General features: G+C 37.6%; 1 protein-coding gene across 1 annotated transcript; it reads right to left on the reverse strand.

Moving 5' to 3' along the window:
* Positions 1-53,526: 53,526 nt before the first annotated feature.
* STMN2 (stathmin 2) lies at positions 53,527-103,795 on the reverse strand. The gene is made up of 5 exons (XM_049782035.1): positions 103,586-103,795; positions 74,892-74,987; positions 73,717-73,889; positions 60,450-60,641; positions 53,527-54,873 (listed from the first exon to the last, which is right to left on the reverse strand). The coding sequence occupies exons 1-5, from the start codon at positions 103,602-103,604 to the stop codon at positions 54,814-54,816; spliced, it is 540 nt and encodes a 179-aa protein (XP_049637992.1). The 5' UTR covers positions 103,605-103,795; the 3' UTR covers positions 53,527-54,813.
* Positions 103,796-144,179: the final 40,384 nt, after the last annotated feature.

The raw sequence follows: 144,179 nt of genomic DNA on the forward strand, positions 1-144,179 counted from the left end.
ATGCAGTGTGCATAAGAATTCGTTTATAAGTTTTGTCTTTACTATAGTCAGACCCTCCAATGGTCTGAGGGACAGTGAACTGGCCCCCTGTTTAAAAAGTTTGAGGAAAAGGATCAAAAAAGGGAGAAAGTGGGTTAATTCCTCAGTCTACAACTATGAAGAAAGTTCTCACATACAGAATTCATTGACTAGAGAATATGGAAGCTTGACTTCTGTGGGAAAGATAGCACTCTGCTCCTTTTTCTTGTTGTTTCCAATAAGACATGTACTGTTGTGATTTAAAAGTTGTTTGTATTTCTTCTTCCTTGAGACAACTCATCCTGCTTTGAGCTGGCTGAGGGAATAAAGAGGAAGGAAAATAAAGAAAACAGGAAGGAAGTTCTTTCCTCATATTGAGTGACCTGTCTGTCCACTTCCCCTGGAAGATTCAAGGACTCATTTTAGCATCTTCTCTTGCCTGACTCCCCACCCTTGCCCCCTCTGGCATTTCCCCTGACAGGTTCCTCTAGTGAGACCACACACATTTCCCAGCTACAGTTTTGTTCCTGCCTGCCTCCCAGAGCAGTCTAGTCTGGAGACAAAAACAATCCAGTGAATTCAGCAATCTCACCTCACTTCATGTTAGGCAGAACTATTCAGATATCCTCACCATTGCACTAACGACTGAGCTAGCGTATTGCAAGAGAGATGTCTCCCTTACTGAAGAGAGGAGGTTCACCTTCTAACTTCATCTTGTCACATTTCTCTGCCTCCTCTTTCTTAGAACTGAACATCCAAAGTTGACTTTTCCAGCAACATGTACCAGTTTCTACATCTGTCATTCTGTTTTCATCCTTAGACGATTTTCGCTAAATAACCTCAAAGAATTCTGACTCTTGGTAATTTTGAAATTCGGCAAGCAGGGGGTGGCCTGCAAATTAATTTGCTAGGCATCTGTATTTCTACCATGCATTCCCAGTATTGACAATTTCAACGTAGAAAATTGGATTATCGTAAGTCCTATGTCAGATATTGCATATACCATATTTTCCAGAGTATAAGATGACTTTTTAACCCATGAAAAACTTCTTAAAAGTTGGGGGTCGTCTTGTACACCAGTATATGGCATGCTAAAACTTACTCCAGCTCAAACCCTATATTTTAACAGGAAAAGTAGGGGGCCATCTTATACCCAGAAAATAAGGTACTCCCTTTCTTAAGTCCTCTTCTAACCAAATTGCTGTTTCTAAAGCCCTTCTTTAATGGAAATTCAAAAAATGAAACTTGTCTCACAGTGTCCCTAATTTTGAGTACCTTCCCAATGTGAACATCTTTACCCAGCATAGACTCAGGGGATTCTGTTTATTGTCACTGTACTCTGCCCACTGTGGCGATTTCCCTGTTTACCAGACTTGATAACTTGCATGAATCCTCTTGGTCATAAACTCAGGGTCATTCCTGAGACTCTAGTTCTAAACCAGCTGGGTGGGACAAGAGTAAGGAGCCAGGGGATCCCCACTAGCTTCGCACCCTTCAAGCTAAAATCTTTAAATTTTCTCCAACATTTATTTGGTGAAGGCCACCTCACCAGCCCCTTAGAGCTTTTCTTGTCCAGAAGAAAATGACCCTTCAAATGAGTGTTCCTCCTTCTCCCTCAGGATATCTTTATAAGTTCCTCAATTGAGCTAGCAGGATACTCTTAGGAGATGGGGAGTCCTATTAGGAGTTTTTCCCTTCCTCCAGGATACTGAGTTTGACATTTCTGTACTTATGGGGTTGACTCTGAGAGAGGATTTTTTCTGTATAACTGAATGGTAGTAGAAAACAACATGGGGGGCCGGCGGGGTGGCTCTAGAGGTAAGATGTCTTGCAAGCGCTAGCCAAGGAAGGACCGCGGTTCGATCCCCCGGCGTCCCATATGGTCCCCCCAAGCCAGGGGCAATTTCTGAGTGCTTAGCCAAGAGTAACCTCTGAGCATTAAACGGGTGTGGCCCGAAAAACAAAACAAAACAAAACAAAAAGAAAACAACGTGGACTCAGAAGCCCTTTAGAAAATTAATGATGCTGCCCAAGTGTTTTACAGGAGGATATATTTTATGATAGCCATTCAGATTTTTAAAAGGGCAAAGATTTGATGGGCTTCAGTGGGCCCCCTGAGAATCACAGATCTTGATCAACTGTATTTGCAAACCTATTTCCATACAAGGTTAGGAGTGAGACAGATCTGCAGAGCCTTTCTTTGCTTCAGCACTTATCTCCAGAGGGGATGACAATGAGGAAGGGAGATCCTGTATTGGGGCATACTTTACTCTGACTTACTCTACCCACCTCCCTCCCTCCCTCCCTCCCTCCCTCCCTCCCTCCCTCCCTCCCTCCCTCCCTCCCTCCCTCCCTCCCTCCCTCCCTCCCTCCTTTCTTTCTTTCTTTCTTTCTTTCTTTCTTTCTTTCTTTCTTCTTTTCTTTCTTTCTTTTCTTTCTTTCTTTCTTTCTTTCTTTCTTTCTTTCTTTCCCTTTCTTTCTTTCTTTCTTTCTTTCTTCTTTCTTTCTTTCTTTCTTTCTTTCTTTCTTCTTCTTTCTTTCTCTTCTTCTTTCTTTCTTTCTTTCTTTCTTTCTTTCTTTCTTTCTTTCTTTCTTTCTTTCTTTTTCTTTCTTTTCTCTTTTTTTTCCTTTTGTCTTTTGCTTCTCCCTGCTCTTTCTTACAATCCTGTATTGTCCTAGCTATGCCAATATCTGTTTTAGGGTTCTTCATATCTGTTTTAAGGGTACTTCATTTTTGTTGGGTGAGGGAATCCCCAGGCTCTCTGTTAGTAGCAATAGTTAACTCATTTGTCCCTAACTGCTATCTCTTCTCTCCTCAGAACTTGGGTGCAGTGACTGTTTTCTTTGCCCTCCTGTGATCCATGGACTCCTCTCTAGATTAGGGTACTTAAACTTTACCTCCCAAGCCAAGTCAACACAGCTGAACATTGTCAAAAAGACCTCAGATTCATAACACAATAGATTTTGAATTACTTTTTGGCCTGCAAAACACCTTATACTGGTGTCAGTTTGGGGGCAGATACTACGTATGGATATAACTTCCACAGTTGAAGAAACCAGATTGTATGTTAACTGAATGCAGTGACCACTTTTTACACCATCACCCCTTTCATAGAAAGCACTTTTAAATGTTTTGGTGCTCCACTCTATTCTATATGCAATATTAAGTTGTCATTTAAACTCACTGCATGGGTCTAGAAAATGGCTCAAAAGGTTGGAAAATATATTATGCATGCATTGGAATGATATTGATGCATTCCCAGCACTACATGGTCTCCTGCTGGGATTCCTGCTGGGATGGCCTGGCTACTTCCCAGTACTAATGAGACCAAGCCTCACCGTATTACTGGGCCATATGATTGAGTCTTCAGGCCTGCACAGTTGGGTTGGGCCAGTTATCACAGAGATCACAGGAGCCTGGATTCCCTGAACACTACTTGGGAGGTAACCCACCCAGCCCCACACCCTTTATCAAGAAAAAAAAAATTAAACTCCACCATTTTCTTTTATTTATTTTATTTTATTTTATTTTATTTCATTTCATTTTATTTTTTTTGGGCCACACCCGGTGACGCTCAAGGATTACTCCTGGCTATGCACTCAGAAATCGCTCCTGGCTTGGGAGGCCAAATGGGACGCCGGGGATTGAACTGCAGTCCTTCCTAGGATAGCATGTGCAAGCAAATACCCTACTGCCTGTGACACCACTCTGGCCCAAAACCTCATCCATGTTTTATGAAATTGATAAATTAGCCTTATTTACAGAAAATTGACTGTAGTTCAAGTCTTAGGTTATAGGGGCTGGAGCAATAGCATAGCGATAGGGTGTTTGCCTTGCACACGGCTGACCCAGGACAGACCTGGATTTGATCCCTGGTGTCTCATATGGTCTCCCAAGCCAGGAGCAATTTCTGAGCCCAGACTCTGAGCATCACTGGATGTGGCCCCCCCAATCTTAGGTTATTCACCCTCATCATGCAGTTAGTAGGTGGGCAAGTCAAGCCAGATTAACAACCTACAATAAGAACCGAGGAAATGCTCCTCCAATCTACTTAACTCTCAAGCCTGATGTAGTTTTTGCTTGTCTTCTCTTGAGCAGAGCCTGGGAAACCCTGAAATCTTGAGGTTGACGTGATGTGTTTCACTGTCAAAAGGCAGCATAAAACCATTGTTCCCTAAAGTTTCTGGTCATAAAAGTCTTCCATTTACATAAGATGTCTTCTGAGGCCCAGAGACTTTATTTTTTACTATTCATTGTATAGTATCTTTTCCCAGAAATGCTCAGTTAACAAGTCAAGAAAATTGACTTGTTTTTACTTCTATGTTTCTGATCATACTTAAAGAAATTATGCTCTGGGAGCATTGGAAATCAGTTCTGGATAAAAATATATGATTTCTGAGAAATCTGGGCCCCTGTGGGAAACTGTGACTTTAGACTCTAGTCACGTCTGTTAGGGTCTCAGAGGGACGCTGATGTGGGAGGTAGTTGGGCTTTTGCTTTGCTGAAGATAAAACCAGGCACAAATGGGAATTGTCGTGACCTTATTATTTCCAGACCTCCAGGGATGGCGAAGCCTGCCTTTATTAGCGAGAAATATTAGGGCTGTGAGTTTTAAGAAAGAATGGCGTGTAAGGAGTCTGAGGATACTGGAGAGCTGGGTTAGAAGACCCTGATGGCACATTTATTTGAATATGTTAAAATATTCAAATGATTTTGCTTTGCACACTGACATGGCTCAGGCTGAAGTGTGGAAAAATCATCATGGGTCAGCAACTACGGGTTTCAAAGATGGAACGAGACTGAAAAGCTTGCTGACATGAATCGCAGAAGAGCTGGAGCTGAAAGATGGCCTTGCTAGTGCGTCCTGGATCAGGTTTCTCCTTTCCTGAAACCCTAATTTGTTTTTTTTTTTTTTGTTTTTGTTTTTGGGCCACACCCGGCGGTGCTCAGGGGTTACTCCTGGCTGCCTGCTCAGAAATAGCTCCTGGCAGGCACGAGGGGACCATATTGGACACCGGGATTGGAACCAATCACCTTTGGTCCTGGATCAGCTGCTTGCAAGGCAAACCCCGCTGTCCTATCTCTCCGGGCCTGAAACCCTAATTTGTAACTTATTTATAGCAAGCATACAGAGTGTCCTACCATGTATGAAAGGTGTTCAAGTCAATTCTGCCTTTTTATTTTATTTTTACTATCCATTCCCCCCTTTCCTAAGATGTATTTACTGTTTTAAATACATATAGCTTTATTTAATAAACTCAAATATTTGGGGGTCAATATTTTTAGTAGCAGATGGAAAGACCTATACATAATATATAAATATAAATGCATATATAAATACATAACTATTTAGATTCAATAGTTCTTAATGATTATCAATTGCAATAAAAATCTAAAAAACAATTCCTGGGGTCGGTGAGGTGGCGCTAGAGGTAAGGTGTTTGCCTTGCAAGTGCTAGCCAGGAAGGACCATGGTTCGATCCCCCGGTGTCCCATATGGTCCTCCCAAGCCAGGGGCAATTTCTGAGCACTTAGCCAGAAATTTTTTCTTTCTTTCTTTCTTTCTTTCTTTCTTTCTTTCTTTCTTTCTTTCTTTCTTGCTTTCTTTCTTTCTTTGTTTCTTTCTTTCTTTCTTTCTTTGTTTCTTGCTTTCTTCCTTCCTTCCTTCCTTCCTTCCTTCCTTCCTTCCTTCCTTCCTTCCTTCCTTCCTTCCTTCCTTCCTTCCTTCCTTCCTTCCTTCCTTCCCTCCTTCCTTCCTTCCTTCCTTCCTTCCTTCCTTCCTTCCTTCCTTCCTCCTTCCTCCCTTCCTCCCTTCCTTCGTACTTTCTTTCTTTCTTTCTTTCTTTCTTTCTTTCTTTCATTTTCTTTCTTTCTTTCTTTCTTTCTTTTTTTCTCTCTCTTTCTTTCTTTTTTTCTTTCTTCCTTCCTTCCTTCCTCCCTCTCCATCTTCCTTCCTTCCTTCCTTCCTTCCTTCCTTCCTTCCTTCCTTCCTTCCTTCCTTCCTTCCTTCCTTCCTCCCTCTCCATCTTCCTTCCTTCCCTCCTTCTTTCTTTCTTTCTTTCTTTCTTTCTTTCTTTCTTTCTTTCTTTCTTTCTTTTCTTTCTTTTTCTTTCTTTCTTTCTTTCTCTTTCTTTCTTTCTTTCTTTCTTTCTTTCTTTCTTTCTTTCTTTCTTTCTTTCTTTCTTTCTTCCTTCCTTCCTCCCTCTCCACCTTCCTTCCTTCCTTCCTTCCTTCCTTCCTTCCTTCCTTCCTTCCTTCCTTCCTTCCTTCCTTCCTTCCTTCCTTCCTTCCTTCCTTCCTTCCTTCCTTCCTTCCTTCCTTCCTTCCTTCCTTCCTTCCTTCCCTTTCTTTTTTCCAAGTAAAAGCCTAGAACCACCATCAAACTTCCAGCACCATGTAAATTCTGTTTCTTAATTGATCAACTCAAGTACTGTTGAAGAAATGCTCAAAATACTTTTTTTCCAGTCTGGATTCTGGGTCATTGAACTTCAGCAGACTTTGATTATAAGGATCCCATGCTTTTGTAATAGATTATTTGTGTAGGTACAAAGATAAATGGAACATGTAAAGCTAGTGAACAATATAATTTTATTTACCTTGTTGTTAAGAAAGAAAAAGTGGCAGCCTTGGCTGCTATTGGGCATTTTCCTTAACTAGATTTCTGAGCCTGGAAACAAATTGAAATCCTTTAAGCTAATGAAATAGACCCAACTTCTTCCTAAGTGACAAAACAGTTAATCTATCTATTCCTCCTTGTTTTTGGCAGATGGGTTTAGCTTAATGGTGTAACTCATCCCCCCCATCCTTGATCTTACCTGCAAGACCCATTCCTGGGAGGGGTCTTGCAATGTGTAACTTTACCAGTTAGACCTCCCATTTGTGGGAGGGGTCTTGGAAGGTTATCAAAGGTTTTGCCTAAGGGGCAAAAGGGATTAAGGATTTACCTGGATGGAGGTCAGAAGAGACATGTCTGAAAGAAGTTAAGACGCAGGGCAAGCTAAGGATAGTATGTGTAAATGGTTATGATAGACCACACATGTGGTGGACAGGGCAAATAACGATGTTATCTCTCTGGAAGCCTGCCTGTGAGTAAGTTCTATCCCCGCCGCTCTCCTGGACCCAGATACCTGCAGCTGAATGGGGTTGCAGAGCCATGTGGCCTGGGATGGCAGAGAAAGATCTTTTCATCCATCCACCACCAATCCAAGCCCATCTCGAGGGCTGTAACACTACAAATGGCTGGTTCTACAAAAGTGCTGCTTTCTCTTCTTTTTACCAGTAGGATCACAGAATGAGTGCAGTTAACACAATTGAAGGCTTTTTAAACCTTAAACTTTTAGTTTTTGATATATTTTAGAATGAATAATCAAGACATCAAATCTTCTATGTTATTATAGAGATATTCTCTTGTAAACTGAAGCTTAGGACATGATTTAATTTTGACATTAGCAAAATCATCATCCTGATGACAGTATGTGACTCCACTTCGGATTTACGAGTAACTACCTGCAAGACCCGCCCTTTTCTGGGAGGGTTCTTGGGAAGGTTAGATAAGGCCTTTGACCAAGGGGAAAAAGGACTTTGCCAGCCTGGAGGGGGAACAGGAGGAGACATGGCTGGAAAAGCTAAGACGCATAGGCTCTTGTACCCTTCCTTCTTCACCTTTTTGAAACTTTGCTTCTTGTGAACTTCATGTTCTGAACTATGACTATTTTGCTTATTGACTTCTTGGTGTTACCCCAGGACCCCTTCATGTTTCTTGCATGACAAATTCTCAACATGAGCACTGTCTTTGTGATTTGTTTGTGTCTCCTCTAAATGAATTTATAAATATACATTTATTTTCACTGTAATTTAAAATGGTTATGAAGAAATTAGTTAGTAGAAGTTTGGTAGATAATGGCACTTAAAAATTTAGGTCTAGGGGCCGGGCGGTGGCGCTGGAGGTAAGAGGTAAGGTGCCTGCCTTGCCTGTGCTAGCCTAGGACGGACCGTGGTTCGATCCCCCGGCGCCCCATATGGTCCCTCAAGAAGCCAGGAGCAACTTCTGAGCGCATAGCCAGGAGTAACCGCTGAGCGTCACAGGGTGGCCCAAAAACAAACAAACAACAAAAAAAATTTAGGTCTAGGGGCCAAAGAAATGGTTCAAGAGGCTGAACACATGTTTAGCATATGAAAGGCCTGAATTCAATTTAACCCATTCTTTCCCAGACCCCTCCCACTGCTGGAAGCAACCCCTAAGCACAAAGATGAGAGTAGTCTATAAGCACAACTGTATATGACTCAAATGTAACAGGGATAAATCAATTTTGAACATCATCACTCATTTTCATGAATCTAGTGGAGTACATACAGTCAAATGAAATCATGACCCAGTAAAAAAAATAATTGTATGAGCGAATTCTTTCTTCTAAAGCAATGATATTTTTATGCAACTGCTTTTCCTCATAGATATTCATGGCTCTGTGCCTTCTGATATACTTTGAATGAAGCCACATTAAAACTCCCCTTGAATATATGTGTTCCTGGGGCAGGCAGATTTAATTCACTTTTGAACAAAAGGTTCAAGATAAAACTTGAGACAAAGTTCTGTGTAAGAACACTAAATAAATGACTGGTTCTAAGACCTGGCTCATAAAGCTGTGGTCAGGTAGCATGGTAAAATTCATGGTATCTATGTGATGAAATCTGCTCAAAAAAGATTGAGGTAGAATTATAAGGGTCTACCATAGGAGTCAAAGATTTTAAATTGAAAATATCAATAAGCATTATTTAGAATAATCTATCAGGCTTAGATGGAAATAGAATCTGATATTTTTTGTAGTTTCTGGTATGTTTTGAGTATGTAAAATTATGATAAATATTTATGGTAGAGTAATTTATGTGTTGTTATACATTAGCTAGCCACAACGCTTGAGAGATTATAGTAGTGACTTATTTTGTGATTTGGCATAACTATGGATTCCCAAAATTTTTTTAATTTAATTTTTTTTGTAGGGACTGGAACTACACCTATGTTTAAGTATCACTTCTGGTGCTTGGGCTTGAAATAAGTTTGGCTGCATGCAAAGTAAGGCCCTTAACTCCTGCACTATCTCTTTAGCACTGTGATCCTTTCACTTTCTCCAGTTTTTGGGGGGCCACACCCTGTGACATTCAGGGGTTACTCTGGCTATGTGCTCAGAAATTGTTCCTGGCTTGTGGGACCATATGGGATGCTGTTATTGAACTGCGGTCCTTCCTAGGCTAACGCTGGCAAGGCAGATGCCTTACCGCTCCATGCCACTGCTCCAGCCCCAACTTTCTCCAAAATTTTAAATTTATAATATTTAAATTAAATTCATGTTAAAAAACAAGCTACTTTAGCTCTGAATAATGAAGAGAGCATAGTTTTAAAATTATGATAAATACTTTAAGCTATAAGTAAAGATGACACAACCATAGTGGCAGTTACAATTAAGGGAGTTTTCTCTCATGTGCTAAGCAGACTAGAGCCACAGCAGTTTTGGGTTTGATTTAGAAATGTAATGATGTCTGGGGCCAGGCGGTGGCGCTGGAGGTAAGGTGCCTGCCTTGCCTGCGCTAGCCTAGGACGGACCGCGGTTCGATCCCCCGGCATCCCATATGGTCCCCCAAGAAGCCAGGAGCAACTTCTGAGCGCATAGCCAGGAGTAACCCCTGAGCGTCACAGGGTGTGGCCCAAAAACCAAAAAAAAAAAAAAAAAAAAAAAAAGAAATGTAATGATGTCACCAAGAGAGGTTTCTCACCTTTTGCAATGTCATCTTCAGCATGTGTATGCCTCTTCTCATGGACATTAGATAATTGCAGCGTTTGCAGGTGTAATCTGAAGATGAGACAACATACAAAGTATTGTTTGTCCCAATAACTCTATTTTTATTTGCAGTTTCCATTGGCTCCTATTGAGTCCCATGCTCAGGTCAACATCAGCCATTGGAAAACCTGAAGAGAGAGGAGTCAATGAAGCACAAACGTACATGATTCTTGAGCAAAAGAGTCACAATAGTCATAATGAAGGGGAAATGCCTGTTGGATCAAAAACCGATGTAATTTGGTATTGATCTGTCTACTTTTCATCATGCTTTCCTTGAGTTTTCTTTTAGGAATTGGAGTTCTCTTTTCCCTCCCTCCCTCCCTCCCTCCCTCCCTCCCTCCCTCCCTCCCTCCTCCCTCCCTCCCTCCCTCCCTCCCTCCCTCCTCCTCCTCCTCCTTCCTTCCTTCCTTCCTTCCTTCCTTCCTTCCTTCCTTCCTTCCTTCCTTTTCCTCCCTCCATCCCTCTCTCCCTCCCCCTTCACTTGGTGTGATAGATACAAACTGTTTTGCAAAGCTATGGTATTTTGCATCAATGAAAATCTTGTCTGGTTGCCTAGCAACCCCTGCATCGCAATAACTGAAAACTATTTCACACTGGTTATGAGAAAAGTTTTGTGTAGAATGCATTTTACTTTTCAAGATTTCTCTATTTTCTGTTTATTCAGATTTGTAGTTTTAGTGTCATATGGGAAGCGGAAAGTCTGGCTTCATCCTTTTTGGTCCTTGTGTTTGATTTGGCTGGGAGCAGACACATTAGGGGGTTTTTGAATTTAATGTTGCCTTGACAATAAAACTAAGAAGAAGGACATGTTTGTCTTTATTTTTGTATGCTATTTTAAAAATTAATTTTTTATGGGGCCACACTGGTGACATCAGGGGTTACTCTTGGGTCTGTGCTCAGACATCACTCCTGGCAGGCTCAGGGAACCATATGGGATGCCAAGTATTAAACCCAGGTCAGCCACATGCAAGGCAAGCTCCCTACCTGCTCTGCTCTTGCTCAAAACCCTAAAAATTAATTTTAATTACATAGTAAGTTATAAATACATTTCTTTTTGTTAAAATAAAATGATTTGATGTTCTTTTTTTTTTTTTTTTTTGGTTTTTGGGCCACACCCGTTTGATGCTCAGGGGTTACTCCTGGCTATGTGCTCAGAAATCGCCCCTGGCTTGGGGGGACCATATGGGACGCCGGGGGATCGAACCGCAGTCCGTTCCTTGGTAGCGCTTACAAGGCAGACACCTTATCTCTAGCGCCACCTTCTTTGGCCAGTGTATTAAAATCCTTCAAAAACATTAAAAAAATTGTATTTACTATCTATAAAAACAGGTTGTGGGGCATTTCTATGCTTGTGTCTTTAATTTATGAAAAAGAAGATTACGGGCCCAGAGTGATAGCACAGCAGTAGGGCATTTGCCTTGCATGTGGCCAACCCAGGTCAACCAACCCAAGTTTGATCCTGGCATCCCATATGGTCCTCCGAGTCTGCCAGGAGGGATTTCTGAGCACAGAGCCAGGAGTAAACCCTGAGTACTGCTGGGTGTGGCCCAAAAACCAACACAAAAAAAATTATGTCCTTTGTTGGGTTACTTGTTTTATTCAGAGTAATATTTTCCAGAGAATACAGACATACACAAAAATAACATATACTTAAGTACATAAATTCATGTAAACATAGAAGTTTTATATGTGCATAAATGCACAAAATCCCATCTTTTAACTTCTGTGTATATTCCTGTACACACTATAGTTAATTTAGCCTTTCAGCTTTTGATTAAGAGATATTAAATTTTCTCTTTTCTACCTCCTCTTAGAGACTTCTTTCTAGCTCATGGGTTCCTGGGGACCATACATATTCCATCTGAAGAAAAATCACACTGAGTTGGTCATCTCTTACCAGGTAAAACTCCTTTCTATCCATTGAGAGGAAAATGCCACTTATACATTTTGAGGGGTATTCCTTCTTTATCAGAACTTGAGATGGCTCCCTGCCAAAACAGTAGTGATTTTCCATGGTCACTGAACTTAAAAACTTGTGATTACCTATTAAGAATACCATATTTTTGGGCATAGGTTCCAGAGAACCAACTACCAGAGTTCTGAGTGTGGTTTAAGGAATCCGCCTTTTAGCATATGCTTCAGTGATTCTGTTGGAGAGTCCCCAAATTTGGACAATATTGCCTGAATTACAGATTTTTTTTTTTGCGTTTTTTTTGTTTGTTTTTGGGCCACACCCAGTGATGCTCAGGGGTTACTCCTGGCTATGTGCTCAGAAATCGCTCCTGGCTTGAGGGGCCATATGGGACACTGAGGAATTGAACCGAGGTCTGTCCTAGGTTAGCTTGTGCAAGGAAAAGGCTCTACCGCTTGTGGCACTGCTCAGGCCCCTAAATTACAGATTTCTTACCACTTTACATTCTTGCTCTTCCCTTCTTTCTAATCTAGCAGCATGTTTATACTTCTGCATCATGATTATTTGTTCCATCCTGAGTCCTAGTTGGTCACCCCCTTTGACCATCAATTTCTCCTGAAAAATTTCTTTTTTTTTTTTTTTTTTTTGTTTTTGGGCCACACCCGGTGGTGCTCAGGTGTTACTCCTGGCTGTGTGCTCAGAAATAGCTCCTGGCAGGCACGGGGGGCCATATGGGACACCGGGACTCGAACCAACCACCTTTGGTCCTGGATCGGCTGCTTGCAAGGCAAACACCGCTGTGCTATCTCTCCGGGCCCCGAAAAATTTCTATTTATTGCACCAAGTGCAGTTTCAACGTAACTTTCCCTCATAAAGTATTTCTTCACTCCCTTCCAGCAATTTCCCTTATGCTATTACCAACAAAAAGTACACTGTGCGCATCTAGCTGTCAGTATGCATGTGTGTGAATTCACGGAAAATTCTCATGTCCTTTTATATCAGATGTGACCATCCACTTACTGCCCTTACTCCACCATTAGCCATTTTTTCCGTAGAGGAGAAAATAAACTCAGAATAGGAGCAGCTTTTCTGCTTACCTTTTGACTACAAAGGTTGAATGGATTAACCTTTAGATGAACTTAGTACTGGAACCTAGATGCTCTAATTTTTAAAAAATTTTTTTTTGGATTAGTTTTATAAGCAAGAAGACAGATGCTGAGAATTTCAATGACTTGCCTTGAAACTCAGCTTCCAAGGCTCAGCTTCGACTTAAACTCAGGGATTCTAAGTTCATATGATACATTCAATTCAGTTCAATTCATTTATTTACTGTCTTTTGGGGCACCCTCACAATGCTCAGGGGCTTGGTGGTACTCTAGGGACCATACACAGTTCCAGGGATCAAACCAGATTTGGCTGCATGTAAGGCAAGTATCTTAGCTCCTATACACTTTCTCTCCAATCTATAATGCAGTATATGAACTGTAGGAATCCCCAGTCTTCCCCTGAGTTATACTAAAAGAATTTCTCTAGAGGTGGTAATTCCATCAACATCCAACAACCAAAGTTATGTGATCCTTTATGAATTTCTGGTGATAAAAGAGAAATCTACTGCTGTTCACCTGGCAAGAATGTTTGCATCACTCAGTTGACTGTTTATCAGGAAAACTGGGAACTTCTGGTGAGTGAGGAGAATCTGAGTTGGATGTGGCCAAACTTTATGAGACCCAAAGAAGATAAGCAGCGCATTATCTGTGCTTGTGGACTCTGGCCCCAAGCCAATACACTTACCCTTGCTCTGAAGTCATCTTCAATTCATGGAAGGGATGAAACTGCTTATTTAGACTAGTGAAGCACCTAACACCCACTCAGCACTGACTTTCCTAGCTGCACATGAGTTAAATCATTCTTTTTAAAGGGGTGGAGGAGAAAAGATTTTAGAGGTTCAATGATAAACTCATACATTAAGGACAGAATTTTTTCTGTGGTGTATTCTTTGCCAGACAGGTTTCATGTGGCAGCTCAAACCAATGACCTTTTATATGTGCTGTTTGGTTAATATTAAAACAACAAACAAGTACAAACTCATTATTATGAGGGCAAATTCCTTATTATGTCAGGCTTCATTTGTTATTGTATGAAATTAAAACATGCTTTTCTGAGGCATTGCTAAGGCAAGTATGAAGCCTGCAAGTGTGACTGCAGTGTTGTTCCTATTGGATTGGTTGTGATTGCATTCTCTGCAGGATATATAGCCAGTAGAGAGAATGATTTAATGTTTCTCTATGAAATGAGATTTCTCTCTCTTTTAATTTTTTATTTAAATCAATGTAATTTACAAAGTCATTCACAATTGGGTTTTAGACATACAATTTTCAGGACCAATCTCACCACCAGTGTCAACCTTCTTCCACTTATATTTCCAGAGAACATCCCAGGCCACCATCATCATCCCAGCCTGCCATCATAATAGAACCGTTTTATAAGTTTGGTTGTTAAAGTTTGTGTCTCATGTTTTCATTGTTGTTGACTCTGGCTTGGATATTTACTTTTAACTCTGTAATGTACCTGAGGCCCGTTAGCTCTGTATTCCATCATTTCATGTTTTTTTCTCCTCCATCACTCAATTTATTTCCTTCTCCTTGCTATATTCTGGAACCTAGAGCATTCTTGACAATTCCCATTAAACTATTGCAGTTATTCTAAAAATATAGACGTATACAAGTGCATTATTCTATATTCATATTCTATACCACATATAAGCGATGTCATCTTGTATTTATCCTTCTTCTCAATTACTTCATTTAACATAATATCTTCTAGTTTCGTCCAAATTGCAATGAATTGCATGATGACATCATTCCTAATAGCTATGTAGTATTTCATTGTGTATATGTACCACTTCTTCACAACCCAGTTTTTTGTTGTTGGACATCTCAGTTGATTCAACACTTAGCCTTTATACTCAATGGTACAATAAATAGTGGTGTGCATACATCCTTTTGGATGATTTTTTTTGTTGTTGTTCTAGGTCATATGATAGTTCAATTCTGTGTTTAATGAGTATCCTCTATACTGTTTTCATAGACATTGGACCAGGCAGCATTCCCACCAGCAGTGGATGGGAGTTTCTATTTTACCACATCTCTGCAAGGACAGATTGTCCCCAAATTTATATGTGTCATCCTTAGTGTTATAAAATGATATCTTATTGTCATATTGATTTGAATTTCCATGATGATAAAATTTATTTCATGTCCCTGTTGGCTATATGTTGGTCTTCTTCAGAGAGGTTTCTATTCATTTTTTCTCCCCAGTTTTAGTGGGGTTTTAGATTTTGCTGGATTAACCTTTGTGAGTACTTTGTATATCCTAGATATCAACCCTTTATCTGATGTGTTGACTGAAAATATTTTCTCCCACTCGGTCAGTTGTCTTTTAGTTTAGTCCAGGTTTCTTTTTACATATAAAAACTTTTTAGCCTGAGTAGATTAATCTATACTCTATATTCTGTACTATACACCACACTCCTGTTGGTGTTCAGGAGACCATATGTGGGGCTTAGATGGAAATCGGGTTGGCAGTGTTAAAGGTGAATGCCTTCCCCTCTGTACTATATCTGGGTCTCCTAGTATTGCTAATTTTGTGAATGTACTCTGAGGAGTTCCTAATAAGAAGTTGAAACTGGGACCCACTGTTGAAGAAAATGACATGCTAAGGACAGTTTCCACATTAAACGAAGACACTAATCTTGACCTTCCCAGATCTAGACACTCAGAACACCTGGGTAAGACATACACCTCTGGCCTCAAATCTATTCATCTAGGATGCTGAGAACCATGATAATTTCCTTTGAAACAGGGTGAGAGCACCTGGTAGTCGAAAATCACATCTTCCATTTACAGGAGTCAGCATGAATGCTATCATACTACATCAGTGAAGGCCGGGTGCTATTTGGGTCAACCCTTAGGATGGCAGCTTCCAGCTGAGGATACCTGCTGTGGAGGTGCCTCATTTCTACTTTTCCTCTCAACTCCCTCTGCCTGCCTGTCTACTAGGCTGCCGACCTGTCATTCACTTTCCTGATTTATATTATTATTATTCAGAACATTTCCAGAAGAAGATCCTAAGAGAATTGTATTATGAATCTCTAATTAGTAGACAGCATGAGTAAGTTTACTTACCTGGCCTCTTTTCTTCTAATTATCTATTCACTTTCTAATGTCTCAGGATCTGCTCATCTGTTCAGTCATTTAAATCCCTTTTACACAGCTACCCTGTATATGAAACTTTTTCATCTTAGTTCCCTACTACCAAGGTTATTTTCTTAGCACACACAGTTTAACAGATGTAGAATTTCTTGGGTATTTTTTTAAAGCATCATAGTATTTGCATATGTCTTAAATAATCTATTGCTTTGCATACAAGCAGGTGGATGTCTCTATCTTATCTCCTGGTGTAGATATTATCATACCCTGTTAAATTCTTATTCTCCTTGTGACACATTGTATTTTTCAAAATAAGTCACAACAATTAGTCACATCTCAAATATTTTTTAGGAGTATTGCCACTCTAATAGAACCAGAGTTCTACTAGAACCATCAGATGTGGAATTTTAAGTTTCCTCACTGTAAGCCGAGGTAGACTTTTTGTGAATTTCTGTACAAATAGAACATGATAATGTGAAGCAATGGCAGAAAAGGCTACATAGAACTCATTATGGAACTCTTAATTTCAGTGTCTTGAAGGGCCATTAAAAATCCAGTTACTCTGAAGTGGCATATTATAGAGACCTGATCTCTCTCTCTCTCTCTCTCTCTCTCTCTCTCTCTCTCTCTCTCTCTCTCTCTCTCTCTCTCTCTTGCTCGCTCTCTCTCTCTCTCTCTCTCAGTGGCATATTATAGAGACCTGATCTCTCTCTCTCTCTCTCTCTCTCTCTCTCTCACACACACACACACACACACACACACACAAAATATTCTATGGAGCAGTAGTGAGTTGTCCTTGCTAAGTTTTACCTGAAAAGTAAACTTGTAAGTTAAATAAGATATCTGATCTTTGTTTTTGTTTTGTTTTTGGGCTACACCTGTTGATACTCAGGGGTTACTCATGACTATGCACTCAGAAATTGTTCTTGGCTTGGGGGCCATATGGGATGCCAGGGGATCAAACCACAGTCCATCCTAGGCTAGTGCTTGCAAGGCAGATGCCTTACCTCTAGCGCCACTACTCCGGCCCCAAGATAGCTGCTCTTAAGCCACCAAGTATTGGATATTTTGTTATGTTAATATGTGGTCAGATTATTGTTTGTCTTTTTTCTAATACGATTTCAAGTATGTTTTTCTCCCTAATATAATATCATCAGTTTGAAATAGACTGACCCCTCCCCTGGAAAAGGGTTGTGATAGGGAACTTCTGGCCTAAAGGTACGCCTGTCTACTTGCCAATGATTGTTTCAGAATTCAATTCAGGTTCTAGAACAAAAAGGAAAGGCACCTGAAAATTTCTTATTTTTCTCTTCTCTGGGAAAATATTTATAAACTATGTAGATTTACCTTCTCCCTTTAGATTTTTCTCAAATACAGATGTGAAATCCAAAACAACTATGCCTATACCATGACTGACTGAAGGAAATGTGATTCCCTCATGGAAGAGATTAGAGGCCAACAATACCACAGAGGAATGGAGCCAGAACCACCAGATCACACTATTTCTAAACTTGCCCTGATGCAGAACTTCCTGTTTTAATAAGCAAAACATTAGGGACAACTTTGTTTTGCTGTGAGTCATGCCTAAATAACAATGACTTAAACAGGGTGGATGTACATTTATGGTTCATTGTAATAGTAGGAACAGAAGTCAGAACTGGTGTGCATTAGGGCCCGGAGTTGAAGGACGAGACCACACAATTGACATAAAGAAAAACAAAGCTTTATTCTGTCAACCAACAAGCTACATACACACTGATCAATCAGGACAACCTCCTGAAGGAGGCGACCCCCACACAGGGGTCCCCAGTCAGGTTATATAGGGCTAGAAGCAGGAAATTTAGACCTTTAAGTTGATTGGCTGTTGTCTAGGGCTTTTCTAGAGTGTTTCATCATGGTCTTTTATGGCTAGTTATCTAGTATATTGTGGTTTATAGGGCCTTGGAGTCTGCATCATTATTTTTGTGATAGAAACTTAGTCCTTTCATGGAACTTAGCTTTGTGAGCCTTAAATGGAAACTCGACTTTAGGTTCATAAAATAGAGTCCTTCCTGCTCCCGATTTAACAATGTGGAGATCCCATTTTATGAATTCTGCAAGAATCCAGGATTCTTTCATCATTCCATTATCTCTAGGTTATAGCTCTTGTCTATAATGGCATCTGATTTCTGTGCAGCTAGGAGGAGAAAGATATAAAGACAAAGATGTAGTGTATGTATCATATGTTTTGGGAAAATCCCTAGAAGCTGCCAAATAAATTTCTACTTCTATTTTGTTGACTGAAACTAGTTTAGGAGGGTGGGAAAGTAGTTTTAATTTTAAATGTTTAAAAGTTCATGTAATCATGGGATTTCTATGACTATGAGGAGTAGAGAGCAATTTGGTTATTGTTACAGTGAGAAAATAAACTTTACCATTTAAAATATGCCTACTCTGGATGTTTTTGGATAACTTTAACCACAGACATCTTGAGTAATTTAGCCTTTTTCTAGTGTATAATGTAGAATTAACTTTTTTTTCTCTTTCTTGTTAAATACAAGACCTCAAAATTAACACAGAGAGTAATGTGTTTTTTAATCTTTCATCTTTTATCTTTTAGGGAATGTGGAATGGAATATACATAGTATAAATCAGTCTTTTTTGGGTATTTTGTTATGGTTATTATAAAAGTAATGAGAATATAAATTTTGCTATGCTGGAAATACCTTTGTATTAAATGCCGCCATTGTGGCACTAGTGCTGTAGGAGTGCAGGGACTATATTTGGATTGTTTACTGTTATAGGTGAGCATAATTTACAGTTCCTTGCAAAGGGTAATTCAGTGCTCACTTCACCAAAACATCTTCTGACAAAAGAGTAGGTGTTCAAAGAGTAGGTTATCTATTGATTGGATGAGATTTCATAGACTGATATAGACTGGTAATATAGATTGGTAATTGATAGCTGCTGGGAACTTGTGATGTGGGTAGTAGGTTATTTGCCATTGCTGATGATTAAAAACGTATCTTAAAGACATAATTTTTGTTTATTTTTGTTTTGGAGTCATCCTAGAGGTTCTCACAATTTTATTCTGACTCTATGCTCAGAGATTACTTCTAACAGTGCTTGTGCAAACTATATGTGATTTGGGGGATTATATCATGCTAACTACTTTGTCTCCTTTACTATGTTTCTGATGCCTAGATATTTTATTTGGATTTATTCATAGTGAAATAAAATGTGATTAAGGATTAAGTTTTAGGTATACCATGCTTCAACAGTTTCACTAGTGTCCACTTTCTTTCACCAGAGCCACCCACTAAGCTCAGATGATTCTTTATAGTAACAATCTGTTAATATAAATAAAAGAATTCATTTTATTATTTTATTTATCTTAAAATAATTTATTTTTCAATTAGCAGCAACTCTTCTTTTTAAGAGTTCTTAAATTTCTTGCATGTAAAAAACCTAGCATAATAACTTGTATATGGTAGAAATCAATCAATAATGATTAAGCATCAGTTCTATTTTCCAGAAGTAGTATTCATTTAGCAATCAATTATCCAGCATAGTAGGTCTATTATTAAATCTTTTACATAGAAATTTATGTATATTCACCACAATTCGCACCTTTTTAGTCCAAAAAATATAATCAGCATATTGCAGCTTGTGGGTTCTGAGGTACTTGAACCAATAAAAATCTGATGAGAAGGTGATTCTGATCTAATTTCAAGGGAAATAATTTTAAGTATATAGTAAAGCTCCATGAGCAAGGTCAAAACCCCCCCAGGAATGTCAAAGTAGTCATGGTGATAATGGGAAACTAATGCGCCTCATGTGCACAGTGTGACTTCCCAGTGGGAAGGAGCAGGCTTACTTTAGATGGAATGCTTCAGAGAAGTTGGAGGGAATGTGAAGAATAGTAACCTAAGATATAAGGGACCAGTGTAGCATTTTTCAATGTCAGTATCAACTTTGACTCTGATCTGCCCTAGCTTTAAAAGTGGCTTATGTGAAAGAAATGAGAAGTGAAATGAATAATCATTGAGAATAGCCAAGATTGATAGACATTTTTCTAGGCCTTGGGCAACCTTTCAAAAATTTCATTTTTATGCCTTATTAAAGTCATGACATATCTGTTAGTACTATAAGGAAGTAGGAATGTATTTATGATAAAATTATAAAGGGGTATGAAGTCGAGAAAAATCAAAGAAGAGTTAGGATTGCTGACACTAGTATACAATGTAGTTATTCGACATAACACCAAAGTTACTCATATTTGACTTAGAATATGGAGGAGAAAAAGAGACGACCTTCAGTAAAGAAATATGAGTTGCATTTTGATTACAGCTTTATAGCACGAGTGGAGCAATCCATATGATCTGCAGGGTGTGTTCTTTGCCATGATGGACTATTCTACCTGTAGATGGATTCAGAAGTATCTGGGGTGTTGAGTTTTCCTGCAGTATCAATTGCACATAAGATATGGACCCCTTGATAGAGGGGATGTAGGCAGAAGACAGATGCTCTTCAGGGAGATACTTCCTTATGATATTTCTAATACTAAATATCACCTTTAGGTGATTTAGGTCAGAGAATAGCTCCAACTCTATGGTTTACAGAATCCTCCTTTCTCTCTTCACCTTCTCTCTCTATTTTTTTCTTCCAAAGAATTAGAGCATAATGGGCCAGAACTATAGTATAGTGGTGAAGGCATTTGCCTTGTATGTGATCAACCTGGATTTAAGCCCTGAACCTCAGAGCACTACCAGGAGTGATTCCTAAATGCAGAACCTGAACACTGTTTGGTGTAGGTCCCGCACACCCCCCAAAAGAACTCAAAAAGGAATTAGACTCTAGTGATATAAAGAGGAAAAGGTGCTAGTTTGGTCAAATACCCTATCACTATATCTTTTGTATTTAATATTTTTGTTGCCTCTGAGTAACTGGGAAAAGACCAATTTAAAGTGGCTGCAACTTTATAATGGTGATAAAAAGGAAGAGCAAATAAAACTCATTAATACTTGTGTTTTCATCTCTACCTACACATTTTCCTCATCACCCTTTCTGCCTGGAAACTATGTGGGAGAACTACACATATTCTGGTAAACAATACTACACCCAACTTTATGATTGAGTCTTTTGCCCAACAGAATAGAAAATTTCCCAGAATTATTGCATGGATACATACAGACAGGTGTGAGAGACCTCTGGCAGGGGTAGTGTTTGAAGTCAGTGCCCTGCCTTAGAAAAGCTCTGTGTTTGAGAGACCTTTGAGAATATCCAACTCACTGCTATCCATGAGATATTGGGCTACGTTAAAGAGTCTCTTCTTCAGAATGAGGGAAAAAATAGGGGGGTGTATGTTAAAGAATAGAGAATTCTCTTCATGCCTAGGAAATTTAAATTGAGGAAAAGAATTAAATTATTGTTTACATATTTGGTCATCTTTGTAGTAGTATCCTAGCATCAACTAAGTTCATGTACAGAATAAGAACTGAACTTCCCTATCCTGATTAAAACCTATGCTATACTCAACCACAGTGCCTAAAAGAATTGTGGAGTGGTTCAAGAAAAAAATAAAAGAAAAACATGTCTGCCATAGAGACAAGCTGGGAAGAAAAGGAAGGTAACTGGGGATACTGGTGGAAGGAAGTGGACACTAGCTTGGCGTTTGAACATTGTATGTCTAAACTCATCATGAATATTACTATGTATTTCACAGTGATTCAATAAATTTAAAATAAATAATTGATAAAATGTGCTATTCTCTTGAAGAGAGAAAAATTCACATAAGATGGCACTTGTTTTGTACTTCCACAGGTATTTGAATTAATATTTCAGTTAATTAAGAGATTCATTGAACAAACATAATATTCCTAAATAATAAAAGGGCTATATCTGATGCACACAGGAATTAAGTAACAGATTTAAGTGGCAGAAGAGAGCTGTAACTGCTACGTAGCATGAAATGCAAAATAAGGAATTCAGTGAGAATACAAGTGGCTACCTAACTTATTTTGAAAAAAAAAAAACCCACAAACAAATCTTTCACAGTAATATTTGAGGTACATAGTGACAATTAATCAGGTCCATTCCCACCACTAGGGCTGTCTTCCCTTCACCCCCCCTTACCAGCATGCCTCCCATAACTCCCTTCTTTGCCCTACAAAGTGCTAGTGTAACTGTTCTCCTCTGTGTATAGCTTGTTGTATATGGGGTATCGATTCTGTTGTTATTGACTTTAAGTTTGGTTTTTAAGTCTGATCATTTTTTATTTCCACTCAATGTTCATCTGACTGTTTGGCCCTGCTACCGTTCGGTTTTTATTTTCCCCCTCAACTCAGGAGGCAGAACAAGATGATTCAAGTCGTGTGGTTCTGCTCAAAAAAGACAACAACAACAACAACAACAACAAAAGTAACATAAAAAAACCAACAAGCAACAGTAAAAAAAAATATGGTAACTACCAAAATAAATAAATAAAAAGCACCCAGCAGCAACAACAACAACAAAAAAACCAAATCATCAAATAATAACCACAGAGTGAAAAAGAAAGAAACTAAGAGTAAAAGAAGGAAAAAGAGAAAGAAAAAATAAATAAAAAATAAAAAACAGAGGAAGGAGTGTTGGTGTGACAAGGTTTTGTGCTTCCCCACCCCCTTCTTGTTTTTTTTTTTTTTTTTTTTTTTTTTTTTTTTTTTGTGCATAGGCACAGTACTTGACTCTGACCACTAGTATCACTGTCACTAGACACAAAGGTGTGACCTTAGGCTTTTTGTTCTGGCTTTGAAGTCTACTGTCATTTCCAGTGCCAACTGGCAAACTTGAATGCTCTGAGGGTGAGAATTCTATAAGGGATTCAGTTGGCAGTAATCCCTCTTCCACTCCCAGCTTGTTCACTTCCTCCTCAGCCTTCTCTAGTTGTCTTGTATGTTTTCAGTTCAACTCTTTTGTGGTTTGAACAGTTGGGAATAAAATTAGATCTTGAGGTGTGTGGTGTTTACCCTAGTGATTTCAGACCTATTCCCCTAGTCCTGCTTTCTCTTGCCTCTTCTTCACCTGGGGACTCATTGATATAGACATTTTAATTTAGGAAGACTGAACCTGTCTTCGTTGGAGATGGCGGGGTGCATGGTAAGTGTCAGGGCTCCCAGGGGCAGAGCAAAGAGCTGTTGGATCTCCTGTCTGCTGTTTGAACCTGGCCCTGCGACAGCTGTACTTTTAACAGAAGCTGTTTGAAGAGGTTGCTATGCGGACTTAACAGATTATTCTTTTGGTACAGCTGTGGTTCTTCAAAATTGAAATGCCAGGACACATTCTGCTGTTCCAATCTGGCATCAATACATTGGGGAAAGTTTTAATTCTCCCAGACTGTCTTATTTTTTTCAGTGGCACTACCAAAGTTTGTATTCCTTCTACCTCCCTGCCATCCCGAAATCTTGTTAGTTTATTCATTTATTCTATATAGTCAGTTTGTGTCCTTATATTTTATCAATCTCATAGCAGAAAATTAGTACTCTTTAATCAGTCTTTTCCTAGATTAGAATCTAGGTTCTTAGACTTACATTTAGTTGTGAAATGGACCTGTTTTAAACTACTTTAATGTCCCAAATAGCTTCTGAATTTAACCAGGTTTCTAAGATACTGATTCTGTGACATTCTTGACAAGGCGGACAAAGCTTTTCCTGGCAAAAATTCAGAGTCTTGGAGGAATAATAGTGACTTTGAGACCTGGACTGTGTCCTCTAATCTGAAGGAAATTTTGATTCTAGGACTAAATGATGGAAACTCCAAGGTAAACGAAGGGGGAATTTATACATTAATTACTGCTGGTATTTCATACTTTATTTTTATTGATTTATTTTTAATTTAAGTACCATGATTACAGAATTGTTTATTGTTGGGTTTCATTCATAGAATGTGCACCATCCTTCACCAGGGCACCCCTCTCACCACCAATGTATGCAATTTTCCCCCCACTGCCCCTCATCTCCCCACCCCTGCCTGTCTCTAGCGCAGGCAATTTGTTTCTCTCTTCCCTTCCTTTTTGTCCATGTGTTTTGCACTATTGTCACTGAAGTGATGCCTTGCATGTAACTTTCTCTTATTTCAGTGCTGAGTTCTTGTCCAGAGTGATCATCTCCAACTATGAGTAGACCCTTCTCTACTCTACCTGCACTCACTGCTTTTTGTGGCAAGTTCCTACCATGAAGTGATCCTCCTGGCCCTCATCTCTACTGTCTCTGGATATTATCACCATACTATCTTTTATTTTTTCTTATAGCCCACAAATGAGTGAGATTACTTTATGTCTGTTTCTCTCCCTCTAACTCATTTCACTCAGCATAATATTCTCTGTATTAATCCATGTATAAGCTAATTGCATGGCTTCATTTTTCCCAATAGCTGCATAGTATCCCATTGTGTAGATGTACTTATTTCTTTAGACACTCATCTGTTCTCAGACATCTGAGTTGTTTCCAGATTCTGGCTATTGTAAAGAGTACTGTCACACAAAAAAATGCAGATGGTTATTCTGCATGGTTTTCCTAGGGTATATCGCTAGGAGTGGTATTGTTGGATCAGATGGAAGCTCAATTTCTAGCTTTTTGAGGAATATCAATATTGTTTTTTAAAAAGGCTGGATTAGTCTGCATTCTCACCAGCAGTGAATGAGAGTTTTTTCTCCCCACTTCTACCTCAGCAGTGGTTGTTCTTTTTTTATATTACTTTTTTATATTTTTATTTAAACACTTTGATTACAAATATGATTGTAGTTGGGTTTCAGTCATGTAAAGAACACCCCCCTTTACCAGTGCAACATTAGTGATTGTTCTTGTTCTTTGTGATGTGTGCCAATCTCTGTGGCATGAGATGATAACTCCTTGTTGTTTTGATTTGTGTCTCCCCGATAATTAGTGATGTGAAGTATTTTTATGTGCCTTTTGGCTATCTGTACTTGTTCTTTGAAGAAATGTTTGTTCATTTCTTTATCCCATTTTTTAGATTTTTTCTTATAAAGTTAGATTTTTTCCTTATAAAGTTTTATCAGTACCTTGTATATATTAGATGCATATTTTATTTTTAATTTTAAAAGAATTGATCCAGTTTTTTAAAAACACCATAATGACTTCCTTATTTGCTTGTTTTCTTCCTTCCTCATCACTCCCTGTCTTCTTTCTTATTTTTTTCCTACTCTCTCTTTTTTTTTTTTTTTTTTTGAGGGGGATCACAATCGGCTGTGCTCAGGGGTTACTCCTGGCTCTGCACTCAGAAATTGTTCCTGGCCAGCTCCGGGGACATATGGAATGCCGGGTTTCGAACCAGGGTCCAGCCTATGTTGGCCACATGCAAGGCAAATGCCTTACCGCTGTGCTATATCTCTGGCCCTTTTTCCTACTCTAGAAAATTTCTTTATAGTATAAAAAATCAAAAACTTCTCAAAAACTTAAGAACATGCACAGTTATGCATCACATATTACTTACCCTGAGAGATCTATTTAAATATTGTTATCTTATAGCAAGTATCAAAGATTGTGGATACAGCATTACTAGGAAAATTCTCCTTTTACATTTATTTATCAACTATCTTTAATTCTCTGTTTCATAGGTAGTAAAAACAACTTGGGAAAATGTGGTATATAAGGCTTGTAAAATTTAATATAACGTCTCAAGGGGGTTATAAGTCTTGACTATGATGGCAGAGCCTTAGCTACTTTTACACCATCTACTATTCAGTAAAGATTCTCATATGGGAGTGATATCCCTCAGCCTTAACTTTGGGAATGAATGATATTGATCTGAACTGTTTTTCCCCCCTCATCTATTCTGACCTCATGGAAGTGAACTATGTTTTGAAATAATGAAAAATCAGCTGTGTTTTTCCTAACGTAACAGGTAATATTCAGGTTCCTACCTGCAAGACTTTATTTTATATATGCAGATACACTCCTGGATTTCATTGGTAAGTATGGGTACCTTTGGTCTTTGACAGATTTTTGTCACATTTTTTTTTTTTACACACACAGCAACTACTAAAGATATCAGGTTTTTCTAACAGCTCCTGCAGATCAACAGTCTTCAGCAGGTGTGGTTTCAAATTATATTTAGTCTCTTATACAATCTTAATGGACTGATTCCCACCATGAGGTGAGTGAGTCTAGGCTATAAATCATCTTACTGAGCATGTCCTTAAGGATCCACTTCTAAGGGAACAGAAGTACTTTCTAGTAAGAAGTTCAAAGCTATTTGAGCAATAGATCAATACAAGAGATCAACAATACATCAATCTCATTGATGTCAGCCCACATTTTCTTTGGAGAAAGGTGGGATATCCCATTTAAAGAAAGAGAAATTGAGATAGAGGTGAAACGCTTTTCTTGGGAAGGGAACTAGAGATAGAAATAGAACACCACAGCTCTTGGGGCTCTCAGGAGGCTGTCTTTTATGGACATTCCTTGTCATCAGCGTAGGGACAGTAAGGCTATCCAACAATGAAAATGAACCCTTATTATCCAATCTGCCTTTTATTGGCACCCAGAAGGAATTTTTGCTCTCTGGCACTTTGTTATGCAAAAGAGAGGAGGGGTTTGACTAAAGATACTTAATTACAAAAGAGGCATTTTTCTATAGATGTATAGATGCTGACTTTGGGAAAGTACCAATAATCTGTAAGAATCAGGTTCTTATGATTAAGATGAGAATGAAATATCTATGACAGAATATGGCTTCTGTGAGGTCCAAGCAAGAACTTTATTATTATTGTTGTGTCTTCTGATTTTTTTCTCCTTCTTCATTCTTCTGGAAGAATGTGGCTTTTAATACTTTCTAGATCTTTTATTATTTATGTTTAATAAATACCCCCTCAAGCCTATGCACATTAAAAGAAATAAAATTTTACCAGAAGTATATCAAGAAAAAGCTAATCAATTTTCCTGTCCTCCAGTGCCATTCCATTCCAGTAACCAAAGTTAACAACTTAATTTGTATACTTCCATTTCTTTCTCTGTGGTTATACAAATATATTCCTCTGTAAGCAATAAAATAGATCTGTCTCCTCTACTATTTGATTTTGCTTACTTGAGGGTTACACCCAGCTGTTTTTAGAGCTTATTCCTGAATATGTACGCGGGGATCACTCTTGACACTGCTCAGGGGATCGTAAACTGTGCCAGGGATTGAACCTGGGTCTGCCATGTACGAGGCTAATATTTTACTCACTGCATTTTCTCTCTAGTCCCTATCTCCTTTTAATAAGATAGGGATCATAAAATACCTTTTACAGGATGACAGTTATACTTTTTAAAGGATGGTGATTATACAATAAATTACATTGAAACATGCACTTCTACAAAGCATATTCTTTAAAAATAGATATGTACTATTTTGTGGTATAAATGTGACTTTATTCAGTTATTTTCTTATTATTTTGGATGCAAATTTTAAAGTATCCCTTGTCCTTTATAAAAAAATGTTTTTTGTTTTTTTTTTGGGCCACACCCAGGGATGCTCAGAGATTTCTCCTGGCTATGCACTCAGAAATCGCTTCTGGCTGGAGGAGGGACCATATGGGATGCTGGGAATCAAACCCATCCTGGGCAACCTTGTGCAAGGCAAATGCCCTACAGCTGTGCTATTGCTTAGGCTCCTTATAAAAATATTGAATTAAATAATCAAATATATGACTATTTAAAAATAGTAATGCTTTTATTTTTATGTGAAAAATTTATTATTATTATTTTTCTTTTGGTTTTTGGGCCATACCCGGCGGCGCTCAGGGGTTACTCTTGGCTATCTGCTCAGAAATAGCTCCTGGCAGGCACGGGGGACCATATGGGACACCAGGATTCGAACCAACCACCTTAGGTCCTGGATCGGCTGCTTGCAAGGCAAACACCACTGTGCTATCTCTCTGGGCCCTATGTGAAATATTTTTGAATGGGGTGCCATAGAGTTGAAGGGCATGTGAATTTTAAAATTTATTAGATGATGACAGATGGCTGTCAAAAGGCTAAAGTAATTAATATTTCTACATGCAATATGTGAAATAGCCTAAATCCCCACTTCCTGACACCCTGGATGCCATTAACGTTCTTGTAAGTTTTCACCTATACTTTCCTGATAGTACGTGAATATGAGTATTTTCATGTGCAAAAATTCTTTTCCACTCTATGTCTGTGAATTTATTCATTCTTTTCTTGTTTTCAATAGAAGACTTTTCATATTTATATAAACTCACCTGCAATATGTACTTCATGTATTTTCTAATACTTTATTGTCTGTGTTTTGTTTTTATTTATGGCAACTTTATGGCAAATGAGGATTTTTTAGAAAATTTTCTGTATTTCAGTGCTACCCTATTTGCTTTTTCTTTCTCTGAATAACTCTTTAATTTTTGTCTCTTTTTTCTTATTTATCATAATTTTCCCCTATAGTTATGAGTCTTGTTTACTTTTCTTACTTCCTATTCTCTTAAAATTCAAAAAAAACTTTAAAATTTGAAAATTTCTCACCTTTATGCAAATGGCACCATGGTTCTTATATTTTTTCTTAAAGGTATTTTTCTTTAATATTTTCTTTATTTAAGCATTGTAGTTACAAAAATTTTTTATATTTGGGATTTCAGTCAAAGAATGTACACCACCCTTCATTAGTGCAACTTTTCTGTCACCAATGTCCCCCATTTTCCTCTCCTCCACCCCTTTCCTGTCTTCGAAACAGGCATTCTGCTTTATCATTGTCATGGTAGATGTCAGTACAGTTAGTATTCTAACTGTGCTCTCCTCCCTCTCTGCTCCTCCCAGCCCTCATCTCTGTTGTCTCTGAATATTATTACCATACTGTCTTTTATTTTTCTTATACCCCACAGATGAGTAAGATTACTCTATGTCTATACCTCTCCCTCTGACTCATATCACTCAACATAATAATCTCCATGTCCATCCATTTTTAGGCAAATTTCATGAATTCATTTCCCTAATGGCTGCGTAGTATTCCATTGTGTAGATGGAGCACAATGTCTTTAGTCATTCGTCTTTTGTCAAGTACACGGTCCATATCTTAAGTACCAATCTTTATCCATAGATGTATGTTTTCCATCAAACATTGGTGCTGAGATATTTTTTTATGCTTTGTTTTTGGGTCACACCTGGTGAGATAAGAAAGGCATATACCCCTGCACTCAGAAATACTCCTGGCAGTGATTGGGAACCATATAGGATTCTGTACATAAGGAATTAGACTAGTGCTCTACCTGCCGTACTATCACTATGGGCCCAACAACAGTTTCTTTTTCATCCTCCAAGTCAATCCTTCCTACTCACTTCAGAATATAATTAGTTTTCTGTTGCCTGCACTTGTAACAACTTGGTTTCACCTTCAACTTTTATATTAAGTCTTTATCAAAGATTTGTGAATTTTAATCCTGTGTTCTGTGTCCAGTATCTTCTTTCTGGCTGGACAGCTATGGGGAAATACTCCTGTGTTCATAGGGATGTCATTCTTCCTGTTTGAGTACAATGTCTGGAGGAGAATATTGAAAATGCTCTTGTGTTTGAAAAATAAAAACACAGTTTAAGGTAAAGATTGTAGGCAATGGGTCCTGAACAGGCAAACTTACTGGTTAAATGAAGTCATGTGTGATGTCCTCTGCTCCGTCTGGGAGCAGATGGCTCATAGGTAAATTTGAAAGTGAGAAAGGAATTATACTAAAAATATATATATATATATATACTTTAATTTAGACATTCAGTTGGTTGCTCCATTATTATAACACCCCCCCCCCGCCTCTGTATGTTTGGAGGGGTGGTGGGTGGAGGAGAGAAAGGAGGTGCAAAGGTTTTACTCCTGGCTTTATGCTCGGATGTTTGGGGGACCATATGGTGCTGGAGTTTGAACCAAAGTTGGCTGTGTGCAAGGCAAGTGCCTTATACCCTGTTCTATTTATCCAGCCTTCCATAAGTTTTAAAGCTGATTTTAGTATGAGAAGCTTGACTGGCATGGGGATTCTCAGAAAAGGTAGGAACAGGAGGAGCAGGCAACATTAATCTTTATAATCTTGCAGTATTCAGACAAAATTATGAATTGCAAAGCAAGTATATAAAAGGGATACCATTTTGTGTTTCTCTACTCTGACTTGTTTTCTGAGAATTCTTCCTATATTTTCATTTTAGTTTCCTCATGATTTGCCAAATAACGAATAATTTTTGTTGTTGTTATTGGACCACACCAGGTGATGCTCAGGAGATACTCCTGGCTATGTGCTTAAAAATCGCTCCTGGCTTGGGGTACCAAAAATGATGTTTATAATATACAAAAGCACCGACACTTTTTTTCCTTTTTTTTTTTTTTTTTTTTTGGTTTTTGGGCCACCCGGCGGTGCTCAGGGGTTACTCCTGGCTGTCTGCTCAGAAATAGCTCCTGGCAGGCACGGGGGTCCATATGAGACATCGGGATTCAAACCAACCACCTTTGGTCCTGGGTCGGCTGCTTGCAAGGCAAACGCCACTGTGCTATCTCTCCGGTCCCTTTCCTTTTTCAAATTTTAAAGGCTTTCTATTACAAAATAGAAAGCTTCTTTTTTGTCACTTGATTTCTGATGATCAACATTTAAGCTGAGATTCAGCCAGAGGCCTGACTCTGTTCCTTCTATCCAGAAGACAATTCACTCAATAGTCTATTTAAGAAAATAACCATAGGGCCGGAGAAATAGCACAGCTGTAGGGTGTTTGCCTTGCAAGCAGCCGAACCAGGGTGGACGGTGGTTCAAATCCCGGCATTTCATATGGCCCCCTGAGCCTGCCAGGAGCGATTTCTGAGCACAGACCAGGAGTAACCCTTGAGCACTGCCGGGTGTGACCCACCCCCCGCCCCCGCCCAAAAAAAAAAAAAAAAAGAGAAAAAAAATATCCTCAAGGAGCCAGAGCCATAGAACAGTAGGGAGGGCATTTACTTGCATGTGAACAACCCTGGTTCAATCTTGGGCATCCCTAAATAAGGTCCCTCAAGCCTGCCAGGAGTAATTTCTGAGTGCAGAGCCAGAAATAACCCCTGAATGTGACACTCCTGCTGTGTGACCCATAAATCAAGCAAACAAAATATATAGCTATATCCTCAAGGCTAGCCATATCTTTTGGTGATGCTATTTCTCGCTTCCGAACTAGGCATTGGGATCACCTCAAACTTTGATGACAAGATCATGTAGCAGGACCTCTTTCACATTCTTTTTTTTTTTTTTTTTTTTCAGAAATAGCTTCTGGCAGGCACGGGGGACCATATGGGACACCGGGATTTGAACCAACCACCTTTGGTCCTGGATCGGCTGCTTGCAAGGCAAACACCGCTGTGCTATCTCTCCGGGCTCCTCTTTCCCATTCTTGCATCCCACTCCTATGAGGAACTTAGTAGCTTATTCTGGGATATTTTCGACAATTTCTTTTGAATACTGACACTGGAAAATAAAGTCTGCTTTATATTATTCACAGATGTTTTTATTCATATATGCTATCTGTGCATAATTTTATTTCAGTTCCTTTCGAATTAGGACAATATTTTATGTATTGCAATCCCTATAGTAACTCTGGAAACAATGCTTAATAATTTCTTTTAACCGGATAACCAGGTAGCTAAGCTTGAATTATTTTCATTCAAGTATATGATATTTTATTGCTTGGAATAATATTTAATTTCTCTCATTAATGGTTCCTTTGGAGATGTTGCTGAGGCTTTTGGGAACAAACTTCTTTGGACCCAGTAAAGGTATTAAGCTCTTCATACATGTCATGATGTGTTCTAACATGAATAACATCTCTAGGTATCTCAAACAACCTCTTGAAATAAGCACCTGCTTATTGACTTTTGCCAGGAAATGGCAACTCTCCAGAGCTTGTTTATTATGGTTGGCAGCGAATTGAGTGAATTTTGGGCAGCTTGTCAAACTTGGGTGCCTATTTTCAATTCTGCCCCAACCAGCAGAGAGCTCCTCTGGACTTCTTTATCTGCCAACCAAAAAAGATAATTGCCTCTCATCTATCTCAATGACTTATGATGAGGCTACACAGGAATATTCACTGGGAAGGAAGAAGCGATTGGAAGTGCTTGAACAGCATAAAAAAGCTTCATCGAAACCAGAATGCTGTTTCTCACCTGATATTAATACCTGCTGTGACCTATAGTTGAATGGTGAAAATTAAAAATGATTAAGAAGTGGATTTGTTTCATGAGATAATTAGAGAATTATGAGTATGAAATGTTTTTCTTCCTTTTCAATATATTGGAATGCAATTATAGTATTTGTCATAGTTAAGGATTATGTATTTTTATTAGTATTAATAAATTAATTGGTATAAAATAATATATTTATTAGCTTTATAAAATAAATGTGTAATAATGTTACTATATACTTTAGTATTTAGTCTGGACATACTATTTATGTCTAGATAATCTTTTTGTTGTTGTAATTTTGGGGTTGCACCTGTTGTTGTTCAAGGGTTACTCCTGGCTCTGCACTCAGGAATTATTCTTGGAAAGTTTGGAGAACATATGGGATATCCCGGTAAGTTGTATGCAAGGCAAACACTCTTTCCTTTGTACTATTGCTTGAATCCCAGATAATCTATTTCTTTTATTTTCCCAAAGATTTTTCATTGATTTATTTAAACACCATGGTTATATAATTGTTCATAGTTGGGTTTCAGTCATAGAATGTATACCACCCTTCTTCACCAGTGCAAGTTTTCCACCACCCATGTCCCATATTTCCCTCCCGCCCCTCACCCCTGCCTGTTTCTGGCGCAGGCATTTTGCTTCTGTCTCTGTTGATCTCTCCCCTCCTCTTTTTCCCCTCTGTTTTGTCTGTCTCTGTCTCTCTCTCCTCTCTCTTTCTGTCTTTCTCTTTCCTCTCACCCTGAGACTGTGGCATGTCACTTTCCCCCTTTTCAGACAATCTATTTCTTAACAGCTGTAGGGAGCTAGAAATCCTCACTGGTAGAAAATGAGTTACTTGACTTTCAAGAATTGTGGTCACATGCGATCAGATATTGCCCCCTGGTGGTCAATGTGATCTTATATATTTTTTCAACACAAATCCACTCTAGTCTAAAAGTACAGTAGTTCAATCTATTTCTGTGTGGCTAATTTGTTTCTCTGTCTTCCTTTTAAACACACACACACACACACACAACACATACACAAGCACTCCACATTCCCAATGTGCATGCACACGCATACACCCATTCCTTCTTTCTTTACTGTTTGTTCTCCATCCATCTTGTTCTTTTATGCCATTGTATCTGTGATGCCCTTCATCAGTAGTGTTAGTTACTCATCTCGTGTGACATTTAAGTAAATGTTTTTTGTAAGCTTAATATGCTCTAGAAATTTTTCACCACCTAAGATAGATCTTATATTAGATTTTACATTACCTAAGATAGATCTTAGAAAAGATTTTAGATCTTATCATGTAGATCTATCCTTTAATTCTAATTCTAAAATAGCATGAATTCATAATTTCTATCCTATTGGGTCACACCCGGCGGTGCTCAGGGGTTACTCCTGGCTGTCTGCTCAGAAATAGCTCCTGGCAGGCACGGGGGACCATATGGGACACTGGGATCCGAACCAACCACCTTTGGTCCTGGATCGGCTGCTTGCAAGGCAAACGCCGCTGTGCTATCTCTCCGGGCCCGTGTATTTAGCTTCTAACCAAATGTCCCTCAATGTTCGAGGAGTGAATGGTTAAACCATAATAAAGTCACATCACTAGCAATATAACTACTGTTAAAAGAAAATACAGTTGGTATCAAAAGAAGAGAAAATAGGTAAGAGGAAAGGAATATATGAGTATATATACATATATATTAACTTTTTTTTGTTGTTGTTGTTCTTGTGTCAAATTTGGCAGTATTTTGGGTCTACTTTCAGCACTGCTCAGTTTGGGATTAACTATTGCTGGGGTTGGAATCTAGACTTCCTGCATGCAAAACCTTTAAATCCATCTCTTTGACTCTTAAACTAGATTGCTAAAGGAGCTATTACTGATATTTGAGCTGCAGAAGGAGATAGGCAAGCAAGCAGAGGATAACATGAAAAAATGAGCCCAGGAAATAGACTTTGGAGCATATGTACTATGATTAATGTGAGTTGGGTGCCATGCAACTGTTCTGAGGGTAAATATTCTATTGGAAAAGCATGAGGTATCCACAATCTTTTTTCTTTTTATAAGGCAGAGTATCACCTGAATGGCCTTAAAGCTAAGGGATAGGTTATATTCAGTTCTGCAGAATCTGGTGCACAGAAAGTGCTTTGTAAATGTCAAATATAATAAGGACAAGTAAGAACCCAGAGTAAAATAAGGAAAATCCTGAGAATAAGTGATGCATGTAGAAGTTGAGTGAGTGAACAAATATTTGCATGTAAAAGAGAAATAAAAGAGAATGAATATTAATTATAAAATACATTAATACATTTAACTAATTAAATAATGGGGATCTTTTTTTTTGTTTGTTTTTGGGCCACATCCGGCGGTACTCAGGGGTTACTCTTGGCTATCTGCTCAGAAATTGCTCCTGGCAGGCATGGGGGACCATATGGGACGCTGGGATTTGAACCAACCACCTTTAGGTCCTGGATCAGCTGCTAGCAAGGCAAACACCACTGTGCTATCTCTTTGGCCCAAGGGGATCACTTTTTTATTGTATAAATACCATGACAGATTTTTTTTTCTTTTTCTTTTTTTTTTTTGGTTTTTGGGCCACACCCGGCAGTGCTTAGGGGTTTCTCCTGGCTGTCTTCTCAGAAATAGCTCCTGGTAGGCTCGGGGGACCATATGGGACACCGGGATTCCAACCAACCACCTTTGGTCCTGGATCGGCTGCTTGCAAGGCAAACACTGCTGTGCTATCTCTCCGGGCCCCTACCATGACAGATTTTTAACATATGTTTGTTAAATAGATCAATATACGTTGAACTCACTGCCAGAGAAGTAGTGAGTGAAAGTTGTTAAATTTTTTTTTGTAGATTCTGCTAAGTGTTTATCATGTTCTGGTACTGTGCCAGTTGCATTAATCAAGATCTATTTTTGTTCTCAACTCAGGGTAGATAGCTAAAATATAGTGCCTTAATTGCACGTGCCATTTCAAGAAGTATACTTCTGATTTGCTTATGAGGTAGGTAATCAGGTAGGGAGCCTATTGGTAGCAAATTTTAGAGGCACACAAAAATCAAGAAATGTTTCTAGATGTAAGATATATTCTAGAAAGTAGTTTCTCAATATCAAAGGCAGGTAAAGCATTGATTTTAGATTATGAAACAAAAAATGCCAAGGAAGTGAAGGAATGGTGGGAGGAGCAAAGAGAGGAGGTCTGGGACCAATGGTTAGGAGTGCGGTATAGAGAGGAAGTAGCTATATGTATATAAACCATTATATATAAACAATACTAAAAGCATAGGGTCCAAACTACAACAATTATACTTAAGAATATATCTGTCTATGGGTCAGATTGGGGTGGTTAAAATGGGTTTACTTCTGTCTCTGTGCTCAAGGATCACTCCTGGAATGGCTTTGGGGGAACCTTGGGAATCCATAGTGTGTGGGTATCAAACTCAGGTCTGCTAGATGCAAAATAAGTTGAGTACTTGCTGCATAGTCTCTCAGGCCAGTCCACTATTGATGATATGAAGAAATGGTGGTTCAAAATTTTAGTGTTTCTACTGTTTTGCATTTAGTTGGTTCTTTTTATTTGCAAGCTTTTATGCTAGGACATTTTCTTCTGTTATTTATTTCTTATGTAAACTCATGGCCCAAATAATCTAGAAGAGTTATTTCTGGCTATTCCTGGCTTTATGCTCAAGGATATCTACTAGAAGTGCTTGGAGAACCTTATGTGGGAGCTAGGATTTTAACAGAGATTGCCTCTGCTGCCCTAGAAGAATGCTTAGATTTCATAAATCAATGTTAGAGACCTTAAATAATTTTCTTCTTAATTTTCCTTCTCTTTGTCTTCTTAATACTCTTTTGGGAGTCTTTTGGCCTTATAATCCTTAATTGGTTTTTAGCTTTATCTATTATGCAGTTTCACTTACTGAAGTTTCTTATTCTTAATAATAATACTTAAAAATTAAAAGTATTATTTTTAATATTGTTATTTTCTTCATGATAATAGCCATAATCACAGATCTGAGGCAGCATATTAATATAACCTGGATTTGCAATTCCCTGAATCTTAGTGGTGTTGAGAATTTATAAAATGAAAAGCCTTGAATTTTGTCAAATGCTTTTTCTGTATCTAGTGAGCTGACCATGTGATTTTTCATTCTACTAATTCATTGATTTGCATATATTGAGTCATAGTTTCATCTCAAGTGTAGATATGCTCTACTTGGTTATGCTATATGATCTTTATATTCAAGCTCCTAGTTGTTTAAATTTTTTGCATTTCTGTTTTTGTTTTTTTAGTTTTTGGGCCACACCTGGCAGTGCTCAGGGGTTACTCCTGGCTGTCTGCTCAGAAATAGCTCCTGGCAGGCACGGGGGACCATATGGGACACCGGGATTCGAACCAACCACCTTTGGTCCTGGATCGGCTGCTTGCAAGGCAAACTCCACTGTGCTATCTCTCCGGGCTCTGTTCTTTTAAGTTATTTAATTTTTGTTTTCTTTCTGTAATATCTTTGCTGACTTTAAAATAAGGTGACTGTTGGCCTTGCTAAAATGAATTTGAGGACTAGAGCAATAACACGGTGGGTAGGGCATTTATCTTGCATGCGATTTGAACTCTGGCATCCCATTTGGTATCCTAAGCCTGCCTAAAGCAATTTCTGAGTGAAAAGCCAGGAGTAACTCTTGAGCAGCACCATGCTTGGTCCCAAACCAAAAATAAATAAATAAAATAAATTTGAGGAAACTATTTTTGGTAGGAATTAAAAAATGACATTAATTCTCTTTCACATGTTTGTTGTAACATACCAGTGAAGCCACTTAAACCTGTGTTTGTTGACATTCTGTTGGAAGAGTTTTGACTGAAAATTAAGTTTCATATCACATATAATCAAAATTCTTATCAGTGGTTTAAAATAAACAAATTGTAAATTGTTTTATGTCTTTGCAGACATACCCAATCTTTAGGATATCAAATTTTATTTATTTTTTAATATATTTTTAATTTTATTTAAAAACCCATCACCACTATCCATTATTAGATGCTTCCATCCCTGCTCTCATTCCCACCCTTTCTTTGCTACTCTCAGTTTTCAATGTCCTCTGGTGTATTTTTAATTTTTTCTCATTCATCTGCTTTATTTCTTGTTATTACATCTATAATTATCATTGATTAATTTTTTCCCCTCCTTTATTTGTTTTTGTTTGTTTTTTTGGGCGACACCCAGTGGTGCTCAGGGATTACATCTGACTCTGCACTAAGAAATTGCTCCTGGCAGGCTCAGGGGACCATATGGGATGCTGGGGATTGAACCCAGGTTTGTTCTGAGTCGGCCAGTACAAGGCAAATGCCCTACCATTGTGCTATAAATTTAATCCTGTCTTTCTCCTTTTGATTGTTTTGTACAGTCCCCAAAAGTACTTTTAATTTTGATGCAAATAGAAAAATGGTCTCTTTTTTGTTAGAAGGTATTCGATTGTGTTAATTACATATTCATTATGGAATAATTTAAGAATGTTCTACTAAGAGTTTTTAAAAAATATTGTGAAATTGTTTTTTTTTTTGCATCTATTGATATGATCATTTCATTTATTTCTCTTCTTTGTTGTTATAGACTCTGATGTTAATTGACTTGCATATGCTGAACCGTTCTTGACTCCAGTTTTAAAATAAATCTCTCTTGGTCATGCTGTGAATGATCCTTTTATTGTATTGTTATATCTTGAGGTTACTTTCGGTTCTGTTTTTGTTTTACATTTTTTGTACCCTACAGTTTTTAAAAATCTTAGGATATAAAAGGAGAGTAATTATACTAGTAAGAAAATAGAAATATTCCCTTTATTTTAGCCAATCATTTAATTCCATACTCCACAAGTAAATTATATATATATATATATATATATATATATATATATATACACATATATATTTTGTTTGTTTGTTTGTTTGTTTTTGCACCACACCCAGTGTCCCAGGGATTACTCCTGACTCTGCACTCAGAAATCATACCTGGTGGGCTTGGGGGTACTTTATGGGATGCTGGGAATCAAACCTGGATCAGCCATGTACAAGGTAAACACCCTATCCACTGTGCTAATCACTCCGGCCCCCACAAGTATATTTTTTAAGTTAAATTATAAATTTTAAGTTAAATTATATATTATAAATTTTCTTGTAACCTTTGCAAAAGCTGGCTCCCTGTGTGTGACACCAGGCGGGGAAAATCCGCGAAAGTACACCGGCCCAGTGGGGCTCAGCTGTGAAAGACTGTGAGTGTGACCTGTCTATGTCTGTCTACTGTCCTCTTGCGTGAAACTCTTGCGAGTGGGGCAAAAAGAGGCTCAGAGGAGCACGGCCGCTCTGCTTCGCTACGCGGCCGTGCACTCTTTCTAAGGAAAGAACTCCATTGCAACAAGAAGGAAAAATCACACTAAGAACGGCGCTATATCACAGAAGCAAACATTCCTCTCTGGACTGTCTTCTCTGTTGCATGCTCGGGCCTAAGATTTGACCCAGTGTGAGGCTTCATCCACGGAGGACTCCCCTCCCATAGAGGCAAGTCAGCCCATCCAGAAAGGGAGGAGCCAGAGGAGTGTGCTGCCTACATCATATAGACAATGAATACCACTACAACACGTAGAAAAACCCACAATACAAGTGTGACAATGGGGAAACAACGCAGGCCAGCATCAGACATAGAGAATGAAGATGACAATTCTGAGGACCAGATAATGACTGAACAACTAATCAACCTCTCAGATAAGGACTTTAGACTAGCAATATGGAAGGTGCTCAACAGACTCCAAGAAACCATGGATCGAGTTGAACAGAACACTAATAAGAACCAAGAAAATATGAAGGCAGAAATGACAAAACTCCAAACTGAAATAACATGTCAACTAACAGGACTGAAAAAGTCAGTAAACGAAGTGAATGACAAAATGGATAAGCTCTGGGACAGGGTATCAGAAGCTGAGAATAGACTTGGTGCTGTGGAAGATGAGATACATAACAATTCCATACAGCAGGAGAGATTGGACAAAAAACTTAAAGCAAATGAGCAGACAATGGAAAAATTAGTCAAAGAATGGGAACAGACGAAAATAGAAGTCTATGATAAGATCAACAGAAACAACTTAAGAATCATTGGAGTCCCAGAGACCCAGGAAGAAAATTTCCAGGAAGAATCAATGGTCAAGAACATCATTAAAGAGAAACTCCCAGAGCTAAAGAATATATGTGATCAAATCCTGCATGCCCGAAGAGTACCAACCAAAAGAGACCCCAGAAAAACCACCCCAAGACACATCCTAGTTACAATGACAAATCCCACAGATAGAGACAGAATTCTGAAAACAGCAAGATCAAAAGGGGAAATCATGTTCAAGCAAGCTTCCCTGAGATTTACAGCAGACCTGTCACCAGAAACGCTCAATGCCAGAAAGCAGTGGTGGGATATTGTGACAAGACTGAATGAAATGAATGCTTCACCCAGAATACTATACCCAGCAAAACTCACTTTCCGGTTTGATGGAAGAATACATGGTTTCACAGACAAAAAACAGCTCAGAAACTTCACAGACACAAAACCAGTCTTAAGAGAAAAACTGAAAGACCTAATCTAAGACAAGACTACCCAAAAGACACACCAAATTTTGAAATAAAGATGGCGTTAAATCCCAGGACAATTCTTTCTCTCAACGTCAATGGACTAAATGCACCAGTTAAGAGACACAGAGTGGCTAAATGGATCAAAAAACTCAATCCAACCTTCTGCTGCCTACAAGAAACGCACCTGAATAGTCAGAACAAACATAGACTCAAAATAAAAGGCTGGAGAAAAGTTATCCAAGCAAACAACACCCATAAAAAAGCTGGAGTGGCCATACTAATATCAGATAATGCAAACTTTATACTCAGGAAGGTTGTAAGGGACAAAGACGGACATTTTATATTAATCAAGGGGTATGTAGAGCAGGAAGAATTCACTCTCCTAAACATATATGCACCGAATGAGGGGCCAGCAAAATATTTAGTACAACTGTTGACAAATCTGAAAAATAATATCAACAACAACACAATAATTGTGGGGGACCTTAACACGGCTTTGTCAACACTGGACAGGTCAACCAGACTGAAACCCAACAAGAATATACTAGACCTGAGGAGAGAAATGGAAGAAAGAGGCCTGGTGGATATATATAGGACACTCCATCCCCAGAAACCTGGATACACATTCTTCTCCAATGTACATGGGACATTCTCCAGGATAGACTACATGCTGGCACATAAAACATACCTCCATAAGATCAAGAGGATAGAAATTTTGCAGACTACCTTCGCTGACCACAAGGCTCTGAAATTATTTGTGAACTCCAAAGGGACTCAGAAGAAACACTTTAACACCTGGAAGTTAAACAGCCTCATGCTCAATAACCAGTGGGTCCGAGATGAAATCAAGGAGGAAATCAAAAGGTTCCTGGAAACAAATGACAATAAAGACACAAACTCTCAGAACTTATGGGACACAGCAAAAGCAGTACTGAGAGGAAAATTTATAGCTTTGCAAGCACACATCAGGAAGGAAGAAGGAGCTTACCTGAGTAGCTTAATGACACAGCTAATAGAACTAGAAAATGCTCAACAAAAGGACCCAAGAATAGGAAGACAGAAGGAAATAACAAAGCTGAGAGCAGAAATCAACGAAGTGGAAACTGAAAAAACAATCCGAAAGATCAACGAAAGCAGAAGTTGGTTCTTTGAAAAAATAAACAAGATTGATAGACCACTGGCAAACCTAACAAAGAAAGAGAGAGAGAGAAACTTGATAACTTGTATCAGGAATGAAAAAGGAGAGATCACTACTGATATGACAGAGATTCAAAGGGTAATCAGAAACTACTTTGAAAAACTCTACGCCACTAAAAATGAGAACCTGGAAGAAATGGATAAATTCTTGGACTCTTATAATCTTCCACGGTTGAAGGAAGAGGATGTAGCATATCTAAACACCCCCATCACCATTGATGAAATTAAAACAGTAATCAAATGTCTGCCGAAAAACAAAAGCCCAGGTCCAGATGGATTCACTAATGAATTCTATCAAACTTTCCAAGAGGAACTACTGCCAATCTTGGCAAGACTCTTTCATGAAATTGAACAAACAGAAACACTTCCAAATAGCTTTTATGAAGCCAACATCACCTTGATACCTAAACCAGACAGAGACGCTACCAAAAAAGAAAATTACAGACCAATATCACTGATGAATGCAGATGCAAAGATCCTCAACAAAATCCTGGCAAATAGGATTCAATGCCTCGTTAAGAAGATCATCCACTACGATCAAGTAGGTTTCATCCCAGGAATGCAAGGCTGGTTTAACATCCGTAAATCTATCAACATAATACACAACATCAATAACAAGAAAAATAAAAACCACATGATCATATCAATAGATGCAGAGAAAGCATTTGATAAGGTCCAACACCCATTCTTGATCAAAACTCTCAGCAAGATGGGAATGGAGGGAACCTTCCTCAATATAGTGAAGGCCATCTACCACAAGCCAGTGGCAAATATTATCCTCAATGGAGAAAAACTGAAAGCCTTTCCTCTAAATTCTGGCACAAGACAAGGCTGTCCTCTCTCACCACTCCTATTCAACATAGCACTGGAAGTACTTGCTATAGTGATTAGGCAAGAAAAGGATATCAAGGGAATCCAGATAGGAAAGGAAGAAGTCAAGCTCTCACTGTTTGCAGATGACATGATACTCTACTTAGAAAACCCTAAAGACTCTATCAAAAAGCTTCTAGAAACAATAGACTCATATAGCAAGGTGGCAGGCTACAAAATTAACACACAAAAATCAATGGCCTTTCTATGTACCAATAGTAATAAGGATGAAATGGACATTAAGAAAACAACCCCATTCACAATAGTACCACACAAACTCAAATATCTTGGAATCAACTTGACTAAATATGTGAAGGACCTATACAAAGAAAACTATAAAACTCTGCTCCAAGAAATAAGAGAGGACACACGGAAATGGAAACACATACCCTGCTCATGGATTGGCAGGATTAACATCATCAAAATGTCAATACTCCCCAAGGCATTATACAGATTTAATGCCATCCCTCTAAAGATACCCATGACATTCTTCAAAGAAGTGGATCAGACACTTTTGAAATTCATTTGGAACAATAAACACCCTCGAATAGCTAAATCAATCATTGGGAAAAAGAATATGGGAGGAATTACTTTTCCCAACTTTAAACTGTACTACAAAGCAACAATTATCAAAACAGCATGGTATTGGAATAAGGATAGGTCCTCAGATCAGTGGAATAGGCTTGAATACTCAGAAAATGTTCCCCAGAGATACAACCATCTAATTTTTGATAAAGGAGCAGGAAATCCTAAATGGAGCAGGGAAAGCCTCTTCAACAAGTGGTGTTGGCACAATTGGATAGCCACTTGCAAAAAATTAAACTTAGACCCCCAGCTAACATCATGTACAAAGGTAAAATCCAAATGGATTAAAGACCTCGATATCAGCCCCAAAACCATAAGATATATAGAACAGCACATAGGCAAAACACTACAGGACATTACAGGCATCTTCAAGGAGGAAACTGCACTCTCCAAGCAAGTGAAAGCAGAGATTAACAGATGGGAATATATTAAGCTGAGAAGCTTCTGCACCTCAAAGGAAATAGTGCCCAGGATACAAGAGCCACCCACTGAGTGGGAGAAACTATTCACCCAATACCCATCAGATAAGGGGCTAATCTCCAAAATATACAAGGCACTGACAGAACTTTACAAGAAAAAAACATCTAACCCCATCAAAAAATGGGGAGAAGAAATGAACAGACACTTTGACAAAGAAGAAATACGCATGGCCAAAAGACACATGAAAAAATGTTCCACATCACTAATCATCAGGGAGATGCAAATCAAAACAACGATGAGATACCACCTCACACCCCAGAGAATGGCACACATCACAAAGAATGAGAATAAAGTGTTGGCGGGGATGTGGAGAGAAAGGAACTCTTATCCACTGCTGGTGGGAATGCTGTCTAGTTCAACCTTTATGGAAAGCGATATGGAGATTCCTCCAAAAACTGGAAATCGAGCTCCCATACGATCCAGCTATACCACTCCTAGGAATATATCCTAGGAACACAAAAATACAATACAAAAACCCCTTCCTTACACCTATATTCATTGCAGCTCTATTTACCATAGCAAGACTCTGGAAACAACCAAGATGCCCTTCAACAGACGAATGGCTAAAGAAACTGTGGTACATATACACAATGGAATATTATGCAGCTGTCAGGAGAGATGAAGTCATGAAATTTTCCTATACATGGATGTACATGGAATCTATTATGCTGAGTGAAATAAGTCAGAGAGAGAGAGAAAAACGCAGAATGGTCTCACTCATCTATGGGTTTTAAGAAAAATGAAAGACACCCTTGTAATAATAATTTTCAGACACAAAAGAGAAAAGAGCTGGAAGTTCCAGCTCACCTCAGGAAGCTCACCACAAAGAGTGATGAGTTTAGTTAGAGAAATAACTACATTTTGAACTGTCCTAATATTGAGAATGTATGAGGGAAATGTAGAGCCTGTTTAGGGTACAGGCGGGGGTTGGGGGGGGAGGAGGGAGATTTGGGACTTGGGTGATGGGAATGTTGCACTGGTGATGGGTGGTGTTCCTTTTATGACTGAAACCCAAACACAATCATGTATGTAATCAAGGTGTTTAAATAAAAAAAAATTAAAAAAAAAAAAGAAATAAAATTCTTTTGGAGATAATAAAAAAAAAATTATAAATTTTCTTTTTTATTGAGCCACACTAGATGTGTGAAACACAAGCTCCTTTAAGAGAGATTATCACTGATCCCTACACCAGGCACTTTTAAATGTTAAAATGAAATAATTACTTTATTTCACAGAATCTAAAGAAATGTTATGTAGACTGTAAGACTATAGGTGATAAAGATGAAAGTAGTTTAATCACATTTATGAATTATGATAAGGAATTTAAATTCAGTCTTTCTTTCTTTCTTTCTTTCTTTCTTTCTTTCTTTCTTTCTTTCTTTTCTTTCTTTCTTTCTTTTTTCTTTCTTTCTTTCTTTCTTTCTTTCTTTCTTTCTTTCTTTCTTTCCTTCCTTCCTTCCTTCCTTCCTTCCTTCCTTCCTTCCTTCCTTCCTTCCTTCCTTCCTTCCTTCCTTCCTTCCTTCCTTCCTTCCTTCCTTCCTTCCTTCCTTCCTTCCTTCCTTCCTTCCTTCCTTCCTTTCTCTACATCCAGGAATGACTCGACGTTGCTGGAGGACAATATATGGACTATTTGAACTGGAGTCATACTATACAAGGCCAGTGATTTAACCTTTCTTGCTAGCTTTACAGCTCAAGTTAAACTCTTTTTTGTTTGTTTTAGGGCCCCACCTGGTGATTCTCTGGGCCTCCACTCAAGAATTACTCTGGCTGTGCACAGGATACTATGTGAGATGCTGGGATTGAAGCTGGGTCAGTCAAATGCAGGTCAAATGCCCTACCTGCTGTTCTTATTACTCTGTCCCCTAATTTAGACTCTTATGGGCAATCAGAAGCCCCTAAAATATTTTTAATGCAGAAGTAACTAATGAATTAACAAAATTTAAAATCTTTATCTTGGTTGGAATAGTCATAACTGTCTGGAGGTATAAGATTTTTCTCTTCAAAAAGGTTGTCTTATTTATTATACTACTTTTCTGTTTTTTTCTTGGATTTGTTGATGTATTTACCAAATTTTACTTTGTGAATATTAACAATTTATCAGTGTTAATTTCTCAAGTATTAAATTTTGGGGAATCCTTATCCCTGCTGATACTTATTATTTCCTTAAAGTGTATGCTTTGGTCATCAACTCTTTCTCCATTAGGAAATAAAAAAATTATGTAAACAAAATGTCACAGTCAAGTGCGTGCTTATCTAAAATTAAGCACAGTAATTATATGCATAAAATTTTTGATAATTTCTTGAGATTATCATAAATTTTATTAACTAATATATTCACTCATCAGGGTAAGCATATATAGATAATATATTTGGGATTTGTGGCTACAGACACATTAAGTCAAAGTATATTTATTTTAACTTCCCTTTGCTCCAAAAATAATGCTAGATATATGTATGTATCTTCATTGCATTATGCATAGATGTTTAAAAATTAAATTATGTGCAATTAGGAGAATTAAAATGAGTTATACAGTGCTAGGTATAAAACCGAAAAAAATAATTGTTTATGATAGGAGTCTATAACATAAAGTTAAATGACTTAAAAAAACTTGCATTTCAGCTCTTTCTAAATAGCCCATCTTTTCTGGTATTAAAAAAAAAAACAAGAAACACTTAAAACCAGTGTGCTCTATTTTCTAAGGGTCATGCATTATTTTAGTGCTTAGTTACTAGCTCATTTAATTTTGCTTAATGTTTTGAGGTCAGTGCTATTATTACCCTCCAAATCATAACTAAGGAAAAACAGTATTATGCATGTTCATATATAATTGAAAATTAGATATTAAATATTTTAACAATCTCATACATGACTGAGAAGTAACAAAAATGGAATTTTAAATCATGCACTTTAACACGAAATTTATTTTTCAGCTCTGCATTCTGCTTCTACAGTGTTAGGAAGTTTTCTCATTTATCTAAGCAAGAAACTATGGTAGTTTCTATGAAGGTGATAAGGCACACACACACACACACACACACACACACACACACACACATATATATATATATAATACAGAGATAAGAAGACTTTGGGAATAGCATTAACATATTTTTTTTTACGTTTTTAGGGTGAGAAAGAGACAGAAATAAAATTGGCTACAAGGATTTAGCTGATTAGGAGAAAAATACTTGAGAATGGAGGTTAGGGTTGGGAGGGATCATTAGAAGTTTTATACCTTAGAATAATTTATCTCAGATTTGTTGAAATGTAAATTTAAAAGTACAAAATGACAATGCAAACAATATATAAGAATGGAGATACATAGTGGCCAGTGGCCATGTGAGATCTCTTCAAATATATGCTCAGCTGACATATTTGAAGATGAAAGTTTTGTGTGTCAATAAATAGATAAATAAAACTATGAGACTTGTATGACCACTGAAGAATGAAAAACAGAATAAGGAAGTCTAATGTTGGATCTTGGGTACCAATGTTCATATGTTTTGTTGAATAATGGGGTCCAATAAAGGAGATGGAAAAGCTATAGTACTGAAATAGTAGACATTCATCAGTTACATTAAGTAAAGAGTCAAAAAGTAGAGTATTGAGTCAGCAGACTCCACATGCCAGGACTTCATCGTTCCTCTTTCAACTGGTATGTGGGGGGCACTGAGTGGGACAGCTAGCCAAAAGGCCTCCTGTGCTGAACACTAGTGCAGAGAACTGAGACACCCCCCCCCCACACACACACATGCCAGACCAGCCTTCGGGCAAGGCCTGGAAATTGGGTCTCTGGGAGAGGTGAAGACAGAAATCATACCCTTCCATGGCGATAAACTGGGCTATGCGGTGGACTCCCTTACAGGGGTGTCTTTTCTTACTAGTCCTCATTTTCAAAAGCGCATGGGCGAATATGCTTTTTAGCCATTATCCAACAATGTTCTTAATGTTAGATTGTTCCTAGGAAAGAAAATGGAATGTCCAAGATTTGGAGGATAACACTCAAATAGATCTCTAAAGTCAGTCTATATTGTGGGTGTGATTTTCTGTACAGTGGTCTTCTCTCTGACTGCCAAGCCTAAACCATCTCTATAGTGTATACAGCCTCTCTTATATATTACTCCTCTCCCACTCCAGAATCCCTTCTACCCCCACCTTCCCCAATCCTGATCCGTTATCTTCCCTTATTTAACCCTCTTTACCCTCAGTTCTTAACTCGTTAGGCACCAAGACAGACCTCCTGCCCCAACAAACCACCACTCAGCTCCTCAATAAAAAGACACCCTCTCAGTCCCCATCTCATGCCTTGGCAAGAAACTGTAACCAATACGTCTGCTGACTCATGCTATGTGGCGCCTCTCACCCCATCAAATCGTGGACTGTTGCATGATACCAGATTCAGCTTCAGAAAAACCCCCAGCTCAAGGAGACTACATGATTCCGTAATGCCGCAAATCATGTCTCAAACTCAAGACCAAGTTCTGTGATAAAAAAAAAAGTGCCTTGGCTTTCACTCCCTACAAGAATATCTCAAAAGACCGAATTGGGAGGCCTATATTGCCTTGTAAGTTTAACACCTTTATAATAATGCATCTTAAGATGTGTATTCCTAAATATAAAGGTAGCCTCCTCCACCACTTGTTTTATTCAATTATTTTTAACTCAGTTTTATTTATTTGTTCTATTATATATATATATATATATATATATATATATATATATATATATAATTACATATTTTCTTTATCCTCATCAGTTTTGGTGCTGCTTGGTACAAAAACCAAGAAAAAGTCTTGCCTGGGATAAAAGCTCAGGTCAAAACCAGACCACAGAGACTGTGTAGCCTGTCATCCTTACCCAGAATAGCACCAGCAATACAGCATGACACCATATGCTTTTGTATAGGCACAGTAAAAAAGGGGAAACCATAGACACAGAAACAAGATCTTATCTTCTAGGGATAAAAACTCACACTTTTTTTTTTTTTTGGTTTTTGGGCCACACCCGATTGACGCTCAGGGGTTACTCCTGGCTAAGCGCTCAGAAATCGCCCCTGGCTTGGGGGGACCATATGGGACGCCGGGGGATCCAACCGCAGTCCTGATCCTTGGCTAGCGCTTGCAAGGCAGACACCTTACCTCTAGCGCCACCTTGCCGGCCCCAGAACTCACACTTTTTATAACACAGGGGTGCCTCCCATCCTGAACATGTGTCATGTGGATACAACTCAGTCTCCATGAGATTGGACAGTGTTACTCCAACCCCGAACCCCAGATCCCAGACGTAGAACTGATATAGCTCCCTGCAACAACACCAGGATCCAAACTTCGCTGGGAAATTTCTAACACCGCTCTGGCACCAACTTGCGCCAGTTCTGATATGACATCCCGAAAACGAGGAAATGACAACTTGACCTAAGACCAGGTGGTCCTATCACGTCACCTAACAGTAAGTGGAAATCAGAAGATGTATGTCCTTTGATCTGTGCAAAAACCAAGAGCACTAACTACAGAAAACTGACTTTGACACCCATGACTGGGCAGAACTTACCTTGGGACCAATAAGGAAAACCCTAACCTAGGCTGTAGCCTAGGACTCTTGCAAAAATCAAGATCTCTAATTACAGAGGCCCAACTTTGACAACAGAGACTGAGCAGAACTTTTGGAACCAGAATATCCCTAGGCTTTGGCTTAGGATCTGAGCATAAACAAAGAACACTTATTACAGAAGACTCAACACAACAACAATGATGGAACAGAACTTCTAGAACCATAAAGACTCTATCCTAGATCTTGACCTAAGACCTGTGCAGATACCAAGATCTCTAGCTAAAGTGGCTTAATTTTTTTTTTTTATCTACAACTGAGAGGAAAGTTTCCTGGCACCACAAGAAAGCCTTTGGGATGTGCTAATGACTGTGTGTAGAGCCAGTAGTTATTCCCATGACAGTATGCTTCAAACCCTGAATCTCTTAGGCCAAGGGAATTCCCTTTCTTCCTCAATACTTACTGTGCCTATGCAAAAAAAAAAAGTGGGGGAGCACCAAACCCTGCCACACCAGCACTCCCTCTTTTCATTTTGCTTTGTTTTGCTTGTTTTTTGTTTTTATTTTCCTTTTCTTTTTCTTCCACTTTTTTTCTTTCTTTTTCACTCTTGTGATTATTATTTGATGTTTCTTTTGTGTTGTTGTTGCTGGGTACACAATTTTCCTTTTTTTTGGTTGTTGCTAACAATTTTTTTTCTTTTCCTTTTTATATCCAACAGAATCACATAACTTGAATCATTCAGCCTCATAAATTGAGGAGGGAAAAGGATGATACCAGGACCAGTCAGTCATATGAACATGTAGTGGAAATAAAAAATGATCAGACTTGAACACCAAACCCAAAGTCAATGACAACAGAATAGATAGTCAATCTACAACAAGCTGTAAAGTGGGAGCCAGTTACATTAGTTTTCTGGTGGGTAAAGGAGGGAGACATGGGATGCATGCCAGGAACAGGGGTGGAGGGAGAACAACACTGGTGGTGGGAATTCCCCCTTATTCATTGTCACTATGTACCTTAAATATTACTGTGAAAGATTTGTAATTCACTTTGGTCACAATGAAAAGAAAAAAAAGAGAAAATAAAAGTAGAATATTGAAAATTGACAGCTAAATCTAACAACATAGAAATTTTTGATAACCTGACAAGAATAGTGTAGGTATACTAGAATGGGATTAAGAAAAGGATTCATGAGAAAAAGAGGAAAAAACTAATAGCTGAGACTATGCTTCAGGAGTTTTTACTGAAATTAAGTTAGAAAGATGTATCAGCAGTTGATGAGAAAAATGAAATAGAGGGAAAAGTTTTAATTTTCTTTTTTAAATTAATTTTAGTTTGGATCAACACCCAGCAGTGTTCAGGACTTATTTCTGGCTCTATGCTCAGGAACAGTCATGGTAGTGTTATGGGGGGACCATGAACCTGGATTGAACTTGGGTTGGCCATCAAACATATTACCCTTCTATAATCTCTCCAATGCAGAAAAAAAATTAATGGAAGTAATGATAGCATATTTTAATAGCATCTTTGTAGAAAGAAAAAAACTGATGAAATTTTGGGGGTGATATAATTTTTGAAGCAATGTTTCTGGGTTGGTGAAAGAAGAGAGAATTTAGTGTAAAAATGGAAGGATTGATTGGGGCCGGGCGGTGGCGCTGGAGGTAAGGTGCCTGCCTTGCCTGCGCTAGCCTAGGATGGACCGCGGTTCGATCCCCCGGCGTCCCATATGGTCCCCCAAGAAGCCAGGAGCAACTTCTGAGCGCATAGCCAGGAGTAACCCCTGAGCGTCACAGGGTGTGGCCCAAAAACCAAAAAAAAAAAAAAAAAAAAAAAAATGGAAGGATTGGTAAAGATAGTTTATTTGCCGTCAGAAACAGGAAGGTAAAACAAGAGAATAGTATACAGATGCTAGGTGCTAGTTTATAGAAGTGATCTGAATTTATTTGTTCAGAGAAGTAGAAGAAAATCTTTAAGTATGAAATAGGGAGGTGGTTATTAGAAGTTTGAGGCCTTGGGACTTATAAGCTTATAAGTATAAGACTAGAGAAATAAAGTGTGAGTGTCAGGAAGAATTATGGACTTAAAAATTCATTCATAAATGTAAGGAAAGACCAGTCAGAATTGCTGTGTGATTTTTTTGTTTTGTTTTGTTTTTTTGGGCCACACTCAGTGACGCTCAGAGGTGACTTCTGGCTATGCGCTCAGAAATCCTAGCTTGAGGGACCATACAAGAATCTGGAGAATCGAACCACTGTCCATCCTAGGTCAGCACGTGGAAGGCAAATGTTTTACCGCTGTGCCACCACTCTGGCTCTGCTGTGTGATTCTTACAGCTGTACTCTTGTGGCTACAGGGATGGAGCAGATGGAGAGCAAGACTCTGGGTTTGAATATTTAAGAAAACATATCAAAGGAGTTACTTGTACTGTTTTATAAAAGAGAGGTCAATGATTATGGAAAATAATATGATAAGGAATTTTAATTTTGTGAAGTTATTACTGAGGAAGGACAGAGGTATGAAAAGGTCCAATCTGGTCCCAACTGTGTATGTCATCTAGTGACCCATGTCACTCATAGCTCTTGCTTATTATTCTAATTGGATTTGGAGATTTGATATATGAGGGAATGTGACTGATGTGGTGAGTAAACTGAATATTGAAGAACTAGCAGGAGTAAATATTGGTGCTATTTACCTAGTATATCTGGTTTTTCTTTCAGAGCTTATGACGGGGTAGCTTGTTCCTGTGCATTTGAGAGGAAAAATGTCTTCATCTTCAAGTCACAAAGGAAGATAATAAAAGGGAAGAGTCATAATACCTTTGACTTTAGCAATCAGATAATCACTCACCTCTCGCATCCCACCCACTATAAGAAACAGAAAATTTACTTTTTATATAAAATGTGAAGAAAAAAGAAAGCAAAATTAACATCCCCAAGCTCTCCAAATTACTTCAGTCATTTTGAGTCCTCACTGTTCTCACTTACAACTGATTATTGATCAGAAAAAAGTGACCTCTAAATTAAACCTCATTACTTGATTCTTTCTTCCAAAGCAACTGTCTAGATCTTATCAGACTTTTAACAATAGTTAACCAATGAGAGTCTTTTTCTCTAATCTTTAGCCTCTCGTTACTGTCTCTATCATACATCTTCTCCCTCTGATCAGTAAACAAAAATGAACACTTTCCTACAGGAAAGTGCCTTCATCATCCCTCTTTTCTCAAGATTGTAGTTTTCTTTGGGCACTGTTCACTTTGACATTACAATCACATGGGCATGTCTAGCCTCTGTGTAAGATTGTTCTTTCTTTCTTTTTCTCTTCAATCATTGTCACTGAAAAAATTATCACTCAAGAGAAGGCCAGGGACGTAGCTCAGTAGTAGACAGCATGTTGACTATGATCAGGTCCCATGTTTGATCCCTGGCTCACACATGTGAAAACACATATACACACATGTTAGGAGAGTGATAAAACCTGTGGGATATCAGGGTAAAGCTAAAATATTTTATTTCTTACTCATGTCCAACACAGATCACTGTGAACTCTACTTCACACTCTAAATTACTGTCATTTTTTTTTTGATATTGTGTCTGTCTGCAGCTAACTACTGCAGACAGAGGGAAAGACAAGCATGGAAAATAATTTACTGGCTTTTGAAAAATTTCCACCAAATCAAAATTCAGTGGACAAAATAAATGAAATGGCCAAATTTAACTTTTATTTTTCAGAATGAGACAATTGGGCTGGTCAGCAGGAGCAGTGCAGGGACCCACAAATAGCAAAAAGCTATTTCTATTGTTTTTTTTTTTTTTCCAGAAAACTTTAATGAAATTACGTTTTCCCAAACACTGCTGCAAGGACTGATCAACATAGACTATTTCTTACCTCTGGGTTAAAATAAATTACTACCTATGAGCTTCCTATGATCAAACTTCATATTTTATTTCCCCCAGAGTTTAATAAGAGTTTCACCCAATAAAATCCTTCACATAATATATTTTATTCTAAGATAAATAAAGGTTCAATTTTTTAAATTAATTAATTTACTTTTTTTTGGTGGTGGTGGGGGACACACCCAGTGGCATTCAGGGGTTACTACTGGCTCAGTGACCAGAAATCATCCTGATATGCTCGGGGGACCATATAGGGTGTTGGGAACAGAACCTGGGCCTATTCTGAGTTGGCTACTGTGCTATCACTTGGGGCCCTAAAGGTCCAATTTTTTTTTTTTTTTTTTTTGTGGTTTTTGGGTCACACCCGGCAGTGCTCAGGGGTTACTCCTGGCTCCATGCTCAGAAATTGCTCCTGGCAGGCACAGGGGACCATATGGGACGCTGGGATTTGAACCGATGACCTCTTGCATGAAAGGCAAACGCTTTACCTCCATGCTATCTCTCCAGCCCCAAGGTCCAATTTTTTAAATGCTAATCAGAAGCTCTGGCTGACTTACAAAGGAAGCTCATGTTTTTGCTCATGTGTATTCATTATTGTAGTCCTAGACTCCCATAAAAAGTAAATAAAATGTATTACATAGAGATACCAGTTGGCCACAATGCTACACTTGGCTGATTAGTGCTCTTATGGATCATAACCCAGTCTTACTTATTCATAAATCTGTGTGGTTTCAATTATTTATGACTTTCTGCTAAAATTGGATAGGGTTTCTTTGGTTCTGCAGGATCCATCTGGTCATTGACTGGTCCCTGCTGTGTCCATGGGTGCAGTATGTTTACTTGCAATGCAAAATTAAGTGGTAGGGTAGGGGGAACAAAATCACATTATCACAAGCAGGGAAGGTGGTTCCATGACTTCACATTGAGTGGAAGCCTTCCAAGCACTTTGAAAAGGGCTCTTTTCTACCTAAGAGTTATCAGTCTGCATCTCTGCTATTTCCTGCAGTCCTGAATAATTTTTAAGGGGAACAGATTGAAGACCTTTCCCGCTGTGTTGGCCTCCGAGGGAGAGAGAAAAGAGAGATGCTGCCTGCAGTTCCCAAAGGGAAGTGAATCAGCAGGACTCTGCTTTTTTTTTTTTTTTTCACACCCTAATTATTATCTGTGCCTGACATGGTCTAATGCCATGGACACCCTTGCTCAAATCTGAAGGGGCAAGAGAACAGACCAAATCTTTATTAGTTCACAGAACTCCAATTCTTTATTAATCACAGCTTGCTCACAATGACATATACAGGAAAGTAGCACTAATGAAGAGTAAATATGCAGGCAGCAACCTTCAGGAGTTGGGATTTTGGGGAGAAACGACTTCAAAAACTGTGATAGTTACTAGTGGAGAGTATCTGGTGATTCTTTGAGTTGGCACAAATGGCCTGCCTAACTCCCCTCAACTGTCAACCCTCACAGATGGAGTAACTTTTTTTTTTTTAATAGGCAGGATGGCCTCACACTGGGGAAGAAAGACCAGCTTGAGTGGAAGTCCGCAGTGTTTTTTTTTTTTTTTTTGATTTTGTTTGTATCGATGCTTTAATGTAACAACCGGCTCACAGTTTTCAAGTGGAAAATATTCAGTAGTATCATGTACTTGTACTATAGGTAAGAAATTAAAAGGAACATTATCAATCATGGCATCCACAAATAAGCCACCTGACACATTATTAATTCATTCCGTCAAAAGAACTGAAAAGAATTAAGCCCACTTCATGAAAAGCAATTTCACAGCTGACTTGGATCAGTGTTCAGCAACTTCAAAGATGCCTCTTTTAGTTTTTTGCTTCTACCCAGATTGATCTCAGGTCTGTCTTCTCATCCATCCCTTTCACATTTGAGCACATAATCCACTAGATGCAGAAGTAAATGCTGATTGGTGGTTTTTTTTTTAGCCTTTTGTTTTATTTAATATAGATTTTTAGGCAGTAGGTAGATTATGAACAACAAATGTGGAGGTTCTTGTAGAGTTAGTACGTGTGATGTAGGCATGGTTTTAGGAGATTATAAAGCCTTCTAGGTCATTAGGCAATGGTGGGTTTCTAGCACCATGGACTGTCTACTGACCTCATTTTTTCTGTTGGAATGAAAAGGGCAGGGAATGGAGTTAGACATGGGGAGCTGCAAAAAAGAACAGACCTAGCAAATTCATTTGAGTGGTAAGACACAACATCAAAAGCCTGTTACAGGACATGTAAGATTATGAAATAACTTGCATAATGCAATACTTGTATTTTTTAACAAAAATGTAAGTATTTACAAAATAAGATCCAAGGTATTTTTAAACATCAAGCAAAACATTCTGCAAAGAGACTGCATTGATTTTTTTTATTTTTGATTCTTTTTTTTTTCGCTTTTTATAATGAGTTCTTTTTAAACCATGTCATACATTTCCCAAACTGATATCGCATGATCCATTATAATATAGGCAGGGGGATTTACTAATGGTGGGGTGTGCTGTACCCTCATCACTTCAGCCAGACAGCTCAACCTGGAGTTCCTTGTTCCTGCGCACCTCTGCGGCATGCCTCTCCTGAAAAATATCAAAGGGACAGAAATATCACAGGCCTTGCCAGATGGTCCCCGAAGAACCACAAAAGCCTATCAAATTCTATCTAGGAAATATTAAGAATTTAGATGCAAGATGGAGCCAACATGATCAGAAATTCCTTTTTTTTTAACTAATACTGTTGCACATATAATAAAAATGATGGATTAAGAATGAGTTGTGCATGCCAGAAAGGTTAATTTTCATTCATCAAGAGGAAGTAGTTCTTAAAATAAAAATATTTGAATGCTGGGTTCAAGTCTGCAAGTTAATTCTGTCTTGACAGAGTAAAAGTTTGAAGTCAAAGAAACATGGCTTCAAATGAAGATTTTGCAATCTATTTAACTTAGTGACTTGGCAAAATGGAGTAATTTCTCTAAGGACTAATTTTCTTACATTTAATTGGGAACAATAATATTTTCTTTTATGGTTGTTTGGTTAAATGTACTAGCAAAATGCTTGATCTCTAGTGAGCGATAAAAACAAATGCTGGTTTTAATCCTTTTTTTCATTTCAACATTCAGTCAGTAGTATAAGTAGTAATAAAATAGCGTTAGTAAATTAAAATAACAAAAATGGAAGTAAACTAGATAAGAGGCATAAAAGATGATTATGTCTGGAAATTGTTACTGGTAAAAATATCAAAATCCTCTGGAGGAAAGAATCTTATGCATTCAAAAATTATGCCAATTTAAAATACATCATATGATTTGACTTACATTGTCACAAAAATAATCGTTATAAGTATTTCCACTTGATATCCTGTATTATTTGAGAAATTATTGAACCGTGGAAATTGTCTTTTCTTTTCTTTTTTTTTTTTTTTTTTTGGTTTTTGGGCCACACCCAGCAGTGCTCAGGGGTTACTCCTGGCTGTCTGCTCAGAAATAGCTCCTGGCAGGCACGGGGGACCATATGGGACACCGGGATTCGAACCAACCACCTTTGGTCCTGGATCGGCTGCTTGCAAGGCAAACGCTGCTGTGCTATCTCTCCGGGCCCGTCTTTTATTTTCTTAATATTAAACTTCCTTCTTGGAGAGGATGAAGCAGTTGTTAAGGTGTTCTTGTGTGTGTGTGTGTGTGTGTGTGTGTGTGTGTGTGTGTATTGTATCTTTTACACTGCTAATAGCTGCTTTGGTAATTACTACAATATTATGAGCTGGGTACAGTTGGCATCAGTTAGTGGGTGATGCGGCAGAAGTATCAAAGCAAGATGTGGCACAATCTGGACTAAGTGAAGAATTCAACATGATTCAGTAAAATATCTCTTAAATGACCTGCTGGTCTATTTTAACATTCTTCATTGCCTCCATTCAGCCATCTGTAAATATTTCCTATCCAGATGATTTTCTCTTTATTCACTTAAAAAACCAAAACTATAAATCACAAATAAAAGTCAAATTATTAATGGAAAATATAATAGTTATGGTGAATAAAATACATAAGATTCAACTAATTCTTTAAAACAAATTTGTGGTCTTTTAAAATAACTAAAAATGGAAAGGTCATTTAAATGTTTGACACTAAAATGTTATGATTTTATTTTATTTTAAGATGATAATATCTACCTGATTTGACCTAATTTTCAAAGTTTATGGCCATTTCTTGTTGTCCCTAAGGCAAACACTAATATTCAGGATTCCTAAATGATTAGGGGAATTTTGTCCGCTAATGCTTAGTGTAATATTTAGGGTAGGAAGGACAGAGGGAGGAAGAAAGTGTCTCTTTAATCTGTCTTGTATGACAAGATGACAAGAACAGAGCTCTCTCTTTTTATTTTTCTCTCTCTCTCTCTTTCTGTCTTTTATTCTGGCTATTTATTATACTAGTCTAAGAACTAGAACATTTTACACTTCAATAGTGTCAATCATAATCCACCGACTATAATTTTGAGACCTAGATATGACTATTTTTTTTGTCAGTCAAGTGACATAATAGAATAGATGGATACAGAGGCCCCCCCATGTGCCAGCGGCCTCTTAGTCCGGCCTAGGGTAGGGGGGCCCGGATCTGGGTCACCCGACCCCCCTCTCCCCCATTCCTCCGGATCTCCAGGTGGGTTCCGGGGAGGAGCTGACGGGGCACCCTGGGTTTTCCCCACTCCCAGGCCGGGCCGGACACTGGCCTAGGGTGGAGCTCAAATCCCTGTCCTTCGGGCTTGGGAGGGTCCCTCTCCCTTCCTGGAGCAGGATTTTTAGCCGGCACGGATGGGCAGCTGGCAGGCCCCCCCATGTGCCAGCGGCCTCTTAGTCCGGCCTAGGGTAGGGGGGCCTGGATCTGGGTCACCCGACCCCCCTCTCCCCCATTCCTCCGGATCTCCAGGTGGGTTCCGGGGAGGAGCTGACGGGGCACCCTGGGTTTTCCCCACTCCCAGGCCAGGCCCGGACACTGGCCTAGGGTGGGGCTTAGGGGGTGGAGTTGGATCTGGTTGGTGGCAGATAGCTGCTCAGCTATACTCAGGCTGTCACTGGCAATATCATACCAGTCTACATTTTGCAAACCGTGCGGGGGCACGAGCCCCCGCGGGATCATTTGCTCCTCCCAACCATCAGTACCCCAGATTTACCCTTCTTAACTTCAGTAACACATAGTTCTAATCTCTGACCTAAGACATACAGTAGATCTAACAAATCCCAGAACTATTTAGAAGGACACAAATTGAACACATATATTTGTTGAATATTTTATGGGTATTTTCTTTAGCTGGTATAACTCTCTATATATTCTTCTACCATGATGTTTCTATTCACTTTTCATCTTGTCTTTTCTTTGTAAGCTGTTCAGTAAGGATTGTTGTTGGAACTGTCCCTCAGTTTGATGCCTATGATTGAACTATGTCATGGAAATTTCTGGTCTTGTTCCTATTGCCTCTAGATGCACTAATAACGCTTCATGGCATTGATCCTTGTTTGCATAGACACATTAAAATGGGAAAACACCATACATACAGATAAGTTTTTATCTAGTAAATCTCAGTACAATGTACCTTACACCCTGAACATTGATATAATGACCTGGCACAGGCCTCAGAAGAATGGGCATTCTCCATTCACACCGGAACCAGGCAAGCTATCTACGAAACATCCAAGGTCTTTTATAGCAACAGCTGGAAGCAGTCCTCTACCAGGAAAGACACTACCAAGGGTCTGACATCGACCTCCTAAAAAGAGACTTCCGTTTACACTGAGAAGACTTGACAGCAACAATGACCTGCTTTACAGGTCATGGTTCTCTCTAGTGCTCCTTAAGTGTTAGGTGAAACGAGAGGATGCTCTGCACCATCCTGACTGCAATATGGGATATGCAGACTCCAGGATCTTTAATACAGAAGCATGATACCAAGAACAGAGACTATGTGAGGAATGGAGGTGTATTGCCACTACAGACGATGACTTGAATTGGACAAACTAATTTGCCTGGAGCCTAGAGTCAGTCCCGTGCCAGGAAACTTCAGGGGTAGGGTCTCCTTATATTTAGACCATAATTTGTCTTTCCATGTCCCTTATGTTTTGGTGGGCCTATGCAAACAAATGCCACTTTAATACCGTTTTTTACTATGTTCCCTTGACTCCAATCCTTAAGAAAAACAACCCACTAAAACTTTTGAGGTTAACTTAAACTAGTTAGCATGTGCATGGAACTAGAGAAATGTACTTTGCCCTCAATGTTTAAGGAGTTACATAAACCTAATGTCTTTAGATTATATTGTGTGCTGTAAGAAATAGTATGTACTACAACTGGGGATTTGAGGGACAAAGCAATTGTATTGTACATGGGTTCAGTTTTGTTTTTCTTAATGTTCTTTGGTTGAAGGTTAAAGGCTGGGATTTCATCAATGGGACTACCAAGAATTCTGTTTATGGGTGATTGGGCTTCCACTGTAACTTTACCCTGTCCTCTTTCTTTTCATCTTTGTTGTCATAATTAAAATAAAAAAATAGCAAAAAAAATTAATTCAAATTTAAAAATAAAGTAACACTTCATTGCATGATCCAGTATCTAAAAACCAATTTATATTATGATCTTGATTCTGTTTTGTTGCATTCTCTTTTACACTTGATTTATTGTGTTCCTTCCGTGAAAGAATGCTAAATTTAGTCAAGGCTTTATGTTATTAAAAATGATTATGATTTAAAAAAAAAGAATAGATGGATACAAGTCTTGATGGCATAACCATTTTTCTGTCCTTTTCACATTTTATTAATTTCTATATCATACATGGAATATTGAGATGAGGTACTATGAAAATAACAGCAGATATTAAAAGTACAGTGTACCATTCTTTTTGAAGGAAGTGAGAATACTTTACTGAATAAAGCAAAATATAATTTATGACAGCACAAGGAAACATCTTTAAGAAGCCTTTAGCTCAGTCATTCTCGATTTTGGCTAAATAGTAATGTCTATTTTTTTTTTGCCACCCCAAATGGTGCACAGGGGTTACTTCTAACTCTGCTCTCAGAAATTACTCCTGGCAGACTCAGGGGATTATATGGAATGCTGGGAATCAAATCTGAGTTGGCAGCATGCAAGGCAAATACCCTCCATGATACTATACCTCCAGCCCCTAATGTCTAATTTTAAAATAATATTGACCTCTGGGTTTCAACATAGATAATTAAAGTAGAAAATCTTTTTCCAAAGTGTTTTCTAATATACTCTGAAGTGCAACTTTCATTGTCTTTGTTTTAGGTATTTAGTTTTAGCTAAAGGCTTTGATTTAATATTGATGGGTCTCTGAGAAGTTTCTGGAAATTTATCAGTGAACGACATGGAGGATGCCATGGGTACAGGAGAGATAATGTTATGCTCAAATCTTCAATTCTCTTAATTGAGATAGAGAGGACTAAGATCTGATGGCAGCAGAGGGCTGCAAATGTATATGGTGTTACATTGCATCTCTTAGCTAATGAAAAGGGCCAGTGAAGGCTAGCCATTAGGGTGGACATTTGGTGTGATATTATTTTTGCTGACTTTCTTTAGCATTTTGATATATACTCTATAAGTCTACATTGCAGTGTCTTATTCTCTTGGTTTTGGTGCTGTTTTATCTACCAGTGCCTGTAAAAGGTTTGCAACAACAAAAACCTTCAATATATTTAAAAAGTATGCTTAGTTCTCCCAGAAACTATCACTACCCCCAAAAATTGAAAAAAAAATCTCACATTTAATTTTTGCTTCTTATCTTTCTGCATGTGGGAGTCCCCAGTAAATCATTCATTCATTCATTCTTTCTTTTTTTTCTTTTGTGGTTTTGGGTCACACCCGGCAGTGCTCAGGGGTTATTCCTGGCTCCAGGCTCAGAAATTGCTCCTGGTAGGCACGGGGGACCATATGGGACGTCGGGATTCGAACCGATGACCTCCTGCATGAAAGGCAAACGCCTTACCTCCATGCTATCTCTCCAGCCCCAAGTCATTATTTCTAATCTGGGAGACAGACCACATAGGCTTTCCCCTGTTGCAAGTTTTGACTAAGGTCCTAGTACTGAGTATTTTGCAAGTTTACCCAGCTGGGTTGTGTATGAACATATGCATGTTAGGATTCTGTCAGGATTACCTTTTCCTGCAGGCGTTCAATAATTGCAGCTAGATTAGCCTCACGGTTCTCCTTAATTTGTTCCATTTTCAGGATCAGTTTTTCCTCCGCCATTTTGCTGAAGTTGTTGTTTTCCTCCAAAGCCTTCTGAAGGACTTCCCGCTCATGTTCCCTCTTCTCTGCCAATTGTTTCAGCACCTGGGCCTCCTGTGACTGAAGAAGAAAAACATGTCTTAGAATCACTCCAAAGCAAACTTCATGGAATAATAGCCCACTGATGTGAGTGAGAGTGTCCTTTTCAAATCAATAGTACTTCCAGCCTGCTGTACTAAAAACCATTTCATAGCACTGTAGTTGATTTGTTATTTATCTGCTTAGAGTTTTCTACAAAAGAGGGTTATTTGGGAAGTGTGGTAAACTGAATTAAGCTGTAAATTTTTGGGTCAACAATGCATTCAACCTTTATTAAGAAGTTTTTCTTTTAGTTATTGTATTCCAGGCAATACCCAGAATATCTTTTGAAAAATAGGCAGACCTGGTCTTTGGTCTAAGGTTTGTATACTTAACTGTGATATCTGTAATTGTGCTTTTCTAACATTTTTGTATTCAACTAAGTAATGTGATATTTTTAATAATAAATAATTAAATGTCCATGGTTCCTGGACAATTCCTTAGGATTAACTGATGTTCTGAGGTTAGCCTTCATGGGAGTAATTACAAAATCTGAACTTCAGAACAATGGTATATAGGAAAGCTATTCTATGGTTTGCTAAGTATTAATTATCATCAAAAACAAACAGATTTTGATGGTAGTGGAACCATATGGAGGGAATGGTAATATATAAACAAAGGAAGAAACTTCTGACAAAGGAAGAAACTTCTCTTTACGAATGTAGAGAAATGCTAAAATCATACAGCTTTGGAGTCTTGGGTAATTTGTTTATTCTGAAATTTATCATACATAGGTCTTGTGACTCACTGGTACCTAAACAAAATTCTGGCAACTAGCCTCTCTTACTGTTTCAGTCTCATTGTGGCTTCACAATATTCTGTGTTGACCTATCACAACTTGCTTTGCGGTATCTTGTAAAATGTGAAAAAAAAAAAGAGAGAGAAAATAGTGCACAAACTTTAAGGTCAAAACAGATCTTTTGTAAGAGAAATAGCAATAAAATTTTTGGGGGGATGTCTAATTTATTCTCCTGCATATAAGTGTGACTCTTCTCTTTTGATCTAGTTTATTTATACCTACCAGAACTAAATATACCCAAGAATTTGAGATTAGATTGGTGCTATAGGAGTCTTGTGTAGTGGCTAGCCGTGGAGCAATTTTAGGAAACAAAATAAAACAGAAAATAAAAACATTTAAATCTATTTTAATAAAAAATAAATCTAAATAAAAATTCTTTAAACATCTTTAGAAATACTTTTGGAGCTTTTCATCAAAATAACACAAGGTCGTTGAGAAAGGCAAAAAGAGTCATGAAATTTCTATTCAGTGTATTGGCAGATTCCCTTTACTCCTCCCAAATAATTTTTTCCACTCTGTTCCACTTGTATTTTAACATTGTTTTGATTAGTCTTTCAACAGCACTTCCTGTAGTCCTTTGAAAAGAACTCCCGGCATTCCAAACTCCTGGGTTTGAGTCTGGCTTTATTCAGTGTGGGCTGGTTATCTTGTGCTTTGAAGAGGGCCTACAAGGCACGCTTTCCCTGTGCCTGCCACTCATCACATTGCATCAGCTCACAACTACCGGGAGAGTCCTCAGTCCAGAGACAACTGCGAATTTGACTTTTTTCAGAAGCACAAGTTAAACTTGACACTTCCTTGTGTTTTAACTGAACTGTTTCTATTTGCACCTTTAATCTTTGTGGAAAGACTGTTCAGCAGATGATAGCAGAGAAAAGGACGGAGAAAGAAGACCTTGAAATAAAAAGTGTGATATGGCAGCACATACTTTTTTCAGATTTCTTGCCTGGATGGGACACATGTGGTCGGTGTGAACATGGTCCCGCAGATCCTATTAACAGTAATGGAGAGGCCGATTGCCATGATTGGAGTAAAGCCCTTGGCTCAGTTTGAAATGCTTCAATTAATGCTGCTACTTTTGTAGTCACTGAGGGTGGGTAGGCGTCAGATGCGTTTCTTTAGTATAATTAATGGGGTGAAACAAAAGCAGCAGGCAGTCTCAAGCCTTTCTCAAGTGCAGCCTTTGCTAAATGACAAAATTGGCTAAACCAGACATTTCTCTTTTCTGTGGGGTGTCATGTAACATGGTACAATGTCATATTCCTCACTGATTCAACTAATGAATTTTGGGTCCAAGTTATAGTCTGTGTTTCAAATACTTAAAGCCCAATTTCAAGGGAGAAAACACACAAAATGAAATTATTGGAAAGTTTCTCACTCCCTATGAATCCTGTCTTAGTCTCTATTCCTACGTATTGAGCTCTTAAATTCTTCCATCGAGCTAATAGTCATGATGCTTTTACCTTTCTGAGGGCTCTTTGTAACTCTATTCCTGCAGAAAGTCATACTTCTTCTTTTGCAATCTAGTATTTGGTATATTGCTATCTATGCTATTCTAATAATTATTCCTGGGAAAAACTTGACTTTTTTTTTGGCAAGGTAGGGGCAGGAAAATGGAAGCTCAGCAGAACTCAGGGGCCTTGGGGCTATTTCTGGGATATAGAATAGGGCAACCTTTCTGATTATTGGTAGGATCTGAGGAGGTAGCACTGCTAGATCCAATGGTGCCTGAGACCTCCAAGGCCACATCCATTGGTATTTCAGGACCATGTGGAGACTCTGGTGGCTCTAGGCCTGATAGTTTGGTGTCATTGTCATAACCTCAAGGAAGAAACTATTTAATTTCAATATTTTATCAAGTAAATGAGTAAATAAATATTCCATTCAGAAAACACTGAAACATGATAGGAAGTGGTTGTGAAGATACAAACTATACAAAAGTGAAAACAGATTTCATTCACTTGGGTAGATGTTCTCACCACATGGTTGAATGAGTCTTCTTTTTTGTAAACTGGGACAGATTGCCAGAATGATGGCGAAACAGGAAAGGTGGGATTTGCTAAAGGCAAAAAAGTGGGATCTGCTCAAGGGGAAAGGACCTGACATTTGAGGAACATTCTGAATAACATGAACCTAAATTGAATGCTTCTGAAATACTGAGACAAAAAATTAGGGGCATTATAATGATTAGTTAATATAAAGTAAATTTCTTGACAAGGTTTTCAGCAGGACATTTTGAAAGACTAAGGTATCCTTTTTTTTTTTTTTTTGGTCACACCCAGCAGTGGTCAGGGGCCACTTCTGGCTCTACGCTCAGAAATTGCTCCTGGCAGGCTCGGGGGACCATATGGTATTCCAGGATTTGAACCACCGTCCTTCTGCATGCAAGGCAAATGCCTTATTTTCATGCTATCTCTCTAGCCCTTCTTTATATTGTTTTTATAATAATATTATTATTATTTTTGTTTTTTATATGGTAATGGTGACTCATTATTGATGAATACCTTTTCTGGGAATAAAGTTTGTGATAATAAACTCACTGAAATAATTACATGAGAAATATATAAAGAGAAAAATAATGAGAAAAATAATGAGTTTTTGTACAATTAGAACACTTCAACAATTTTCAATTGCCATTTTTTATATTACTGAATATGAGAGTTTAGTTACAGTGCAAATTAAATGGAAGATAAATCTGAGTTAAGTGGTATATAAAAATCAGCATACTTTATGTGCAAACAAGAGAGAAGACTATATTTTAGGTAGTGTTAAACTTCTTTTTTATTTTATCTTTTTGTCTCCTTTCATCACCTGGCTATATGACTTTTTATCTAAGTCATATAAGTCATCTAAGTCAATCTAAGTCAACATGAGAAATCCTAGTATACATGTGTCCTTACATTAGTAGGTTTGATCATATGTTTCTAATTATTGACTTTAATGCTAATAAAGAAATAGCATCATAGGTACAATGCCTTGTAAAAATATGATATTCGAATAAATGGGTAAAAATAAGGGTATTCATCTGGTATTAAGAAGCCACAGTGAGGGCCCGGAGAGATAGCACAGCGGCGTTTGCCTTGCAAGCAGCCGATCCAGGACCAAAGGTGGTTGGTTCGAATCCCGGTGTCTCATATGGTCCCCCGTGCCTGCCAGGAGCTATTTCTGAGCAGACAGCCAGGAGTAACCCCTGAGCACCGCCGGGTGTGGGCCACCCCCCCCAAAAAAAAAAACCAAAAAAAAAGAAGCCACAAGTGAAATAATAAATTTGAAGTGATAAAATAAAAACAACTTTCACATAAGTACTTTAGTAAAGCCTGTTTTTTGTTTATTGTGGTTAATTCTGAGGAACATCATCCCTGCGTTGCTCTTCACACATATAAAGATTCTGTGGACAATGTGTCACTTTCTCTAAGGAGTAGAATGCTTCCCACATGCTAAATTTTTATACTTCACTTTAAATTTATTAGGCTATGTTAAATCTACATAATTAATATACTTGTACCATCTAGCACCTTGGTTATCATCTACTGCTGTTATAAGCCATCCCATTCTTTGCCTGAATCCAGCTTTCAATGCCATCCTCAATGTTAAATGCTAACAAACAGAAAAGGCAAAGGAACACTTTGAATTAATTATTTTTTTGGGGGGGGGTCACATTCGGTAGCGCTCAGGGGTTACTCCTGGCTCTACACTCAGAAATCGCTCCTGGCAGCTCGAGGGACCATATCAGATTCCAGGATTCGAACCACCGTCCTTCTGCATGCAAGGCAATTGCCTTACCTCTATGCTATCTCTCTGGCCCCTTTGAATTAATTTTTATTAAAAAAGGAGCAATAAGAGCTGGAAAATAAGTGTAGCAGGTAAAGTGTTTGCCTTTCAGGCATCTGGCTAGATTCCTGACACTGCATATGCTTCCCCAATACCACTAGGAGTGATCCCTAAGCTTAGAGACAGGAGTTATCCCTGGACACAGCTGAGTGTGGCCCAGCCTTATTTTCCCACTGAGCAAGTACGTCTTCCAGTTCTCACAATATGTGCATGGCATATATTCTATTAGTTCTCTTTTATAAATGGCTAAAATAACAGAGAGAATAAATGACTCTTCCAAGGTCACAGAGCAGGAAGTGGCAGAATCACACTTGATACATAGCTGTTCTTTTAACTGTATCTTCTAACTATGTTTTTAAACACCGTGCTTTGCTTAATGTGATGATATAAGAAATCAAAACAGCAGAAATAAGCTGGAGATGTCTCTGCTCCATTCAGATATATGGTAGGTTTAGCGATGGTTTCTCTCATTATGTAAATGTGGAGTAAATGAATAAATTATTTGAAGAGAGACTACAAGGAATGCTTCCTTCCCTCTGCCTGCACTCAGCTCATTGCATCAACTTCACTCAAGTGGATCAGATGCATTATGGGAATTTTGATTTAAAAATTAAGAGCATGAGCTAATACCACAAAATAAAATGGTCTCATGGTGGTAACATTGAATCCCCTAGATAACCAAAGGGAAAATGGTAGGAAAGGGGCTTAAAAATACCTTTAATAATTAACTTTTACAATTTAGTCAATGGGGCATTCATCCTGATTTAAGGAGCCAGAGGGAGGATGGTCTAATGTAACCAGATGGACAAGTTGCTGCAATCATCAACAGATGGAGCAAGACATTGGGGAGACTGCCAACACATTAACAGAATTGTAGCCCCCAGAGATGCTTCCATAGCAGCCTTGTAGCCATAAGTTCAGAAAGCTCCAAAACAGAACCCAGATCACTAGGTTCAGATATAACCCTTAAGTCCCCAGAAGCAATATTTTCCAAGGTACTTGTGAAGAGATGAGGTATAAGGTATCATTTTAATGTTTTAAATGCCCTATCAAAACTGGTATTTTAGGAACCAGAGCAATAGCACAGCAATAGGGCATTTGCCTTGCATGAGGCTGAGCGAAGACATCATATGGTCCCCCAAGCCAGGAGTGATTTCTGAGCTCATAGCCAGGAGTACCCCTGAGCATCACTGGGTGTGGCCCCAAAACAACAACAAAAATAACAAAAATGGTATTTTACGTGTATATTTTAAGTTAGAACTGATTGTGTTTACTGAATGAGAAGTGCTTGTTATTTTAAGATCAATGGCAATATTAATCAGCTTTGATATAATTATGACTCCAAGAATGACAAAAATTTATTGAAATTTATTTATATTAAGTATGTTTGTAGGCAGTCTCTAAAAGCTTAAGGGAAAGGAAACTGGACAATAAAAACATTATTGAACAGGGGTGGAGGGAGGACAATATTGGTGGTGGGAATGCCCTTGATTCAGTGTTGCTATGTACCTAACCTATTACTGTGAAAGATTTGTAATCCACTTTGGTCAAAATAAAAAAACAAAACAAAACATTATTGACTACTTACTGGACTCTAATTATGTCTAAAAGCCTTTAACAACCCATTTCTTATGTAATGGAGCTTGAGCACCTAACTTGGCATTAAAGGCCCCCACAATCTTGCTTTATTACTTTTACTCTCCAACTGCCAAACCACATCTGGCAGTAAACTGCTAGTTTATCTGTTGTCCTAACAGCTTGTTTTCTGTATTCTCCAGGCTGTGTGTTCTTCAGGTCTGAAACCATTCTCTTAGTCTCTAACACTTTCAAGTCTTTCTTCTACTTAACTAACAGTATTTTTTCTTCAATCACTAAGCTTTTTGGGAACAAATATTTCTCTATAAAGATGACGCAATTCACATCAAGTTGAAAAACTGGCTTTTTTCAACAATGATCTCCTGCTTTATTTGAAGTAAAAAAAATCCTTAAAATGCCTTCTTCCGGTTTCATTTCTACCAGTCTCACCTTGTTGTTTCTGCTTTATTAACACCAGCCTATGTTATTTTTATAATAGTTTTAGCATAATTCCTACTCAAGGCCTTTGCACTTACAATTTTATTTAAAATGTTCAACTTTTCTTCAAAAACATATTAGACATTCCTCATTTTCATGCTTTTTCCCTTCAAATATTCTTTCTCTTGCTTCTTTTTATATGTTTACACATTTATAACACCTTTTCTACCACACCAGGTAAATAAAACCTTCTATTCTAATGATAGACATTTTATTTGTCTGGTTTTATTTAATATAATCTGAATATTTATGACTACTTATTAATTAGGGTGACCCTAATGTCTAGGACATTGCCTGCCAATTAGTAGAGGCTCAGTTTTTCTTAATTGTGTCATTTCCTCCAGATTAGAAATTCTTTAGGTTGTGGGATGTATTTAGTACAAATGTAGAACCTGTCATTTGGGAATTTACCAGGTAAAATTGTATTTTACTATTAAATAATAAGATAAAATGTCAGATCATTTTGTTACTTTAACATGACTCAAAGTTATTTATGCATTATTAATAAAGTTATTACATATTATCACAAATTTACTTAAATATTTGCAGTGCTCGCTTATGGCCAGGTACTACATTTTTTTTTTTTTAAGTTTTTGGCTATTACCTGGCAATATTCAGCGTTTACTCCTGACTCTACATACAAGACCCACTCCTGGTGGGTGCAAGGAGCAATATGGGGTGCTGGGGTTTGAACCCAAGTCAACTGTGTGCAAAACCTACCCACTCCAGCTCTGCCACTACCCACAGTATCTCTCTACCTGCTGTGTCTTTCCAGCCCTATTCAGGCACTGCTAAACAAAAGACATAATACCTACCTTCAGGAAGCTTATAGTCTACTGGAATGACAATAAGGCTAAATATATATTCAAGCACTGGAGAGACAGTGTGGGAGAAATGATACTTCCCTTGCATGAGCTAAATTGATGTGACCCTGATTTAAATCCCTAATCACAGAACTAGAAATAGCCTCTTGAGAGTCACTGAATGTGGCTCCATAAAAGAATGCATATGTAAACAAATATATCCTACAGATAAAGTAATGTGCCACACACACACACAGACATACACACACACACACACACACACACACACACACACACACACACACCCATACCCCAAAGGACCATGAAACCTGAGCTCAATAAAACTATCAACTGAGATTTCACCAGAGCCAAGAAAAAAACCTGGAGCTTCTCTGCTTCTGTAAAGTAGATCCTGGGTTGGGCTGGTTTTGGCAATGTTGACTGAAATCACAGGTAATTTCCTCTTTAAATTTTATTAAAAAAAAAAAAATGAATGCTATTTGTTCAGCATGTGGGAAAAAGTTAAGGTTAAAATGTAATAATTTGGAGAATATCTATTTGGAAAGTCTGTTTTAATATCTGTATGTGTGCTACCCAACCAGGATCTATTAGCTGAGATGACTATTTTCATATTTTCTTTTTTTTTTTTTTTCTTTTTTTGGTTTTTGGGCCACACCCGGTAACGCTCAGGGGTTACTCCTGGCTATGCGCTCAGAAGTTGCTCCTGGCTTGGGGGACCATATGGGACACCGTCCAAGGCTACCGCAGGCAAGGCAGGCGCACCTTACCTTTAGCGCCACCGCCCGGCCCCTATTTTCATATTTTCTTATATTTGTTTTTGAATGGGAACACAAGAAACTCTTTTTTTTTTTTTTTTTGGTTTTTGGGCCACACCCGTTTGACGCTCAGGGGTTACTCCTGGCTATGTGCTCAGAAATCGCCCCTGGCTTGGGGGGACCATATGGGACGCCAGGGGATCGAACCGCGGTCCTTCCTTGGCTAGCGCTTGCAAGGCAGACACCTTACCTCCAGCGCCACCTACCCGGCCCGAGATTTGTGATAGGGTTTTTTTTTTTTTTTTTTTTTTTTTTTGGTTTTTGGGTCACACCTGGTGGTGCTCAGGGGTTACTCCTGGCTGTCTGCTCAGAAATAGCTCCTGGCAGGCACAGGGGACCATATGGGACACCGGGATTTGAACCAACCACCTTAGGTCCTGGATTGGCTGCTTGCAAGGCAAACACCGCTGTGCTATCTCTCCGGGCCCAAGAAACTCTTAAGATAATATGCCACATGTTCTGTACCTATTGGATAACATTGTCCTATCTAGTGCCTTTAATATCTTACTTTAATATATTTATATGAATACAACTATATAGGATTGATAGATCTGAAGAAGGAAATAAAAATAGAGTAGTATGTGAATTAAATAAGTATTCTAGTAGTTATATCACTAAAGATTTACAGATAAGAATGTGGCTAGGGCTGAAGTGATAGTAGTGATTAGGGCACTAAACATGCACATACCCAAACTGGGTTCGATCCCTACCACTCTATATAGGCCACTAGGGGGGATTCCTGAGCGTAGAGCCAGCAGTAAGCCCTAGCATCGCTGGGTGTGGCTTCAAAATAAAATCAAAACAGAACCCAAAAAAGAATTGTAGCTATTTGTACTGTTGCTTATTTGAGATCCATTTCTCCCCCTTCTGGTAAGGTGAAGGAACTACACCTCCCCACTTCCTGTAGGGGAATGGCAGTGGCTGCCATTCAAAGTATTGCATCCTCTAGGCCTCAATCATTGACTTTGAGTTGCCTTATTATCCAAAAGAGGCTGTAGATTCGATTCAGGACTCTTCAAAAGAATCATTAGGAGGAGAAGCTCTCTTTTTGTGAGAGTGGCCTATTTTGTGTTCAAAATAATTGGGAAGCAATTTTTTTTTTTTTTTAATTTGTGATGGTTGCTATTCTGAAAGTGGAAAGAAATTCAGCCACATGGCTGAGGATTGGAAGCAACTCTTTGAAAGGAAACTGTCTTGTAACCAATGAGATGCAAAATGGGTAACAGTTATAGAAGAAACGCTCAGGTCATAATGTTTAAATTTTTTTTTTTTTTTTTTTTTTTGGTTTTTGGGCCACATCCATTTGACGCTCAGGGGTTACTCCTGGCTATGTGCTCAGAAATCGCCTCTGGCTTGGGGGGACCATATGGGATGCCAGGGGATCGAACCGTGGTCTGTCCTACGCTAGCACTTGCAAGGTAGACACCTTACCTCTAGCGCCACCTTCCCAGCCCCATAATGTTTAATTTCTAACTGAGTTGGAAGCTTTTGCCATTTCTAGGCATTCTAATCTATACTCTTTTGTTTGTTTTGTTTTGTTTTGTTTGGGTCACAATTGACAGTGCTCAAGAGTTACTCCTAGCTCTGTGCTCAGAAATTACTCTTGGCCGTCTCTGTGGATCATATGGAATGCGGAGGATTGAACCCTGGCCGACTGAGTGCAAGGCAAATGCCCTACCAGCTGTGCTATCGCTCCAGACTTGACAGACTCTATTTTTCTCTTAGCTAGTTGATTTGGATTTTGGTTATATATAGCATGCCCTTGGTAAGATAATTACTAAGATATTACTAAATGTGTACTACTGTTTTTTAAACTACCACTTCAAATAACTCCTGTGTCAGTACAATTCAATAGAATAAAATCAAAGAGTGACTTTTAAAAATTGGCATTTTTGTTAATTAGTTGCATATTCTTCTTTAGACATAACCCATTTAATGATTTTTCCCCTTGAATGATTTAATAAGTGTACCGAGAAGACCTACCAATTTCAAATTTCAAAGGGAGCTAAAGAACATTTTTTTTCTTGGTTATAAATGCAGAATAATTACCTCTGTAAATAACTTTAGCCATGTGGCTAATTTCTAGTTAAATTTGTCTGTTCAAATGCTTTACTTATTGATGTATATTGCTGCTGAGGTGCAAGACATTTACAAGAATCAGTGATTAGTTTTATGAGATTTATAAAAATTAGATTTATAAAATCAGGGTTTTATGACACAGTTCAGTAAATTTGATAATTTCTGTATTAATTTTTCTTTTCATAATTTCCTTTAAAGTTATATAAATTACTGAGAATATCAGCAACATACTGAGTTATTATATTAAAATTTCACTTCTGGGGCTGGGCGGTGGTGCTAAAGGTAAGGTGCCTGCCTTGCCTGCGCTAGCCTTGGACGGACCGCGGTTCGATCCCCCGGTGTCCCATATGGTCCCCCAAGCCAGGAGCAACTTCTGAGCACATAGCCAGGAGTAACCCCTGAGCGTTACCGGGTGTGGCCCAAAAACCAAAAAAAAAAAAATTTCACTTCTAAGTTTTAATTTCAGCTGTCACTGACTTTATTCTAATCAAGTTGTAGCATCTCTTTCTACATCAACCCATGATCTAGTTCCATTATCTATCTATTCATGGATGAGAACCTGAACTTCCTTGAATCAACATGCCTTTTTATTATTGTAGTTATTCAGATCTGAGGATTTTCAATTGTGATTTTTATTGTTTGGTGCTATAGTTAGGTATGCAAATTGTGTATGTTTATATGTTATATAAACTGTGTATGTTTATATGGAGGAGTCACTATATATCATTTATTCATGTGCATATACCATGTTTCTTCCACTTCCTGTTAAAAGTACAATGTTTGGAAGAAATTATCTTCATTTTCTTTGTAACTATTTCATATCTAATTATTAAATATTTTGCCTAACTTTTAATAGGTGTTATCTTAATAAGTTAAAAGTTACTATAACATGAAAAGTAGAGTTACCATTCAAGTTATAAGATGGAATATAATCTCATGATGATATGTTTTAAAAATTTTCATGATAAAAATATGTGGTGAGCCCAATGTAGGCATAAATTACTAAAATAACGAATATGGGTTAATCCAGAGCATTATGGTGGGTTAGACATCAGATACAGAAATTAGAACAGATCTAGTTTAATTTCTGTTCCAGTCCTTAGGACTTAGAACTTCTGACTGCTTTCCATTTTTATTTTTATTTGTTTATTAAAACTATTTGTTTAATTAATTATTTATTTATTGGTTTTTGGGCCACACCCAGCAGTGCTCAGGGCTCACTCCCAGATCTGTACTCAGAAATCTTCCCTGGCAGGCTAGGAGACCACATGAGATGCTGGGAATCGAACCAGGTCCCTCCCACGACAGCCACATGCAAAGCAAACACCCTACCATGGTGTTAGCTCTCTGGCCTGCTTTCCATTTTTAATACTCTTAGATTTTCTTGGTTATGCATTTATGAAAAATTAAAATTTAAAAAGTGATTCCTGGGGGCTGGAGAGGTAGCATGGAGGTAAAGCATTTGGCTTTCATGCAGAAGGTCGGTGGTTCGAATCCCGGCATCCCATATGATCCCCTGAGCCTGCCGGAAGCGATTTCTGAGCATAGAGCCAGGAGTAACCCCTGAGCGCTGCTGGGTGTGACCCAAAAACCAAAAACAAAACAAAAAAAAAACAAACAGTGATTTCTAATACAAAGAGGGATCAATAAGAAAGTAAGCCCATCTAACCCATCTAGAAAAGGAGAGATAGTACTAAGGATTAAGGAACTTGCTTAGCATCCAGCTAACTTCAGTTTGATCCCTAGCATCACATAGGCCTCTGAGTCCTGCTGGGTGTGACCCCAGAGAACAGATCTGGAGGTACCTTTCCCTCAGCAGCCCCTCTTCTCCTCCACCAAAGGGATAGAAAGATATTCCTAGATTTCGGAATCTCCAGATTTTGGAAAGCTCAACATCAAGGATGGATAGGGAGACAGCAGCAGCGTCCACTGGTGAAGAATACCAACATAAGAGGCAAAGATCTCATTCTAATCCCTTCTAGAATTGTTAACCAAAACTGCGCTTTCCCTGCAGTGTTTATGTATTATGAATTAGGATGGGAAGATTATTCATATAAAATTCATAGGTGAAAGGGGTACCAAAGCATTGCTGTTATTTGAGGATGTAAGATCTTTAGTTTTACCTAGCACCCCAAACATCAATTTTCCTTGCACTAACCTAGTTCTGGGGCTATTTTTGTGTGCTTGTGTTTTTTGTTTTGGGCCATACCTGGCAGCACTCAGGCATTATCCTGGCTCTGCAGTCAGAAATCACTCCTGGCAGGCCCAAGGAATCATATAGGATGCCGGGAATAGAACCTGAGATAGTTGCATACAAAGCAAAGGCCCTATACATTCTGTGCTATCTCTCAGGCCTCTAGTTCTGTGACTAATGAAAACCTATAGGTGATGATATTCTTATGCACTTTAGCCAGGATCTCTACTGGGATAGAGGCAGAGAGGGAGGGAGGGAGAGAAGGAGGAGGGAGAGACAGTGAGAGAGACAGAGACAGAGAGACAGGGAGAATGAGAGAGAGCAAGAGAAGATGGAAGAGAAGGAGGAAGAATGGGAGGCGGAGGGATAAAGAGAGAAAGGAAGTAAGTGGCTTGGGAACAAAAGTGTAAGAGAGGCATTTGAGAACCCATGGAAAAGGTACCTTTCTTCTTTCCTCTGCAGCCTCCAGCTTTTTCTGAATCTCCTCCAGAGACAGGTCTTTTTTCTTTGGAGAAGCTAAAGTTCGTGGAGCTTCAGAGATGGGAGATGGTGGCTTTAAGATGAGCTCAAAAGCCTGGCCAGAGGCACGTTTATTGATTTGCTTTACTTCCATATCTGAGGAATGAAGTTGTAAAGAATGTTAGACATATACATGAACATTGAGATAATTGAAATAATTTGAATGCTGGCAACTATCACTTCAGCAAATAGAAATAAAATGCCACATGTGACTATTTGCTATATCTGGTTTAAATCATGAAAGACCTCTTTCTTTAGTAGAATTGTTGTTATATTTTTACAGAATGGTTATATTTATGTTAGGAAATCTAATACTATTTGCAAGAAGTAGAATAATGGTTGGAGTATTTAGGTGCTCTGTCATGCATCAGCACAATTATTTGTAAATAGATATGGTTTGCTATTTTCAAATTGCATTGGAGGCCAAATGCCAGGTTTGGTGCTATCTGATTTCCATTAAACCAAGCAAACCTCAAAACTGATGGGGAAAAGACCTAGGGTTATATAATGCTCAGAGCATCTCAGCAAGTTGTCTTGCATAATGCAAAACATGGCAGGGTCAGAAGGTAATAATGAATCAGAATAAATCAAACCTAAAGATTGCACTACAAGTAAATTAACAGCCGTACCAAGTCTTTAGTCTTTTCTTATAAAATTTTATCAGGGGCCCTGGCCACGTCAGTTTTATTATTGGAATCTAGTCATATAGGAATGTTTGCAAAGAGTATATTAAAATAAAAATTGTGATGGCTCTTGATTTTCTTTCCTGAATTTCCTAACTACCAAGCATTTTCTTGTAAATTACAGCTTGCTGCATCTGCAGCTTCGAGTACCCTATTATTTTTCAAAGAAAAGTCATGAATGAACAGAAGATGTTGAATCACTGGCTGCCACTGCTAATAGCAATCGAGCCTCATTGCCTAAGAGAAATTGATGTACTGGTATTAGGATCAAACTCAAACCACTTTGGAGCAATAGGGAATCAATAAAATCTAATAGCTAGACACAGCAAGTCTAGAGTCAGATCTGCAAACTATTGATTTGATTCTATCAGAACTGTGAGTAACAATTTGATGCAAGCTTTTGCAAACCACTCACCATCATAAGTATAGATGTTGATGTTGCGAGGTTCTGGGTAAAAGCAAGAGCAGATCAGTGACAGCATAGACAGCTCCTTCATTTTTTCCTTGTAGGCTGCAATAAAAAATTCTAGGTTAGTGTTTTTCATTTTTTCTGATTCTCTCTTTATACTTTATAATCACCCAAATTATAATGGGAGTTCCTCATAGAATGACTTGTTAGTGACAATATTTTGCCCTTTTGAACAAAATACAAATGAATAAAAGGCTGAAACAGAACTCTAATTAGCATTAGGGGGCATAAATAGCATATTAGAGCAGGTAGATGAGAAGTGAGAGAAAGGGAGTTAAAAAAAGCCTTCCTCCTGCAAAAAAAAATCAGTAAGATTAAGCTAAAAGAAGGAGAAAGGAGGAGAAAAAAGACAAAACTGGCAGAAAGAGAGGGTGATTTGCATATAGGTGCTTACAGATCTCTTCTGTAGAAATAAGATGCTGGAGGTGTCTTTTGCTGGCTTAGCCAGAATAGTGAATGACACATTCGTTTAGAGAGGCAGAGAACACATCAGGGTATTTGTTATGCAAATTTACTCAACTGGGCCCTAAGTGTGTTGCTTTTTCTTTAAAACAAAGTGCACTTACTTTTTTTCTTTCTTTTTTATTTTTTAAGCACCTTGATTACAAACACAATTGTAGTTGAATTTCAGTCATAAAAAAGAACATCCTCATTCACTAGTGCAACATTCCCATCACCAATGCCCTTAATCTCCCTCCTTCCCCACCTCCTGCATGTATTTGAGACAGGCATTTTACTTCTCTTGCTCATTGCCATTGCCGTGATAGTTGTCAGTGTAGTTATTTCTCTAACTGCACTCACTACTCTTGTGGTGAGCTGGCCTTTCCAGCCCTCGTCTCTATTGTCTCTGGACATTATTACAATAATGTCTTTTCTTTTTCTTAAAACCCATAGATGAGTGAGGCTATTCTGCGTCTGTCTCTCTCCCTCTGGCTTATTTCACTCAGCATAATAAATTTCATGTCCACCATGTATAGGAAAATTTCATGACTTCATCTCTCCTGATGGCTGCATAATATTCCATTGTGTATATGTACCACAGTTTCTTTAGCCATTCATCTGTTGAAGGGCATCTTAGTTGTTTCCAGATTCTGACTATTATAAATAGTGCTGCAAAGTGAACTTTCTTCTATCTTCCAATTTCTCCATAGGTCATAAACCTAATTCTGAGATCTGATGAGGTCTTTTCCTTGATGAATCACTCAGTTTGGGGATCCATCTTCCAAACATCTACATAAGTGTATACTTCCTTTCCTCTTTATCTTCCTTCTCATTTTATTTCCATCTTGTATCAGGAGTTATCCTGCCCAGGTATTCTTAAAGAGCATCTAATGAATATTCATCAAGACAAATAATGACCAGATGGGAGATTGGGATGTAACATCTCATTTTGTTGATTATGTTGTTAGACCAACCGATTAAGGAAGGAAGTGATAGATATGTTAACATTAACATCTTGGCAGGGTCCTTTGATCATTACAGCAGTCCAAGTCTTATAAAGACAAAGAATTCCTTGTATACTCATTTATGTTTTATTTTTAAGTGCATGCTTAGTGGCCAGCAGGAAACTAATTCAAACACCCAATGCTTTAATGTTCTAAGAGATTCTAAAAAGTCAATTAGTCCATCTACCATATTATTAATTTTGAAAAAAAAATTTGTCCACAGAAGCCTGTCAATAAACAAACAAGCAAACAACAAACAAAGCTGAAGTCTCTGGGAAGAAATGCAGAAAGTCAGGGGTCTTCTAAGAGATAGTACAAGGGTTAAGGTGCTTGCCTTGCATGCAGCTGAACTTGGCATTACATATGGTCCTTGAGTACTATCAGGAATGATACCTGATCATAGAGGCAGAAGTAAGTCCTAGCACTGCCAGATGTGGCCTCCAAAACAAACAAAAATGCATAAAATTCATCTATGTCAACAATGCCAGCAGCTGTTCTTCTCTCTCTCACTCTGATTTCAAGCTAAAATGCTACATGCAGAGACTTTGATATGCTCGTATATGTTGAACCATATGCAAAGATCAAAATTTGTCATGTTGCTATGAGTCAATTTAGCACATCTAGAAGGTCTCTTTAAAGGAATCTACCTCCACACTTTAGTTTCTTAAATAAGCAACACAATTTACCTTGCTTATGTAATAGTACATATGACATTCATTTTAAGATTTGTTATTAAATATTTTGTAATATTAGAAAGCTGAAACTTTTGAGGGACTATTTGTTTCTTAAAACCATGTGTCTTACAAATATTCAAATATGTCTTTACACGAGTGCCCCATGTGAATTACAATTTTACTCAAAAGCATGTTAACATATTAACATATTAAACATATTAAATTTTACTTATCAGTTAACATCAAGAACAGTCAGGGTTTGTAGTCTGGTACATTTTTTTTCTTAGTGTAAAAAAAAACCAAGATGGTATTCAAAAATTTTTACAAATCCAAGAACATATTAGATGAACATGTTAAAGATAAGAACTTTACTATTCAGGATCACCCTAAAAGCAAATATAAAGTAAAAAAATCCATCTCATAGACTAGTAACTTGAAAACTGTAAAAGAGTGGCCAGAGAGATAACTCATTAGACTGGAGTATATGCTTTGCATCTGGGAAGCCCATGATCCAGAGTGTATAATTCTTTTCCTTTTCTTTCTTCCCTCAAGATTTCTATATACAATTATTTTATTATAAAAAGAAAATATTTTATTGTTTTTTTTTTTTTGCAGGGGTGGTTATTGGATCACACCTGGCTGTACTCAAAAATACTCCTGGCAATACTTGGTGGACCATATGTGCTACCAGGAATCAAACTGGGGTCAGCTGTATGCAAAGCAAGGGCCTAAACTTCTATCCAATCTTTCAGAGAAGAACATATATTTATGATGAAGAAAGCATTCCTCAATTTTTATTCTAGGCTTTCTGGATTTATTAATTTTCAGTACAATTATTCTCTGTGCTCTAGTTATGTTTGCTAATCTAATAAAAAGAGAGGGTGTAGGAAAATTGACAATATGCATTATTTGTTCTTTCTTTTCTTATATGATCAGGGAATCAAAAAACAAAGCAAAACAAAAACAAAAACAAAACAAATCCACCCTGCTAATCTCTAGAATTCTTTAATAGGATCCCTATTTTCTTTTTTTTTTTCTTTTTTTTTTTTTTGGTTTTTGGGCCACACCCGGTGATGCTCAGGGGTTCCTCCTGGCTATGCGCTCAGAAGTCGCTCCTGGCTTGGGGGACCATATGGGGCGCCGGGGGATCGAACCGCGGTCTGTCCTAGGCTAGCGCAGGCAAGGCAGGCACCTTACCTCGAGCGCCACCGCCCGGCCCCAGGATCCCTATTTTCTAAATATTTTTTAACTCAAGAGTAATGACCTGTCTGCCTGTCTATCTATCTATCTATCTATCTATCTATCTATCTATCTATCTATCTATCTATCTATCTATCTATCTATCTATCTATCTATCTATCTATCTATCTATCTATCTATCTATCTATCTATCTAGTCACTGCAATTTCTCATTAATATAGTCTGTCATAATCTTAGGAAGCTTCTTAGTATCAGTTGGGATAGATCCTGACTGTATCCTTCTTGCAATGGCAAACTCTTTAATTGAGAAAGGCTTTGACATAGACGACCACACTCATTTGTGGGATATTATAAAAAATATAGTATGATAATAATTCCCAAGACATTAAAGACGAGGGTTAGGAGGACCATTGGTAGGAAGCTTGCCTCAAACAGGAGGGTAGTACAGTTAGGGCAGAGAAGGGATCACTCATAGATGACAATGAAAGTTGGAAATGATTATTCTGCGGAAGAACTGGGTGCTGGAAGGAGGTAAACTGATATGCATGATACTTCTTTAGAACACTTTTGCAAACTACAAAGTCTAAAAAAAAGAGAAAATGAAAGAGAGAAGAAAAACCTGTTTGTCAGAGGTAGGTGTGTAGGGTGGAGGGCAGGAGAAAAAAATGAGGATACTGGTAGTAGAAGATGTGCACTGGTGAAGGGAGGAGTATTGGAACATGTAACTCAATCATGAACAACTTTTTCACTGTGTATCTAATGGTGATTCAGTTGAAAAATTTTATTTTATTAAAAAACTGAAAAAGAAAGGCTTTGACTCTACTATGGTGCCATTGTGCCAGCTCTGTCCCAGGTAGTATTGCTCTTTTTAATCCTCTCTGATCTCAAGCCTTATCAATTTCTTCTTGGGGAAGGTGTTTTTTGTTGTTGTTTTTGTTGTTTTTGAGCCTTCCCAGCTGTGCTCAGAGCTTATCCTTAACCCTGGCTATACTCAGGGACTTTTTATGAGAAAATGCTGAGTAAAACCTGGATGACCATGTGCAAGTACATTTTTTACCCCTGTACTATTTCTCTAGTTTCCAATTCCTTATTAAATTTGAATCATAATCCTTATCCTTCCTCTTCAGTGTTTTGCTCTTTGATGTGCTAATTACCCACTTCACTCTCTTTTTGTCTTTCACTGGCTATTCTATAATCTTGAATATTTGCTGTATATCTGATTACTTAATGGTTAGATTTATTCACTGATTCTTTTAAAAGAAAATCTTTAGTTAAGCACCATAATTAAAAGCATGATTGTAGTTAAGTTTCAGTCATAAACAGACCGTCCCTCTTCACCAGTGCAACATTCCCACCACTGATGCCCCCGATCTCCTTTCTCCACCACCCCTGCCTGTATTTGAGACAGGCATGCTACTTCTTTCATTCATTAGCACTGTCATGCTAGTTGTTAGTTTAGTTATTTCTCTAACAGCATTCACCATTCTTTGTGGTGAGGTTCATATTGTGAGCCGGTCTTTCTGGCCTTACACTCTTTTGTCTCTGAAATTATTACATTAATGTCTACTTAAAAAAAATCCATAGGTGGGTGAGACTATTCTGTGTCAACCTCTCTCCCTCTGACTTATTTTACTCAACATCATAGAGTCCATGTACATCTATGTATAAGAAAATGACTTCATCTCTCTTGACAGCTGCATAATATTCCATTGTGTATACATACCACAGTTTCTTTAGCCATTCATCTGTTGAAAGGCATCTCGGTTGTTTCCAGAGCCTGACTACTGTAAATAGCACTGCAATAAATATAGGCACGAGGAAGGGATTTTTGAATTGTGTTTTTGTGTTCCTAGGGTATATCCATAGAAGTGGTATAGCTGGATTATATGGGAGCTCGATTTTCAGTTTTTTGAGGAATCTCCATATTGTTTTTCAGAAAGGCTGAACTAGATGGCACTCTCACCAGCATATTCACTGGTTTTTGATGTATTATTTTTTTCTAATGTATATATCCATTGAAGGTAAATATTAACCTTTGCTCATCCATGAAATACTCATAGCATAGTTTTGGATAGAATAGAAAGCAGTTAATAAATATTGTGATCAATCTTTCAATTGACAAGTATCATGTCTATAATGACAAGTACAATCACCATCATCTCTAGACAGGAAATTCTTTTTTCTTTCCCACCTTCCCTTCCCTTCTTCCTATTTTTGGTTTTTATCAACAAGACAATACCACATTCTGGAAATTTCATCAATGTACTTTGAGAGAAAACATCTCATAATCTGAGTGGATTACTTGCTGTGTTCCAGTACATTAAACTTTGTAATGCTCATAATAGCATCTCCATTCACAGGATGGGGCAGCTGACAGTGGCTCAGTTGAAGAGCACCCAGGGGTTGTTAGTATATTCTTTTCTTTCCTTCCTTTGTGATCATATATATTAGCCTAGAAGGGAGGTTTCTTGGGAAGTTCTAAAATGCTTTTTTTTGAGTAGGGGGAGTTGCAAGTGGTTTTAGTAATATCCAGGGATTACTTCCTGGTTTTTTGCTCAGGAGTGATCCCTGGAATGCAATATATGTGGTTTTAGGGGTAGAACAGGTCAGCCACAAGCAAGACAAATACCTTAATCTCTCCAACCCCAATATTCAACTATACTCAATCCAAATGTCCTCATTTGAAAGATATGGACAGAAAATAAAGGAAAAAATCAATTAATATACAGAATGCAGAATCAAAGCTCCTTTTCATTACTATAGATATTTTTTATAGCAACTAGCTTTACATTAGTTTCTGAGCTCCCATTGAAAATAATTTTTTTACTTGAAGTATGAAAATCAGTGTAAATATTGGCTAAAATAACTCTTTTATGTAGGGGAAAAACTGTCTTTACAGATAGGGCATTTTTAAAGGAAGACCTAAACAATAGAAGGCAATAAATAGCTGTGGATATTGGTAGTTCTCACTGCCACTACCCAGACTCAAATAAACATTACAGTAAGAAGAAACTGTATTCTGCTCAATTGTTTGTAAAAGACCTATGACTTCCAGTTACAATTATTAAAATGAATCCCATATGGATCACTGCTCTCTCAACTGTTTTCCTTCTATTTTCTTTCTTTTTTTTTTTTTTTTTTTTTTTTTTTTGGTTTTTGGGTCACACCTGGCAGTGCTCAGGGGTTATTCCTGGCTCCAGGCTCAGAAATTGCTCCTGGCAGGCACAGGGGACCATATGGGGCGCCGGGATTCGAACCGATGACCTCCTGCATGAAAGGCAAACGCCTTACCTCCATGCTATCTCTCCGGCCCCTATTTTCTTTCTTAACCTAGATAACAATTAGCTGCTCTCTCACTTTTTAAATTGCGCTTCTTTTACTTATGAATGAAACCCCTTATGCCTTTTTAAAGTTGATTCCAACTATGCTGCACTTTATTGAATGGGGAGAGAGAGAAAGAGAGAGAGAGAAAGAGAGAGAGAAGAGAGAGAGAGAGAGAGAGAGAGAGAGAGAGAGAGAGAGAGAGAGAGAGAGAGAGAGAGAGAGAGAGAGAGAGAGAGAGAGAGAATTTCTTTCTTTTTTTCTCGGGGGCAGGGGTTTGGTCTGGGTTGCTTTGGGGTCCTGAAACTGTGATTAGATTATTTTCTAAAAGTCACATCTGTGATCTCATCTAGAAATGTTTTCAGGAGCCCTATTATTGTAAATATCATCACAGAAGATGAAATAAAACCAAAAATATTGATATTTTGGGAATCAAAAACATAGTATAGCAAGTAAGGACCTTGCCCAGTTTCCCCTCAAATCCCAAATTGTCCCCCAAGCACCACCAAGATTGAACCCTGAGAACAGAGTCAGGTGTAACCCCTGAGCATTGCCAAGTATGATCCTCAAATCAAGAATAAACAAAACCAAAATCAAAATTAAAACCAAACAAAAACAAAAAAGTTTATATTTGAAATACAAATGGCATTGATTTAATCTTGGACCTTAATAAAATGTCAATGAACAAGAAATTAAAGATTCAATAATTAAATGAGGAATAACTCTTCAGGTTTAAAGATCTATTTTAACATCTATTTTAAGATCACTGACATGAGATAATGATTTCTGCTACAATGATGTAATGTTAATTGGTATAATATTAAAATGGATGTAGTCAGTATACACTCATTCTACTCATTTTCTTTCCAAATTATAAATTCCTAAGCTATCACAACCAGGTTTTTTTTTTTTGAAGATTAATACTTTGATCTGCAAAGGAATGGAAATCAAATCAAATAAAGGGACATCTAAGAAGGTCAAGGATTTATCACCCATCTTTGGGTTTTACAAAAATATATGAGGCTTTTAAGCTTCAATGTGATTGATTTTTGATAGCGCAATTATGACAAGGTAAAGGAATTAAGATGGCACCAATCTACCCTTGTGATAAAAATTGTACTAAGAACAGTAAATTATTCCTGCCTGAGACCTCACCTTACTCTTCGTTTAATTTTAAACTATTGCCAAGCTTAATGAGAATATGTATCTATTATATAATTTAGTATCCTGTCATTTTTTTTCTCTCCTTCCCAATGAATGACTATTTTTTTTTGTTTGTTTCTGGGCCACATCTGGTGATGCTCAGGGGTTACACCTGACACTGTTCTCAGGGCTCAATTTTGATGGTGCTTGGTGGTGCTTGCTCTTGGCTTGGGGGACTATATGAGATGCTGGGGGATTAAACTCAGGCAAGCCCGGCCTGAGTCAGCTGCATGTAAGGCATACACCCTACTACTGCACTAGCTCTCCAGCCCCTGCTTACTATTTTTCTAGTTCACTTTGTTGTTTATTTTTTCTAGAAAGAAAGCCCAATTTCTATTTCATATGCATTTTAGAATTTAGTCTGATTATACCTCTGGATTGAATAAAGTAGCCAGGGACTGTGTATCTGATACATTATTTTTATTTTTTCATGGAAACAGGAACTTCAGGGATGGAATATGCAAGATAAGATACACTACAAATTCAGAACCAAAAAAGAAGCAAGACTCTGACTTTGTCTGATTGATTTTCACCTTGAATAGACCAGTGGTTTAGATACTGAGAACATAAATATAATAAAATCAAAATAAATACTACTTATCATCATGAATGAGGGTTATCTGTCTTCACATAATGGAATAAGATACTTTATATATATGTATATATATATTAAAAAACAAAAACAAAAACAGGTAGGACATTTGCCTTGGACAAGGCTGACCCAAGTGTGACCTTTGGCATCCCAAATTGTCCCGAGCCTGCCAGAAATGACCCCCTGAATGCAGGATTAACCCCAGATCACCGCTGGATATGGCCCCAAAAGAGAACAAAACAAAACCCGGGGAGGAATAGGAATTCTGCAGTATTTTGTGTGAAAAAATGTAAAAACTTAGCAATCTGAAATTTATTATAATTATATTTCTTAAATCCTGACATAAACCACTATTTTCCTTGGCATAGTGTAAAGTAGATTGCCCAATATTTTATTAGGAAATGGGTGGCATATAAATAATAAAGAAAAATACTTTAGTCTAAGATTCTGAAAGCCTCAAGTAGGATGGTCATTTTGCTTATTTCTAAAAACTTAGAAATTCAGTTTACTCAATGACATTTTGTAAAACGTTTGTAATATTAATTCATAATAGTGTTGTAAAATTTGAATGATCAAAACTCATTGATAATAGTGTTTGTTAGTCATTCTTCAAAATCTGCATTGACTGCTTATATAACTGGAGCAACGAACCAAAGCTGAGTGGCCAGGTATTTCCCCGCCCAATAAAAACTAGCTCTGTGGCTTTGATAGCCATCATTTCATATTCATACAAACGAGTAAATATAAGTTTAAGAGAATAGGATATATAGACAGTATCAAGGTTTAGAACTGCTAGGCATTAAAAATATGATTGCAGCAATACTATGTTATTCTGAATCTCTGGGAGTTTGTGTAACAGGAGGACTTTCAAATAAATGCAGAGTCCAAATATAACTTCACAGTGTGATTATCTTCAGCAGATAGTTTCAAGAAACTAACCAGTATGAAAGAAATTCTTCAGGTTTTACCTAGACATGCCATGAAAATTGCTTTTGTTTTGGAATATGAACACCATTTCCTTTAACAGTTTTACAGAAAGACTCATTTTTCTGAAATTGGATTCATCAGATCATGTTAGAGTTTTAAGTAGTGTAATTTTCCACAAGAAATGAAAAAGCAATATTCAGGCAAGTAACATGTCAGTCATTCGTCTAACCGCTATTATAAGCAATATTAAATATAAATTATTTGAATTTTCAGATCAAAATATATGAAGACAATAACTCATCTAGAAGTTTTCTAAACCTTCTTTTAAAATATTTTTGTCTCATTTGAATACTTTGAAATCAAAGTTCTTCTAAGAGATGGTAATTATCAATGGCACCAAAGATTTGGCTTATGCTATGATCAAATGTTAAGATTACCATTTTTCCATACTAAAATCTCAGTTATCTTATATTGTAATTAAAACCAAAGACTGCCAAGATAAAGAAACTGAAAATTAATATTGAAATTAGCACTGTGTGTGAACATACGCATGGACACACACAACAAACTAAGAAAGATATGAAATATTATATTTTGCAGGTAGATTTATAAATACATTTAACCTGTAATAGCAAAAAGTAAGAATATTTGAGATCATAGAATTATTTATATTTCAAGAAAATATTCCAAGAAGAATATTTGATCCAGTTTATTTTGGTTATTGCATTTGCTTTCCTACTTTTATGAACAGCATTTCTCAAAGGACTTTGATTTAAGTTCATTACAGATACGTTGAAATTCGTCAGATTCCATTTTGCCTAGTGCAAAATGGAATTATTAGCCATAAAATTTGGATTTCAAAGAAGCTACTGAAAATTCTTTTTTTTTTTTTTTTCTTTTTTTTGGTTTTTGGGCCACACCCGTTTGACACTCAGGGGTTACTCCTGAGCTACGCGCTCAGAAATCGCCCCTGGCTTGGGGGGACCATATGGGACGCCGGGGGATCGAACCGCGGTCTGGTCCGTCCTACGCTAGCACTTGCAAGGCAGACACCTTACCTCTAGCGCCACCTTCCCAGCCCCGCTACTGAAAATTCTTAACTAATTTAATAAATACTTTTGTTTTAAAGATGAAGGAATCAGATCTAAGGCCCACTCTGGGGGCAGGGCCAGAAAATAGAAGGGGGGGAAAGGTGGCTTCATGAATAGAAGTGATAGGAGGGCTTTATATTACTTGATCTTTGGTGATTCGGCTCTCCAGTTTCTGATTTCTGTTGCACAATTTTGTTGGTTGGCAATAAAAAGCAATTTTATTTTTATTGTTGCCATCATTTTCCTCTTCTGAGATTTGGTCTTCAGTTTCTTCTTCCAAGGTACTTAAGGGTAGTCTTTCAAAAGGGGCTACACATTTTACTTTTTTTGAGAAGCAAATTCTGCCTATGATATTTAGGACTGAAGTCTGGATATCGAATTGTTGCGATATTTTCCGAAGGGTGATAATTGTTAGTGCTTCTGCTGATCAATTCAAGATGTGTGAAGTCTCTACTAGTTATGGAAGTTTCTTAGTCACAGAATTTTCATTAAAAATAGTTTTTCTGGGGTCAGAGCGAGAGAATAGTGGTAGAGTGTCTGTCTTGCATGTGCTAACCTAGGACAGATGGCAGTTAGATCCCCCGGCATCCCATATGGTCCCCTGAGCCAGGAGCTATTTCTGAGCTCATAACCAGAAGTAACCCCTGAGCATCACTGGGTGTGGCCCCAAAACAAAGCAAAACAACAAAAACCAAAATAAAATGGTTTTTCATTTTCTTTATAAAATTGGAAAGTTAAAAGACTCTTTTCATTGAAATGTGTTTGTGTAGATAGCAGTAAGAACTATGCAACAGATTAGAAAGTATGATAGTTAGATCATATGATCTTTGTCTTTTCAGTCATTATGTATCTCCAGGTTATATGTCTTCAGAAAGTTAGGTTTTTTAATTTTGAGAATTTGAGCTTAAAGTTCTTAAAAATAAAGATAAATGAGCTTCAATGACTATAAAGGTTAAGCTAGATTTGACTTTTTTTTCTTATGTTATTTAGTGGTGCCACATACTGAATCCAGAATCTTATACGTGAGATACATGAAAAATTTGCACTCTGCAGCAAGCCACATTCTTACCTTTTCTGTTTAGTTTTGTTTGGGTCATACCAAACTCAGTGCTTACTCTTGGCTCTGTGCTCTGAGCTCACTCCTGGCAGGGGCCAAGGGACCATATGTGGTGCCAGGAATGGCCCAGGAGCTCACTTTTTTTTTTTTAAACAAATTTTTTAAGCCATTGTATTTTTCAATAAAAAATACTTCTCATATTCAAATATATCATTTCCAAATTTAAAGAAAATGTTTCTCATCTTTCTGCTTTGCAAATTGCTTCCTTTTTTCCTAAACCTTGGAATGTTAGGCAGAATAAGTGATGCATGAAATATAAGTTTTAGGGATGCCATCTGGCACTCTTAAATTCATGACACTCTCTTAAGTTCTGAGAAGGTCTGTATGTTGGTATAACTGACTGTGTGGGATCCAAATAACCTGTGTGTTTTATTGTATCTATGACAGCTATTATATGACTTGGTTATCAACAGTCCCAGCTAAAACTAGCTAAAAAACAGGCATAAATAGAAACAATATGTGGCCTGCATGATATCGAAGAATTGGAATTTGGTATAGTGAAGTAGCTGATAATACTTTTAAAAATAACAATTTGGTAATATGTAATAAAGTTACAAAGGTGCTAATTTATCTTTTATTTTTCTTTATATTTATCCAGAATATTTATTCATAAAGATGTTAAATGGTTGGATCCAAGAGATAGTGTAGTAGGTAAGGTGTTTGCTTTGCAGACAGCTGACTAAGTTTGATTCTGGGCACCCAGTATGGCTCCTAAGTACAGCCAGAAATGATTTCTGAATGCAAATCCAGGAGGAGTCCCTGAACACTGCTGTATGTGGCCCAAAACCAACCAAACAAAAAAAAATATAAAAGATGCTTTGGAATCTAGTCACAGTTTCAACAAGCAATTTAAATAATAACACAGCAGGAAAAAGCATCTCAGTTCTAGAATGTGGTAAAGATTGATGTGGAAATATCTGAGGGTTTTGACCAGTGGAATTTTTATTTTATTTTATTTTTGATTTTAAGTCACACCCTGTGACTCTCAGAGGGTACTCCTGGCTCTGCGCTCAAAAAATCGCTCCTGACTCAGGGACCATATGGGAGGCTGGGGGATCAAACCAAGGTCCATTCTAGATTGGCTGCGTGCAAGGCAAATGCTCTACTGCTGTGCTATCACTCTGGCTCCCTTGATATGTAAAGACCCACTTAGGTTAGATTAGTATAGTTAGATGTCTCCCTTCTTGGTTTATTAGCCTTGAACAATGTAAATACTGTATGTAAAGGACAGTCAGAGCTCTGAGTCCATTTGGCAATGCACCCCCTGACCCCGTGATTTTCTTTTACGTTGTCTTTTATTTTCTTTTTCTTTTTTTGGTTTCTGGGCCACACCCGGCAGCACTCAGAGATTACTCCTGGCTCCACACTCAGAAATCAATCCTGGCAGGCTCCAGGAACCATACAGGATGCCAGGGATTGAACCCCGGTCAACTGTGTGCAAGGCAAATGCCCTACCCACTGTGCCATTACTCAGTCCCCATCTTATTGTCTTGTTTTCTTTCCCTTTTGCTGGGGGCACACCTGTTGGTGCTCAGGGGTTACTCCTAGCAATTCGCTCAGAAATCGCTCCTGGTAGGCTGGGGGACCATAATCGATGCTGGGGATCGAACCCAGGTCCATCCCAAGTCAACCGCGTGCAAGGCAAACACCCTACTGGTTTTTAGCACCCGCTGTGCTATCTCTCTGCCTCTCCCCATCCTTTTTTCTTAATTCTCACAGCGCCCCTGCTTCAGGCCCTTTCTCCCAGGAACCCCAGAACAGTGTATGATGAAGTACTAGAATACTGTGGAGAAGTAGGCTACATAGAGAACTGTCCTGTCCTGGGCAATGCTGGGAACTCAGCTAGTAGTAATTTCCTTTGATTTCTGCTTTCTTTTCTTGTTAAATGGGAACAAAGCCTTTCCCAGGGTTGCCACAAAAATTGAGTGGGAGGGAAAAGGAGATGAATAAAAGGGCTGCAGAGCTTGCTTTGCATAAGAGAGACATGGGCTTGATCCTTGGTACTACTTGATTCCCCCTTCACTGCCGAAAGTGGCCCTGGAACAGGCAGAGTATGGCAACAAAACACCAACAAAGATTAAATGGGTATGTGACATGAAATTATTTTACGAGGGGGAGTAATCAGTGAGAATACATAGAAACAAAGAGATTATACTAGGAAGTATAAGGTTAATCCCACCCTTTCTGAAGATAAGACTGTAAGAATAAAAAATCATGTCATGAAAAGAAACTAGAGATTGATTTGGAAAAATTAAGAGGAATTCCTTTCACTGGCAGAAATTTTATTTCGCTTCTTCTTTCAGGATCTTTGTCCTAGGTATTCAGAATTCACTTTGAAAATGTGTCAAAAGTGACAATTCTGAAAGAATCGCTATGTGGCTATTGGTTAATTTGCCAGGAGTTTGAACGGGAAGGGTTTATATTTAACCACACAACTAGGACACAAAGCACAAATTCTCTCCCCGAGTTAGATTTCTTTGCCTTTTATTTTCTATTTAAGTGGTAATAGAGTGGCAATTTATTTAAGTGGCAATTGCTCCAGTTCTAAAACACATCGACTGCAGCTATGGATGAACACTATTGATTTTCAAAAAGATTCTTTGTATTAAAAAAAAATTTCATGTATAAGGGAAATGGAGAGCCTGTTTAGAGTACAGGCAGGGGTCGGGTGGGGAGGAGGGAGATTTGGGACATTGGTGATGGGAATGTTGCACTGGTGATGGGTGGTGTTCTTTACATGACTGAAACCCAAACACAATCATGTATGTAATCAAGGTGTTCAAATAAAAAAAAATACTTAAAAAAATGTCAAAGCTTTTACTCCAGTTTTCTTTTCTTTTTGGCTTTTGGGCCACACCAGTGACTCTCAGGGGTTACTCCTGGCCATGCGCTCAGAAATTGCTCCTGGCTTGGGGGACCATATGGGATACTGGGGGATAGAGCCACAGTTCGTCCTAGGTTAGCATGTGTAAGGCAAACGCCCCTCTGCTGCGCCACCGCTTCAGCCCCTTACTCCAGTTTTCTTAATGTTTAATCCTAAACTAACTGGGAAATCATACTAAAAATTCATTTTCTTGGGATTGGAGCAATAGTAGGGTGCAAGTAGGGTACTCACTTTGCTCACAACTGACCTGTGTTGCACCCCAATACCACGCAAGTTCCCTAGAATCCTGCTAGGACCTATCCCTCTGTATGCAGAGTCAGGAATATGCCCTGAACACCTCCAGGATTGGCCCAATTTTCTTTTATTTGTTCTAATACTACACTATTTTTTAAAAAACAATTTTTAATTGAAACAAGAAATTCACTTCATTTTCTCTCTACCTTTGTGCTTTGGTCAGGCATTTCTGAATCTCTTTTTAAAGGGAGGGTTGTCTTATTTTTTACTTATAAATGAATTGTTTTACCCAGTGCAATATCTTATGACCTTGTAGAGCTGAAATGGTTGGTTTCAATGCTTTCTTATAAAGATTTTTCTTTGCCACAAAACTATGTTTATGAGAAACAGAATATTTTAAAACTATATTTTATGAACTATAAACATAAAATAGTGAAAATGTTTGTATGTAGATTGGTATTATTAAACAAATCTGAGTAAGGACTTCAGCAGTAAATGTAAACAAATATCTCTATCAATATAGTGTGGTCATGGCATAAATTTCTAGTTTATGTGCCATACTTCTATCTGCATTTGTGATTTGGAGGCAAAACAAAATAGTTAAAAGGCTGCTTTATACTTATAGTCAATTCAATTATCTTCCCTTAAGCCTTTGTAAAGTCAGATGTAAAGTTAAAAGTTACAAATGAATGCTATGTTCATTTTATTTTTAAGAATAACTTTACTATTTTTTAATTTTATTTGATTTTTGGGTCACACCTTGTGGTATTCAGGAGTTACTTACTCTTTGCAGGCTCAGGGAACCATCTGAGATGTCAGCTATTAAACCTAGCTTGGTCATGTGCAAGGCAAATGCCTTTATCCATTGTACTATTATTCCAGCCCAGATTTACTATTCTAATAATTAACATTTATTATTGATTGGGGCCTGGATCACAATTTCTTTAAAAGGTATTTATTTGATGAATGACAACACAAAATCTTAAGTATCCATTTTTTTTTCTCTCACTGTAGGTATCTAAGGAATATTTTGTGGTTCTAGTTTGGTTCTATAAAATATCTTTTTCATATTTGTCTACAAATTTTTGCAGAAGAGAAACCTAAATACAGGTAAGAAAAGTGGAATTATCCTTAAAAAATTATCTAGCACAAGGTAAAGTGTTGAAAATAGAAGAGGGTAGAAGAGTCCTAGACAGGGAGGAGACTAGAGAGGTTAGTATAGAAGTCTGTGCAAAAGCCAAGAGATGTGAGATTTAGTTGGAATTGCTGATGAGTAATCTTGTACAAACAAGAGGTTGTGTGTGTGTGTGTGTGTGTGTGTGTGTGTGTGTGTGTGTGTGTGTGTGTAGAACTGATATCCTTTAACTATTATTCTGATTCTTCAAAAAACCTCAGTATAGACCTTTCTTATATTGCTTTAGGGAACAGTTTTCATTTATACTGAATGTGACATTTTATGTTGTTGAGCTTACAGATAGGCATTAGGGTTAGTTTTTATTGAAGTTTTATATGTATGAGGTAGGATGAGATATGAAACATGACAGAGTGTCTTGAGATGACAAATACAAGCCTGACAATTCTGACATTACCCAGAATGACCAGTTAGCAGATAATATGATATTGACAGTTGTGTCACAAGTAATGACCTCATTCTCTACTACAATTACTGAATAATGATCATTTCCTAAATTCTAAGTAAATCTAGTAGAATTCCACTATGTTTAAGAATTTAAGTGTTGGGCCCGAAAGATAGCACAGCGGCGTTTGCCTTGCAAGCAGCTGATCCAGGACCAAAGGTGTTTGGTTCGAATCCCGGTGTCCCATATGGTCCCCCATGCCTGCCAAGAGCTATTTCTGAGCAGACAGCCAGGAGTAACCCCTGAGCACTGCCAGGTGTGACCCCCCCCCCAAAAAAAAGAATTTAAGTGTTGATTTTTGTTTTTAACTTTAGGGCCACACCCAGTTCTGCTCAGGGATTATTTCTGGTTCTGCACTCAGGAATCCTTCTTGTTAGTCTCAGAGGACCATATAAGAGACAAAGGATGGAACATAGGTTGGCTACGTGTAAGGAAAGCACCCTATCCACTATACCATCACTTCGATCCCTATATATTGAATATTTTTTATTTAGTATCTTTATTATCTAACTAGGGACTTGAGATAATATTTTAGTTACAAAATGCTAATACACAATTTCTTTTTTTCTTTTTCCTTTCTTCTGGGTCACACCCAGCAGCACTCAGGGGTTACTGCTGGCTCTATTTTCAGAAATAGACCCTGGCAGGCTTGGGACTCGGATGACCATATGGGATGCTGGGACTCGAACCACTGTCTTTCTACACATAAGGCAAATGCCCTACCTCCATGCTATCTCTCCAGCCTGACAATTTCTTTCTTTTTTTTTTTTTTTTGGTTTTTGGGTTACACCCGGCGGTGCTCAGGGGTTACTCCTGGCTGTCTGCTCAGAAATAGCTCCTGGCAGGCACGGGGGACCATATGGGACACCGGGATTCGAACCAACCACCTTTGGTCCTGGATCGGCTGCTTGCAAGGCAAACGCCGCTGTGCTATCTCTCCGGGCCCGACAATTTCTTTCTTAATCCATCTAAAAACCATTGATTTAGGTGGCATTTATTTTCTTTCTTCATAACCAAAAGAAAATTGTGGTATAAAAAGGATCATTAGTTGGGGGCCTGAGTGATAGTAAGTGCAGAGAGTTTGCTTTGCATGCAGAAGATTTGAGTTTGATTCCCAACTCCACATATACTATTCTGAGCTCTGCCAAGAGTGATCCTTGAGTTCAGAGCCAAGAGTGAGCCTTGAGCAACACTAAATATGGTTCATAAAACAAATAAAATACTTATTAGCTCAAGGATCATTAAACAATGGAGCAGGATTTGGAGCCACATGTACCTAATACAAAGCAAAGGCCCACGTCTGATGAGCTAGAGCTCTTTTATATCTAACAGTATTGTTTCCTAATCTAGATATTTTGCTGAAACTTATAGTATTACTTTTAATATTCATAAACTTTGCATTTTAAGTTATTCACAAACTGATGATCTTACTACATGCAGCCCCATCCACCTGTTTTCTTTCTTTCTTTCTTTCTTTCTTTCTTTCTTTCTTTCTTTCTTTCTTTCTTTCTTTCTTTCTTTCTTTCTTTCTTTCTTTCTTTCTTTCTTTCTTTCTTTCTTTCTTTCTTTCTTTCTTTTCTTTCTTTCTTTTTTCTTTCTTTCTTTCTTTCTTTCTTTTCTTTCTTTCTTTCTTCTTTCTTTCTTTCTTTCTTTCTTTCTTTCTTTCTTTCTTTCTTTTCTTTCTTTCTTTCTTTCTTTCTTTCTTTCTTTCTTTCTTTCTTTCTTCTTTTCTTTCTTTCTTTCTTTCTTTCTTTCTTTCTTTCTTTCTTTCTTTCTTTCTTTCTTTCTTTCTTTCTTTCTTTCTTTCTTTCTTTCTTTCTTTCTTTCTTTCTTTCTTTCTTCCTCTCTCTCTTTTTTATTAATAGGGCCAAACTTAGCAGTCAATGCAGGAGGAAGGCACTCCCAGTGACACTCAGACCAATGCCATACCTACTGATGCTCAGGACACATGTACTGAGAATCACTGTTGGGCTTCTCACATAGAAGGCATTTGCTATACTACTGAAGCCCTATCCCCAACCCTTTCCTTTAGCTTAAAACCGAATTTATTTTTTTTACATACTTTGTGGTACTCAGGGCTTACTCCAGCACACAGAAATCACTCCTGGTGGTGTTTGGGGGGCCATAGAGAATGCTGGAATTCAAACCTTGGTTGGCACACTTACTACCTCCAGATTCTCCTTTTGATTTAAATTTTGAAGACAGCTTTAAGCCAAGCTTAATGTACTACTGGCCATTAGGGCTTGGGTTGTTTTTTATCTAAAGTGGGCTTGTAGAGTTCCTCACAGTAATACTATGGGAGTAGACAATGACAAGGTTAATGCCAGGAAGAGGTAAACATGGCACCCCAAAATAATGTCTACTGAGTTTCACCACTGGATGAAACTGTGCCTGTTTGCTGAAGCATCCATTTGTTTTAGCATTTCTCTCAGGTTGGTGACTGCCATCTTGAAATACTACACAGAACTGTTCCCTTAAAGAAAGTTGGAAGGAAAATGGGTGGAGAAAGACTCTAGTAAAACTTCAGATAATTTAGTGGATTATAAGTCAACATACATTCATGGAGAAAAAGTAATCTTAAATATCTACATAGGGCTGGTCAGGTGAGACATGAGCACAAAGTCCTAAGTCTCTGACATTATTGTCTGAAAAAGTCAACAAATATTTTATTGGATTTAAACTACTTAGTAAACATTTTTCAAAAACCAAATGGTCTCAGGTCATGACTATGTTCCTTGTTTTCCCTTTGCTCATTCTATCTGCAAAGGCTGATGTTTTTTATAACTAAACATCCAGCTTTAACTAAGGATAATTTACAAAGAATTCCTTATATTTATATAGTACTTTATTGATATCTATCAGTTCCATATTTGTTTTTTTTATATGGAAAATAACTCTTTTGATCCACACAAGCAGTACATGTCTCACCATTTTACATACACTGAGTTAGATGCACAGACAAGAAAAGTAATCTGACTAAAGCTGATGAGAAAGATGGTGGAGGCTTAGTAATTCTATTCTCTTATGACCATATGGTCAAGTTAGAACAGGCAACCCAAACTGGATATTGGTCCAGATACCCTGTGAGTCACTGCTGCTGGTTTAATCTCAATAAATTTCATTTGGGGGGTTGTATCACACTCAGTGATGTTTAGAAGATACTCCTATCTCAGTGCTCCAGGATTTGTTTCTGGAACTTTACATCAATAGAGTGCTGGTCTTGAACTCAGTGCTTCTGCATATCAAGCCTACATGCTAGCCCTTTTAAGCTGTTCCAGGACCCTATTATTTATTTAAACATTTGTTTATTCATGTTTTGGGGCCACATCCAGAGGTGCTCAGGGGTTACTCCTAGCTCTGTGCTCAGATTTCTCCTGGCAGCTCAGGAGACCATTTGGGATGCTGGGAATCAAACCCAGGTCCATCCTAGGTTGACCATATGCAAGGCAAAAGCCCTACCATTGTGCTATATATAGCTCCAGCCATAGGCTACTATTATTTATTATTTAAGTTTTTTGTTCGTTTTTTGGGCAAGATGCAGAAGTGCTCAGGGATTAATCTTGGCTTTATGCTCAGGGATTGCTTCTGATAATTATCAGGAAATCATGTGATTATAGGTTCTAAAACAGGCCATTCAAGTGCAAAGCAAGGGTCTTACATGCTATACTATTTCCTGGTCCCTATAAATGTCTATTAGGCTTGTGTTCTAACCTGCCACTGAAGTTACCACAGATGAACTTGTTTGAGTAAATTCTGAGCTAAAATGGACTAATTTAAATACAGCCTAATAGGTACATATGCCCTTATGATAAAAATCACATTAAAACAAAGGAGGATAAAATGAATATTTTAGAAGAATGGTAAGTTCTTAAAAGTTCTAGAGAAAGTTTTATTGTCCTGGGTCAGCAGCATGCAAGGCAAATGCTCTACTGCTGTGCTACCACTCCAGTCCTGCTCTTTGTTTTTCTAATAAAAGAAAATATTCAGTCTCAAGTATGATGAAAAATTACTCTTAAAGTGCTAGGAATCTTGAATCATATAATCTGCATCAAAAGAATAGAAATAGCAGTGATAATTTTTCATGTTTCTAAATAATGCTAACTGGCAATTCTCAGAAAAATCTGTAAGACTTAAATAACAACACTCAATATTAGCATTGGGAATGGTAAAGAACTGTGCAGTCGTAAAGACAATTATTTATGTTCAGAAGCAGGATTCCTTGGAGGCTGCAGAACTTCAGCCTGGATTCAGCTGCCTGAAGTGGTCCATGCCCTCCCCTTAGCATCTGAAAGTGAAAACAAGTGACATCTTGATAAGAATCTCTGGCTTCAGTTTGCCAACTGTAAATGTAGGTTGCACTTTATTTTACATGAGTTAGATCCATTTACTTACTGTATTTCTTGTTACTAAAACAAAATTTTTGCAATCTTGTCATTTTAAATATTAGATATTATCACCTAGATATCAACGGATGATAAATCTAGATATTATCATCTAGGTACAGTGGATGAAAAATGTCTTAAATTTTCATTACACTTTTATGTATAATATGGTTAAGTACAATTCCTTAAGAAGCTGTTATTTCCAGATGACTTGCAAAATGATTGCTGAAATGCATTCATTAACCTTTACAATCACATTAAAATGTTTTGTAAAGACAAATGTACACAAAATGTTACCCTTAATCATGACTAATAAAAATGGTTTATATAAACACAGATTTTTTTACTACTGCAAATGTCTCCTTGAAAAATGACAGGGCCTGATTCTTTTATTAAAAGATAATTAAAAATGTTCCACCAGGGAATGAGTTTTCCCACAGATCTCTCCTAACTGCTTGCATTTGAGATGAGTCTTGAAGTAATATCTGCTGATTATATTAAATGTGAATGCTTGGTCTGCTTATCTTTGAGTTGCAGATTTGTTTAATTAGAAAATTAAAATCAATCTAGGGTTTAAGAATACCTCAGATCCATTTTGAAATGTGCAAACCATGATGGTTATAATTTCTCTCTTTCCTCAACTGGTCACCATGCAATGTCCACACTGCACGATGTTTCTATGTTCTTTGCTAGGCCTGTAGAGGACCCATGTGTTTGTTTGAAGAGGGTTCTAAGGTCTCATAAGTCTTCCTCTCCTAAATCAGGGCAATTATTTTAAAAGCCCCCAAGTTATCTAATAAAACTAGTCATTAATTTGAAGGTATTTTCTCCTCAATATAAGTCTGCTCTCAGAAAGGATTAAGACCATCTGGGGCCATTGAAACAAAATGGAAGTTATCACTGATTTGATCTTCAAGATTAATGTTTCTGATATGAAGATGTAAAGGTGGCTAGCTACTATTATTATTTGATCTTCTCCTGAATCTAAATATTTACATGGCTATAGGTTTATGTGATTTCAGGAGCCAGATAGTTTGGATTTAAATTCTGGATTCAATAGAACAATTTTGGTGTAGTAATTCTCTGTTCCTCAGTTTCTTCATCTGCAATAGTACCTTCATTCAAGAATTGCCATATTAATAAGATAGTTACTATATGGAAAATGCTTAGAACAACTAGATATTATATATATGCCATAGAAATGTTATCAATAAATAAAAATCAATTTAAAGACTTTATGTGAATCACAGAAAAATGATTCTTTAGAGAATTCAGTGTCACAGAAAAATTATTTATTAAAAGATCTTTAGGGCCACTTTTTTGTTTGGTTTCAAGGCTCTCAAGATTTTATTTTTGTTATATCCATTATAAAATCATGATCACAATAAGTAACCAGCATTAAACATTTTAAACACAAGCCACTTTTGTAGTGTTTTATTAGTATTGTCTTCTTTCTTTTTTTTATTGTCTTCTTTCTTAATGTATAAAGACTTTTAAACATGGAAAGATACCTGCTTTTTTGAAATCTTGAAATGAAAGTCAGTAACAAGCACAAAATGTATAACTTGGAGGCTTAAATCAATATTATTGAATTCTGCCATATCTGACCATCCCTGTGGTCATTTTTATTTGGGGTCGATCATGTGTTGATTTCCTGTTTGGGAAATGATTCATATATCATTTGTGGATTATTGTGTAGAGTATCATTTTTACAAAAAAGCAATGTGATATTGTTTGTTTGGCCAGTCATTCGTTGCATGGAAGGACTGACATATGATACCTTTGATCCAGTTCCTTAAATACCCATGTTTCCTGTAGGTTGAGTTTCTTAGAAAGTTAGTATTCAACAGTGGAGGTTATTTATTGGCTTAAGTAAGCAGAAAACCTCTATGAGTTCAAATATATGGCTGTACTAAAATTATTAATAAGTTTTTCATGTTGTATCTATGGCAAGTAGTAAGTATGGAAAAATTTGAGAACTAACTTTAGTGCTATTCAAGTCTTGTCTTAAATCTTCAAAATGTGTAGTATTGGCAGTGAATTAACTACAGTACACAATATTACATAACTTTGCACATTATCTGACAATAAAAGATTTATAATAAATGCTTTGTCTGCACAAAGTTTTATTTTTGGTAAATAATAGTAAGCCTGCAATGATTTAACCATCCTTTCCAATTGTGTCACAGTCACATTTTTTTCTTACACACACACAGAGTCAAATCCTTTTCCACATTGCTCTTGAAGTTCTCCTGTTGAGTATTGTAATATGAATATGTTTTTAAAAATCCAATTAAGGGAGAGTGATGGCACAGAACACACAACTCCCAGAGGAATAAAATCCCTAAGTATTGAGTTTGGAAGTGAAATATTTTGTAAAGATTGCCATGGATTGGAAAATGTTAACACATATCACCAGAACTCATGGGAAGCACAATATAGTTGATATATTTGGTAGTTAGAATCAGCATCATTTGGGAACTTGTTAATAAGAAAAAGTTTGACTTCAAGGCATACTATACTATAATTTGCATTTTATTGAAAACCATAGGCAATTTATATATGCATTAATGTTTGAGAAAAATGGTGTGAAACTACTAAGTATTTTATGGATGGATAAGTTACATGAAATACAAAAAGAATTTCCTATTAATGAAAATATAAAAAATGTACTTTGGATACTCTTAAAAATGAGCTCATGTTTACTTTCCTTTTAACTTATTAATTTTCTACTAATAAAAGCATTTTAAGATGATTAATAATTGCCAAAAATGATAAAATAGCTTTAAATGACTGTATTTATTTTATTGAGGAGTTGGTTTGAAAAGATTTCCTTTAGATATAAAATAAAAGTGAATTTAAAAATATGAAAGCTTTATATAGTATACTGAGTAAGGGCACTTGCCTTGCATATAGCTGACCAAGGTTCAATTTCTGACCTCCTGAGTGGTTCCCCCAAGACATTCCTGGAATAATATCTAAGCACAGAGCCAGGAGTAAGTCCTGAGCATAGGTAGCTGGTGTGGCCCCAAAACCGAAAAGAAAAAGAAAATAACACATGCAAGAAAAGCAGGGGTTGTTTTTTTTTGCTCATTCACAGCAGCAAATTATATTTGTCTGTTTAATCTAGCAACCTTTAAGCTTTTTTAAGGTGGTGGACTAACATTCAGGTTAGTCCTGACTTCACTATCAAGCACATTCTAAATAAATGAATAGGCAAACAATATTTTTGTTTCATTCTTCCCTTTAAATATCAAGACCATTTTGTTTCTCATTTTGTTGACCTGATATTTATCCACCTCACCACCAATAACAAATGTATCATAACAATGTAATAAAACTTCAATATGAGATTAGTGATAACAATTAACTGGGACCTAGATCTACTCCTATTTATTTGAAGATCTCTTCATCTTCTTGAAAAAGCAGGTTAAACTTTTTAATTTATTAGCATCAGGGAAAATACATTTACATAATATGATCTAGATAGATAAAGAGAATATTTAATAAAAACCCGTTTCTATTAAACAACTAGCATTGGTTTACAGCTTTTACTAATTTAGAGAGGTTTATTGCCCTCTAGTGGAGTGAAAAGTGAATGCACACTTCAAGGCTTTCAGTGGCTTTACAATGGAAAGAATCAAGGAAGATAACAGTTCTCAGTTACTGAAAACATCTGGGTCATTGATCAATTTAGTATTGCATTTTTGTCTAAAAATTTACTGTTTTCTTTATCTAAGGTGACAAATATCGTGACCATGAAATGCAGCTGTTTTACTCTAAAGGAAACTGCAGTGAGCTGCCTTTAGCTGGCAGCTTTGAGTGACCACACCCAAAGCAGCAAACCAACAGCTTTGCAATCAGCTTTACCCATTCTCGTAAGGCACCAATACCTAGTGAAGAGGGACAAAGGGTTAGTCCTTTTTAGCTGAAAGTTTTAAAAATGATATTTGGTCTGGATATTTTCCAAAAGCTGTTCTAGATTTAGCAATGACAAAACCCCCTCAATTAACTCGGCAATTGATTCCAATTCTATTTCAATTACACAGATTTAACTTTATAATTCTGCTGGAGAGTTTCTGGTAGATAGTCACAGAATGCAATCATGGTTTTATATTGAATTAGACCGAGGAAAACTATTTTCATGTACGAGCAGGCTTTATGTCACTCAGAGGACATTTCTTGAATCTCAGTAAGACTAAGCTTCTTGCTGCATTTTTATCACCCTGTGAGTTACTTGATGGAAGACATATTGAAAGAAAAAAAAATCAAACACTTATTCCACAATCTCGTCAGTGCTACACAAAAAATTATCCTGAAAGTTTAGTGAAAGTACTTTTAATACAAGAAATAAAATCCTGCTAAAAAGGATGAAAAGCAGGACAAGTTCCCCAATAATAAAAATATTCTCCATCCCATTAAAACAAGCTGTTAAATCTGTGTCAGATCAGTAAACCATTGTAGATTCCCACTAAACAAACCTTTAGATTTTAATATTCCAAAGCATTTCATTTGAATTAGTTAAAATAGAGTTGAGTCAATCCTAATATGCGGACAAAATCACCGTGTGCCTTAATTTATTCCATTATTTTAGTTACTTGCACCAGCTCCTATTGGATAAAAATGCTTATTTGTAGGCTAAGTTTACTCACCTGTTATAAAATATATCAGATCAAGTGATAAACTGCTGCCATTTTTTATTCGTTTTAGATAAATCCTAACCAAATCTCAATTTCTCCATTTCTAGTTATTCTTATAACTTTAGAAAGTGCTCCCTTATTTAAAAAAGGGAACTGGGAATATTAGATACTCTTGGTACACTACATAGATACAACTGTCTAATAAATCAAGAAAAAGCCCTCCTTGTTTGATATTTTATTGCTGATGTTTCCCAACTGTAAAGATTTTAAAATCCATTGTTTGTATATTGAAGAGATTGCCCTTCTTTTTATTAGTTGCAAATGCACCTTGCTTAAAACCAAGCACGTCTTGCTTTACTTGGATGGGCTTTTTATTAGTGAATAATGGCCACCTTTTCCTGACCCATGTTTTTGAGCAGAAAGAAACTGTATCCAGGACCAGCAAGAGGAAGAACAGCTTAAAAATTGATTTTTTTTTTTTGCACATAACTTAGTTATAAACATAGCCTTAAGGAATACTTGAAGTGAAGATGGCAATTTTTCCAACGATCGTGTCTATTTCCACCAAAATTGTAATCACAATTTTTTATGTGTCTGTGCGCAGAACATTCCAGTAATTCCTGCCACATAAGTTTGCCAGTAGGAATATGCTATATCCCTTGCATATGTATCCGACCCATAAGATATACCATTGCATTTTATACTATCATGATGTGTATAAGAGCAAACAATAATCCCAGCAACTGATATTTGTCTTAATAATGTAAAAAAAAAAATGAACACACCAAAAAGGAAAAAGATTCTTTGGGGGGTAGGAGGAAAAGCAAGGAAAAGATATGAGTAAGAGAAATGAGTATAATAAAGGTTATGGCACATACAAGAAGGCAAACCTTTGGGACAAATCGGACCACTGACTCATGAGACAATAAAGATGATGATTTGAAATGCCAACAGTCATGCTGGTGAAGATGAAAAATTGGAGCATCTCTCCCTTCTGCAGCAGAAACCGTTAGATTGGGGAAAGAGCGCAGAGCAAAAAATCGTGCCCTTGGTGCCCCCGAGGTTAGCTAGCTCTCTGGACCTGGCGTACTTGGGGCCACTGGGCACAAAAGCACAAGCCCAGACTTTCAGATCACCCCAGAGGAGGGAGCCCAGGTCTGGGGCCGGCTATCTCTGCAGGGCTGGCTGCGCTCCACTAGCCTCCTCGCCACGTGTAGCAGCTGGGTGGGGTGGGGTGGGGGCTCACCGCACCCCTCTGGAAGAGCATGGGGGGCCTCCTAGGGACACTAGGGACTGAATCCCTTATCTATCCGAGAGAATAGAACTTGGGGTCTTAACGGAGGGCAAATAACCCTGCGCCGAGCTCCCCCGGCTGCAGGATGGGGAGAAGCTAAAACAAAACCATTCCAGTGGACCTTGGAAACAGGGTCACCTCTGCGGTTCCCAAGCCCGGCTGGGGTTCTGGGGTGCTGGGTGGGGCCGAGTCTTTGTGTGCGTGCTCGGGCGGGGCCCCTGCTGCTTTTCCGCAGAGCCACCCACTTGGCTGGCAAGGAGGCTCTTTGGGGGAACTCTTTAGGGAGCAGTGATGCTGGGGTGCCCTTGCATGGAGAGGGGTGCTGGGCGGACTGATAAAAAAGGGGCTTGGGAGTGCTGCCAACTCCACCTCTCTACCACCTCAACCTTTGGGCCACCCCTGATCTTCAAAGTCGGGATGCTCTCTGCTAGGAGAGAAGGGTGGGGCAGGGTGGAGAGTCCTAGGGGGTCTTTTCCCCAGGCTCTGCTATACCAGCAATGTTTCAAGAAAATCGGGGCTCCCAGAAACCTAGGGGCCCCTCGCTATCTGATCTGATCTGCTCAATATTCTGGGCCTCCTAGCACCCACACCCAGGGACTCTGGAGGTACCAAATCCTTGGAGGCTGGAAGCCCTGGATATGGAATATCTGGTCATCTCAGTTGCACTCTTTTTGCTAAGAAGATGCAGCGTCTGCAATTGCTGCGACTTAGCCCTTGTCTGACCTACAAAATGCATATTTTCAAGTAGCCCGCTGGAGACCTTGGCCTCTTTTTTTTTTTTAATATGTTATTAATACCCATTCATGCATACACATAGGTTCCAGAAGCTTTCCCAAAGCATCAAGATAGTTCCAAGGAGCCTTTAGATCTAAGCTCGAGTTGGCACAAGCAATGAGATTCAGAAAAGCATGCTGCTTCCCCTCTTCCCCCCACCCCGTTCAAACCTTCCCCAAGTCAAACAATGAGACCAGGGTGGGGGAACCCAGGGGCGCAAAGCCTTGGCCAGGAGTCAGGAGGGCCCAAGGCGAGGTGGGGCGCGGCAGCATACGCCCCACCCTGGTCTCCGGGGGTTGCAACCCCCCACTTTAGGCTGGGGGTGGGGCGATGGAGCCAGCCTCCTTGGCACTGGGTGGGGCTGTCCGCATTGTGCATCCAGCGCTGCAGGTGCCTCCCCCCCCCCCCCCGGGACCGCTCATCCTCACACAAAGAAACCCCACCCAGAGTCTGCAAAATCTCTGCCTGGCCCCCCACTCCCCTCCCTTCCCATCAGGCTTTCCCCCAGCCTCTGCAAGCAGCTCACCCTCGCCCCTCAAGCCCTCCCCTTCTTCCTAGCCCTTTCCTTCCCCACCCTTGCCCTAAAACAAAGGCCACCCCACTTCCCTTCCCCCCCCCCTTCACCTCCCAGCACCACACCCAGGGACTTAGCAGCTAGTGGGCTGAACAATACCATAAAATTTGTTGGGGTCTCCACCCATCTTTGGAAAAGCTTAGTTGGGACCCGCCTTGACTTTGCAATTTTTCCCCCTTTCTCTCTTCTTTTTTTTCTCTCTCTCTCTCTCTCTTTCTCACAACTATTTTCTTATTTTTAACTAGAGGGAAATCAAGCACGTTATCCAAGCACTTTGCAAAAATATTCCTTGATTTTATTCCTGCCCAAACTGTTACTTATTGGAGCCCCTTCCCCCACTCACTATTGCACCCCAATTAAAAACATGAAAATGCATCAATTCTGTTACCCAAGAAAGCAGCTTCTAGCTTCAAACAAATGTTTGTTTGGCTTTAGATTTCCAGACTCTTATTTATTTGTTTATTTTTTGCCCTCCCCAATAAAACCCAGAGCTTGTCCTTATAGTTTTTTTTTTCTGGGTTACTAGGAAGATCTTTTTCTCTAAGAAAAAAAAATATCTCAGAATGCCTTGCCAAGCTTTTAAGGGAGAAAGAAGGGAAGAGAACTGGGCTCCAGGGTGAGCCCCAGGGAGAACGGGGCGCAATGCCTTACCCATTGCTGTTTTAGCCATGGTAGGGGATGTGCAGAAGATGCTGAGCAGAGGCGAAGGCGAAGGATCCAGCTGCAGCAGCCCAGAGAGCGAAAGACAGGACTGAATAAGGCACTGAGTCTGCAGAGTGGAGACTGTGGGAGAGAAAGAGCAAGAGGCAGGAGCCCATGAATAATTATCACCCCAAAGCTCAAGCAGATTGGCTACCCAGGTCCCCTGACATGACTCCTGCTGCCTTAGAATCTCCAGGCATTAAATATTGATCGGCCAATGATGCTGGAGTACAAAGTACCAGAATGCAGTTTGAAATGGAAATCAGTTCTTCCCAGTCAGCTCCCCCCTGTTTTGGGGGCCTGGTAGTACAGTCCAAGTAGACTGGAGCTTCAAGCCCAGAAATCTCTAAGGAGCATAGAACTGGGCTGTGCCTACCTGGCAAGCCAGGAACTTGACTGAGTTCATATATGTTTCACTGAACAAATAGACTTAAAAAAAAACACAAAACAACCCACAGGGATGCAGAAGTCTGAGAAGTCTTTAATATAAGCTGCCTAGTAGAAAGATTTGTTTAGAAGACTGTTTTTAACTTGATCATGTTTTCTCTTTCACTCTTGGTCCTATCTATTTTTGATAGGTTCTCATGTCCTTTTGCTTTTTTGGTGGTATCTGGTAAAATAACTTCTGTCTGCAGCAAAGCTGAACTTATATGTCTCTAACTCTTGAGGGTCTTCCAGCAGAGCAAGGTCTCCTGTTTATTTTAATTTATTTTTTGGTTTTTGGGCCACACCCGGTGGTGCTCAGGTGTTACTCCTGGCTCTGAGCTCAGAAATCACTCCTGACTAGGGGGATCATATGGGATGCTGGGAATCGAACCCAGGTCTGTCCTGAGTTAACCGCAAGCAAGTCAAACGTCCTACTACTGTGATATCTCTCTGGCCCCAAGACCTCCTTTTTTTTTTTTTTTTTTTACTAGGCACAAAGAAAGGAGCTTCCTGAGCTTTCTGGAAATAGGAACAAGTGTTTACAGTCTAGTTGGGAACACCATGCGTATCCATTCCATTTGGTAACTGGACAGAACTAGGCTGACTGCTTAGGTCAGATTGAAGGAGTTAATGGTAGATGGGTGCCGTGCTGACCTAGCGATACAGATTAAGTGGATTGAAACCTCAGTAAACTTTTCAGGTCTCTAAGGAATTTTTTATACTCTAAGTATAGAGGTCAGCAAAGGAATTATCTGGGATATGATTTTTTTTTTCCTGAGAAACCAGTGAATCCACTAATATAGACCAAGAGACTTTTCAGGTTGATCCATGGATACCTGAGGCCAGGTGTTAATGTGATCCTTCATTACAGACAAAGCATTCATTAATTTGTTCCTACTCACTTAGCACATACCGTTAATTAATTCATTCACACTTGAGTCGTGTAAATATTCATTGAGCACTTACCATGTGTCAAGTCATAAGGATACAGCAGTAAAACCTTAAAGTTCAGATTCTTTTTTTATATATATTTTATTTAAACACCTTGATTACATACATGATTGTGTTTGGGTTTCAGTCATGTAAAGAACACCACCCATCACCAATGCAACAGATTCTTACAAACATGCAGTTTTAAATCACTGTTAATTTGATATCATTTTCCAACTTCACTACATCTTCAGACACTCTAATTTCATTTAGAAATCATGCTTTTGATAGTCAAAAATAGGTAAATGTTTGCTAATACAATAATAGAAGAAAGAATAACACGTTGTTAAAACCACTAGTACATATGAATGAATCCCTGTCAAGTTTTACATTTTCTAGAAATGATCTGGGTCGTGGTTGTGTTTTTAATAGACAAAGTGACCTATTAGCAACTTCCTCTTAAACTAAATTAAAAATTTCTTTATATTATCATGAATAATGTGCAGTTTTGAAACCATAAAACTATTAAAAAATACAGCAACCAACCACTGGCACTCTCCTTGGTGCTGAAACAAACTTCTTGACCTCCTCATTAACTACCTTTAAGATATCTTAATCCTGTAACATCTTGCTGACTGAGAGAAATCTATGACAACCGAAGCAGTTCTGACTTGCTGAATCACAGGAAATAAAAAAAGATAAAGTGGAGGTCAATAAAATTATTTCTTTGACAGGAAGACTAGAGATTCTTTTTCCTGTCAGATCTGTGACTATGACACAGCAAGAGAGCAATAGAAGAGTTGGCAGAGTCTGGAAATAGCCATTCTCTCCTCCACAGTCGATTCCATCTTCAAATATGAGATAATTCTCTTTCAGTAGAGCATTTTACAGTCATGAGATGATGGATTTTCAGAAGGTTTGTGTGACTAATATCTTGGTATTCCTTTTCTCCACATCAGACCCTTTCCCTTGGCTATGTGTCACCTATACATTCTTTAATGCATTAGATAGCATGGAACCTAAGTCATGGCATTAATGTATTTACAATTACCACTGGAAGTTGAATAAGATTTATGGTACTTTTAAGCATTTTGAGTAAAGCAAAACAAAAATACGCATTGACTAACTTTTCTTTCTCAAGTGAACATTTTTTTTACTGATTAACAGAAATGTAAAAGTTAAGAAATGGAAGCAAGTATAAGATATATGACTTGGGGGGTTATCTAGATACTCCCAGGGCTTATTCATGACTTTGTGCTAATGGGTCACTCCTGGCAGTACTCTTGGGACCATATGCAGTGCCAGGAAGTGAGCCAGGATCTGCAATAGGCTGATTTGTGCTCTCTACAAATTGTACTATCTTCCCATCAATGTATGATTATTTCTGACTTAGCTCAGTCATTTATGATATTTAATTTTACTGAAAGATGAGGGTGGGTTATAATAACATGATGAACTATAATGATCACAACAGTCTAGTAGCAACTAAGAAAGGAAAAGTTAAAAGCTCGAAGATATGAATCATAATCAATTATAAGTTTTACTTTTCTGCTTACATATGTTCAATCATACATATCTGCCTGAGACTGCAGCTATAGAGTATGAAAAAATGATGTCTTACTCATTTATTTTTTTATTCATCATTTATTCAATCAATTCACTAACCTATTCTAGTATTTCCAAAGTGGGTTATATTGCTCCTTTTTTTTGGGGGGGGGCACACCCGTTTGATGCTCGGGGGTTACTCCTGGCTAAGCGCTCAGAAATTGCCCCTGGCTTGGGAGGACCATATGGGACGCCAGGGGATCAAACCGCGGTCCTTCCTTGGCTAGTGCTTGCAAGGCAGACCTTACCTCTAGCGCCACCTTGCTGGCCCTGGTTATATTGCTCCTTGAGGAATTCTGGGATGATGAGGGTTGGGCATAATTTAATTATAGGGCATTTTCCATTTTTCATGTCAAGAAAGTAGATTTTTTTTTTTTGGTTTTTGGTTTTGGGCCACACCCGGCGGTGCTCAGGGGTTACTCTTGGCTGTCTGCTCAGAAATAGCTCCTGGCAGGCATGAGGGACCATATGGGACACTGGGATTTGAACCAACCACCTTTGGTCCTGGATCAGCTCCTTGCAAGGCAAACGCCGCTGTGCTATCTCTCCGGGCCCATGAAAGTAGATTTTGAGAGTGGGGTGGGAGTATAAAATAATTATTTTCCTAAAAGGAGGAAAGGTTAAAAAAAACTATTCTATCCAATATTTATTTGTTTTTTTATATTTTATTTAAACACCTTGATTACATACATGATTGTGTTTGGGTTTCAGTCATGTAAAGAACACCACCCATCATTAGTGCAACCTTCCCATCACCAATGTCCCAAATCTCCCTCCTCCCCACCCAACCCCCGCCTGTACTCTAGACAGGCTTTCCATTTCCCTCATACATTCTCATTATTAGGACAGTTCAAAATGTAGTTATTTCTCTAACTAAATTCATCACTTTTTGTGGTGAGCTTCCTGATGTGAGCTGGAACTTCCAGCTCTTTTCTCTTTTATGTCTGAAAATTATTATTGCAAGAATGTCTTTCATTTTTCTTAAAACCCATAAATGAGTGAGACCATTCTGCATTTTTCTCTCGCTCTCTGACTTATTTCACTCAGCATAATAGATTCCTTGTACATCCATGCATAGGAAAATTTCATGACTTCATCTCTCCTGACAGCTGCATAATATTCCATTGTGTATATGTACCACAGTTTCTTTAGCCAGTCGTCTGTTGAAGGGCATCTTGGTTGTTTCCAGAGTCTTGCTATGGTAACTAGTGCTGCAATGAATATAGGTGTAAGGAAGGGGTTTTTGTATCGTATTTTTGTGTTCCTAGGGTATATTCCTAGGAGTGGTATAGCTGGATCGTATGGGAGCTCGATTTCCAGTTTTTGGAGGAATCTCCATATCGCTTTCCATAAAATGAAGTTTACATTGTGAAATTAGTCAATATATAGAATATATAGAAATATAGTCCATATTATATACAAGCATACACAATGAAAGAAAATGTAACCTAACTTTTCTAAGAATGTATTATCAATCTTGACTCTAGTTCTAATAATAGATTGTTGGCTTATCTAAAGTGAGTCTCTAGAGGTTTAAAGAAGAAGTGCCAGTGAGATAATATAGTGGAGAGTGTGCTTGCTTTGTACATAGTGACCTGGATTTGATCCATTAACATCCCACATGATCCCCTGAATACTGTCAGAAGTAATTTCTACGTGTGTAGCTAGAAGTAGTCCCTAAACATCACTGGCTATGGCCTCAAATCAAAACAAAAGCAACAACCACCATCAGACATTTGAAGAAGAGGAAACAACTTTCCTTGAAAAAAAAATGTTTTTGAGGGCTGGAGCCATGGCACAAGCGATAAGGCCTTGCCTGAGCTAGCCTAGGACGAACTAAGGTTCCATCCCCTGGTGTCCCATATGGTCCCCCAAGCCAGGAGCAATTTCTAGTGCATAGCCGGAAGTAATCCCTGAGTGTCACTGAGTGTGGCCCAAAAACAAACAAACAAACAAACAAAAAATGGTTTTGAAGGTGATGGATGGACATACATTAAAATCTAGTCTGTAGATATGAACAATAATAAGAACAGCAATATCTGTTTTATAGCATTTGGGATAGAATGCAAGGTTATAACTTATAGATTGTCTCGATCACTATGGATATTTGATGTTTGTGGTTTTCAATGCATTAAAACAGAATCTGGGTAGTGTACATTTTAATAACCTCTAAGTGCCTGTATTCACATGGTTGACAGTCAATTAATGCTTGTGAAATAACAATAGTAGCAACAATAATAGCATCAAAAATAATTCAGAATAATTGAAACCTGTGAAATTGTAGAAATGCTTCCAACCATTCTTCTTTGCTTAGCTCATGTGGGGAGTAGGTACTACAAGCTATTTCCTATTGTTTATATCTTTCATCATTCCCAAAAGAATATGAATGAATAGTGCTCATGCCAGTAGGATACCCTTGTTATGTATTTAAAGTCATTAACAGTACTAAAAGAAAGTTATCAAAATGAAAGATGTGTTAAGAGAAACGTTAATTACTCCGAATTACAATGTATTTTATTATTTATTTTTTGAAGTGAAAACAGATTTTATATGGATGTACTGAGGAAGGATGGGAAGGGAGAAGAAAAGAAAAAGAGAGAGAGAGGGTAATGAATAGCATGATTAGAAGAGAGTTCAGGTTTCTCCAAAGGTGGAGTGAGCCCTGGTACACTGTTGTATTAATTATTAATTATATAGTCCTATTGGTGCATGGAGTGGATGGATGGAACATGGTGAGAATACGACAATACACAACCCAGCATGAAAGTAGCAAAGTTCACATCTCAAGTGGGGTGATGTGGGTGACATGTAGTCAGGCACCGCATTCACAGGCAACACGTGTGCCTGTACTATTTCTGCAAGGAGAATGGAGATGCTGATTTCTTTCCAAGCCCATCACACTTCCTTTGGAGGATGAGCTAATTCATAGAATATAGTCATATGGTTTTAAGCTATTAATAATCAAGCATCTGGGAAAGAACACAACATTTTCATGATAAGCTCTTGAAATATGAAAAAGCATTGTTAGAGTTTAATCACTTTCATCGAATCTTAACAGATTTTTAGTTGCTTTGGGGGGCTATATCTGGGGTCTGTCCTTGAGTTAAACTGAGTATGGTGGAACAGAAGACAAGTAAACCTTAAACCTTGTATTAGCTCTCTCACCCACCTTATAGGATTTTTTTAAAAAGAAATTAGGAGTACAAAACCACTTTTTGTTATTCTGCCCTATTTTTATTTTCAGGGATCATTCAACAGTAGAGTTTAGTACACCACTTTATTTCTGAATCAGGGTTAAGGCCAATCTCTGCGATACTTGGTCAGGTGCTGTGGGCCTATGATTAGGTGTGAGGCTCCCGATGTAATGATATGCAGCATTTAAGTCCCTGGGGAGTGCTCTGGGGCCAACACAGCCATACTTGGCTGTGTTCAGGTCAGGAAGTACAGAAGATAAACCTTGCTTAATATTTTTCCAATGTACTGGTGCTGTTTTTGCCACATTAAATGAGCATATTTTTATTATTTTCCTCCTCAATAAGGTATTTAAAAATGAGGAATGCTTAATTATCATCTCACTTTATTTTTTGCACTGAAGGTTTTCTTTATGTCCAAGTGGGACTTTCAACATGTTAGTAATTAGTATAATTTACCCAGAAGCAAAATGAATTATTGAAATTACTAACTTCTATGGATGATTTTGTAATTGAACTCTTCTGTAAATGAGCTGGCTCTAATCACATGAAGGACTTGATATAAATGTAATAAGTAGAGTTTTTAATATTTCTTTGGTGATGCTGAAGAACTCTTTACTAGCTTGACAGTAACTCCTGCAACATTTTCCCATTTTCTGTTTCTTTGTGAGTTGATTCAGAGCTTGAGTTGAAGGAGAGTATTAGTGAGACGTCACTGAAAAGCAGAAGATCTTTGCTCCTGTGACTTTAGTTTGCAAATTCTGGCTGAAAACAACAGTGGGGACAGTATTACATTTTGGAAAAGAAGTATGAGTCACTCCATTTGTCCTACAGGTTGAATAAGTAATTACTTACTCAATATTGACTTATAATTTGTATATTTCCCCATAAGTACACATTGTTATAATTTCACACCTGAAATGCTCATTTATTGTTGAATTAACCGGTTTTTACCCTAGTCAGAGATGACTTCTTTGTACGTGTTTTTGTTCCACTTGGGTGGGAAAAACCTCTAGATAGGGTCTCTACTCCAACATGTTCTCCACAGATGGGGGTGATCCTATTCGTCCCAATAAAGACTGTTGCTCATGGTGGAAAGATTCCTGGATCTGTTTCATCTCCCCAGTTTGGTGTGGATTATTTTCTGCATTGGCCTTCTTTACAAATCCACATTCCCAAACCCCTTGGGATTGGGGTGTGGGGATTTATCTTCAATTTATGTATTATGAACAAAATATAACTTTATACACCACCCTTCAGTTTATGCATTTTTCTTGATTTACACACCCTCTAATTTTTTCTCTAATAGGAACCACTTCTTTGAACTTTTAGTTTGAAGTTTTTTCTTTTGACCACTTTTTCTGTCTTCCACATGTGGTTGATCTCAAATGGTATTTTTCTTTCTCCATTTGACTTATTTCATTTAGCATAATGACCTCAAGCTACATCTATGTTAAGTTAAAACCCCTGGATCTCTTTATTTCTGTCCTTCCTTCCTTCCTTCCTTCCTTCCTTCCTTCCTTCCTTCCTTCCTTCCTTCCTTCCTTCCTTCCTTCCTTCCTTCCTTCCTTCCTTCCTTCCTTCCTTCCTTCCTTCCTTCCTTCCTTCCTTCCTTTTCTTTCTTAAGCATTTTATTTATGGTCTTACATTGAAGATTTTAAATTATTTTTAAATTATCTTCTTTTTTTTTCTCTCCAGTTTTTGAGTCACACTCGGCAGTGTGGGGTTACTCCTGGCTCCATGCTCAGAAATCGCTCCTGGCAGGCTCGGGGGACCATATGGGATGCCAGGATTTGAACCACCGACCTTCTGCATGAAAGGCAAACGCCTTACCTCCATGCTATCTCTCCGGCCCCATTAAATTATCTTCTTTATCTGGTATAGATAGCTATTTCTTCTTTCTTCCATCCTTTCTTTTTTTTTTTTTTGGGGGGGCCCACACCCAGCAGTGCTCAGGGGTTACTCCTGGCTGTCTGCTCAGAAATAGCTCCTGGCAGGCACGGGGGACCATATGGGACATCGGGATTCGAACCAATCACCTTTGGTCCTGGATCGGCTGCTTGCAAAGCAAACGCCAATGTGCTATCTCTCCGGGCCCTCTTCCATCCTTTCTTCCCATTCTTTCTTCCCTTCTTTTATTCCCTTCCTTCTCTCCTTCCTCTCTTTCTCATTCCTTCTCTCCCTCCCTCCTTCCCTGTCCAGCATTTCCAATAGCATTTATTCAAGAGTAGCTCATTTCCCTCATTGCATGATCTTGCTACCTTGTTGTCAGTTAATTATCCCTGTATGTCCCTATTGCCCTTATTTTTTTAAGATTAAGATCCACTATGATCATTATACCACACATAGCTAACATTACTTCCTTTGTATGTAGGCAATTTTAAGTCACAAATAGAAGCAGGAGCAGGAGGAATTAAGGAAGAGGCAAAGCAAAACGATTCCATTATAATGTCTTCCCATTAATCATTTAAAAACTCATTATATGACCCTCTGATCTTCCCCCATAATTATCCTATTCCATTCAATGGAATGAAATTAATAGTTGTAGGTATTGTTTTTAAAAGCTATTTATCAAAATTAAATTTGATAGTAACATTAGCGTTGATTGCAACTATAGACGATTGAATCTCATTGAATTTTTTTCTCATCACTTCACATTCTCTTCTTCTCTTTCAATTGCTTCCTGAATCATAGACTAGGAAATTACCTAGAAAAATTCAGGAATTTAACTTAGCAATAAAGGAATTAGTAATAAATGTGAAGATTAGGTAGCAAAGGTTGCTTGTTGTGGCAGAAAAGTATATTCATAGGTTTCTTTTTTAAATTCATTTGGAGTATGGTTAAACCATTTAATTACAGAAAAGGTTTTTGGGGAAGGAAAAGATTTCCAAAGATGTATATTGAATAGACATAAAAATAATTGATAATTGGTATACTTGTAGAAAGCAAATACTCTAACTAGATTTTAATAACTTGGTAATAGTTGTATTTAGTTAGAAACATGAGTTATGCCAAAGCCAGGAGTGGGAGAATTTGAGATGAGAATAAAATACCTTCTTAGGTTTAAAGCCAGGAATTTTAGAAAAGTAAATTAATCATTAAAAGAATACAGGGTGTTGGGCCGGTGAGATAGCATGGAGGTAAGGTGTTTGCTTTCCATGCAGAAAGACAGTGGTTCAAATCCTGGCATCTCATGTGGTCCCTTGTGCCTGCCAGGAGCGATTTCTGAGCATAGAGCCAGGAGTAACCACTGAGCGCTGCCAGGTGTGACCCAAAAACCAAAAAAAAAAAAAAAAAAAAAATTACCCTTTCTTAAAAAAAAAACAAACAAACCTTGGAATATGGTAATGAGTATATATGGAGCCAGTGGTTGTTCCCATGAAAGTATGCTTCAAGAGGGGAGAAAGCCTGAATCTCCTAGGCCATGGGAATTCCCTTTATTCCCCAATACTTACTGTGCCTAGGCAAAAAAAAAAAAAAAAAGTGGGGGTAACACCAAACCCTGCCACTCCAGCACTCCTTTTTCTTGTTTTGTTTTGTCTGTTTTTAATCTTATTTTCCTTGTCTTTTCTTTCGCTTTTTTCTTTCTTTTTCTCTTGTGTGGATATTATTTGGTGTTTTCTTTTTTGCTGGGTGTGTTTTTCTTTTCTTTCTTTCTTTCTTTCTTTTTTCTTTCTTTCTTTCTTCTTTCTCTTTTCTTTCTTTCTTTCTTTCTTTCTTTCTTTCTTTCTCTTTCTTTCTTTCTTTCTTTCTTTCTTTCTTTCTTTCTTTCTTTCTTTCTTTCTTTCTTTCTTTCTTTCTTTCTTTCTTTCTTTCTTTCTTTCTTTCTTTCTTCTTCTTCTTCTCTTCTCTTTCTTTCTTTCTTTCTTTCTTTCTTTCTTTCTTTCTTTCTTTCTTTCTTCTCTTCTCTTCTCTCTCTCTCTTTCTCTTTTTCTTTCTTTCTTTCTTTCTTTCTTTCTTTCTTTCTTTCTTTCTTTCTTTCTTCTTTCTTTCTTTCTTTCTTCTTCTTTCTTTCTTTCTTTCTTTCTTCTTTTCTTTCTTTCTTTCTTTCTTTCTTTCTTTCTTTCTTTCTTTCTTTCTTTCTTTCTTTCTTTCTTTCTTTCTTTCTTTCCTTTCTTTCCTGTAGTTGATACCAATTTTTTCATCTCTTTTCTTTATGCTTTTTATCTCCAACAGAATCACATAACTTGAATCATTCAGCCTCATAAATTGAGGGAGGGGGAACGATACCAGGACCAATCATATGAACATGTAGTGAAAATAAAAAAAGACCAGACTTGAACACCAAACCCAAAGTCAATGACAACAGGATAGATACCCAATCTACATCAAGCTGTAAAGTGGAGACCAGTTACACTAGTATTCTGGGGGCGGGGTAAAGGAGGAAGATATGGGATACATGCTGGGAACAGGGGTGGAGGGAGGACAACACTGGTGTGAGAATGATCTTCATTCATTGTAATTATGTACCATAAATAATTCTGTGAAAAACTTGTAATACACTTCAATCACAACAAAAATTTATTAAAAAAAGAATACAGGGTGTTGATTGAAGAGATATTAATGCTCCCATATGCAACAATCCATCAATAGATAAATCTATCAATCTTTTAGTATAAATACAGCTAATAGATGCGAATTCATAAAATAATTAAATAAAAATTTATGTTGGTGGCTTTGGCAGGAGATATAAGAATCTGTGCATGTCTATTGATGCTGAATACACAAATATGAGGGAATAAAAAGCTATTTTTATACCAAAGAATTTATATATTAGAAGAAAAGACGAAGTGCAAAAATTTTGCAACTGCCAGAGTGATAGTTGACTCAAGCCAATAATCATTAATAAATGATTAAATACTAAACGTACAAAGTAAATTTGATGTGGAAAAAATTAATTGCTCCCAAATTATTTCCCTACAGATTATAATTACAAAGGGGACAGTGATAATATGCCATGGAGAATCTTTATGGAAATCATCTGAGTTCAGAAACTGTAGTCACATCATTAGAAAGGCAAAAAACCAATATTACCTGTCTGCTCAACTCTTTAGAAATTGCTTTCTTCAGATATTTTACCCAGCGCCATTTGCTCTTCTGAGGGGCAAACTACATACAGTAATTAATCAATTAAAAATAAAATTCTGTGTGGGGAACAATTCTGGAAAGTTAACCCATCATTAGAGCTCTCCACTCAGATGCTTGAGATCTAGGTTAAGATGGCATCACTGCTCATTCTGCTCCTTTCAGCTTCATTTCATTTCACTTTCATATATATTGGACTATCTGAATGTATTGATTATATGATGATAAAAGTGATTTTGTTTATCTTGCTACCAAATCCCTGAATATGAATTAGGTAAGCATTTTTTCTTTCTCTTTTTTTGTTCTCTCAAGTACTTAATAGGGCAGAATTTGTTTTGTTTGTTTTTGGGTCTCACCCAGTAGCGCTCAGGGGTTACTCCTGGTTTTGTGCTCAGAAATTGTCCCCAGGCAAGCACAAGGGACCATATGGGATGCTAAGATTTGAACCACCATCTGTCCTGGGTTGGCTGCATGCAAGGCATACAGCAGATACTCCTGTATCTCCAGACCCTAGGCCAGAATTTTTAAAATTAAAAATGATCTCACAGCTGTTGTCATGTCCATTCACAAGCCAGCTCAATAGTCTCATTTTATATTTGAAAGATATATAAACCAAGTCACAGAAATTCCTGGGTTCACCAGCCTCAATACTGAAAACTGGGGCATTCTAGGGAAGGACAAGTGAGTTAAGTCTCTCCTGTCAAATCTTTGGCAGAATGCACTCACAACCCTTAATAGCATCCCTTCAATGGCCCAACTTTACTGCTTTATCACTGAGCTCTTCAGAGATGCCTAACTGACCCAAACTCCAGGTTTGCCCATATTTGGCCTGAGATCTCCTGGGCTTTGTCGGAGTGGATGCTTGCAGCCACCCCCTGCCTTTTTGTACTTCCGGAAGCCCTGTCAACCATTGCCAATCCCCACAGCCTCCATCACATCAGCCACCAAACTTGTAATTCCTAGACCATGAGGCACCTCCAAATTTTTCAATATTGATACCCAATAGGAACACATCAAATGAGATGTCAAAGTAGCATAGAAGTCTCTTAAAGTTAACAGACAAAATCAATAATGGAACTATTAACTAGCAACAAACAGCTTAGTAAACAATCAGATAATGACTTAAGTACCCCATCTCGAGATACACCAAATTTCTTTTGCTGTAGTGTTTTTTTTTTTGATACTTCACTTTGAATTCAATAATAATTTATAATAATAGTTGTAAACCAAGTAGTAGAAAGTAATTTATTTTGTGCCTGCCAAGGGGGCGGGCTTGGGATTTGATGGGAAGCTGGGAACAATGGTGGAGGAAATCTTACTCTTGTGGTGAAATTGGTGTCTCATGAAATAGCAGAAAAGCATTTTGAACAATTATGTAAACTATGGTATTAAAGTAAAGTAATGAAAATAAAAAAAAGTTTACAGTAACTTTAACACATGTCTGCTATATTGCCTCATTCTCCTCACTTCTTCATTTATAATCTCAATTCTATAGTCATAGTCCGAAGTCAAGTTTCATTCGCTATTATCCATTAAGTTTCCTTGTTTCTTTATATACAACCCAAGAGTGAAATCATCAGACAATTATCTTTCTTCCATGGATTTCTTTGCTTAACAAGATAGCTTATGGTCTTATCAACAAAAAGCAAGATTTTGCCTTTCTTTTTTTAATAATTGATCAGCATTTACCTTTTCCTAGCATTCAGTCTTGAGAGGTTGTATGATTTAAAAAACTCATCGATTTATTCTGGGTTCTATAATTTATGTTCAATCAGTGCTACTAGATTATCCAGTGACTTAAAGTGTTAATTTATTCTAAAGTCCCCCTTTCTGCTCTCTATTCTCCATTTTATGTTTTTATGTATTTTTTCTGTTTCTGAGTGGGAGAGCTTACCACTTATAGAAGACCATTTATTATTTTTTACAGAACTGGTTAAAAAGCCATAAACACCTTTAGTTGTTGTTTGCCTGAAAATGACATTATTACTCTAACTATGAGTGATACTTTGGTAGAGGAAGATTCTTGATTGGAAGTTCTTTTTTGTTGTTGTTGTTGTTTTTGTTTTTGGACAACACCCGGTGATGCTCAGGGATTACTCCTGGCTATGTGCTCAGAAGTGGCTCATTGCTTGAGGGACCATATGGGACGCCAAGAGAATCGAACTGTGGTCCGTCCTAGACTAGCGCGATCAAGGCACCCTGTGCCACTGTTCTGGCCCCTGGAAGTTCTTTTTATTTAAGACTTTGGACACATCATACAATTACTCTCTTGCTAGTAGTGATTGACCTTAGATTATTTTTTTATTTTGGGGCCATATCTAGCGATGTTCAAAGGTAACTCTTGGGTCACACTCAGAAATTATTCCTGGTGGAGCTCAGAGGAACCAACGGGATCTGGGAATTGAATTTAGATCGACCAAGTGCAAGGCAAGCACCTTACCTGTGACACCAACTTTCTGTCCCTATTTTAGAAATCTTCTGTGAGTTTCTCTCTTTTTTTTTTTTTTTTTTGGTTTTTGGGCCACACCCGGCGGTACTCAGGGGTTACTCCTGGCTGTCTGCTCAGAAATAGCTCCTGGCAGGCACGGGGGACCATATGGGACACCGGGATTCGAACCAACCACCTTAGGTTCTGGATCGGCTGCTTGCAAGGCAAACGCCGCTGTGCTATCTCTCCGGGCCCGAGTTTCTCTTTTTGATGTATGCTTTCTTCTCTTGCTCCTTTGCTGAGTCCATCCCTCTTTTCAGTTCTTGCCAAATGACTATAATATGTCTTGGAGTTCTTCAGTTTGAATTTGTTTTGTACGGGCTTCCTGAATCAATGTACATATCTTCATCTACATTTTGGTGTTCACAACTATTATTATCCTCCTACCCTTGCAGTCATTTTTACCCCTTTTATCCTTCCCCCTTTTAAATCCTTAGAATGTCAATATTGGTTTTTCTTACTACTGTTCTATAAATCTTTAATCTTTTCTTGCTTTAAAACCTTTTTTTTTTCCTCCTTTACCTTTTATGATGTCCTTCCTATACCTTCATGCCACAAATTCCAGTTTCAACTTTTATTTTGCTGCTGTGTGCTATTAATAAATATTCTCCCCCCACTTTTTTTGGTTTGTTTTTTGCTGCCACACCCAGCAGTGTTCATAGGTTACTCCTGGTTCTGCCCTCAAAAATCTCTCCTCGAAGGCTCAGTGGTAATATGAGATGCCTGGAATCGAACCTAGGTTTGTCCTGGATCGGCTGCGTGCAAGGTAAATGCTCTACTGCTGTGTTATATCTTTGGCTCCATCAATGAATTTTTTTAATCTACTACTATCTGCTTTAGTTCATTAATGCTTGGATTCTTTACTATTTATTTTAAAATGTTTTCTTTTAGTTTATTGGTGGTCTTTTCCACTGATTTTTTTATTTCCTGGAAAATTTATAGGATTGTTGTTCCTCAGGCAGTTTAAGAAGTTCTGTCATGTCTGAGAAACATTCTGGCCTGTATACTGCTATCTATTGTTGAGGGTGTCTCACTGTTTCTTCATTTTGGCAGGTGCTAGCGAGGACTGGTACTAGAGATCTGTGCACAAACTGGCTTGGGCAATGGTAAAGTGTTTATAATTGTCAAATTCGGCCTGTGCCTGTTGCTTTGAGATTATGTGAGTCTGGATGCTTTTTGAGAATTGTGGTCACACATGACCTGTAGTAGGTAAAATGCTTCTGCTAATTTGTGGCCACAAGTTTATGCATCAGTTGTAACCCTGAGATTGGACAGACAAATATTATAGGACAAGTAACTCCAAGCATCCCTGGAATCAATTAGGGTATTTGCATTTGCCAGAACTTGGCAGATATTATCCTGCCCACTGCTTTTCTGCCCTGGCATACAATGGCAGTGTTTGTCTTTGGGTTGCTTCCTGCTCTTCAAAGGCTTCAGAGCCAGTTTGCAGGGTTTGCCGAAAGCTGTGATTATCCTGACAGTTTTATATCTTCCCTTCAGCTCTTTTAGTCCAACAGCTTTTACTCCCTTCTTTGTCTTTACACACTGCACCCACTTAGCTCTGAAATCATGCACAGCTCTGTTTTCTATAGCAGGAATCTCCCTGAGAAGGTGACTGTGTGTTCTTAATGGATTTTTTTTTCTCCACTGAGGCCCCACTTAGGGTTCTGCATTTATTTAGGTGTTGTGTGTTCTTTGTGTTGGTTTAGTGGGCCTGAGAGTTCTCAGACCCTGCTTTCTTTGGACTTCTTAGCCCCAAATCTCAGGGCCAGCACATAAAAAGCATTTTAACTTGCTTTTCTTGTGTTTTTCTTTCCCTGGGTTAATTTGCATAAAAGCTCAGTAGTATGTTAACCTACAAAGGAGTTCTATTTAAAGATAATTTTTAATAGTTTATTCATTTGCTTTTGAAAATATTTTGTAAAACCATGTTTATAAAATTAGTAAATTTACCAATGGTTACAAAATTTGTGTGTACCAATCTTTGCTTAGAATGCAGTTTTATACCTACTCAATGGAAAAATCTCACTTCACTCCTGAAAAAGTGGGAATTCATCTCCGGTGACATCCCCCACCCCCAACGGTCTCTCTCATTTTGTACTGATTTCTTTAGTATTTTCCCAATATTTCTTCTCTGAGATCTATCTAGGTCAGGAACAAAATTTATGTTTTATCACTATGCTTTTTTTTGAGTTAATTTTTTCTTTATATTCTAATGTCGTCAATTTTTCATATTCTACAGAATTTTCTGGGTTTTTATTTTTCATATACGTTTGCTTACACATTCTTCTGACATGTCATTTCAAATTTGGTATAATGGACATCCACTTTGTTAGTTTCTGAAATCTTAGAAAATAGTCTATCCATTTCTATAATTTCCTTACTCCTTAACATACCAAATTGTTTTCTATATTTTTTGACCCACATTTAAAATCAATTATTCTTTAAAGCCTTTAGTAGGTGATGGCACTTAAGAATCATCATCTAAGAGTTACTCATACGCAATGCTATTTAGTTATTTTTCCATTAGGCATCTTGAATAGAATAACTGGGAAATTTGTGCTTCATAAAGGAGAAAAAAATAATAAATTTATAGTAACATTTTACTATACACAAATTGAGTATTAAAATTTTAACTCAATTTTTAAATTTTGTATATGTATTACTCTTTTATATAAGATACTTTATATACAATATCAAATTTACTTGCATGTTTGCACAGATATTTGTGTAATTAACATCAAATTGCCAATACTATTACTAATGATTACTATTAAGCTTTCTTTCATACTCTACTTGTTCATAAAGTTTATTATATTCAAATAAGAATGAAAATTCAAATTTATGTAAATTTTTAAAAGTGTTTAGTGTTTTTTCTTTTCTTTTTTTTTTTTTTTTGTCACACCCGGCGCAGCACTCAGGGTTACTCCTGGCTCATTGCTCCTGGCAGGCATGGGGGACCATATGGAATGCTGGATTCAAACCAATGTAGGTCCTGGGTCGGCTGCTTGTAAGGCAAACTCCCTACCATTGTGCTATTTCTCCGCTCCAGCATTTTTTTTTTTTTTACTTTTGAAATTAGGTTTTCGGGTACTACTATATGTGGATTCGCATCCTATAAAAACAAGATGTAAAGAAACTATGGAGACAAAATAAAGCAATTGGCTTTCACTATCTGGAAGTAAAATGTTTTTATGAAACCTTTTATAAACTTGAATAAAATAGAATGAAGAAATAATTACTGTTAACTGATATGAAATATGTTTTAATGTTTTCAAACCCTATCCCCAAACCTATCAAGTCACTAGACATAACATATGTAACTTAAAATAATATAAGCATAATAAAAGCAAGCAAGCTATGGTAAAAAACATTGACTGCATAAAATAGTTCCTAGGTAGGAAGATTGCTGCGTAGGGTGTTTCCTCAAGAACAGCAGTTAAAATACAAAAATATCTTCCTTACACCTATATTCATTGCAGCACTATTTACAATAGCCAGACTCTGGAAACAACCAAGATATCCTTCAACAGATGAATGGCTAAAGAAACTGTACTATATATACACATTGTAATATTATGCAGCTGTCAAGAGAGATGAAGTCATCAAATTTTCCTATACATGGATGTACATGGAATCTATTATGCTGAGTGAAATAAGTCAGAGGAAGAGAGATAGATGCAGAATAGTCTCCCTCATCTATGGGTTTTAAGAAAAATAAAAGACATTTTTGCAATAATTCTCAGAGACAAGAGAGGAGGGCTTAGCTCACTACATGAAACTCACCACAGAAGAGTGGTGAGTGCAGTTAGAGAAATAACTACATTGAGAACTATCATAACAATGTGAATGAATGAGGGAAGTAAAAAGCCTGTCTAGAGTACAGGCGAGGGTGGGGTGGGGAGGAGAAAGATTTGGGACATTTGTGATGGGAATGTTACACTGGTGAAGGGGGTGTTCTTGACATGACTAAAACCCAACCATAATCATGCTTGTAATTAAGGTGTTTAAATAAAGATATTAATTTAAAAAAAAAGAACAGCTGTTGAAAAACAAATACTGAATACCTTTTCATTCTATGCCTGTGTTGCAAAAGGAACATTTCTTTGAATTTTTTTTCAGTAACAAAAAAAGTACTATTATGGGCCTTTTGAAAATGGGGATTAAGTCCTAGAAGCCTAGCAAATCAAGCCAAGTATATCAAAAGTAGAGTTCAATATGGAGGTGTGGTAAATGTATTTAACAATATGTAGAGTCAGTAATACTCTCAGTATGCCAAAACTGCAACAACCAACTTAAAGATATGCCCATCAAGGAATCAGGCTGAGGGTGGGAGGGCACCTGGGTATCTTGATGGAAGAAAGTAGACAATAGCAGTAGCACTATATACCTGAAACCCAACTATGAATAACTATGTAAATCATGGTATCTTAATATTAATTTTCTAATGCAAAAAGAAATTGTTAAAAACAAAAAGTTAAAACAAAGATAATGTATAGATAGGGAATGAGAAAATTATATATATGAGAGATTGTAAAACTAAAATAGGTTGTTTAGATTTGGGTGAAGAAAGAAAAAAAACGTTTCATATACAAGGCCAGAATATTCCATGAAAACAGCAATTTTGAACTCTTCATATTTGATGTTTGAAAGTTTTCTCATGGAAGTGAAGTTTTCATGTCTCTGGTGGATTCAAATTTCAATGCCCATGGTGCTAGATAAAATGATCAAATGCTCTTTTTTTCCTATATAATGATGTTTCAAAAACATTTTATTAGATTTTTGTTTTTCTTTGTTCTTTATTCATTTATTTATTCTTTTTGGATTTGAGCCACACATGGCAGTACTCAGGGGCTACTTTGAGCTTTGTGGTCAGGAATCATTCCTGGCAGGCTCAAGGTACCATGTGTGTTGCTGGAGATCAAACCTGGGTTGGCTCCTTGTATAGCAAGTGCCCTACCCACTGTGCTATCACAGTTCCTTTTTGTTATATTTTTTAAATAAATAAACTATTTAGTTGAATCACCATGAATACATAGTTCCAATGTTATTAATGACTGAATTTTAGTCATACAATTATCAACACTATCCCTTCACCAGAGCAAATTTCCTGCTATCAGGAATGGGAGATTCCCTCCCATCCTCCCCTTTGCCCTCTCCCCTGCCAGCCTCTGTGGCAGACATTTTCTTCTCTCTCTTTCTAACTCTCTCTTCTCTCTCTCACATTTTCTCTTCATTTTTTTCCCCTTTTAGACACTGTGGCTTTCAATGTTGTTAATGAAGGGGCACCATGCATATCAATTTTATCTTCTTACAGCACCCAATTGTACAGAGTGATTATTTCCAACTATTATTATCACAGTGGTTTCTTCTCTACTCTACCTTCCCCCTCTGCTATTTGTGGCAAGCTTCCTACCATGGAATAGTCCTCCTGGCCCCCATCTCTATTGTCTTTGGATATTATTACCATGCTTTCTTTTTTTAATACCCCACAAATGAGTGCAGTCATTCAATGTATATCCCTCTCCCTATGGCTCATTTCAGCTGGGATAAGAGTCTTCATATCTATCCACATATAAGCATATTTCATGAATTAATTTTTCCTACTAGATGTGTAGTATTCCATTGTGTAGACGTGTCATAGTTTCTTTATCTTTTCATCTGTTTTTTGGCACTTGAATTGTTTTCAGATTCTGGCTATTGTGAATAGTGCTGCACCGAACATAGAAATACAGAGGGCTTTTCTACATTGTAGCTTTGGGCTCCTAGGACTGGTATTGCTGGATCATATGGAAGCTCAATTTTTAGTTGGTTTCTTTTTTAAAGAATATCCACATTGTTTTAAATAAAGGCCGGAGTAGTCAACATTACCACCAGCAGTGAATGAAGGTCTCTTTTTTCCAGCAACCGTGCCAATACCAGTTGTTGTTCTTTGTGATGTGTGCCAATCTTGGTGGTGTGAGATGGTACCTTATTGTCGTTTTGATTTGCATCTCCCTGTTTTATTGGGTTTTAACTTACTGTGCTTTTATGAACTTAAAAGGGGGTTTTCCTTATTGGTGAAATGGTAAACCTCTTGGTTTTCACTAAAATGGTCAGTTAAAAGAAAAATCTATTTTTTCCTGTTTAACACTTGAGTGCTTGGAAGAAGTTTTTCTCTTCTGTCAAATGATGAAATAAACTGAAGGATATATTCCTAGACTAAAGAATGGCATCTTGTTTCCTCACCATAAAAAACATTCAAAAAAATCTACAGGTATGTGTATTTCTCTTTCAGAATAAATGCCAATTTGAGATGAGTATTGTATATTGAAATGCCACCCTGGAAGAGATGCAAACAAAGGGAATGTTAAAAAGATGACTTAGCTAATAGCCTTTTGTGAGAAAACAGAATGTCATATCTCAATCAATGTCATTTCTAAGTCCTGCAGGAATATCATTTATGAGGAATGTGTTTTGGACAACTTATACATCATTTTGATTCATAACTATATCCTAGTTTTGACCACATAGATCTAGAGATTAAATAAAAAAGAAAACTCACTTCCATGTTCCCCCTTTGGAATTATTTACCATGTTCATATTACTTCCCAAGCTGAGGTTACACTTCTGTTCTTGCTTCTTTAAATATGTTAGAGAGGACTCTTTTGAACATGGATTATGGAAGAATGATAACACAAGAATAAGAGAGGGAAAGAAAAAATAGAAAGTATATTTTTATCAGAAGATATCATCGAGCCTACTGCCTCCCAAGGGCTTCAAAGTCAATTAGTTTTTTCAGATGTTGGAAGTATGGAATAGGTAAAATAAATTACTTAAAGCTATTATGTATATTTTGTAGTACTTATGTATAGGTTCCATTTTTCCTGGTGGGTTTAATATGAGAATATATGAGTTTATCAATTGTCTTGCATGCTTTAGGTTATCAAGAACTAATATAATTTCTTGTAGAATTTATGTTATTCATCATATTATTATAGTAAGATGAATGAAAACTATATAAATTTATTTGTTTAGGTATCTTAAGCTGACATGCCTGGTTATGTCAGGCATTTTATAATATAGTGGCTGATAAGAAATAATTTGTACAATATGTGAGCAAAAGAAACTAAATAATATCTTGTAATAGTTGTAATGGCTAATGACAGTCTGTATCTTTAAATTTTTTTGGTTTTTGGGTCCCACTTGGCAGTGCTCAAGGGCTACTCCTGGCTCTACACTCAAAAATCGCACCCAGCAGGCTTGGGGGACCATATGGGATGCTGGAATTAGAACCACTGTCCTTCTGCATACAAGGCAAATGCCCTTTAGCTGTGCTATCTCTCCAGCCCCATGACATTCTGTATCTTTAAAAGAAATAATTAATAGTAAGTAAAAGTTGTAATAGTTGTTTATATTATTGCTTCTATTTAAATATATTAAGAATTATACTTGGGAATAAGTAACTCCTCTCTCTCTCTCTCTCTCTCTCTCTCTCTCTTTTTGCTTTTTTTCCTGAAACACAAAGAAATGAGTAAGAATGCCCTTTATCAGGCCAATAATTTATTTTCAATAGTTTAAAAAGAGGTCCTCAGCAGGCCTGAAATCATTGTATTATGATGAATTTGATAAACAACCCTGAGCACTGGGTGACTCTAGCATGAAGATTTTGAGTGGTGGTAATGAAATTATAAAAACAGGATAACCTATAGGAGAAAGAGAAAAGAAAACCATTCATGGTGCAATAGAAATAACTTCTTCATCCAGGCTGGGTGAACTTATCATCAAGAAAAAAATCAAAATGTACAATGTATGTAAATTTGTATGTACATATGTGTAGAGGAAAAAGGTGCGCTTTGTTAGAGGTAGAAAATCTAAATTAATCACTTTGTAACAGTGATACAAGTATATGCCTTTCAATGTCCTATATCAAAACCCTCATAAGACAAAATCCTCTAAGTAGACAGGAAACTATTACACTAAGATAACAGGATTATTGAGTAAGACAATTGCATTTTGCTTGAAACTGAGGAGTGAATTAATTCACCTTTGAGTAACATATTTCCTCAAGAATAGCTCTAAATAAGTAAGAATTAGAATGAGTCAAATAAATTGCAAGTACAAAAATACCCACACAGGGGCCCAGAGAGATAGCACAGTGGTGTTTGCCTTGCAAGCAGCCGATCCAAGACCAAAGGTGGTTGGTTCAAATCCCCGTGTCCCATATGGTCCCCCATGCCTGCCAGGAGCTATTTCTGAGCAGACAGCCAGGAGTAACGCCTGAGCACTGCTGGGTGTCGCCCCAAAACAAAACAAAACAAAACAAAACAAAAAAACCCACACAGAACTTAAAACTAGACTCATAACTTTTTGGTCAATATTGAGACTCATAATTGTAGCTATTTTTGAAGTAGAAGCCATTTTATTTTTTTTCAGTATACATATAATATCCTGAAGATTAAAACTCCATGCTTTACGTTAATTCTCCCTGTTGATATATAAAAATACAGGCATTGAAAAATTTGATAGAATCCTGTCATTTGGTAATAATCAAGTAGTTCTTGGTCAAAGCTTATTAATAATTTTTGTAGCCCTTTCATTTTATCAATATATAATTTTGTGAATTATAAAAGCACTGATTATAAGAAAACTGTTCCAGAGAACCTTAAAAATAGTACAGATTTAGACCTCAAATTACTAAAGTGTATTAAATAACTGCAAAGTAGAATAATTTCAACTTGGATTGAAATAAGGAAATATAAAGGATAAAGTGACCTGAATATTGGGCATAAAATCAGACTGTATAAAGATCTGGAATAATCAGAAATGAAAAGTTAGTTATTCCAGTTCTCATTAGACTTGATCTGTCTGTCTCCCACTTTCTACATCTACATATTATCTCTGTCCCCCTCATATCTTTAATTTTTTCTATCAGCCTGTTAATTTATTTGTGTATTTTGTAGAAAATGTTCTTCACAGACCCACAATTCTTCACTTACTTAATAAAGACAATGTTGAATAGATAAGTTTTTTCTTTTATAAAGGAGCAGACCCCCTTTTTATTTAATAATTTTTTTGGCCACACCTGGTGATGCTCAGAGGTTACTCCTGGCTATGTGCTTAGAAATCGCTCTTGGCTTGGGGACCATATGGAAGCCAGGAATTGAACCAGGTCTGTTCCTGAGTCAGCTGCAAGGCAAACATCCTACTGCTGCGTCACCGGTCCAGCCCATTTTTAAAATAATTTTTATTGAGACCCATGAAATTACAAGAATTACAAGACTTTCACAGTTATACTTAAGGTACATATTGACAATGAATTAGGGCCATTTCCACCACCAGTGTTGTCCTCCCTCCACACTTGTTCCCAGCATGCATTCCATACCTCCACCTTTTGTCCCCTGGACTGCTAGTGTAACCAGTCCTCTTTGTATATGACTTGTAGATCTTGATTCTGTTGTCGTTGACTTTGGGTTTGGTATTTAGGCCTGATAATTATTCATTTCCATTCAATGTTCATGTTATCATTTGCTCCTGGTACCATCAAATCCCTCCATCCCCTTAATTTATGAGGCAGAACAAGATGATTCAAGTTCTGTTTGGTTCTTTTGGAAAAAAAAAGGCACAGAACCTTGCCACACCAGCCCTCCTCCCTTTTTTTCTCTTTTTTTTAATTGTTGTTGTTTAGTAGTTATTTATTCTGGTTGTTGTGTATTTTTTCATTTCTTCTTCTTCTTCTTCTTCTTCTTCTTCTTCTTCTTCTTCTTCTTCTTCTTCTTCTTCTTCTTCTTCTTCTTCTTCTTCTTCTTCTTCTTCTTCTTCTTCTTCTTCTTCTTCTTCTTCTTCTTCTTCTTCTTCTTTCTTTCTTTCTCTTTCCCCCCCGTATTTTCTTTTAAATTGGCATGTTTTACTCAAATTTCTGACATGACACAAACGTCTGTGGTCAAGGACAAGGCAGGTTGATGGCTGCGAACTTTAATCATTGCTGGCGGTTTCAGGGAGTTGATGTTAAAAGAAGGGAGAAAGACAGCAACAACAAGAATAAGTCCATACCACTAACAGCAGAATCAATACCTATATTGCATTTCTAAATATAGTTCACTTCCTATGGGTTCTACTTTATCAATTCACATGATAGGAAGATGCTGATTGAGCTGTATTTCTTAAGGAGCCCATTGCAATTTAGTCCTTTCAGAATTTATGTAATCATTTTAAGATTATTCCTTATGTGCATTTTAGTATACATTTTTGGTGACTCTTTTGTTTAAAAATTATTTTACATCTCAGGTAATTAATGATTTTATCGTCATTATTTGCTATTCATTTTCTGTTCAGAAAAATATCTCTTGGTGGACAAAGGTTTTTAAGTACCCATGAGAAAGACTATCATTTAGGTAATTTCTGGTTTGGGATTTGAACTGTGGCATAGTATCACATTAGAGCCACTCAAATACTATAAGCCTTCTTAGAGAGACATCTGGTAAAATAGAATGACTCACCTGACTTCCTCTTATCATGGCTGTCTATATTCCATAAAAGCTGCCAAGGTACTGAAAAACACAAGCTTATGAGTGCCTCAGCCTTTTAGGTCTTTTTGTTCCTAGTTAAAATTCTACAGATGGGGATTGGAAAGATAGCACAGTGGTAAGGCATTTGCCTTGCTGTGGCTGACTCAGGATGGACTTGGTTCAATTCCTGGTATCCCATATGGTCCCCCGAGCTTGCCAGAAGTGATTTCTGAGCACAGAGCCAGAAGTAACACCTGAACATCACTGGGTATGGCCAAAAAACGATAAATTAATAAACTAAAATATATAAAAAGTTTTCTACAGATGGCTTAATCTTTTCTGATGGCTAGGCTTTGCTTATTTTATTTGGGCAGTTTACTTCTTTATTCCAGTATCCAAATTCCCTGTAACTCCATCTGATCTGGTTCTCTTTTGATATTCTGAATCTGCTTGGTTCCATTTCAACTCTCTCTAGGACTGGAGTGCAGGCATTGAGTCACAGACTTGTGGTGCTATCCTTGCCTGTTACAGGTCTACTTGCAACTGCAAGATTTCCTTGGTAATTTCTCTGGCTATAGCAACATATCACTATGTTCTGGATAGTAACACCCACAAAAATTGACACTATTTTAATCTTGTTTACTAGTTTGTTTCTGAATAGTACCTGGCACAAAGTAAGTGTTCAATAAGTTTTTAAATTGTTATTGTTGTTCATTTCTGCTCGAGTCATCATGTATTGCTCTAACAAATCCATCTTCTCTAGCTCTAGTCTTCAGAGTTTTGACCCTCCCTCTGCTGACAGATTACCAATACTGACATGTATAATTTAGTTGGAGCATCACACTAATTATTATTCATAGGAATCTTTGGCACTTTTCATTATCGAAATGTCTTCCAATTTTAGTTAATTAATCAACCACAGATTTGTGTGGTGGTGACTATAAAATCTGATGTGTGATGATAAATCATTGCAAGTAGCATGACAGTTTAAAAAGAGGAGAGATAAATGTGAAGATACTTTTAGATTAACTATTGTGGGGAAATCAACCTGAGGAATATGTAATAGCTTCCAGAGTTGCTCACAAAGAAATGAGTACAGTTTCTTTTACGTTTGGAAATATAGACTATTTTCTTCAAATCGACATTACACTTTTAAAATTTAAGACAGGTACACAGATCAAGAAGGTGTCCAAAGTCATTATTAATTTAGTTCCTCTTTCAAGAAGATCAACAGCCACTCTCCATAGGACAAATATCATAATAAAAATCTCAGAAACCTTAGGGGATACTGAAATATTTTTTTGGGTAAGAGATATTCATAAATACACATTAAAATAGTAATAAGGAAAAAGAGCAATAGTATAGTAGGTTGGGTGTTTACGTTGCATGGGTTCAGTCCTCGGCATTCCATATGATCCCCCAAGCCTATAAGGAGTAACTCTTGAGTGCAGAGCCAGAAGTAACCCCTGACCATCACCGAGTGTGGCCCCCCAAAATGTTAATAAGATCTAGGGACTAGACACTTGCACGTCAATGACCTGTATTTGATCCCCAGCATCCGATAGGATTCCGAAAACACTGTTATAAGTAATTCCTGAGTGCAACGGCCAAAGTAATCCCTAAATATTGCTGGGTATGACCCCCAAGAAGAACAAACAAACAAACAAAACCTGAAAATAAAAGGTTACTAGAACCATATGCTATGATTTCATTGCATTTCCCCTAGGGCAGCATGATATTGCAGGTAGAATGCCACCTGGATGCTATAATTTCTCCAAGGGAGATAAAAAATTACAAAGTGGATATTGGACATTTCCAGCATCATAGGTGATTCTCAATAATCTTCCTTGGTACGCAGGGATCACTGGATCTATTTTTATGACTTGGTCACCAAGAATCAGATAGAAATAAAGAGGACAGAAGTGATAAAAACCAACTCTCTACTTCTTAGAATAGTCATCATCAAGTAGACAAGAAAATGATAGGAGCTGGAGAAGAATGTGGAGTAAAATAAACCTTTTTATAATGTTGGTGGGGATGCTGTTTGGGACAAATACCATGAAAAATTGTATGAAGGATCCTATTGCCATGTGACTTAGCAATACCATTGAAAGACATCATTTTTTGTTTGTCTGTTTTTGGGCCACACCCGGTGACACTCAGGAGTTATTCCTGGCGATGCGCTCAGAAATCACTCTGGGCTAGGGGGATGATATGGGACTCTAGGGATAGTACCAGGTCTTTCCTGGATTGGCCTTGTGCAAGGCAAACGCCCTACCACTGATGTGACTGATTTGACCCTCTGGTGAATCATCGCCATGATGGCCCCCTCAAGCTAGACTCAGTGTGTAGTGCCCTTCACCAGAACATTGGGGTACATGCTCCTATTCTGAATGGCTTCAAGTTGTTCTGGTTCATCTACTGCATTTCTCACTCTGGACTGTACTCGCAAAACTCCCTAGAGATTTTCCCGTGCATAAGTCCCAAGAGGGGAATGGTGACTTCCCAGTGGTGATGAGTTCTTAATCTAAAGGTCTTCCCAGGGATGATAATTTATCATTTACTTCTGGCACTAAACCAGAGAGAACCCCATTTCCCAAGAATGATGAACTAGCTACCATGTCTGCAGACTTAGAGTCTGAAAATAGCTCAACCAGAGATACTCCCCGCTTCCCAAGCCCTGAGTCAGGGGGACAAGTCGGTGCTGGCAATTCAAGTCCTGGGCACTGTCAAATGGTTCAATGTCTGGAATGGTTATGGATTTATCAATAGAAATGACACCAAAGAAGATGTCTTTGTTCACTGCCCAGCTATTAAGAAAAATAAGTTCAGGATGTTTCTGTGTAGTATTGGAGATGGGGAGACGGTGGAGTTTGATGTCATGAAAGAAAAGGGTTCCAAAGCTTACTAATGTATCTGGACTTGGCTTTGTGCCAGTGAAAGGAGCCAATATGTCCCCATCAATATAGGTTCTGAAGATTCATCTCCTAGCCTTACTCAGCTGCCCCATCACCTATGGTAACAGAGGTCCCTTCAGGCAGGACAGAAGCAGGTACTGAAGGGGAGAGAGCTGAAACTTTGGGCAGAGTCCCAGACGCCAATTCCCACTGCCTATCTTCTATCAAATGTGCTTTGTGTGAGGATCTTGACCCACCAAAATGCAGCATCTTATCGAGGTCACTGATGGGGTAGGAGCTAAAGAGACATCTCTATTGGAGGGGGACCAATAGCAAGGAGATGAGTGGGATCATCCACCCAGATTCTGGCTCAGGTACCAAAGCCCTTTCTGTCCAAGGCTACCTCAGGAGCCTACCACAGAAGTTGGAGAGGATTATCCCAGCCAAAGACCAACCAAGGAGAAGCTGCTTTCAAAACCTCCTGCACCTCCAAAAAATTGCTGATGAACCTGTGATTTCTACCTGTAATAATTTTTAATAACTATTCTTTTGTTCTTGCCCCACCCCACTGCAAAATCTCTAGTGACTTAATATTAGTTTGCACAGTTCTGGGGAAATGCATAATGGTGTTAAATTTTTTTTTTATTTTTATTTTTAATTATGAGAACAAGGGTGCAAAGTAAGAGGACAAGGTAAAGTTACAGTGGAAGGACAATCACCCATAACATAATTCTCAGAAGTCCCCTTGCTGATATATTAACTTTGAAATTTCAGCCAAAGAACATTAAGATAAATAAGACAGAATCCATGTACAATTACTTTGTCCCTCAAGTCCCCAGATTGTAACACATTATAATATTTCTTAACAGTACACAAGGCAATCTAAAGCCATAAAACTTATGTAACTCCTTAAACATTACAGGCATAGTATTTTCTTACATTTCCATATACATGCATATTAGCTTAAGTTAACCTCAAATTTTAAGTGAGTTCTTTTTAAGGATTAAAGTCAAAGGAGCACAGTAAGAATGGTGTTAGAGTGGCAATTGTTGTTTGCATAGGCCCACCAAAATATGAGGGACATGGAAAGAAATAACCTTGGCCTAAGTACAAAGAGACCAGACCCCTGAAGTTTCCTGGCACAAGACCAAGTCTAGGCTCCAAGCAAGCTAGATCGTCCAATCCAATACATTGTCTGTAGTGCCAACACACTTTTATTTTTCACACAGTCTCTGTTGTTGGTATCATGTTTCTGTATTAAAGATCCTGGAATCTGCATATCTTACATTGAAGTCAGGACGTGGAGCATCCTCTCCTTTCACCTCACAATCAAAGGGCAATGCAGGGAGCCCTGTCCTGTAAGCAGGTCGTTGTTGTTGTTAAGTCTTCTCAGTGTTAAGGGAAGTCTCTTTTGAGCAGGTCGAAGTCTGAGCAGTGTAGGTCTTCCGTGGTAGAGGATTGCTTCCAGGTGATGTTATAGACCAGCCTGGATGTTTCGTGGATGGCTTTCCTGGTTCAGGGGAGAATGGAATATGCCCTTTCTTCTGAGGTCTGTGCCAGGTCGTTATGTCAATGTTCAGGGTGTAAGGTCCCTTTGCACTACAAGGTTTGTGTGTTCCAGTCTCTATTAGATAGGATTTTATTTGTATTTATACTATTTTCCCATTTTAATGTGCCTATGCAAATAAGAAGCAATGCCACATGGTGTTATTGGCACATATGGGGGCCATAAGAACAATTACAATGATTCCCAAGACATGATTCAATCATAAGCATTAAACTGGGGGACTCTTCCACCAAAATTCCTTGTTAAACAGCTCAAAAAGAGAAGATAAAAAGTGGTTAGAATCATCACTGTATAAGACAACATTTAGTAAGAATTATAGCTGTCAGAGAAAAAAAACAAAATATTCTAAAGAAATACGTGTCCATTTTATGTATCTTGAAACAGTTTGGGGTTGTCACACACAATGCACAGCTTTGGACTGTGATAACGATTCTACACTACTGAAGTTAAAAAGAGTAAACTAGGTTAGTGATGTTTGAGAAGGGGTTAGAGAGTTAAAGAGTAAAAAAGAGCTTTGTAGGGGTGTGGGAAAGGGGAGAATACAAAATAAACATTCTGTATACGGAAAACATAACATAAGAATAAGGAATATTCTGAATACATGAAATACATGAAGTATGTAGTTTTTGGATGCCTAGGGAGGAATTTCTCACCCCCTCCCCCCAAGGCCCGATTAACCAGGCGTGGCCCTGAAGACCCGCCTGGTGTGGGGGGAATCATGCTCTCCTGGACAAAGTGGTCAGCCCAGGGTCCTATGGCTAGCTGTCCTGCCCAGAGCCCCCATACCAGTCAAAAGCCCACGAAATCCTGGCATGTGGAATGTTCTGGGCCCAGCCGAGCCTCTGTAGTTTTTGGCTGCCTAGGGAGGAATTTCTCACCCCCTCCCCCCAGGGCCCGATTAACCAGGCGTGGCCCTGAAGACCCGCCTGGTGTGGGGGGAATCTTGTTCCCCTGGACTAAGTGGTCAGCCCAGGGGTCCTATGGCTAGCTGTCCTGCCCAGAGCCCCCAACATACCAGGCAAACACATGGTGTTAAATTTTTAATGGTTCTCAGTAACCTAGTGAATGTTTCCCAATTGCTGTGGATGCTTGATTATGTATATTATTTAACAACTTATTCTCAAATTATGTCTGCCCAAATTTGTCCACAGAAGTCTATGGAAAAGAAACTTCAGTACTATAGACTCTTATTAAATTCACATGATTAGAATGTTTTAGAAAAAAAAGAATGCTTTATCAATCTTATTTTTAAACTATATTATCTGCATAAATTTTTTTATGAGTTTGTTTAGAGAAGTTTATGTAAAAGGAATTTGGATGTTCTAGACTCATATTCCAATGCTTGGTATAAGAATATTTAAGAATTTGTTTTCAAATTAAGTATATCTGCAGAAGCTTTATAATGTTTATGTTCAGAGAAGTCTATGAAAAATTTTGTAATATGTATGAGACAAGGATAAGAAAAAGCTGGTTGTTTTGAGAATGATGTATGCAAAATCTAACCTACGATGCTTTTTACAGCCAAGTCTACCTTGACCAGCAGTGATTCCTAGTAATTAGAAAATTTCCTCTCCACTTTATTTACAGCTAAATGATTTCTTTCTTTTTATTTCACCACCTTTTACTGTGCCCATGCAAATTAACAGCCACTCTGGGGATTTATTTTACACCTAGTGAGAACCGAACAAAACTTATGTAAACCTTCTCAAAAAAAATATTCTTTGGACAGAAAGGATGAATTGTTAGATCATACCCTGCTTTTACCCCAAACAAAGGCATTCCCCCAACTTTTTCTTTTCATCAAGCTCTTTGACTTACAAAAGTCAAAGGGATCTCACTGGACACTTGCCCTTCTGGTTGAACTTGTACTGGGAAAATAAAAAGAGGCTTCAATTTGGCTTGGCCTGTGGAGTGGGTCCATGAGATCCAGGTGGACTTTTACAAGTCAAAGGGCTTGATGACAAGAAAGAGGAAGCTGGGAAATACCTATGTTTTAGATAAAAGCAGGATGTGATCTAACAGCAGAGAAATATTATTTATCCTCAAAAATGAATGAAATCCTGCCATTTGTAACAACATAGTTGAAATATAAGGTATTATGTAAAACAAAGCGACAGAAAAGGCATATTGTGGGAGTTTTAGTTTTATCGTCCATTTCTGAAGGATATTGAATAGAGTAGTGACTAGGGTCAGAGGGTTGGAGGTGGGAAAATGGGGAAAATTTATCAAAGAGTACAAACTCCCTACTATCAGATGAGTGTATTTTGGAGAATCCATCGCATAACACAGTGCATAACTTTATTGCATTGCATATTTGGAAGTAAAGAGAAGATTTAAAAGACTCACTACACGCACAGAATTGGAACTTCATAAGGTGGTGGATATTTTAATTAAAATTTTTAATGATCCCGGAGAGATAGCTCAATGGCGTTTGCCTTGCAAGCAGCCAATCCAGAACCGAAGGTGGTTGGTTCGAATCCCGATGTCCCATATGGTCCCCCGTGCCTGCCAGGAGCTATTTCTGAGCAGACAGCCAGGAGTAATCCCTGAGCACCGCTGGGTGTGGCCCAAAAACCCCCCAAAAAAAAGAAAAAAAAAAGAAAAAAAATTTTTAATGATCATTTTGCCACACAGTTACACGCTATGTAATAATGTTTTAGTTAGTGACAGACCACATATTATTGACTTTGCATAAACTTAAGTGTGTAGTATACTATAACTTCAAGATTTATGTTAGTGCTCTCAATATTTGCACATGACAAATCACTAAAAGCATATTTCTTAGAATGTATCCCTATCAAGAGACTCCTGACTATGTATATATTTCAAAAATATGTTACAGACCTTAAATTTGCACAATATTATATGTCAATCTATCTCAAGAAAGCATAGATACAATAAAATTTCCATAGTAATGTTAAGGATGAAAAATGCCATTACATAGATAATATAAAGGAAACTCGAATTGTAAAGAATGTTTTCTAAACTTTGGATCCTGCCTGCATCCTCTTTCTGTTTAAGGTCTCTTTAATAAATCTCCTTTATGACAGTTACTGTATTGTATAGAAACTGCATGTCTATTACCACAGAGAAAGCAAGTGTGAGGGATGGAATGAACTCTAGGAAACTGACAACTTGGAGAGAAGAGTTCCTGGGTCTTTCCACCAGAAAAAAGAAAGTAGTACCTCAGCAATACTTTTTATATAGATTACTTACTGAAGTAATTATATTTTGAATATATTGGGTTAAGTGAAATAATTACTAAAATGTAAAAAAGAAGTAATAAAACAGGTTTATAGGATTCATTCTATTTTATTGAAACCATTGTGATTTACAAGTTCCTCAGTAGTTAAGTTTCAGACATACAGTGAGTTAAGGCCAATCCCAATGCCAATGGCAATCTCCCTCCACCATATTTCCAGAGTGTATCCCAACCACCACCCTTTGCCAACTAGCCCGCCAGTATAACACACTCATTTACAATTGAAATGGTTAGAGTTTGTGTTTTTTGATTCTATTGTTGTTGACTTTGGCCTGGATATTTAGCTTTGTCCCTTTTTTTAATCTCTATCAATGGACCTGAGATCACTTAGCCCCTGACCCCCATCCTTTCATATTGTGTATCTCCTCCTTCATTCCTTCACTTCTTCTCCTCTTCTACAGGAGAAAGAAACACCTCCAATTTCTTTCCTTCTCCTCACTATTCCCTGGGACCAAGGGTGTTCTTGATAACTCTCATTTAGACCATTGCATTTCTTCATGGAGTTATTCTAAATTCCATGTATAAGTGATATCATTCTGTATTTATCTTTCTTCTTCTGGCTTACTTCATTTACCATAATATTTTCCAGTTTCATCCATTACAAAAAATTTCATCATTCCTTACAGTTATGTAGTATTCCATTGTATATACATACCACATTTTCATGAATAGTTTCATTTTCAAATCATGTTTTGAAAGGTTGAAGTGAGAAAAATGTCACTTTTATTGTTTATTATTTTGACTATTCATACCTTTGCTCTAGTGCACAAGCCCTTCACTTTTAATTTTTTTGTTTGGACAGTTCTAGCTACAATGAATGAAAATTCATTGTCATTAAAAAGTTCTTATCAATGATAAAATCAAGAAAAATTTTGAATGATTATTAAACTAATTCTGCAAGTAATTAGAGCAACTTATTTTTATTTTTACTAATATGCAAATTTCCTCCTCTGACTTTGCTATTATATTGTTTGTACTTCCAAATGCAAAAATAGAAATAACCTGATCATCATGAAAAATTATCATGAGAGATGATAAAGGAAAATGCCTACAAAATCAATCATATATATTTATATATAATGTACGATTTTAAGATATATTTCACATTATTTTTTATTCCTAACCTTAACAGCTGTTGACATTAAACCCAGTAATCAATTTTTCCTTGGAGGTATTTGATGAACTGATCCAAGGTAAATTGAGAAGTAGGCGATCCTTTAATCAAACACCACTTTAGAGCACTTTGGTTTTGTTTTATCTACCTTTACTTTTTATTGAGAAGAAACACATGCTTTTTTGTTTTTTAGATATTCACCTAGTCAGAGACTTTATTCTATACAAGTTACTTGCACCTAGACTTATTTTCTCACCATTTTATTAGGCCAGTAATTCAAAAAAGCAGGTCTGTTATGAGATATTTATCACATTTTTCTTACCAAAGGGAGGAAGAGATGGGAGAGGAATAGAGGGTGTTAGCACCACATCTTACACTGAATGAATTAAAATTTACAGATGACAGTGGAAATCTGTAGTTTAAAAAAGTGGCCTCAATATATAGTACAGTGGTTAAGGCTCTTGACTGTAACTGATCCTCTGTCGATCCCCAGCACTGTTTCTGATAATGTGAGCTGTCAGGACTGATCCTTGAGCTCAGAGCTAGGAGTAAGTCTTGAGTATTTCAGGGTGAGGCCCACCACCCTATTCCCAAAATGTGTACTGAATCAGTGATGTGTCTCATGATGTGTCTTAGCTAATCAAAAACTCTCAGAGTGTGGTGGAGTAGTGGCGCAGCAGTACAGCGCTTGCCTTGCACGCGGCTGACCCAGGACAGACTGCAGTTCAATCCCCTGGCGTTCCATATGGTCCCCCAAGCCAGGAGCAATTTTTGAATTTATAGCCAGGAGTAACCCCTGAGCATGGCCGAATGTGGCCCCAAAACAAACAAAACTAAACAAAACCCCAAACCTCTCAGAATGCCGTCTAGACAGAGGGCTCTGGTTTGATCTCTAGCACGATCCTGCTGAAACAAAACAAAAACAGTTCACTAGTGATTATTATTCATGATTAAGACCAATGGTACAGACTCCGATCAGTAATTAGTAGCACATCTGTGACACAAAGTTACTTGTAATCTTGGCACAACCCTCAGCTGTCCTGTTTATGCAGGACACAGAAGTGAGTGTGAGTAGAATGTCTTATGATCAGTTTAGGGCTGTAGAATGTATTGATCCTACCAGGAGGCTGTTTTCCAGCATCCCTCTATTCACACATTAGGGAACGGGACTTAATGCATGAATTAATAGGACAGTCAGATTGCTGAAATTAAAAATATTTGGAAGTCACACCTTTCTACAGCTTCAAAACATTAAGCTAATTTTGAAGGCTAATGATTATGGAAACAGGATTCATGCTGCTATAGGTCATGAGTGGATGTGACAGAGAAGTAAGCAAACACTCATATTTTAATTTTCTCTTTTCTGCCCAATTAAAGGATTAGTTTACTACTCTTCCACTTCATATTAAATGAATGTTACTTAATGTAAGAGTAATGGCATATGAGACTGTCAGTTATTCATGGCATTATAACAAACTGTGGGAAATTTATGGTTTCAGAGCAACAATTTCCTTTGCTTACGATTATTAATTTGGGCTCAGTTTAGCAGGTTTTTCTGATGGTCTTCTTGGATCACTGCAATGGTTATTTTTTTTTTTTTAGAAATGTTTAGAAATATATAGAAATGGATGGGGATTTTGAGATCTTCTTTGCTAATGATCTATCATATAACTCTATTTGAAGTTTATTTGAAACACTAAAAATATTCAACTGACAGCATTTTATTAAATTACTTTATCTTTTAAATATGTATTACATAGTTGTGCATAACACATTTATTCCAAGACCAATAACACCACCAAATAAAATTTCCTTTACCATTATCCCAATTCCTGTCCATTCCCAAGCCTACTCCCTTGTCAGGCATGAAATAATATATTTTATATTGCTTGTTTATAGGTAAGAGGATGAAATTATTTTTAAAAAGTACAATAATATGTGCCCAGAGCAATAGCTCAGTGGCAAGGCATTTGCTTTGCAAGTGGCTGACTTGAGACAGACCCAGGTTTGGTTTGGTTTCCAGCATCCTGTATGGTCCTCTGAGCCTGCCAGGAACAATTTCTAAGTGCAGAGCCTGGAGTAACCCCTGAGTGCTGCTGGGTGTGGCCCCAAAACCAAACCAAACCAAACCAAATCAAAACAAAACAAAAATACAATAATAAGAAAGTTTGTGAAAATTAATGTTATCTCCTAATGAGGTCATTAAGTTAGAGTTAGAAGGTTTGCTAAATGACCCCAGACATAGAAACGGCACAGTTCTTCACAACAGCTACAAGAAACAAATCCCAGCTGGGACAGCCTTAATACTGTGGGGTCACCAACAAGGACCAGCTCTAACATGATATCCTGACAACGAAGAAAATGTGAACAACTTGACCTTAGAACAGATTAGCCTACCTTACCAGCCAATGACAAGACAAAACCAGAAGACTTGTCACCCTTTGGTAGGTCCAAAAGCCAAGATCGCGATTTATAGATGACTGGCTGCTAGAACCATGACTAGACTGTATATATCTTGGGACCAATAAAAAAGCCCTAGTTTAGGGTTTGAACTATGACCTGCACAATAATTATGATCCCCAGTTCCAAAGGTCTGGCAGAGACAATTGTAACGGAATGGGGCTTCTGGAAGCACAAAGAAAGACGCTATCTATGGTTTAGTGTTGAAGCTGGACCATTGTCTAAGCAGCCATGTGATGGTGGATGAAATTGGTGTAGATTTGGCAGAGCAAGAACCTGGCAAATTCACTGCCCCAAAAATTATCCTTTTCAGCTGCAAGACCCATGTACCCATGATTTTTCACTACTTGGTATATATCTCTATCAAGCATAGAGTAAAAAAAAAAAAAGAATAGAGTGAGTCTATCTATCTATGGTACTGGCCAAATGCAGACATAGCAACTGCATTTCCCGACAACTATCATAGAATCACAAATACAGAAACAGAGCAGAAGATTATAAAAAGAATTAAAACGTTTATTCTAAGCATTGAACAATTATAACGAAGTAAATAATTTCTTCACCTCATATGTTGCTATGCTCAAAACTTGCTTCTTTTTCTACTGAGAAAGATTTTTTATTAAAGCTCATTTAAATATTAAAGCCTTTGGGCACACTGGGTCATGTATTGTATTAATTTGCACAGAATAGATGTTTGCATAAATAGCCAAACGTAATTTCCATTCTAGAATATTTTATCATAACTATGAGATATCATATGAAAATATGAGTGGATTGCTTGGGTGAACGAGAAGCATGTTGCCAGTTCAGTGCTTTGACTATAAAATGAGCAGTATTTACTCTTGAAAATCTCACTCAAGTAATGAGGTACATTAATTCTGAGCAGGGTTTCAGTTATTGCTCTGAATTTAATCTGATCTTTTAATTCTTCTCTGCCTATAAAAAATTTATGGACTAGGGTTTGATGTATCCCGTGTTTCTGGTAAGCACATATCTTGCTTCTAATTTGAGTTATATTTAAGAACAAATCAGGCTGGGAATAAACTTGATCTTGATCTTGCTGTAAAGTAGAGATCCACGACCAAAGAGAGCTCATTAAAATCAGAAAACACCCGTGTTAAATTTTGCAGATGCTGCCTATCTCTATTTTTGTGATAGTCATCTTACCTTTGAATTAAAATGCTGCAACTACTCCTTTTATCCTTCACTAATTCCAGATTACCATAGTGCCTATTTCTCTGCCCCTTTTTTTTTTTTTTAAGATTTTTATCCTTATTTTCTTCCATATCACAAAAGTCATTTTAGTTCAATTTAACTATTTATTCCTGTTATGGGTTACTCATGCCATGTTTTTTATTTAGAAATGTTTAGGGGTCACTCGTCTGTCTTAGAGGATTGAATTCAAAGTTCCTATATGCATTCTAATCCTTTAAGCTATCTCCTTAAACCCATGTCTCTGATTTTAATGCAAAAATTCTTTATGGTTACCACGACCATGTTTAGTAACTATGATAGCTGGTTTCTATTCATATTTAGGACTCAAAATCAACCATGACAAAGAAAGATTCCATACCTACATAACTAAGTCAATCTTTAATTAAATTGTGACTTTCAAATATTTGACATTAAGCTTAATTGGCAATGCAAAAATAATATTATTACGTTGGCTAAGAATAACTCTATGTCTATAGTAAAAATCTTCAGTTTTCCAAGGTTACCCCCTCCTAATCTCCAATCATTCTTATTGAGGCATTATGGTTTACAACAATTTTTTTCTTTCATAATTTTTGCATGTAGCCTTTATTTCACAGCTTGAAAAGCTAAACTAAATTTTCTTTACTCATTCAATAAAAATGGAACTTTTCAAATAATGCTCTATATAGACATATTGACATATGAAACTAGATATATAGATTTGCAGAATTTTATATGAGAAAAACTGTCTTTTCTTGTGGTTTGAGTGAACTCAGAAAGGCTCAGATGTTTTTTTACATTTTAATGTATTTTGAAATTTAATTATTTCTTGCCATTATTTTATTTGGATATCGTGTCCATACTTTTTCTCATATTACTTTCTCTTGATTTCCTTTTATCATCCTCCAAATAATTATCGATTTAATATCTTTAATGAGCATTAAGTGCCGAATCAAAGTTCCATAATCAGTGTACTGTTAGTGACTTTATCTTTCACCCCTTAAACTGCTTGCTATCAATCTTATATCCCAGGCAATGCCATCAACAATTCATCTCCATTCCACAGACTGCTAAGATATTTTTATCTGACACCTAACATTTTTTGCATCTACTAAATCTTCTTGCTTTTCTCATGAGCAGACATTTTCTCTTTCTCTCTCTCCTTTTTTTTTTTTTTGCCTAATTTTCATAGTTTGGTGCAGCAGAGAATGTCAAATGATTTGAGTGAATCTTTCCCTAATGCATAGTTCCTGAATAACATTAGCTAAATTCTTTGAGTCTCAACTTCCTTAGAAGCACCCTGGAAATAAAATAAAAACCTATCTCACAAGATAGAAGTGAATTATCAAAAGAATGAATGACAGTTCAGGTGACGACTAATGAATATATAAATCTTACTCAATTTATATATACATAATAGATTCTCAGCTATTACATATGATTGTAAGAGTTATTATACATAACTATAATAACAAAATAAAAATTAAACAATATATTATAATTAACTGTCATTAGACATGCCCAGTCATATTGCAACTATAAAACAATAATGTGTTTTGGACATGTGGAAAGTTCTAGAAGGAATGGTGAATGCAGGCTGTACCAAGTATATATTACATATATACTGATGAGAGTTAAATGAGCTACCAAAATGGGAAAAAAATCAGGGCACATGGATTTAATTACATCGATTCCTTTTTGTAGTATGATTCCTCACTGCATTTGTCTTTTCATCTTTCTAGGTCAGGGAATGCTGCTGAGTAAAAATACTTTACAATGGTAAAATTATCTATTCCAATATACCCTGTATCTCTTAGGCCAAGAGAATTCCCTTTCTAATTTCCCCAATACTTACTATGCCTGTGCAAAGCAAAACAAAACAAAACAAACAAACAAACAAACCAAACCGCCCACAAAACTTGCCACACCAGTCCTCCTTTTCTTTTGTGTTGTTTTATTCTGTTTTATTTCTTCTTGTTGTTTAGTAGTTGTTTATTGTAACTGTTGTGTGTTTTATTGTTGCTTATTTTTTCCCCTTTCTTTTCTTAAATTGATATTGATAGCTCCTAGACAGACTACTCCCCGTTTTCTTTTGTTTTTATCCTCTCTTTATTTTTTTTCCCCAACAGAATCACAGAACTTTAATCATCTTGTTCTGGCTCATAAATTGAGGATTGGTGGTGGTGGATAGTACCAGGAAGTAACAGTCTCATGAACATTGAGTGGAAATAAAAAATGATCAGGCCTAAATACCAAATTCAAAGCCAATGACAACAGAATCAAGATCTACAACATGTTATATACAGAGGGGACCTGTTACACTAGCAGTTCAGGGGTCTAAGGTGGGAGGTATGGGATGCATGATAGAAACAGGGGCAGAGGGAGGATAACACTGGAGGTGGGAATGGCCCTGAATCATTATGTACCTTAAATATAACTGTGAAAGACTTGTAATTCACATTGGTCACAGTAAAAATAAAAACAAAAAACAAAATGAATAGTGTCTAATTTAAATTGCACATTTACCACTGCTTCTCTTTCTTTTTTTGATAACTCCCTGGGTTGTCATTTCTTCCTCCTTAAGCTTCCTCTCTTTTTGTTTAATTATTTTACAAAGTAGATTTAAGTATTTTAACTTACCTTTCTATCTTTCTCTGAAGATTCATGCCACGAGACTTCTTATTTCTTTTTTCTTTTTTTTTTTTTTTTTTTGGGTCACACCCGGCAGTGCTCAGGGGTTATTCCTGGCTCCAGGCTCAGAAATTGCTCCTGGCAGGCACGGGGGACCATATGGGACGCCGGGATTCGAACTGATGACCTTCTGCATGAAAGGCAAACGCCTTACCTCCATGCTATCTCTCCGGCCCCCCGAGACTTCTTATTTCAATTAATAGAATATTATTACTATTCTTTTCTAGGTTATTCACAAAGGCAACACTGAATCCTTTAATTTATAATTCTTTGTAAATATAATTGCTAACTCCTAAATTTTTTTATCTTTTGCTCTATGACAAAAAACTTTTTTTGACAAAAAACTTTATGAATTATATCTTCTTAAAAAAATAAGACATGAGATTTGTGGCTCTCAGAAGAAGGGCTGGTATGCAGAAAAGGTGGAGGAAGGTAGTCAGTTAGAAAAGATGAAAAAATATTAGAAATACAATATACAACTTGGTTATTGTATAAGAAGCATATAAATGTTTTAAATGATAAATCCTAAGAATGCTTATCATGAAGAGAAACATGATTTAAAAAATTTTAATTGTATCTAAATAATATAATAACTAAACATTATTTTGTATTTAGAGGTACCAACTAAGTTATTTACTGCAGGTACCACTGAATATGAATCAAACAATTAAGCTTTACCCTTTAAACTTAATTACTGATTGATGCTTATTAATTATATCTCAATAAAACTGAGGTGGAAAGTTTTAGATTTTTAGAGGCGATTTCTTATCTTAACACCTATGTTTAATGAATTGTCAGGCTTAAGTGTTTATATTAAATGTTATTACGTATAGTTTTCTCTCTAAAAATTATTTAGTATCACAATTACTTGTATCTATGTACAATTTCATGCCTCCTTGCTTGTGCTTTGATATTCACTCTAACTGTAATGCCCTTTTCATACTTGTTTTTCTTCCTACGCTAGATTTTTTTGATTTGTAAGACTTAGTTGAGGAATAATGACCTTAAAAGAAGTCATTATTGATAACTAAAATGTTCTTTTTCTAGGTTAATGTATTATTTTTATTTATGCTTTTTATTTATTGTATTGTGTTACATTTATATTTCTTTAGGTACTTATATTTCCAAATAGGCTATAAAGTTTTT

The sequence above is a fragment of the Suncus etruscus genome, chromosome 10 (assembly GCF_024139225.1).
Source record: "Suncus etruscus isolate mSunEtr1 chromosome 10, mSunEtr1.pri.cur, whole genome shotgun sequence".
NCBI lineage: Eukaryota > Metazoa > Chordata > Mammalia > Eulipotyphla > Soricidae > Suncus > Suncus etruscus.

What these genes read in the sequence shown, in the direction of transcription:
- STMN2 (XM_049782035.1), bottom strand. An exon ending in CAACATCTATACTTATGATG is followed by an intron (nt 73,890 to 74,891) that starts GTGAGTGGTTTG and finishes TTCATTCCTCAG; the next exon opens with ATATGGAAGTAAAGCAAATC. An exon ending in CTGCAGAGGAAAGAAGAAAG is followed by an intron (nt 60,642 to 73,716) that starts GTACCTTTTCCA and finishes TTTCTTCTTCAG; the next exon opens with TCACAGGAGGCCCAGGTGCT.